At 38.2% G+C, this 144179-nt stretch overlaps 4 protein-coding genes and 2 long non-coding RNA genes across 11 annotated transcripts; 3 read left to right on the top strand and 3 right to left on the bottom strand.

Moving 5' to 3' along the window:
- Positions 1-24915: 24915 nt before the first annotated feature.
- On the top strand, positions 24916-26269 carry LOC148854174 (uncharacterized). Its single transcript, XR_016112312.1, has 4 exons — positions 24916-25218; positions 25324-25460; positions 25536-25599; positions 25879-26269. It is a non-coding gene; the product is annotated as an uncharacterized LOC148854174 (long non-coding RNA).
- Positions 26270-27689: 1420 nt separating this feature from the next.
- On the bottom strand, positions 27690-29536 carry LOC148854175 (uncharacterized). The gene is made up of 2 exons (XR_016095098.1): positions 29189-29536; positions 27690-28184 (listed from the first exon to the last, which is right to left on the bottom strand). It is a non-coding gene; the product is annotated as an uncharacterized LOC148854175 (long non-coding RNA).
- Positions 29537-31424: 1888 nt separating this feature from the next.
- Positions 31425-41139, top strand: LOC148854176 (protein IQ-DOMAIN 29-like). 4 transcript variants are annotated; one of them, XM_088983450.1, is made up of 8 exons: positions 31425-31486; positions 31649-31688; positions 32562-32697; positions 34036-34326; positions 34949-35152; positions 37168-37233; positions 38328-39360; positions 40756-41139. In XM_088983450.1, exons 3-8 carry the CDS (start codon positions 32608-32610, stop codon positions 40785-40787), a joined length of 1716 nt encoding a protein of 571 aa, XP_088839576.1. In that variant the 5' UTR covers positions 31425-31486; positions 31649-31688; positions 32562-32607; the 3' UTR covers positions 40788-41139. The 4 variants fall into 4 exon arrangements, with proteins under 4 accessions (XP_088839576.1, XP_088839577.1, XP_088839578.1 ...); XM_088983451.1 differs by having other exon boundaries at positions 38328-39354; XM_088983452.1 differs by lacking the exon at positions 37168-37233.
- A 1214-nt stretch (positions 41140-42353) lies between these two features.
- LOC148854177 (ABC transporter A family member 2-like) lies at positions 42354-49063 on the bottom strand. Of its 2 annotated transcripts, none has more exons than XM_088986257.1 (16): positions 48627-49063; positions 47315-47546; positions 47029-47198; positions 46746-46931; positions 46533-46628; positions 46253-46453; positions 45943-46102; positions 45632-45855; positions 44835-44952; positions 44660-44736; positions 44442-44531; positions 44046-44189; positions 43660-43971; positions 43494-43574; positions 42902-43078; positions 42354-42773 (listed from the first exon to the last, which is right to left on the bottom strand). In XM_088986257.1, the coding sequence occupies exons 1-16, from the start codon at positions 49011-49013 to the stop codon at positions 42507-42509; spliced, it is 2922 nt and encodes a 973-aa protein (XP_088842383.1). In that variant the 5' UTR covers positions 49014-49063; the 3' UTR covers positions 42354-42506. The 2 variants fall into 2 exon arrangements, with proteins under 2 accessions (XP_088842383.1, XP_088842382.1); XM_088986256.1 differs by having other exon boundaries at positions 45632-45858.
- Positions 49064-65771: 16708 nt separating this feature from the next.
- Positions 65772-76879, top strand: LOC148854178 (ABC transporter A family member 7-like). Its single transcript, XM_088982308.1, has 18 exons — positions 65772-66110; positions 66838-67219; positions 67326-67405; positions 67548-67692; positions 68221-68340; positions 68429-68553; positions 69353-69511; positions 71799-71961; positions 72054-72179; positions 72279-72362; positions 72458-72825; positions 73500-73700; positions 74005-74114; positions 74230-74314; positions 74966-75094; positions 75200-75305; positions 75550-75638; positions 76431-76879. The coding sequence occupies exons 1-18, from the start codon at positions 66033-66035 to the stop codon at positions 76728-76730; spliced, it is 2850 nt and encodes a 949-aa protein (XP_088838434.1). The 5' UTR covers positions 65772-66032; the 3' UTR covers positions 76731-76879.
- An 8665-nt stretch (positions 76880-85544) lies between these two features.
- LOC148854179 (transcription factor MTB1-like) lies at positions 85545-88725 on the bottom strand. Of its 2 annotated transcripts, XM_088982285.1 has the most exons (3): positions 88580-88725; positions 85960-88442; positions 85545-85860 (listed from the first exon to the last, which is right to left on the bottom strand). In XM_088982285.1, the coding sequence occupies exon 2, from the start codon at positions 88100-88102 to the stop codon at positions 86225-86227; it is 1878 nt and encodes a 625-aa protein (XP_088838411.1). In that variant the 5' UTR covers positions 88103-88442; positions 88580-88725; the 3' UTR covers positions 85545-85860; positions 85960-86224. The 2 variants fall into 2 exon arrangements, with proteins under 2 accessions (XP_088838411.1, XP_088838410.1); XM_088982284.1 differs by having other exon boundaries at positions 85960-88722.
- Positions 88726-144179: the final 55454 nt, after the last annotated feature.

The following is a 144179-nucleotide window of genomic DNA, read 5'->3' on the forward strand; positions in this document are numbered from 1 at the left end:
CTTAGCCCTTCATATAAAGCTTTTCCGAGTATGAGTAGTAACCCTAAACCCCAAGGACGAATACAGTTTAAAAATGGGACCTACACGGCTTTTCCATTAAAAAAATTAATAAAAATGGGACCTACACGATACGATAGACAGTGATTGGAATTCTCAAGGATATGGAGAGAATCCACACCCTAACCCCTGGTATGGATATTTTGCTATTAAATAAAATAAAAACCAAAGGGAAAAAAAAAAAAAAAAAAACTCTGTTGGCAGCAATCGCTTCATAATGGACTGGTTCACGATCTACCACCACTAGTTTCTTAATATTTAAAGAAACTCAATGAATCCGCAACAAGACAAGACATTTGGATGCCTTTCCAAACCTAATATCCCGTTGATGTGTAGGATTCAGCAAATGTTGTCACGAAAGAGTATTATATTGCCGTATTGGTATCATTAGGATATCATTTGACAAACTCAAAGCTCTATTATATTATATCACTCTAGTCGGTTTCAGCTCATGTCCTCGTGATCACAAGATTCCCCAGCCCTATTCTGGTTCAGCAAATGTCCAACTCTTCTTGTCCATATAAATGCAATATTCTTTCAATTCTAACATAAGTTAAATAATGCATGCCTATACCAATGGATCCTTGTACTGCGTTTCAACATTATTTACTAGTTACTATCAATACCAGATTTTTCATTACAGATTAAATCTAATTCAGTATTTGATTCAATATTTACATAATAGAGTACATCTATACATGCATTTTAAATCGCATCTGATCTAGTCCGAACCATGATATTAACGTTTTAAGTTGATCTGATGGTCACACTTTGATCGGGTGTTGTCAGGTCAAGAGAAACTATTAAGTATTAACAGCCATTAACTGTGAATAACTACAAAGTTTGAATTCGTGACTATACAAACTTACAAAGAGCCTTTTCATAAGGGTACACCTCTATTCATGATGACTCTCTAAATTTTATAAAAATGTATAAATCAAGCCAATCTTGCACACAAATTTCATTTATCTCCACTATACAAGCACTCATTTTTCTCAATAAAATTGTTAATGTCTCATAGAAAGTTTTTTTTTTTTTTTTTTTGGATATTCTTCAATTTTGCTAATTGCAGTTTTTCACCTAAGATTCAGTTGTATCTTAGAAATGAATTTTCCAACAACTTAACATCAAACTCAATCAATTGAGTTGGAACAAATAATATTCTAAGCACAATGTCTTTCGGTACGTGTCAAAACTTCTCTTCCAAATTTCTATAACTAATTTCATAATAAATTACATGTGTATGAATTAAAAAATACAACCTTCTTCCTTCCATCCTTCCATCCTTGAAGATGAGCATTGCAAAGTTCTTCCCCAGGCCAAATAGATCTGTTGACATTAGAAGATTAAGAAATAATCATAGAATAACAATGTAGAACAATGTCCAACCACAACCATAGCCAAAGTTGTACTCCCAACAGCAAACAATTACCATTTACCTACCAACAAGATAAAAGGAGAAAAAAAAATGGCCTTCACACTAAAAGCTGAAACAAATTTCACCCAACTCTTTATTTAGAGAGGAAAAGCTCCCATTATAAAACCTGAAGACAAACCCAATAACAGTATCCTAACTTTTGTATTACTTTCATCTCATTTTTCTACTTGCAGATTCTTTACAGTAATCCGGTCAAGCTGATCTTTCCAACTGGTGCCCATCCTGCAAATACCGTCAACTAGAGAAGACGAAAATAGATTTGAAAATCACTGCTAAAATACATTTAGAGCAATCCCACATGCTTATCCCTGGTGGGCATATGGTGAGGTATAGCTGTTGACCATGTGATCTGATTTTGAAGAAGGGCTTATACAAGAAAACTCAAATCACATTCTTGACCAGCTGGAGCTCATTGTGAGTCTTGTTGGCTGTTTATCGACTAGGAACAAACAGTTTACAACTCTGTGAGTGAAGGTTGCTTGAACTGGAATGTGATGATCATTTCCTTCACATTGCACTAATAAACTCCAAAGTTTACTATTCTCAAATAGCCATTCAACCTATCTTAAGCATAAGGTCTCTAAATAGGTTTTTATTATCTACTACATCGTCTCATCCACATTTAAAAATTCATTGGATTTGAGGCATGGATAAGCATAGGCCCACTCATATCATAAAAATTGAATATTAAAGGGTAAATTTATTAAACCATCCTTATGGTTTAGCTAATTAACTGAGTGTGCCCTTATTGCTTGAAAAATCGACTAACGCTACCCCTATTTTTCTGACAAGTGACTAGTCATTCTTACTCCTTAGCGTGTATCAATTGAAATATGAAAAAGACTATTTTACCCTTCACTATAGATTACCCGGATCTCTCCCTCTTCCTCTTATTCTCTTCATCAGAATGGCGGATGATGACCGGATATGGGTTCTTTACTCGGATCTCTCCCTGTCAATCTCAATCTCTTCGTCGAAACGGTGGGTGTATCTCTTAGATCTTAGATCTGGGTTCCTTACTTGGATCTCTCCCTCTCCCTCTCAATGTCTTCGTCGAAACGATGGATGTATCTCTTAGATCTTAGATCTGGGTTCCTTACTCGGATCTCTCCCTCTCCCTCTCAATCTCTTTGTCGAAACGGTGGATGTATCTCTTAGATCTTAGATCTGGGTTCCTTACTCGGATCTCTCCCTCTCCCTCTCATTCTCTTTGTTGGAACTATCGGAACAGTGGATGATGACTGGATCTCAGATCTGAATCCCTTAGATCTCATATCTAGGTTCCTTACTCAGATCTCTCCCTCTCCCTCTCATTCTCTTCACTTAAATTGTCGAAATAGCGGATGATGATCGGATCTCAGATATGAGTATCTCTCATATCTCAGATCTGGGTTCCTTACCGGAATCTCTCCATCTCCCTCTCATTCTCTTCGCTAGAACTGCCAGAACGACAGATGATGACCATATCTCATATATGAGTATCTCTCAGATCTCAGATCTAGGTTCCTTGCAGATATGAAATAATATAGAATCCCAAAAAAATGTTTAAATAAATAAAAAAATGAAAAATAACTAATGATAACTGAAGTAGAGCAAAAAAAAATCAAAGAAAAATGGGTTTGTAATACTCGATTTGAATATTGTTTGAACTCTTTACTCTGGTTTGCTTCAATCGATCATTTAAGATTTCTTGTTTTAGACTTAAGGTCTAAGGTTTAACTTTCCCAATGAACAATTTCAAATGGCTCAGATATCCAAATCAATGTCGATTTAAAAAACAAATCAACGAACAACTTCAAAAGCGTCTTTAGATCTAAGCTCTAATGGTGTTGTAGATATGGCCGAAGTTTCCCTGAGGAGAGGCTATGAATGCTCAAGAGTAGTTGCTCCTTATTTTGTAGGTGGTCCCTTGGATTGAATCGAAGAAAAAGATCGGAAGAAGATAAAGTTTCCGTAGTTCCTTAAGCAGTGGATTTGGTTAGAAGAAAAAACCTGAACAAGGGTCTCTCTCAATCAATGGATTTGGTGTAAATGAGAGTAAACCCTCGAATTGAATTATCGAAGGAGGAGTTTGGCGTAGATCGAGCTTTTTTGGATTATCGGAGGATTTCTTTATTCTTGCAGATTGAAGATTGGAATGGATGATGAGCGGATCGAAATGGTTGACTCATCATTGGTATCAGAGCCAGGTTTGGCACTGATTATACTTGAGAAAGAGAAGGAGAGAGACAGAGAACTCCATTGCCATCGATCTCTCCAGTGGTGTTGCTTATGCATCAATGGCTTCCGCTATTGGATCGAAGAGAGCTTGGAGCTGGGCCATTATTTGCAAGGTTTGAAACTGACGGAGATCTAGTGTTGACAGAGACGGTCGGAGGAAGATAGAAGGAGGATAAAGAGAGGTCGGAGGAGGAAGGGGATGAAGGTAACATTGGGTAAAGGAGAAAAAAAGAGGGGGAGGTCGGAGGTGGAGGGTAAAATGAAATGGGGGGGGGGGGTCAAAGGTGGAGGGTAAAATCGGGTTTTAAAAAAAGTATGTCATGTGCCTATGAGTTTTGATGTAGAGGTAGTGTTAGCCGATTTTCAAACAATAAGGAAACACTTAGTCAATTAGTTAAATCATAAGGGTAATTTAAGAAATTTATCCAATATTATATTTCTTTTTGGCATCATTTGAAGGACTATATAATACAGAGGCAAGGCAGGGCATAACCTACCCCTAAACCAACCGAGATGTAAACAGAATTCAATCCCAAATTTCTACTACGTCTAACAAAAGACGTTACCAACCAACTGATTGGCAATTGCCAATATTAATATAATACCATTTGAAAAAACCGCTCAAACTAAAAGCTTAAGCTTAATAAGCTTTTGTTAGTGGAGGTCGCTGAATGGGTATTTAGCAGGTTTTCCTCGTCTTCTTGCAACGTCGGGCGAATGAATGGTCAGCAGGATCAAGAAAATAAATTGGTTGCAGTGTAAGTAAAATTATTGCTCAAATTTGGCGATATCTTCATTACGTGCCATTCCAATAATTAGAAATTTAGAATGCCAAGACACAAATTTTTAACTTAATCAACGCGCATTTGTACATATATGTGCGCATACGGTTGGCAAGCACAGAATGAGGGCCCGATGTCATGTGCAGGTCTGACACAACAAAAAATCGAATGATTTCAACCATTCAATTTTACGTTCATGTGACGATGCTTAGGATGACACAGAAAGAAAAGAAAACATCTTACGTAGTGTTAAGAAACCATCTTGACTCCTGGGTCTTTCAGTCCAGTCAGGGTCATCCGTTCAGTACTGGGTCCTGCTCCTAACCCACCTTCTGACAATCATCTCCCCTCTAAACTATTAACTATGCGGATAATGATTCCTAGAGCTAAAGTGTAGATGCTCAGGAGAAATAATTGTATCCTACTTATTTACCTTTTTCGCTGGAAGCGTTCTTTTCTTGGTTCATCATCTTCTCTTTCTCTTTTATGTTAAATATAACTGCCCTCATTTGTTTCTGAGGTTTCTTTTGTATTTGCCACTTAGGGGTGTAAACAGATCGAATTTGAATGGGATTAGTCAATATTCAAATTCGAATTCTATTAAAAAATCTGATATTTGAATTTGATTTGATATCCAACGTATATTGAAAATTAATATCCGAATTTGAATTCGATTAAATATGTGAATATCTTATTCGATTCAAATTCAATTAATTAATTATTTTATATAATTAATAAATATATAGAATAAATATTTTATTGATATAAAATATATAAATATATAAATTATTTATATAACTTAATTATTATATATATATAAATTAAATAATCGGTTGAATTCGGATATTTATCGAATCGAATCAGGTCATATCCGAATTCGACCAATTAGATATTCGAATTATCCGAATTTGATTCGATTATGTTAAGCATTAAATTTAAAATCAATTTTTCGAATACTGTTGACACCCCTATTGCCATCGCCATTATCTGTATGTTCAACCTATTTCCAGAATTCGAGGGCTTGGGCTTTAATCCCCAAGTTCTTGAAAGGCCGAAATAGAGGCAGAACTTTGAGCATCATCGAGGATCGATCGAGCCCCCTCTTCTGGCACTTATTGAGAAACGGTCCGGGAGATCTGTAACTGGTCCAAGGTTGTGCCTGCATGCATTGCAGCATAGGCCTTCAGCTCGTCACGCATTCGCTGCAGGTTGGACACAAGTGAAATTTAATTAACACCCTATTAGTTACAAAATTACAGAAAAAAAAAAGAAAAGAAAATTGCACCAAACTAATTAAACATGATTAAACAGTCTATGTCCATATATTCATGTGGAACAGAAAAAATACTATACCTTCACTCCATGTCCATATTAAACAGCTTCATTTTAACGTTTTCTTCAACGGTTAAGCATTTATTCACCGTTACATTAATGTAGTGCGTTGTCAATAAATATTTTCATTATTATTTTTCTTGATTTTATAAAAAAAATCAAATATAAACGTTTAGTGAATAAAAGAAAGTTATACCAAATACATACAAGATGAATAAAAGTCGGGCAGAGCAGACTGCGTCTATATGAGCGGGGTGGGGGAGGAAGGAACCGATGTTTAAATGCCAACTTGCCATGCAAAAGGCAAAATCTTATTGAAAAATATAGTGGATATATCATCTCATAGTGGAGAAGGATATTTTCAATAAGCATGTAAACAACTTAGAGTTTACAAGAAAGGAAATGAAGTCTCCATTCCCAATATCCTCCAAAATTCCACTGCTCAAATATCAAGTGTGTGGTGGTTGTTCATATCCCGAACCACCTAGATAACATAAATTTCAAGAGTATTGAAAATACAAAACATATCAAAAAAAATTTTAATGTGTATTAGTATAATGTTTTGGATATGCATGTGTATTAGAAAAAAATAAATATACATATTAAAACATTATAAATATTTTAATAAATCATAAATATACATCAACAACATTAAATATAAAACTTCAATAAAATATACACACATAAAAATCACATATTCTACGGGGTTTTATGAATAAAAAATCATAATCAACATATAGATTTATCTAAATATCTAACTAATTATGTTCACACTTGACATCTCACATTTGAATTCATATTTCTAACTTCTAAGAGTCAACAATGAACGAATTTAATTTTCTAGCTCCCTAAAGGCCCCGTTTGTTTTTAGTAGGTTACTTACCCGTGTAAATGCATTTATCTGCGTAAGTGTTTCCCCCAAGTAACTGCATTTACCCATGTTCTTTTATTTTTCAGGTAAGTAAAATAATGACCATTTTAGCCATAAAAATTCCATTATCAAAAGGGGCATTTTTGTCCTATCCAAGTGTAGGCAACTTTACCCACCCAGGAGATGAGGTTCACAATTTATCCAAGTAAGTGATACCTAGGAAACTAGCCTTTTCCTGGTCCCCATATAAATTAGAAAAAAAGAACATGTGTTTTTTGGTCAATGGGATTTCCCCTCCTCTCAAAATCCTAAAAACAAACACCCCCAAAATAGAAATCATTCACAAGAATGAAAGTGAACACTTTTGGTATTCAAATTGTTGTTTATGATTTATTTAAAAATAAATTAAATTTTAGATATAAAATTGTATCAATTTCCGCTTCTTAATTAAAAAGAAATCATGAAATTGTATCATCACATCATATAGAATATATCATTTTTTTTTTGTAATTGTATCTAGTTTTCACACTTCATTTTAAAACCGTATGCTTAATTATCTTATCAAATCATAAAAAATACATTGGTTCAACTTCTAAGTAGATGTATAATTAATAGTGATTTCTTATTTAAATAATTACTATTTATTTTTAATTAAAAATTTATAAAAATAAAAAATAATTATTGAAGAAGAAATTTCATTTGTTATATGGATATGATAAATCATTCATAGATCTACAAAATACTCATTCTTTATGGACAAATCTCAAAAAACATAAATAATTACTATTTATATTTTAACTCCAATAATTACAAAAAAAAATATAAAAAACCTTGCAAAAAACAACAAACCCCATTCCCAAGTTGATTTTGGGAATTCTATGATGCCAAAAAGGGTAGGAATGAAAAAAAGAACATGCAATATCAACATTTTACTATTTTAGCACCACAAAATTCAGAAGGAACAAGTGTCAGTCATCAAGTTTTGGGTGCCTTTTTGGCATCACAAATTCAAGAAGAAATACGAGAAAAACTTGCAACATCAAATTTTACTATTTTCGATAATGTGATTTACAGTTGCGACTTGCGAATAGAGGTGTCAATTGGACAGGATTTGGTCCATTGTGAGTCCATTACAGATAGATAAGGTCTAATGACTCTAATCCAATCCGATGAATATTATAGACCATTAGGGACCAGTCCAATTCAATGTTTGGACCATCTAATTTGTTCAAATTAATTTTAATTTTGATTGTTTCCAATCCAAACCTGGTTTATTGACACCTATATTCTTACTCTTCTATTAGTGGACTTGATATTGGTTCAATCTAACCCAAATGAATGCGTTATGGATGAATCAGGTCTAATCCAACCCAGTAAATACTTTGGACAATGAAGTTTGGACTGGTGTAATTCAATGTATTTTATTAGTATGTCTTATCCATCCAAATTGATATTGACTTGGATGGATACAACCCAAAATCAGCTCATTGACACCCCTAGATGCGAGTGGGAATCTAGATTCCAAAACCTGTTCTGTTCTCGAATTCCAAACCAAGACTTACGTTGGTTGTATTCAGCAAAAACGGAGATATACTTATACAGTGCTGGGCCATGTCAATTGTTAGTTGGACTGAGGTGGACCTAAGCAATTCATGGGCTTAAAACCAACCGAATGAGTATTGTCTAACGCATATAAATGCTTAAAAAAAATGGCAAGAGAGAGGTTTGTTCTAGGATTGTAAAGTATTTGGGCCAAGATCGTGCGTGAACAGTAGAAAGGAGCGAGTAATCGGATATAAGCAGTGAACTGTGACAATTACGTGATCCTCTGTCAAGATGGGCCATTATTGGATCCGCTTCTCACAGATTTCAAACTAAATTTACAGCAAGTATCAGCCGCGCATGAACATCTTCCATAATTGTATGCTATTATTCACGGGAGGAGATATTTCTAATTAACCGTGGAATGTGGTTGTGAAGAGCGCTTTGCATATCCCAATTCATTGTTAGGGGATTATTGGAAATAGCCAAAGACGTGGATATATGGACATTTATGGCTTGATTAGAATTTAAATGGAGCTGATTGATGTCATTCCATTAGTTTTGTTTTCACACGATATTGTGTTTCTGTTTTTTATTTTATTTTTTGGGTTATTTATTGAAACACCCCTTGTAGTTTTACAGATTTATCAAAATCTATCATATAGTTTGCGCTTTATTAAAACACCCCTATAGCTTGAACAAATTATTTAATGGACCTGTTAAGAATCATTTGTATTGTCATGTGAAAATGGTCATGTGACCATCTAAAGGAACAAGTTTTAAGAGTATGGGCCCATCATTGTTTATTTCAAAAATACTCCTAACACTTTTTCCTGGTTGTCTACATTTTATCAGGGGTAAAAATGATATTTTAATTTTATTTTTTCAATAAATTTATTCATATAAATGTAGGGTCAAAACTTTCATTTTCCTTTAAAAGGGAGATGTTCACAAAAAAAGAGAGAGAAGTTCACAGGTCAGGGATTTGATTGGGAACAAACCGAAGGTCAAACCATGATGATATAATAAATAATATATATAATAATTCAAATGAAATAGAAAAATAATCCAAAATACAAACAGCACTTCAATATTAGCAAGCGTTCAAGAATCTTAATTCAAAAATAATAAATTATTAATGTATGCAACCGATTTTATTCTACAAACAATTACAAATTTTAAAAACAGTCTAGTGCATACAAATAAATTTAAATGACACTCTTGCATTCTATCTATTTTTATAAAAATAAATATAAATTTTAAAAGCTGCAACTTTATACAAATAATTTTTAAGGATATAAAAACTTAAAAAGGCTGCAATAGTTGATCTCACTGTGATGCCAAATGTATGAAGGTCTCCATGAATTGAAATTGATCCCAATCAATGACAATGGGCTTTCAAAAATTTTAGCCTGCAATGACAATTGTGAGACACATGAATTCCAACGGTTAAGGAGGGGGATACCATGGATCTAACGGTGGAAGAAGGTAAATTACACGGACCCCTGTACTAAGGGGTCATATACCCTTGAACTTTAATTTACGATAGAACCCTTGACTTTGGCCATTAGACAAAGACCCATATCCGTTAGTGTTCCTTTAATAATTATTTTTTCCTTTTTCTTTAATTTAACGAAATCATCTTCGCCACCGTTCCATCGGGTAACAGGTCATCCTCGCTGCCTACTTTGGTGCCCCATATTCTTCACCTAAGGGCGACTTTGATGAAGACTGCAATATGGAACACCTGGACTCTGATGAGTCAATCAGAGATGAAGCCTGCAATCGGAGTAGGTTGTCGGAAGAGTTTCTTGAACGTATATTAGCTTTCCTCCCACTCAGAACGTATATCTATAGTGCTTTCCTCCTATGGGTCCCTACTCTTAGAGAGAGCTAAACTATAGATATACACTACCTCCACTCCTTTCCCAAGCAATGTGGGACAAAGAGTCTTCCCATGCACTCAAGAGTCGGAAGAGGAAAAGACAAGCTAAAAAACAAGATAGGGAGGAGAGAGATTCTTAAAATTTTGAACCTCCCTCCAACAGCCGCCCATGTGACGCACCCTCAAACTACCCTCGTCCTATGCATTGATGTAGCGCGATCCGGACACTCCTAGCTGACTGTTGATTGACTCATTGCTGGCAATGAGCGGAACCTGAGAAGATGAAAGGGAGGATTCCCGGGGATTTACCCGGTGGGAATATTCTGGCCCTTAGGCTTTGGAAGGGACACATGGTCCTCTTGATTTTTACAAGTAATATTGCCTCAGGTTGACAATATTCCATGCTCGAGGTACTTGTTTCCCTTCGAGGGTCTTGAGCTCATATGTTCCTTCCCCGAGTACTCGTTTCACTGGGTAAGGACTTTCCCAGTTGGACCCAAGCTTGCTAGCACCAGGCTCAAGCACCATAACTTTACGAAGGGCCAGGTCGCCAACACGAAGGTTTTGCCTCTTGACCCTGGCGTTATAGTACCGAGCTACCCTCTACTGGTAGGTTGCGGTCCTAATGTACACGAGGTCCCTTACTTCGTCGAGTAGGTCGAGGTTGGTACGTAGCTCATCTTCATTTATTTGATCGTTGTATGCTTCTAGGCGCAATGTAGGTACTTCAATCTTTGTGGGAATCACTGCTTCAGTGTCGTAGGTGAGATTGAAGGGTGTTTCTCCCGTGGCGGTCTTCTCTGTGGTTCGGTAGGCCCATAAGACACTAGGTAGTTCATCTGCCCACAATCCTTTAACTCAGTCCAGCCGTGCCTTTAGTCCGTAGAGGATGGTTCTGTTTGTGACTTCTACCTGACCGTTTGCTTGAGGATGCACGACTGAAGTAAAGTTCTGTTGGATTCCCATGTCTCGACACCAATCTTGAAATTTGATGTCCTCGAACAGTTTGCCATTGTCGGAAATCAATACCCGAGGTAGTCCGAAGCGGCATACGATGCTCTTCTAAAAGAAGTTTTGGACATTTCGAGCTGTGATCGTCACGAGGGGCTCGGCTTCTACCCACTTGGTAAAATAGTCCGCCGCCACTACTAAGAACTTTCTTCTACCCATTGCCGGCGGGAATGGCCTGAGTAGATCGATGTCCCACTAAGCAAAGGGCCACGGGCTAGTGAGATACTTGAGGTCGGCAGTGGGTTGGTGGTGAATATTGGCATGTCTCTGACATTTGTCACATTTTCTGACGAGTTCAATGGCGTCTGCCTTCATTGTTGGCCAATAATACCCTTGCCGAAGCGCTTTCTGGGCAAGGGCCCTGCCCCCATGTGTTTGCCGCACAAACCCTCATGAGTGTCGCGAAGTACAAGCTCGGCTTTGGTAGGTCGCAAGCAACGCAGGTAGGGGAGCGTATAGGATCTCCTGTATAGCCGTTCATCTATCATAACGTATTAAGCTACTTGGCGTTGCACCCTTTTGGCTGCATTGCGATCTATAGGGAGGGTCCCGTGTAACAAGAAGCTCATGAGTGGGTCAATCCATCTTGGCTCTGCTCGAACGACAGGAGCGACCTCCTCTACCCCCTCGAGAATGCTAGGCCGAGACAGGTCCTCTATGTACACGGTTCTCATGGTGATGTCGCTAGTGCTGACTGAAAGTCGAGCAAGGCCTCTCTGACTTTGGCTAAGTAGGCGACCATGGTCGGCTCGCGAGCTTCATATTCGCCCATGACCTGGTTGACTACGAGCTAGGAGTCGCTACGGATAACGATGTGCTTGGCTTTTACTTTTCTGGCTAAGGTTAGTCCGGCTATCAGTGCCTCGTATTCTGCTTCATTGTTGGATGCCTCGAACTCGAAGCGTAGCGCGTACTCCAGTTTCATGCCACTTGGGCTGTGTAAAACTATTTCGGCACCGTTGCCCTGTTGGTTCGAGGAGCCATCTACGTGAAGGATCTAGGGCTCCACATCCCAACTCGCGGTTGGCCAAGCTAGGAGAGGTGCCACACTGGCTACTACTTCACGGGGTTCGGACTCGACCGATCCGGGAGCTTCGGGCTCACCCGAGGTGGGAGCCTCGCGTTCAACTGGACTGGGAACTTTGGAACTGAATGTGCATTCGGTTATGAAATCTGCTAAGGCTTCACGGGGTTCGGACTCGACCGATACGGGAGCTTCGGGCTCACCCGAGGTGGGAGCCTCGCGTTCAACTGGACTGGGAACTTCGGAACTGAATGTGCATTCGGTTATGAAATCTGCTAAGGCTTGGGCCTTAATGGCAGTTCGCGGCTTGTATTGGAGGTCGTACTCGCTAAGCTCAATTGGCCATTTCGTTAGACGGCCGAAGACCTCGGGCTTAAGCAATACTTGCCTCAGAGGCTTGTTGGTAAGGACGATAATAGTATGAGCTTGGAAGTACGAATGGAGTTTTCTGAGCTGCAATTATTAGTGCGTATGCTAGCTTTTCCATCTCTGGGTATCTTGTTTATGCTCCCTGCAATACTTTACTAACATAATAGATGGGTCATTGGACCCGATCTACTTCTTTTATTAGTATCGAACTGACCACCTCGTCGCTCGCTGTGAGGTAGAGTTCTAAAACATCGCCCTCATCGAGCCAGGTTAAGGTCGGCACACTAGTGAGGTATTCTTTGAGCTCGTCGAACGCGAGATGGCAATCTTGGGTCCACTCAAACCCTTTGCTCTTTATTGCCTTAAAGAACGGCAGACAGCTATCCGCTGACTTAGACATGAAACGACTCAGGGCAGCTATGTGGCCATTCAACCTCTGAACTTCTTTCGGCTTTCGAGGTGGTTTCATGTCTAAGATGGCCTTAACCTTATCCGGGTTGGCCTCAATGCCGCGCCGGTTAACGATGTATCCTAGGAATTTACCCGAGTTTACACCGAACACACACTTGTTTGGATTCAATCTCATATTAAACTTACACAAAATTTAAAAAACGGAACGCAAGTCTTGTATTAATTCATGTGAGAGTTGAGTTTTGACGACCATGTCGTCTACATAGCATTCTACTTTTCTATCGATTAACGGCACAAACAATTTATTTACAAGTCTCTGAAAGGTTGCCCCTGTGTTTTTCAACCCGAAGGGCATAACCTTGTAACAGTAGAGGCCGAACTCTGTGATGAAGGCAGTCTTTTCTTCGTCTGTCGGGTCCATCTTGATCTAGTTATAGCCCAAATAGGTGTCCAAGAAATTGAACAACTCATGCCCTGAGGTCGCGTCCACCAGACGGTCGATTCGGGGGAGCAGGAAGCAATCTTTCGAGCAAGCCCGGTTCAAGTCGGTGTAGTCGACGCACATGCGCCACTTGTCGTTGGCCTTCTTTACCAGGACGGGGTTGGCTACCCAGCTCGGGTATTGGACTTCTCTTATGAAGTCCGCTGCGAGGAGCTTCTCGACTTCCTCGTCGACCGTTTTCCACCGTTCCAGGGCTAGGTTGCATTTCTTCTGTCTAACGGGCCTAACTACAGGGTCAGTGTTCAGCTTGTGAGTTATGAGTCCGGGGTTTATACCGGACATTTCTGCCACGGTCCATGCAAAAATATCTAAATTTTGAAGTAAAAAACTTACCAGTTCGGATCGTAGGGGCTTCGGGATGGAAGCACCGATTTGGAGCGTTCGAGCTGGGTCTGCTGTCGATGACGGGACTACGACCGTTTCTTCCGTGGGCGCGGCTTGCTCTTCGCCTTGCTCCGTGGATCGCTCCAGTTCAAGGTCATCGGCTACTTTGGTTTTCCCCTTTAGGGCGGCAACGTAGCACTTGCAGGACTCAAGTTGGTCGCCCCGTGCTACTCCCACCCCGAAGTCGATTGGAAACTTCATGACTAAATGGTAAGTGGAGACCACCGCCCGCAGGACATGGGTGATCGGTTTGCCTACTATGGCATTGTAGGGCGAGGGAGTCGCTACCACCGGGAAGTTGTGCTCGAATCTGGCCACACAAGGCCACATGTTGATTTCTACCGGGGTTGTTATTTTTCCAAGGGGCCAGACTTCTTCATTGTTGAAGCCCACCAAAGGAGTGTCCACGGGCTTCAAGTCGCTTCTCTACAACTGGAGTTAGTCAAACGCTGCTTTGAAAAGTATGTCGACTGAGCTGCCTGAGTCGACGAGTACGCGCCTGACCTTGAAGTCGTTGATCCTCAGCTTTATCACGAGTGCATCGTCGTGGGGGTAATGGACCCTCGCACATCATCTTCTGTGAAGAAAATTGACTCTTCTGTTCTTGGCCGCTTTGGAGGGTTCTGCTCCTCCCGGGTGACCTCACGAACCGATGTCCGAGCTGCCGTTGAAGTGCAACCCGCAACGATTGAACCTCCCACTATCATGTGGATGGTCCCCCGAACTTGCCTCTCCTCCGGAGGCTGACTCTGCGATTGTTCGGCCGACCTGCTGCTGGATTTGGGAGCATCTCTACTATGCTCCCCTTGCCGACCTATTTATTACTATTATTATTATTATTATTATTATTATTATTATTATTATTATTATTATTAATTTGTACAAAGTTCCTCAAATATTCGCGACAGATGAGCTCCTCTATCTCGTCGCGGAGGTTTTTACAACTCTCGGTACTATGATCGTGGTCTTTATGCAAGCTGCAATGTAGATTCTTATTTCTATCATTGGGATTCCCCCTCATACGGGGTGGCCACTTCACGTACGGGGCGTCCTTGATCGCCATCAGAATTTTGGCCCGCTTCACGTTCAGTGGAGTGTAATCAGCCCAGTCTAGAGCAGGAGCTCGAAACAACTGACCCGGCTTTGCACCCCAAGTTGTTTCCTTTTTTCTTCGGGTGTCCTCTTGACTGGGAGGTTCTTCTCTTTTTCTTTTTTTGGGTGCACCCTCACCCTTTTGGTTGATCTCCTCTTCGGTGGCTATGAATTTATCCGCAAGTTTTAGAAACTCGGTTATGGCCGCGGGTTGGTTGACGACCATGTGCCACCTGAACTCTTTGTGCTTCACGCCCTTCTTGGCCGCTGCAAGGCGTACGACAGGATCCAGGCGCGGTATCTGCATACAAGCGTCGTTGAACCGCTTGATATAACTCCTGATGGACTCTCCCTCCCTTTGTGCTATGTTGAAGATGCTTTCTTCAGTTCGCGGGCACTGCTTGCTGGTGACAAAGTGCGATGTGAAGGCTTGTGCGAACTGCGCCCAACTTCTTATTGACCCGGGTGCCAAGTTTCGGTACCACGTGCGGGCTACTCCCCTAAATGTGGAGGAGAAGGCCATGCACATGCACAACTCACTGGCTCGCGCTAGGTGCATCTATGACTGAAAGGCATCTACATGATCACTCGGGTCGAACGACCCGTCATACTTGTTAAGAGGGGGGAGCTTGAAATCCTTGGGCATCGGGACTGCCAGGAGTTCGGAAGATAGGGGGGACGGAACTGAGAGAAGGGAGCTTTGGCTTTGGCCGAGCCTACCTCTTCTTTGCCCATGAGCTCGGGCAAATCATGGCTGATAGATCGGCGATCTCAGCGTCGGCGCCTCTGCTTCCTGACGGGCTCGGTGTTCATGCTGCTCACTTCCATGCTATCTAGAACAGTTTACGCTGGGGGTAGCCCGGTCTACTAGTGATGGCTACGGACAGAAGGGGCCTGCTTGGAGTCTGTTGCTAGGATTTTGAACCGATTCTCAAGGATCAGGGTTCCAAACTTCGACTGTCGTGGCGACGTTGACCGGCCGGACCGGGGTCCTCCTGACCTGTCCGCCCGCGGCGAGATCGGGGTAGCCGGTCTCTCCCGTCTGCCGTGGGGGGAGGCTTGGTTCTTTGGGAGACTTTGGGGGGCCTCTCCTCGGCCAGAGTGTTCGCTCTGGCGATGAGACTTGGCTTGCTGCGAGACCCGGTGCTGAGGTTGGAGCTGAGGCTGTTGAAGCTGAGGTTGGGGCAGCTGGGGGAACTGCTGCTGATATTGGTACTAGGAGACCTGGTGCAGCATGTGCTGTTGATAGAGCTAGAGCTGTTGGAACTGTTGCATTTGGGCCTGCATGGCCCTCATGCACTGCACTAGGTCCTCCAGTTGGTTTGGGTTGGCCACCGGGGGCACGACTGAAGGTTCGACGAATGTTGTTCTGACTGTAGCAGGAAGTGGGGCGATGACAGGTGTCATTGTGAGAGGCACGCTTAAGTTGGGGATTCTGTCTGCTGAGAGGGGGACGGTGAACTGTCCGATACAGACAGTAGGAAGATGGGGTTGTTCCTTGGAGTTATCCATTTCTATGCTTCGTCCGGCGTTGCTAGGGGAAGCCATGAATGTTGGATTGTTTCAAGGAAGAAGAAGGAACTGAAAGAGTTTAGAGGGAAAGGCCTTTTGAAGCGATTCCCACAGATGACGCCAAATGATGTAGCGCGATCCGGACACTCCTAGCTGATCGCTGACTGGCTCCTTGCTAGCAACAAGCGAAACCTGAGAAGATGAAAGGGAGGATTCCCGGGGATTTATTCGGTAGGAATACTCTGATGTTTAAGTTAGTACTGTGTATGGGAAGTAAAGGGAAAAATGAAGACTAAGAGTGGAGGTCGCGTAGTTTTCCTGTAGTCAAGAGATTTTTTGGTTTTTTTCCAGAAGTCGTTTTTCCTCTGCCCTAAGGGCTTTTATAGGGGCGCTCCTTGGGAGATCGGACATAACCGCCACTGGGTCCCCTGCTACAGTCGTTACCTGCCAGGGCTGCGTAGGTGGCCGTTGTGACGTACTCCTTACCCGGGCGAGTGACACGTCTCCAAAGTGACAGGCACGCCTCTACCTACTGAGAGACGTGGGCGCAGATTGCCGAAAGGATAAGGACTGTGCCGTCAGTAGGGGATATGGCACAGTCTGATTGGTACAGCTTGTTAGATAGAAGCTTCTTGTGGAATGCTCGTGCGACCCACTTGCGAGCTACTTTGTAGTGAGCTCGGAATACTTCAGGAGTACCCTTAGTAGAATTAGTCTTCAGGATGACTTGTCTGCTTGGGAGTTCGGGCGAGCTGGTTTTCTTAGCTTGCGAGCTGAAGTTGCCTCAAAATATCCCTTTGGGGGTAGCTCGGGGAACCCGGAGCTTGCGTCGTTGTGAGCTGCTTTAGGGGCCCGTTACTTAGTTGTACCGGGCCACAATGTTGAGCTGTCACTTACATCGGGTCAGTGTCCATGTGTTGCCATTCCATAGATCGGGTGGGACAAAGAGTCTTCCCATGCACTCAAGAGTGGGAAGAGGAAAAGACAAGCTCAAAAACAAGATAGGGAGGAGAGAGATTCTTGAAATTTTGAACCTCCCTCCAACAGCCACCCATGTGACGCACCCTCAAACTACCCTCATCCTATGCACCATCCCTCCTTCTCTACACCTCTAATAGCTTTCTCTACTCCTTCCCCCGCTTCATCTATCTTCCTTGTTCGAAATCCCCTATCTCTAGATACTCGAGACTCATCGAGTTTCCAACCCACCCTTTCTCATTCAAATCGATCTCTCTCGTCCCCTTGTCGTCAAACAGATACAAGATGGTCGTGCTCTCTTCTAGGTCCTTTTCGAATTCTGTTTCCATTTTCAACTCAAACTCCAATTCATGGAGCCGTTTCGAGGGCTTTTGCCAGATTCTTAGCGAGAATTCTCACCGGGAAGGGGTATTCCATAATGGGCACTTGGATTTTACAACTCCAACGTCATTCTCCATCATGGGTTTTGATTTGGAGATGGGGAAGTGGGCAAAACCATTCTCCATCGTGGGTGATTCCTTTTCAGAAAAAGGATAAGGAGTGAAACGAAAGATTGAGCTCTTGCTGAGATGGGAAGTTAGGTGTTACAGAAAGGGCAAGATTGGTGTTGTCGGAGCTGACATGGGAATGAGGATTTGGATGATGTCCTGTGATTGACACAAAGATGGAAAGTATAGGTGTTCCAGACACACCCACAGGGTGACCACCACCGCTAGACTAGTGCATCGGTCCACCAACATCTCCTCTATAGCAATCACCGTTGTTGCAATTTCTATAGCAAGGACCAACGAACCCCAATCTTGGCGGAGTCGAATCTAGGCTGGGAAGCGCTAGAACTCTTTTCATCGCTTGGTTGTTTCTAAATTAGATGCCACTACAGTACGTCCAAGATTAAAATCAGATGAGCTAAGTCCCTCTGTTGTTGCCCAATAGAAATCGGATGTTGCTGCAGTCCGTTGTTGGAAAGATGAGACGTTGATCTCTGTTAATGAGCATTGCCGAAGATTAGACGCTCTACATTTTTCATCAAAGAAAGTTAGATTTTTCCTGTTCTGGTAGAAGTTCTTTTTCAAAAAAGTATGGACAAGCCCAATGCATATTTATGAATTCAACTACAGATCTATAAACATTCAAAATGTCAAAAGCCCACACTCTATACATCAATGCCAGCCTGTGAATTGGCATCAATTCCAAGCTAGCACCTACCCCAACTGTACTTTGGGCCTAAAAATTATGACCCTAGGCTGAACTATCATTCTCCCATTTCCAAGTATTTTTAGTCAATTAAGAGAGAATGGCAACAAAAAGAAAATAGAAAAAGTTTAGGAAGGTATTTTGATAATTTAATGCCTTTTGTTGCTTGACTTAATGCTCGAGAGGGTATTTGTCGCAATGTAAAAATTCAGGGATCTTTGTCGCAAATTTAAGTTTAGGGGTCTAATGACCTTAGGGGTCCTTGTAATTTACCCTTGTTTTTAATGCATTTTTTATAGGAAAAATTTCTTGTACTTTAGGTTTAGTGCCACTTTGGTCTTCGAACTTTAAAATGTGATAATTCAGTACCCAAACTTTCAAAACATGACAATCTAGTACCTATTGTTAACTAGCTATTAACTAGCCGTTAAGTGGCATTTGAAAAGACACAAATGCCCTTCAAGTGTCATCTAATTTTCTTTAACCATTCAAATATTGACAAAAAATTAACAGTCTCAAATCCTTGCCTCTTTTATTCAAAAAAGTTGGTGTCACCAAAATGTCCACTCAAACGTGACCCCAACTTTCTTGAATGGAAAAGGCAAGGATTTGGGATAGCTAATTTTTTGTCAACATTTAGATAGTTGATAAAGAAAATTAAATAACACTTGAAGGGCATTTGTGTCCTTTCCCAATGCTACTTAACAGTTGGTTAACAGCTAGTTAACGATAGGTACTGGATTGTCACGTTTTAAAAGTTTGGATACTAAATTGTCGCATTTTAAAGTTCAGGGACCAAAGTGGCACTAAGCTCAAAGTACAGGGTACTAATCGAGAAATTTTCGTTTTTGCTATTAAAGATGGAAATAAATCCAATAGAAATAAAACCATCGGTTATGCCAAAGAGTGACTGGGTCTCTGATTTTGAGGTTGAACCCACTGAGTAGACAATTTTATATAATACATTTTTTTAAGATTGTGGTTTTAGGAGTATAACTGGATTGGTTAGGGGTTTGGGTCACGGTTCAATTGATTTGATCAGTTAATCCATTTTTTAAGCAATGGTAAATTGGTTGTAAATCATGGGGAGTGTTTTAGTAAAATGTAGATCATAGAATAGGTTTTAATTAATTTGTGAACCAAAGGTGTTGTAAATTATAATAAATGGCCTTTTTTTTTTCCAAACAAGTGATTTGCTATTAAAAAAAGAAGGCATTAAAGCTGATAAGGGAAACTTTTGGGCCCTAATATCAATAAAAAGAGTCCTTTTAATTTAATTTCTAAAATGGGTTAACTTTCTAAAAAATATATCAAATAAGGGTAGAAACAATGTTCATCTTCTTCCTCCTCCAAACCACTAAATAAATCTCTTTCAAGATTAATAAATATTTTTTCCCATCTTGCTTTTGCCTTAGCCCCGCAATGTAAGTTTCTAGGTGTGATTTCATCCGTTAAATGTGATTTCTTTCGACTCAAGTTCTGAGTTGTCTCTTTGTACTCGTTCCAGAATAAATCAAGATCTAAGTCATTATTTTTGGAAACCAGAGGTTGGGGGTATACCCCAAGAGGCGGAAGCAAGATGGGAAACTAGAGAATAAATCAACCAAAGGTGGAAGCAAGAGAATAAATTTTCTCTTCCTCTTGGGGTATACCCCAATCTCTGTACTCATTCCAAAATAATTTGTCTCTCATGTTGGTCCAATCTCTAGTTTCTAGAATAAACTCTCACATTTTACAAAGAGAATAAATCAACATAGTCGCCTACAACCTATGTTCTAGAATAAATTTTCTCACATTTAACTAGGCGATTGAACCAACATTTGATTCTATGTCTCTCAACTCTAGATCTTGAGAGACAACTCTAGATTTTTGGGGTTTCCCAGAAATAATGACTCAAGATCTGGGAAGAAATCACATTTAACGAGTACGTTCGAGTGGAAGAGAATAAACAAAGGCTTTCTGAAGACGATGAGGAGATCGTCGTCCTCATCACTATCATCGGCTTCATCTGAGTGCAGCTCATCGATGATGGAGTGGGTTGGGTTTTATCTGCTGGTTTATGTTTGGAGGAATTAAATTAAAGATTGATTGGTGCATCCTCATATTTCCTTTCTGGTTTCTCTCGGTATTTTTTAGACTCTTAAATTGATTACTAACCCATTTTTTCATGAACATTAGTAAAAGAGTACGTGCATTGCATGTGGCAATATCAAATGATGATAATGATAATAGCTAGTCAGCAACCAAATGATCTTACTGGTTGAACCATTAACCTATTTAATCAGGAAAATGAACTATGATTAAGACATTAATTAAAATTTTTCTTTGTATTTTAGCCATTTCTTTATTTACTAAAAATAATTCTTATTTTTCAAACATATTTTTGTTTAATATGAAGAATATATAATATTAATACAGGTTCAAATTTTTCTATAAAATTTATAAAAGATTCTATATTTTTATTTTTATTATTTAATTTACGAGATAATAAAAATTACTTATTTACCAAGAGAAATGTAATTTCAATATATTGTTTGAATATTGGTTTTTAATATTGCGGTCAAATCAACTATTTTTATATATAGTATATATATTATTTATATATAATATATATGTTATTTATTATTTATTTATGAATATGTTATTTATATTGCATTTTTGTAAACTTTTTATATGATGGAAATAGTTGAAAAAATACTTATGTTTTTGTTTTTTATTTTAATTGTTATATTTTTCTTTTTCTTTTAATAATTTATTACTTTTTTTTAAATAAATTGGATCGTATTAGATTCAAATATTTAGCATCTTGATCGGATTCGGATTTGAATCAATATTTATGAGATTCAATTGAATCTTTTGATCAAATCAGATTTGGATATACCTTAATTCACATTTGATTTGATTTATTTGCATCCCTACCAAACCACTTGCCTATGATAACCTAGGTAATTAAATTATTGAATCATTGACATGGTTTGTTAGGTCATGTGTTAGACATTAATGCTCTTTATTTTTTATCCCATTTCTATCATTAATGAAAATAATTCTCTTCAATCACACTTTTTATATGATGAATATATAATATTATAGAATGTACCCAAAATTATCAACAAATTTTTACATTTTCTAGAATTTTATGTATTTTATTATTTAATAATAACATTCATTTGACATGGATAGTTTAACCACTAACTCACCACTTGGATGGAAAATATTGTATTCCATTTTCATTATCAATAAAAGTAATTCTTATTTTCATGTTTATATTTGTTTAATATGGTGAATATATAACAATAGAATTGTACCAAAATGCTTTATATAAAGCTAATATTTTTTCTTTGAGTTTATATGTTCGGGTTATGGTTGAGTTGGTTCTAGACGCCACGCAGCTGCCCTATTTCCTTGGCCACATCAGCGCCGCGTCACCTCCATAACCCATATCGGCTCCGTGATTACGTCACATCGCATCACCTCCATGGCCCCACCTTATCCCTTCAGTTACGGTGGCACCAGGTCATGAGGATAAGCACGACCAAGATAGGAGAGAGGACGAGGACAACTCCGTTGGGGATTAGGTCTTATCCCGAAGACCTCGACAGTTAACCTCATCCCGACAACCCTGGAAGACTCATCTAACCAGGACACGGATCTCCGGCTATAAAAGGTATCTCTCGCTCAAGGTAAAAGATTCATCTCTTAACTCTCATACCGTCACTCTGCTTAGACCAGCACTGCTCTTATTGCTCGGCCCGACCCCCAACCTACTTTCTAATAACTTGAGCATCGAAGTGCCTACCTAGGGACAACTCCTCGGGCCTCAACTTATTTCTTGACTCGAGATCTCGTTGCGCGACTTCATTCTTTCACCTCGGCTCTGCCCAGCTAGCAAGGATTATTTGACTACAACCTCGGTTCTTGCACCACCTAGGATCAAGCAGCATCAATATGTGTGTGTGTGTGTTTAATATTTGTTACTTAGTTATGACATCATAGATTGATCCATTTGACCCAGAATGTTAGATCATTGACCTACCTACCATCTAGATATGGAAATGGTTTCATTTACAAATTGGTTTTAAATTTTGCATTTCATTTATATAATTGATAAAATAATTATTATTTATCATACTTTTTTTGTTTATATTATTAGTATATAATATTATAGATGTGCCCAAAATTGTTTCATATTTTTTTGTACTATTCTATTTAAAAAAAAATATTTTTAATTATACATCATGAGTTAACCAATTTGACCTGAAGGGTTGAACCATTAATCCACCCCCTAGATAAGAAGATGGTTTAATTTCCCATCGGTTTTAAGTTGTATATTTGATGTCCATCATTCATAAAATTATGTCTATTCTATCATAGTTATTTTTTAATATGACAAATATATAATAATAGAATCATGTCCAATTTTTTTTTCAATTTTTTTCTATATTTTTGTATTTTTTATATTTATAAATCTGTATTATTTATTTATGACATCATGAAATTATCCATTTGACCCAAATAGTTGAAGTACTTACCCACGACTTAGATGAAAAATATGATTTCATTTCTAGGTTTATTTTAAAAATATAAAATTTCATACTATTAATAATTATTGTGCATGGATTTATTAGTGGAATTTAATGATGGTAAACAAAAGTATTTAATTATATTTCTAAATTTGTATTATTTATTTATGACATCATGAAATTATCCATTGACCCAAATGGGTGAACTACTTAACCACCACCTAGATAAAAAATATGATTTCATTTCTATATTTATTTTAAAAATATAAAATTCCATTCTATTAATAATTATTGTGTATGGATTTATTAGTAGAATTTAATGATGATAAAAAAAAAATTATAAATGCCGGATTTAATGAGAGTGAATGTGATTTATTTAATGGCTTAAATGTGAGACTTAATGAGAGGCACTTGAATGTCTTTAATGATCTTCTTTTAATTACATTTTCTGTCCTTTCAGTAGAGATGAACTAAATTCAAGAGGATGGGTATTTCAGTAAAGAAAATTCATAGAAGCCAATGCCTCCTCATTCGCACTTTTATAAGTAGTATAGATATACCAGAATAAAATCAGTCAATATAGCCACATAGAAAATAGAAGTTCAGATTTCAGACTACAGTTTAATAGTCTGATCTAGAAGACCAGAACCATTCTTACTATGCAATCCTCACTCTTTCTGTACTCTTTCTTGTTTGATTCATGGCTGAGCTTGGTGTGGTGGGTTTGGATTACTTTTTCCTGTAAGAAAAATTAATCGGAAAATTTTGAAGAAACTCGAAAAAATCGAAGCATTTTTCTTCTTGTAATCTTGTTCTTGTGCGATTATATTTAGAGCTATAATTGTATAGTCTTGTAGTAGAGACATTTTGTCGTTACTTCATAACTGTTTCGAGTTTTCCGATCAGAGGGGGAATAGTATGGCAAAGATGCATGTGAAAGTGTGAATCGGAGCTTGGTGTGGTGGGTTTGGATTACTTTTTCCTGTAAGAAAAATTAATCGGAAAATTTTGAAGAAACTCGAAAAAAAAAGAAGCATTTTTCTTCTTGTAATCTTGTTCTTGTGCGATTATATTTAGAGCTGTAGCTGTATAGTCTTGTAGTAGAGACATTTTGTCGTTAGTTCACAACTGTTTCGAGTTTTCCGATTAGAGGGGAAATAGTATGGCAAACGATGCATGTGAAAGTGTGAATCGGAACTTATGGATATTCAGTATTTCTTTTTATAATGATGAACAAAAAAGTAATGATCTATGTTTAAGAGAGATTTATTCAGAGATTTGGAGGAGGAAGAAGATGAACAGTGTTTTTGTTATTTTTTATATATTTTTAAAAAAGCTAATCTATTTTAAAAATTATATTAAGATGATTATTTTTATTGATATTAGGGTTCGAAAGATGCCCTTATCGGCTAAAATAGCCAAAAGTGGGATGTGTTTAAAAAATGCCCCCATATGTACCTGGTACATCAATCATCGGGGTGGTTGAAAAAAACAACTTTTTACGCAGATGAAAAAGAAAGAGTGTCGGCTGGAAGTTGAGTCATCACATCAAAACCAACAACCCACCTCAGCCTATGCCTCCATTTCCTCGTCATTTTATATCTGCCTTCGATGAGCCTATTTCTTAAATTTTGTCCTTAAACAAATCCTATGATATAGGATATAGCGTAATATAATAATAATACTATATAGAAAAACTCATATTCTCGAAACCGAGATCATAAAGAACAGGCGGAATAAACTGAGCACGTATGCCAATAAAAGGATAATTTATAGCTGAACCCAAAAGCTGCAAAAGCTGTTCGTGAGGCGAGGCTGTGAAAGTAGGGTTCGCATCTGCCCCCCAAATACGTCCCACACAATTGGAACTCGACGCGTGTCATGAAACACGCGCATCAGGCGAGACGCGTGCAAGGGGAGGTTGACGTGGTTTTCAGCATCCCCGTTAATGAAACATGCGCGCCTAAAGGGGGGTTTCTTCTCCCTTTCTTCTCCATTCACTTCGAACCCTAACCCTGAAACCTTTGGCGCCCTCATTCTTCTCCATCCACCCACCGGTCGAGTTCCGCCAGCCAACGACCATACCGGCAGGAGGTAAGTAGTCTGTAATGTAAGTTTTTCTCAATTCTTTTTTTCTTTGTTTATTCTCATTCGCTTTACACTCACTTTTTTTTGGAGAAAATATTCAATTTATTACAGATGGAAGTGGTCCACGAAGCACCATTCCTTATCTTTGGAATTGGCAACAAATTCACAATATGCCATCACCTATGCAGGCACCACATTGGCCCATGTATAACCATTCTAGCTCTTTTGTAAACAATCTTCCCATACAAGTAAGTTGTGTATGTATTTCTTTTTTAATATTTTGTAAAATCATATTGCTTTATAGTTGGAAATTGTTTGTGTAGGTAGAGGTAGGTACCCAGAAATGTGTATAGCCAAACCATCTCTAGTGGATCTCATATGAGCCAGGTGAAATTTTAATTATTTCTGAAAATGTATTTTTTGCATAATTAAAAAATCGTAACTATCATGTGTAAATGTAGAGGAACCATTATGGATCGGACCATGTCAAGACCAACAATCGGAAAAGTGGAGTTATATTTGCTGGGTTTTTTTTTTTTTTTTTTTTTCACACAGTACATTTTTTCTGTTTTGATGTTCTATCAATCTCTTTCTCTAGTTTTCTATTAAGAGCTATTCTAGCAGTTTGGTTGATGCACTCTAATGAAAAATGTTTGATGAACATAGATAAGAATATTCTATCTCTCGATCCACCAGGCTGCATCAAGGACTAAAGGAGGTTCAAGTGGTTCACCTAGTGGGATAAGTGATGAAGATAAAAGGGCAAGAGCTATTAAAGTAAGGGAAGAGAAGACAGTGATGATTTACCTAGTGGGAGAAGCGACAACATGGTTCAAAGGATTTCTAGACGTGGCGACGGATCAGTGAAAATACAAAACTGGAGGGACTTACAGCATAGGGTTGATCGTAGTGTGTATCACCATAAGTTTTCACTCCATCAAATATTTGCATTTGTAGATTGTACTATGAAGCCCAAACCACATATATCTTCTTTATAAGTTCGAAATCTAGTTGAGGTTATTTATCAAAGAAAAAAAAAGCTACTTGAGGTTTTTAATTTCTTCTTCCCCTACTCTCAAGGAAATTGTCTTTCTTGTCTTTTGCCATTTCTTTTTCCTTTTTCGTTCAGTAGAATTCTATGTTGCATGTTTATGAGTACGTATGTATGTGACAAGAACTTGAACAAAGTTATTGAGTTTACCAAGTGTAGAAGGCCATTACCTAATGCTGATCCTGACGATGATTTGTGGGAGAGGTGGACTGGATTTGGACCTAACCTGTGGCATTTTTTGCTCAATCTCACGCTTGTGCTTTTCTTGAGATTCACTAAGCATCACTATCTCTTTCCTCACAGAAAATAAACATCCCGTACTTGGTATGGTTTATCTTATGGTATCTCTGCAAATTATATCCTGAAACTTTTTCTGCAGAGGCCATTCCTTCGTGCGATAGTAAAATACTGGGACCATCATTGTCCGCTTTCTGCAGGGACCAACATTGGGCAATGGACATTTTCTGTATTGGATGGAGTAGTCGAAACCAAGTTTTTGGTTTCATAATGTATAGTATGTTCAGTGAATGGACTGCAACAATTTCTTCTTGTAGGTGAACTTCCAACCATGAGTATTTTTGAGTTTTCCTAAAGGAAACCATTTACTATTAGACTGCACTATTTTCTTCCGGTGGTTCTGGAAAGCAGAAAGGGGTTCAAAATTGCAACATACAACTATTAGTATTCTACAGTTGTATCTTTTCTTTCTCCCTTAATATTGGAGGATATCTAGCTCAGCATGGCTGCTGGTGTCATCTCATCTAGCAAGACTGTGTTTCCAGTGAACCAGCACGAGTGCCATATAGTCTTTGTGCAACTCCTTGAATTGGCTTTTTTACTTCACAGGAAAATGACAGTCTTATGTGGAAAGGAAAGCTCTACATTAATATTGGAAAATAGTATTCATGATGGAAATTGCCATATGATTGCCTTCTCTGGATGGATTTTGGTTCATTTATCCACATGCTACATCCTTAGAAGTGATAAATTCATGATACTTCTGACAAGATCCATAAGATAGGATCTATCAAATATTAACTTTTGCTTTCTTCATCTATAGTTTGTCAATTTGTTACACAAGTAACATAACTTCAGAGGTTTTCCTCCCAGTTTCTTTTTTAGTTGAAAGAATTAGTTAATTCTTGATGAACATGATAATTACAACTTTAATTACTAATTTCACTGGGATGGATATGAATTGCAATGAGTCTCAATGTGAATTTTTGTTCAGTTAGACAAAGGAATTTCTATGGATACTGTTCTTTTGAGTTCAATGGCCGGTTATACCTTTACTGATAAAAAATAGCAAGTTACATTTTTTAATCATATTGCTGCAATTTATTCAATGCAGAATAGATTTACTGGGATGGATATGAACTGCAATAAGTCTCAATATGAATTTATGTTCAGGTAGACAAAGGAATTCTTTGGAATTCAATGGCCAGTTATATCTTCTTCTGGCCTAATTTTGATTATAGTTGAGGCAAAAAGCTGCTGTCTTTGAAATCATGTGGCTAGACCATGCAATCTACAACATATTCCATCCTACCCATGATTCAATCTGCAACATATTCAATCCTACCCCTACAGAGGAATATTACACATAGTTCAAAGTATTACAAGAACCTGTACCTAAATACTAAGTCTTATACATGTACAAGACAAATATAAACACAATTGCAAAACTTATTGTCAAAATCTACATAGCCTTTAATCCTTTGGTAAATAAGTTCTGAGAAGCCTCCAAAGCATCCAACCCTTCAACAACTAATTTCTCTAGCTTTTCGATACGATTTTCCAGATGCACTACATTGTTACTTGTTGAGGTGGCTTCATCTAAAGTATTTATAGGAACTGCCCATTCAAAAAAATTGCAAGACTTCATATTGGAGTTCCGAGTCTCCTCATCGGTATCATTTACCTACATACATTTAGACACAAGTCAATACATCTAAAATAACTAGACCCGTCATCTTTCACATAATGAAATCAAAATACTACTTACCAATTTGCTAGGGCAAGTGTATAACAATTTTTGATGGAATAGCAGGTGTATCTCACACTCGAATTATGCATTTTTTTCCACACTTATAAAACCTAATTTCGGATGTGGATTGAGAACTCATTCCTACATTTATATACACAAGAGTCAAATTTTAAAATAAAATTCACTTCTAAAAATATAAACCCCCCCCCCCAACCAGCCTTGTCTACACTCCAGCATAGCACCCCAAATAAACGAAGAGTGGTTGTGGTTCTTGGCTGCCCAGAAAGACTTGTTATTCTTTAAGTATTTTGGAGTAAGAATCCAGGCCCATAATTTTTGGTTATCAGTAAGGAATCTCCAAGCAAGTCTCATCAACATTGCAGAATTCTTCACCTCCAACCGTTTGAAGCCCAGCCCACCAATGGCCTTGGGCTTTAATAAAGAGTTCCAAGCTTTTAGATAAAAAAATTCGTTTTTCGCCTATGCTCCCCCACCAGAAGTCCCTGGGAAGCTTTGAGATGTAATTGCAAATGCCAATAGAGAGTTATATGGAGTGCCGGTATGGCATTGATTGTTAACTTAATGAGAACCTCCCTTCCAGCATGAGATAGGCAGTTCGCCTTCCATCCGTGCAACTTAGATTCGATTTTATCTATCAAGAATTTCCAAGATTCTCTCCTTCTTGCATTTAACAGCAGAAACCCCCCCAAATATTTGTCCTTTGGTTTCATAAACTGCACTCCAAGAACCCCTGCAAGCAGGGACCTCAGCCTACGTTGAGAGTTTTTACTAAATAAAATTGATGATTTTCCAAAATTAAATCTTTGGCCCGAGAAATGACAGAAGAAGGAATCAAATGCCTCTTTGATACAATTTATTTCCTGGGGGTTACTTCCACCAAATATCAAAAGGTCGTCGGCAAAGAGGAGATGATTTACCTTACAAGAACCCCTACCAAAGTTGAGACCCTAAAGCTGACCGAGCTCCAACTGATGCACCAACATTCTGGAGAGGACATCAATACAATGATTGAACAGATAAGGGGAGAGAGGGCACCCTTGTCTTAGCCCCCTTCCCGGTCGGATTATCGGACTTAAATCTCCATTTAGAGAAACACGCATATTTGCAGTGGAGATACAACCCCTGATAATGTTTCGAAAAGAAGATGAGAAACCTCCTTGGCTGAGAACCCAATTGATAAAATTCCATTCCATCCTATTGTATGCTTTGTAGAGATCTAATTTCAAAGCATAGCAGCCCATTTTGCCCTTCATATTCCTTAAACCGTGAATAGCTTCTGCAGCAATAATGAGGTTATCATGGATACAACGGCCAGGTGTAAAAGCATTCTGGAAAGGCGAAAGTAAGTGATCCATTAAAATATCTCACACCAACCTCACAGCGCATCTTAACCGTGTATTAAGAACATTTTTCAATACTTGTGTCATTATTCATGAAAAGATGTTTTCAATGCATAGCTGTTGATATGAGACACGCGCTCTGTGAGGAATAAATCGAAATTGTAGACGAGACGGGATCTGCTCCTCTTACATGGGCGCCTCATAGGTACATCCACTAAGCATTGGAAACATTTACAGTGAATAATAACTTATAATAACTAATATGTGTGTGAAGTAGTATGTGTGTGTGTGAGATGTATGTGAAACGCCGTGTGAAGAACATATCCGAGGCGCCACACATGCACATTCACTGTGCATTAGAAATATCTCCCCTAAATAATAATTCATAAATACGGGAGATATATGGAATGATGTGTGTGTGAGGTGTGAGTGAGACGCACTGTGTCAGGAGATCCTGTCTCCAGCCATCCACCGACTACTGCTGCTGGTGTTGCCGCGTACAAACTACAAAGTGCCAAGCACTAGCAGTCTAGAAGCGGCCTATATATCTTCAAATTTTAATATTCATTGTCAACCCTGAGCCAGCCCCACCCCACTACACCACCCATCTACATCCGCGGTGTACTTTCAGAATTTCGAACCATCCATCATTTTACATATACTAAAATTAGTACATTTACACAAATACTAGTGAGTGAGGGATGATACTGATACTACATCCAACCCAAATCAGATCACTAATATACAACATCACTTCGTCATTTTTGGGTTTGGGAAAGCAGTCCATCAATTGGACCAAGCCGCCGAGGCCCAATGGAGCAAAGTATATCCATCGCCCAATACCTGCTTCCATCCAGCACACCCATCGGAAGTCGGAACAGATGTTTCTTTCTCTTCTATGTTAGAATCAATCAGATCTCATTTTCTTATGCGCTAACGGTCTAGTGTACAAAAATTTCTCGTGGTCGTGGTCGTGGTCGTGGTCCCATAATCCCATTCTAATAATTCCTTGGAAAGGAAAATCCAACGGAACGGGTCCCGTTTGCTCCGTCGCGACAAAATTACACACAACCTATCGGCCGTTCGATCGAATGGAGAATTGAATTTCATTTTGTGAAGTTCGGATCTTCGATCCATTTATTTTGCCACGGTTCATCATTAAGCTTCGTTACACGTTGCGGGCCTAGGTATTTGTCGTCGGATTGGGGCACTCCGATTCCTCAAAGTCACCCTAGGCCAATTATTATGTGCCACGTCAGTGCCGTACCATGGACCTATGCGGATTCAGCTGACAATCCATCGGGTTCGGGTGGTGGTTCCGTAATTATGCATGTTATGTACTTATACCTTATGGGTGGGTGGGTGGGTGGGGTATATATGACCAGTTCGTGACTATTTTACCGAAACAGAGAAGCTTTTTCAGCGCGTTTCCCCGTGGTTAATTTCTGATTCTTCCATTCCGGTTGACGGCAGACCACTTTCTACCAAAATGCCTATATTACCCTTCTCCCGACAACCTACCATAGGATTCTTGGCTCTCTCGGAGTGGAGAAGACATAAAGAAGCAGTGGTTATGAGTTCTGCCAACGTGGAGGCTACTTACGTCAAATAATGATACCTGAGAAAGAGGTAAGACACATGTAACCGAAATAAATGCAGTTGGACTCCAAAGCAGTCATTTATTCCATCTTGATCCCTTTCTTCTTTATTTATTTATTTATTTTTATTTTTCCTTTCCTCCTTTTCAGAAATTGCTTGTTTTGTTTACTCATCAGTGGAAACCGGAAAGGAGTTCAGCCAGGAGAGAGAAGGGAGAAGAAAATGGATTGGCCCGTGGTTTCTTACTCTTCTTCGTCTGTTACACGGTTGTTTATGGTACATTAGCCTTCTTCGTTCTCAAACAATGTCTTCTCTTTTCTCTTTGATGTTGTTTTGTTTCCTTTTGTAATTTCTAAATCGATTCTTCAGATCTATGAACATTGCTGTTTGTTTTTCATTTCCTTTTTCCTAGATTTCTTATGTGTTTATGGTGTCCAGGAATGGTAGATATAGGGTTCTGAAGGAGCATATTTGTCTAGTAAGTTCCAGATCTATTGCTCTCTACTTTACTTCTTCTGTCTCTCTTATCCGTTTAATTTCATTTTTCTTTTAGTTGATTATCTGTGCTTGCTGTAAGATTTGTGTTGCGTCCCTCGAGCAGATCTCACCTTGTTTTAGGTTCATTCCGTGAATGTTTTATTTTGTTGTTTCTTTGATTAAGTAGTTGAGTTCTGTTCCCTTCTGTGATTTATTAAATTCCATGTTTTTGGTGTTGCATTTGTTTAATTTCTTCACTGAGCATAATGGATTTGACTGTGTTTTTGTTTTGTCTTTTCATTTGGTCTCTATTAGATTCTTTCTGGACATTTTTGGATTTGTGAGTGTGTTGAGTAAGATCATACCACAAGTAAGTTTTCAGTTCTGGTTGTTTGGAGTTTAGCTGGATCTCTCCGTATCACTTTTCGACGGTTGTTTCTGATTGCAAATGCGTCCGACGGTCCGAGGACCATGAAAACGTTGAAGGAGTTAATTTTTTTAATTCTTTCTCGTGATATTTTACTGTGTCATTGTAATGGATAGTGAATGCCGGAAGCAGGTTTTAGTGGCTCCGAGAATTTTTGCTTATCCTTCGGATTAATTGAGGGATTTTATTGATATTTTTTACATGATATTTTTTTTTTTTACGTTGGCTAATTTGTTTTTATATTTGATGCCTTGTTTTTGTATGTCCTTGTGTGTAAATATTATTATCTGTTATAACTTTGAAGTAATTGTCTTGGAGATTATTTAATTCATATAGTAAGGGAGATCTGACTGGATTAAGGTTTTTGATGTAAAATTGGATTTTTCTTGATTGAGTGCCTTTTACTTTTATATTTTATACAAGCCATAACCATATCTAACTGTACAGGGTGTGAAGGTCAGGATTGGTGATCCTGTATCATTGCCTTCTTGCAATGGGAAAGTCTCCAGGAAAATGGTTAAAAACATTACTCTTTGGGAAGAAAGCTTCCAAATCTAATTTATCAAAAGGAAGGGAGGTATCGGTAAGTTGGTCCTAACCTAGCATTTCCTGTTGAAATTTTAAAGATCTTGTTCCTGACAACATGATTTATTAATGCTACTATTATTACTAATGCAACTACTGTTAGTTCTATCACCAGTATTTTGAATCATGTTGTTGCAAGTATTGTTGTCTCCAATGTTTTAAATACCAGCACAGAACTGGAACCACTTTGGCCACTGGTTTCTGGGTCAGCGGTTTGATCGTCCTGCCCAAACGGATCAGCCTGTTGCAATTTTAAAAAATAAAGAATAAAAGGTAAAAAAATGAAAAATAATTAAAATAAAAACGACCAAAAGCTGTCGTTTGGTTCAAATGGGTTGATGGTTCGACTGCCTGGATCAGCAGGGTGCTGACCAAGTCAACAGTTTTTGGCAAAAGAACGGTTCATGGGTGAAATGGAACTGATTGCCTGGCTCGTTTCCCAGTTGAATGGTCTGACTGTCTGGGTCAACGATGGATCGAAAATCATGGTTAGCTCTGTAGTTTGAGAAGTGTTTTATGAATTAGAGAACCATTTCTAGGTATTAAGGATCACCTGTTGTCACTTTGTTAACTATATTTTCTATTATACTTGAGAGAGCACCATACAGGTTAATTTTGGTAATTTATATAACTATATTGTCTGCATAATTTGCACTTGTATCACAAAGTTGTCTATAGGACAGTTTATATCTTGAGATATAGAATTTTCTATCCAGCCACTACTTGTGCAATTCTTCTTTTCCTGTCCCAATAGTGGTTGTATGATGTTGTGCGTTAGTTTTTGGTCATTCATGTAAACTGTATCTTGTATCACAACGTTGTTCATGGGATGATGGGATTAATTATCTTTGAGATATAGAATTTTCTATCCAGCCACTACTTGTGCAGTTCCTGTTTTCCATCTTGATAGTGGTCAGTATGATGTCCTTGATGAAACATTCCATGAATTTTACACTTGTATTCAGTGAACTACTTTCTTCCAAGCCAACTAGAGATTTATCTAGTGCTAAGCTCCACATTCTGCTGGTGCTTTAATCCCATACCAATGATGTGCCAAAGTCAAGCTTTGTTAAGGGCCATCAGGTAGTGAGGCCACATTTTGAATGAAATTGGATGGCTGCATGTTGGTAATGATATCTTTTACTTTGCACTAGTCAAACCCGTTTTTGTTGAGAATCTCTCTTTTATTGTTTCAGAATTTTTTAAGTCCTTTCATTTCTATTGTTGGAGATTGTTCTGGTTTGCAAATATTAATGAACCAATGTTAGGCATTTGTTTGTTGTTATTCTTATCTCTATCTCGTTGTTTCTAACTGTATTTTTATGTTCTCATGAAGCGAACTGGAAATGAGAAAGAGGCTTGTATTGCTGCTAAGTCACCAATTGCTGATTCAGCTGTTGATCCACCATTGGTTTCACACCCAGCACCTGGCACTATAGATAGACGTGGGGGCAACTTAGAGTCAGAAAAGGGTGTTGTTTTACCACATGATGGGGATGTTTCATTGCCTGGATCTCAAGATAAAGATCAAGAAAGAAACACAGGATCTGGTGGACCAAATGATCCAGAAAGAATCCGGCAGGAGAAAGCTGCTACAAAGGCACAGGCTGCTTTTAGGGGCTATTTGGTAATCATCTCTTGTAAAAAGCATTGATGTTGTATTGCTGCTTTTATCTCATTTATACCTGTTATCATTGACCTTAGCTCTTTTCATGTAATTTTATACTTGTAATTCCTGCAATTATTATTCGATTTTTTGACCACTAATTATTTCTCCCAATGTGCATTTCTTCAATTTTGTTTCTGTTGTGATAGAGGATGATGTAATATAAGATATTATTATTTAAAGGATACAGGGTGGTTGGCCCCATTGTGTAAAGATCATCTGTACTTAATATTAACCCCACCAGGAGATGGTAACCACTTGACTTGTGGATATCTCTTTCCTGGACTGTTTCTCAAAATCTCTTCTGGACATTGAGAATAATGAGATAAATCAGATGACAAGAATAATCCTTCTGGTGTATTCCAACTACATTCATGCATGGCTTGTCAATGTGCATACCACGTGGTGCAGCATCAACCAACTGCTCACACGTGCTACATCTGTTAGAAGATATCTTCTTTTGTCTATTAAACATGTCAATACTACTAATGGAGTAAATCTTCTATACTGCTGGGTGTATTTCTGTTTTGGATTCTTTGCCCATGTTGGGTCTTACTAGTGCTATAACACATCTTTTGTGAAGGCTCGGCGGGCATTTCGGGCTCTTAGGGGTATCATAAGGCTGCAGGCGCTTGTTCGTGGCCACTTGGTGAGGAGACAAGCTCTTGCTACTTTACACTGTATGCGAGGAGTTGTAAAGTTACAGGCATTGGTTCGTGGTCGAAGAGCAAGACTTTCTGATACCATTCTCAAAGTGCATAAAAAATATAGACTTGTAAAGGCTCTGGTAATTTTTTATTAGAACTCTCTTATTTTCCTTGTCCTGTATGGTTAATTAAACGTTTTTGCAAAGTTTCTTTTGCTTCCTTCTTTTACAAGTAAAAACATTAGGTGTAATATTTGAATGGTCAGAAAAGAATATGGCAATAATTTTCAAGAGACATGCTATATTCTATACATGTACTTCTGTTGAAGACTGATATTTTTATTGTTTATGACTTTTTACCTTGGACTGTTTCTGAGGGGAAGGGGCGGAAGTGGAAAAGTGGGATGCAATCCATGATTAGGTGGGTTCCAGAATGACTAGTCCCCCTCCTAATCTTATTATCCATCCACTTGATGTAAAAAACAGCAAAGTAGAGGACTTTCTGAGGATTCAGGAGGAATTCTTTCCATCGTGCTTTTCTGTTTCTTCCCCAATCCAAAACAGCCTTGGTAATTTGCTTTTCTCCATTTCCCTTGTTGATAGCAATGGGAATCACACTGATGGATGATGCATGTGGTTTGTAACAGATCTGAACCAAACCAACCCAATTATTTCTGTATTATGTGTCCAGTTATAATTGGGTCAGTGATTTAAAAGGCGTGCCTAGGCACCCAGGTGAGGCGCATTTTTAAGGTATGCATCTCGCCTGGTCCCCAGGCACAGCATTTTCAAAAGGCGTGCACCTTGTGCACCTTCTGCTTCAGCCTTCAGCCCAGGCACATACCTTTTGAAAATTTGCACATTTTTCTGTTTTCTTATGACCAAGCCCCTTGAGGCAAGCTCAAACAAGTACATAAAAGGGTCTTAAATTCTTAATCCCCATAAAAAGATTTTATAATTTGTCTTTTAAAAATATCTTTTATTAGGATGAATGAATGAGCATCATTAGCAAATATGGGGTCTCATTTATTCATCCTAATAAAAGATATTTTTAAAAGACAATTGAAGTTATAATTTTTATTTTAATATAGGGATTAAGAATTTAAGACCTTGATATAGACTTGTTTTGGCTTGCCTTGAGGGGCTTGGTACAAAAGTGGTTTGTAGAATTAGGAATGCATAATGCTCAGCTTAACATGACATTAGCTATTTGAAGTAATGCAATTGGGAAAAGAATAAAGAAATTGAGAGTTGTACATGCTTGAATATGTTTTTATATGTTATGCTTGATTCTATTTTTTAAATTTCATTTTAATTATATTTTACATGTTAAGTTTATGTATTTTAATTTTAGATAATGGGTTTTTTTAAAACATTTGTTTTAAAATTTAAGTTTATATTTTTAATTAATATTATATTTAATATTTTTATTTTTGCTTATTTTTTGAATTTTTGGCAGTTTGAAAATTTTAGCTTTTTTTTTTCCCATTTTTGTGCCTTGCATCGGAAAGGTGTGTTGCCTTGCCTTGTGCCATTGCGCACAAGATGCCCCTTGCACTTTTTTTTTTAGCAACTGGTGCATTTAAAACATTGGGATTGGTTTTGGTTGTTCTGAATTGATTAAGACCCCAATTGATTATTGGCAAATTATGAAGATGCCTCCATTCTGTTACCTATTTTTCTCTTTCAGCATGACAAATACCTATTCTTCTCATTATGTGCTTGTAATATTGTCACATTATAATGCCCAAATGTGTTAATTTAATAAATAAATAGGTTTATTGTCAAATTATAGGTTAAAAGCATACCTGTCAATTATAATAATGTCTTCTTGGGTCAGATCTGATAGTCCTAATTAAAGGCACCATAAGTTCTGGTTCGTAATTGGTTCTGCACATTTACTTATTGGGTTGGGTCCTGGTTTACCCTTGCCTGGACCAGACCTGACCAATTGACAGCAATAGTTTGTAAACATGATAGTTTGATTTGAAACTCTTCACTCACCATTAATCTTGAAGTACCAGTTTTGTTTGGAATCACTCTTTTGCTCCTGTAGTTCTCTATGTGTAAACATCTCAAACTTACTAGAGAGATACACAAAATATTTAGTCAATTTCCACCACTTCTAACAATAACACGTCTCTGTCTTTCGTCAGGATAGTAAGCAATTGGAGTCTTTTGGATGGACAGAAAAGCCATCAGAAAATGCTTTTGTTTGTAAGGTAAGCAACAACCATGATTATACTAAAACAGTATGTGCTCTTAAATGAGACAACCCAGACCGTTTGTTGTTGAGTTATGGTCTGCATGGTCCATTATTTGTGTGGGATACTGGGCCCACCCTTGGAAATGTGGGTTCTTTCAAAATTTTGGTGAAGTATGGATGTTAAGATGATTATGTGATGCCCCTATTTCTGCTTTCAAGGGATGCTAAGAAGTCATCTTAATTCTGTTTCTTGTTCCTGATAACCAGTATTGATCAAAACTAAGTTGTTCTAACAATGGAGAATATGAGTAGAGGTGCAAGCTCAACTCTGTTCCCTATGCCCGGTAACCAGTATTATTCAAAACCAAGTTGTTCTAGCAATAGAGAATAAGAAAAGTGGTAGAAAGAAAACAATGGGAGAAATGGTTGCATCTTAACCAGTTGACAGCCACTAATCCATTTTATATATGTGGTTTAAGACCACATACAAATCACCAAAAATATCCCTGCTGATTACAAAATGTCCCTCTTGAGGCACTCCATAATAGAGCGATAAAGAAATAGTAAAAGAGTGAAACACAAGCATACATGGTATTATGGTGCACTGAACATCCCTAATCTGATTTGCAATTCCACAACACAAGGTGGGTTTGGGTTAATTGGTTTCATAACTTCCTGTTTATGAGATGTGATATGTCAAAGGGAAAAAATGTTTGGTAGATCATCTACAGTTAGATATGCTCTGGTTCATTGTAATTAACAGAGCCAGAAAAATATGTGGCATACTGTTGGATGAATTTCTTTTGATTGGTTTTCTCTTATGTGGTTCATTTTGACCTAGAAAATCTCCTTGATGGGATTTGTGTCTTGCATTTGTGTGGCATTGGTGGGAAGTGAAGGATAGTCTTTATCCCTCTCTTGTATCCTGACTTAGTTTTATATTTTCTTTAATTGGTATTTCAAAATTACTGTATTCCTGTTTAACTGAACTTGGACAACCGTAATAATGTTATGTTTTACTTTCCATTATACTATTTTTGTCCGTTTTCCTTTCTTGTGCCTATCATGTTTTTAGTTTGACGCTTGACATTTTTGTTTTATTGCTTCTAGATTCTAGCTTCATCATCTGTTGCAATGCCTCTTCATTTCCAGTATGGTTTAGATGAGCCCAATTCAGCCTGGAACTGGCTAGACCGATGGACATCATTTCGTTTTTGGAGACCGCTTCCACAGCCCAAGAAGGTTGCTGATTCAAAGTTGCAGATAAAGCAGGTTAATGTTCAAAATGCAGAAACTGAACCAGGCAGGCAAAAACGCAGTGTACGTAGGTTTGGTTCAGGAAGTGTTGACAATGGGCCAACCAATTCCAACTCTGAATCTGAAAAGCCTAAACGCAGCCTGAGGAAAGTTACAAGCCATCCAGTAGATGCAGTACAAGAACATCCACAGAATGAGGTTGAGAAAGTTAAACGTAATTTAAGAAAGATTTCGAACTCCACGGTAGAGGTTCCTGATCGCATAGAGGTTGAAAATGAAAAGCCAAAGCGCAGTGTGAGAAAGGCACCGAGCTCTATGGCTCCTGAGGTTTCAGATCAAGGCATGAGAGAATCTGCTGAGAAAATGAAGAAAGATACAATGGTTCCAGAGTCCAAACAGCTGGATGTAGAAACAAGCCCAAAACCATTGACACCAGATGGACCAACTTCTGTACTAAACAATGATCATCCTGTGGTTGAGTTAGAACTTTTACAGAGCAATGGGAAAGATGAGAATGCTCATCTGACAAATGAGGAGTTGATCTCTAAAGAGGACCCAGCTAGCAATGAGAACCAGAAAACTAGCAGGAGAGCCTCTTTCCCGGCAAAGCAGGATTACCCAGAGAATGGTTTACAGAATACTCCGTCATTGCCAAGTTATATGGCAACAACTGAATCTGCCAAGGCAAAGCTCAGGGCACAAGGTTCCCCAAGGTTTGGCCATGATGGGGCTGAGAAGAATGGGTTCACCAGGCGGCATTCTCTGCCATCCTCCACCAATGGCAAACTGAGTTCGGTGTCACCACGGACACAGAGGCTGGTTCAAGAAAGTGGCAAAGGGGGAGTTAGAAGTGACGGATCACTATTATCTTCTAGAGATGGTAATGGTAAGAATCATTTAATCTTACGGGAATTGTGTTTGTCATGAACTTGGTTTCTTTCTGGATTCTGCTTCTAATCAGTAATCAGTGCATTAGAAAGCACTAAAGGTGTATGCCTGGAGGTGCACCTCCAAGCGAGCACTAGAAATTAAAAAAGGCCATTACTAAGGAGTGGATTGGATAGAGATTTATATTTTTTTTGGGTACACAGTGGCTGCTCTCTCTCTCTCTCTTCATGGGCTACATAACTAGGCCCGGGGGGGGCATCCCCTGCCCCCCAACCCAGGTGAAGGCAGGAATTGATGCCAAGTCTTTGCTACAACCAACCTAGTGACCTTACCAACTAAGCCAGTTGCCACCTTCATGGCTGCAAACCCAGAAACCATACAAGTTCGAATGGCACAAAATGAAGCACACAGAGATACTGAGAAAAGAAGAGAAGAAGAAAACAACACAGATTTATGTGGTTCAGCCTTTGTTCTATGTCCATGGGCGGGGGAGGAGTAAAAATCCACTGAATCACAAAATGGAGTATAACATTGAGTAGCCTCACACAAACCTGACACCCAATACACCCAATGCGTGATCCTCACTAATATTTTGGCCTAAGCCGTCCGCATCTACCACAGACCTCAATCATTTGGGTTCTTCCTCATAAATGTTGGGTCGGATCATCGAGTGGGCCACAGACTGGAATGCTTAGAAATTACAACCCTTTTTTTTGTTTCTTCCTGATTCTTTTCTTTTTCTTTTACTTTTTTTTTTTGGGGGGGGGGGGAGCGGGGGAGAACAGAGAACTTCCTATTTTTTAGTTTATTTGCTATTCTTTTTAATTATTTATTAATTAAAAAGTCTTTGCTCAGGAGCCATGTACCTCGTGTTCTTGTTTCTGCCTCGTGCTATAGGATAGGATAGTGAAATGCCTTGTGTCATGCCTCCACGTTTTAAACCATTCCTTATAATAAATATTTTGGTGCTCTTTGCTTGCATTGTAAATCTGGATTTGATGTAAAGTAGAATGTACAACTCAGCCTACATGTACTCCCACCAAACTGAACCTTCGGGAACATTTCTAACGTATTTATCATGTATTTATCAGTGATTTGAGTGGTTTCCAGCTTTCCATTTTGCATACCCATGGTTTCCTTCCTATTATATTAGCTTCAACGGTTGCTTTGTGTTCTTACCTTTCTTCGTCCGTAGTTTTCTTCCAATTTTTAGTAGGAATACTTAACACGGGTTAATAGCAAAAAATGGTTCGAGGGCCCATAATTTAACAATGGATATGGTACCTGAATTGAACGGAATGGTGGAACATGATTCATGGGGCTGACCCCATATAGTTTGGACAAGGCTTAGATGGTGATGATACTTAACATTCTGTATATGGTTATGTTGCAGAGAAAATCATCCAAGCTGAATGGAGGAGGTGATGCATTTTGGGGAATATTCGGTTTTAAGGACAAGTTATTTAAGTTGGTAATAGTGCTTACTGGTGTATACTTTCATTTATCCTTATGGTGTAAAATTCTATTGTAAAACCTGGAATTGGAGTGGAGAAATAACAGGTGTGGTATTCGTAAAGCATATCTCCTTGTGTTACTGGGTTTTGGGTGTTTTGAGCGGGTATAGTTACGGGGCTTTATTTTATGGTTTGGTTTCATTTAGGCATGTTTGTGTTTCTTTTTGTCCCCACTGATGTAATAGAGGTGCTGACTGCTAATGCCCTTGAACATGTAATGCATACCTAATTGATAGTTGAAAGGCTTGGCTTCTCCCTCAAAATTGGAATCTTAACATTGTTGTTTGGGTTGTATATGGTGGTAGTTGTATGTACTAACGTCCATGACAGTACTGCTTTCTGCAGTCTTTTTTCTTATTTGGAAATGTGGTTTTTGTTGGTGATGGGGTGTTGCACCGGGAAGGACGGGGACATTGTTTAGTTTTCTTATTGGAATTTGTTTCACAAGAGTGCTTCTAGCATCCCATTAACTATCTTTATTCAGTTTGGCTTGGTTAGAGCACCAGCTATTCCAAAATCCATCCTTGATGTTAATAAAGAAAAAGGAGAATGACTGAATTCTTTAGCCCCCCACCGTACACGGGGATGAATCCTGGCAATCCTGGCCGTGATTTGAGAATTCTGTATACCTTTGTTTACTGCTCACGTTATCTAGTTTGGCTTGGTTCAGGCTTCCCCTGAACCGGTCAGACCCTTGATACACTTACTGTAAGGGTGTATCGGAAGAGCCTCGGAATGATACGTATATCGGCTGATACGTAACGATATTTAAAAGGGTCCGTCCATGGAGAAGCCTCTGTGACACAGCATGTGGGAAAAGATCTAAACTTTAAAGCATCGACATCAACTTTCATGGTTTGGACACGCGGCATGTATGGAATGACCGAATGACCAAAAATGCCTCATTCCGCCTGTATTGGTTGATGGTAAGACTAGGAGGGATAAATATATAATTAACAGAAGTTTACTTGATCAATTGGTGAAAAGTAAAATAAATAATTGATCTGGTTATCGAAACTGAAACCAATGAATGCTTTCAATTATAATGTCATTAAGTGCAAGGTTAGAAGCTTATAGCAGGCAATAAAAGGCAAGGTTCCAGCAAGGAAAATAGATGTGAAAATTACTCGCTCATACTTTAGTATTAAGATTGGGTCATGACGTTAGGTAGAGTGCATGGACGGAATAGGACTCATTCATGCTGCCGATGCCACGTAACTGAAGTGAAACGGATGTCCTCCCATGTTGGAACTTAGAGCTAGAGGTGAGAGCTTAGGTGGTGAATTCGATCAAGGGACTTGTATGATTAACCATCATTACTAAATTAAATAACAGATGGTTTTTTACATAAAGCTTTATTTATTTATATTATTTTTCTTGCCCGGGAGGGGGGGGGGGGGTGTAAAAAGATAATTGATGGTTGTTCCTAAAAAATCTCTCTTAGACTTGTAGTAAGCACTGCAACCTCAAATCATGATTTTCTAATTTGTAGCTTGTAATTTAATTGAAAGTTTCATAGAATTCTTAATATTTTATTGAAACATGAAACAAATGGGTATAATACTATTGCCTAGTTGTATGTAAATTACAAGATATTCACACATTTGTTTTTGGTGCAATTTTATGAAAATTACTGATAATTTGTACTTTCTATTTGATGGGGATCAATCACCAATCCATGTACTGGTCCTGTCCTGCCTAAGAATGTTCTATGAGAAGTTGCTCCAGAAGAAGCCATTGGTTGAACATGTGCGGGAATAGGAGTTTCAGGTGAATGACCTGAAATGCAGAGGGCTCCTGTATCATCTTGTGACCAGTATACTTCAATCATAAGTCCCCTTGGATTTTCTGGTGATTCTGTTCCTGGAATCCCGACAAATCTGGCTCCTATAGGTATCTGCATAATCATTATACAGGCCCATAGTTTTAGAAAATGAGTCACCATATTAATTACTGAAAATATTATCAATTGATTACAGACACAATTCCATGTTGTTTGCTGCATTAATTAGATAAATTACTTACTTGAACAGAGGTTCCTGAGGTCAAGGTCAAAGTTTCCAAGTTTCCCTCAGCTGCAGCATTTTCTAGCTCTGCCTGCTTTGCGATGTTCAGAAACACTTCTTCCAGAGTTGTAAGACCAAGTTGGATGTCTGATATGCCAAATTCCCTTTCCCTATCTTGTAGTTCCCTGAAGAATTTCTGCATAAAAAGCAAGAAGAATAACTGGGGTATTACTTCTGAAATTGCTATTTATCATGTCCTCTTTGTTGGTTTTCACAATGTCAAGCTTTGTCATTGGATGTACATGCTTCTTTGAAAGGAAAACCATTTAGCAACATGAAATGAATAGGGGATAGTCTAGGTTAAATGGCAAATGGTATCACCCTTTATCATATCATTTACCAGTACAATACAGAGGATGGATGAAATTAAAGGACTTGGCTATTCTCATCAGGGTCAGTTTTGAATGTGAAATTTGTGAGTGTGCTCATATATGATGGTTCATGTATGTTTCCTCATGATAAAGGATCCTCAAAGTTTTCATGCAACTGTTGGATGTATCATGTATGGAGGTTAAGAAAGTAGAAACTAAAAGCAGGGAAAAGGTATTTACCGTCAACAGCCCCTCCTTTTCATGAGGAATAACGTAAGTCAGGAAAGCCTTGTTCTCCTCCTTGGGTACCACATCCAAACACTGTCAAATACATGCCATAAATGAGATCAGATGCAGTATCTATGGAATTAAAAGATTTATAAGGGTCTTTATTTATCTTACATACATCTTTGAAAAACTGCTTTACAGCTTGACGATGAAGTTCAGTTGGATCACATGCATCACCATTAATAGGAGACTGTCCAGGAGTATTTCCAAGGAAGCTTACATTAGCAACAAAACCGGTTCCAAACCTTGACTTCAACCTGATTGAGGTTCCGATGCAACGGAGCTTCCCCTTTGCCATGATTGCTATGCGATCACTCAAAATGTCTGCTTCTTCCATTGAGTGAGTTGTTAGAACAATTGCTCTTCCTTTTTTTGCATTCTCTATGATGTCCCACACATGCCTTCGAGTAATTGGATCCATACCAGTAGTCTGATAAAAGGTGGTTAAATGTGGTGGACAAAACAATACACACAATAATTAGGAATATTCCCAATTTAGCTTACCGGTTCATCCAAGATGACCAACCTTGGATCACCAATGAGGGCAATTGCAACACTCAGGCGGCGCTTCATCCCTCCGCTGTAGCTCCCAGATCTCATTTTGGCTGCCTCAGTTAGTTTCACCTCTGCCAATGATTTTTGAGCTACCTGCCTTGCCGACAAAATAATTGTGTAAGGAACAGAATGGATGAAAAGTTGGCTTTTCTTATGATTATGAGAGAGAATTAATCTATGGCAAGTTCATCCTCATCCAACATGGGGATCAAAGACAGAACTGTGATTAAATATCGCAAATAGAAGCAAAATGATACTGATGATCTAGTATGCTAAGGCATGTTTCTCTGGTATTTATGAAAACAATTAAGTGAAGAACAATTTCCAGGCTTGTATGGACCATACCGATTTGATTGAAGGAGGAGGAAGCCCTTTAATACTAGCAAAGAGATGGAGATGCTCTTGACCACTTAAGGCATCCCAAAGAATATCAAACTATGAATGCACAGAAAAAGACAACTATTAGCCTCTTCATTTTCCAAATAAATAATGGTGCAAACATAGGAATGAGATTCAGTTATATGTCCCAGAGCAGAAAAAAAGGTTCTCAGAAAATGGAGCACCTGAGGACAAACACCTATTATTCTTCGAATGTTTGACATACCAATGGAGCTTCGAATGGAATATCCATATACCAGTGCTGTAAACAAGACGATTTTCAAGTGCGTGAGATGTTACAACCATGTCTAGATCAACTAGATATTGATGAAATCAAGGACCAGAATAGTAATCTATTACCATCTCCGCCTGTCACTGGTGTGATGCCAGTCAAACAATTAATCGCAGTTGTTTTTCCAGCTCCATTAGGTCCAAGAAGACAAAATAGCTGATCCTTTGGAAAATTCATCCATAAGCCCTGATAAATAATTTAAAAGTTTATCAGCTATATATTATCATATAAAAATATACCCCATGCAATGACTAAATGTTCCCGCCCTCTACTGAACATGGCTAAACAGAAAAGATGATGATCATTGCAATATCCAAGGAAAAACACATTGGGATAAATACAGGAAGAATGACTTCTTCCAGTATTTATCCCAATCTAGTGTTGGAATTCATGTATGAGTAAGTTGAAGTGAATCTTGGAAATGAACAAGAGGTGCGGGGGATTTATATACAAGAGTGGCCCAAAATCCAATAGGTTAAGCTTTTGGGTAGAATGTGATGTTCCTCTCTTGTGTACAAGTCCTACGCACGTGTGTACTGTACAAGCCCCAGGTTATGATGGCTCCCCTCAATATACAACATCTCGTATCAGAGCCAAAGGTTTGGCTGGGCACAAGTATAGATAAGATGCATAAGAGTGGTTGATCTCCCGTGATGTCTCTATCCATAGGAATGATGCGAGGGGGAGTTTGGAATTCCCAATGTGGAAGAAACTCATACGTTGGAATTCACGCATGAGTAAGTTGAAGCGAATCCCACATTAGAAACTCATACCTGTACTTGTACAAGCCCCCGGCTATGATGACTCCCCTCAATATACATCACCGAGTTACCAATTAATATCTGAAGGTAAAATGGTTATTTACCCTGACAGCATGGTAAGGAGAAGCCCTCCTGCATTTGCAGCAACCAATATTTGTGGTCCCAGGATATGTCTTTGCCAGACCACGTATATGGACTGCAACATTTGGATCAACTGCACCTTCAGTGATTTGCTGTTTTACAATGTTTTCCTCTTGAAGAACATCTTCGTCATCCGGTCTGGTGTTCTCCAATTCTGGAACTGAACCCGTGCAACTACAAATGCCACCTTCTGGAATAAAATAAATAAAAATTCCAGTCATAAGTTGTAGCCAACTAGGATAACTTGCGACTTCTAAAGATAGTAATTCATTACCTTCCGCTTTGTTTCCACCTTTCCCTGTCCAGTACCCAGGTTTCAAAAAGTAAAACAATGATTTTCTCAAACCGGATGAGTTGGGGAGTATATTGTCAAAGTAGATTGCCAAAAGGAACCACAGAAAGAATGTCGAGATGAGCCATTTATAGATGTCATCCTGTCATAAACATGTATTATCATAAAAATCAGACTCTAGATGCATACTTCATCTTATTTGATGAAGTATACTTAATATTAGTGCCTGCGAATCAATGAATCATAATCCTAAATTGTGTATCCTTGGATGTTTAAGCTTTAAAGCACATACAATTGTTATCACACAATCTAAATCCTTTGGTGGACATTCTGCCCGTCTATGCCAGCTGATGCCATCATCTTGAGGAGTAGCAGTTGCATCTGATAGAACATTAAGAGCGGCAGCAAGAAGGTTGGGAGGGAAAAAGGACCAGATGATTCGAAATGTTCTAGAGTAATCAGTGCTGTAGGGAAATCCAAAAATTGTCACAAGCTGCAAGAATGAAAGAAAATCTATTACCATGGCTACATCAATACTGGCTCTTCCCCAAACTGTACAGGAGAAATCTTGCCTGTGTCAGAAATCCAATGATAAATACAGAAAATCCCACTGTTGTGGATGATGATGACTTGCTTACGAAAGTTGATATCATGAAGGCAAAACCAATCTAGCATCAGAAGTAATGAGTTAATTCGGGAAAAAAAAAAAGAACATCTTATGTTTGGGCTTGCTTGATAAAAGGCAGCATTGATAATCACAACTTAGAAAGCATAAAGCAACTTACCATGTTGAATTGGAAAAGAAAGAACAAAAGGAACACAATTGCAAAACTGTTGTGCAGGAAAAAGTCAAACTGAAACATCATCCCGAAAAGAACTGTGAAAATTGATGAAAGAACTGCAATCAAGGACTCCCAAGTGAGCCATGACAACCAGTAGGCTGATTCATAGAGACCCATTATAGACATTGCCTGCAAGTTTGCACATGATAATAAACAACATAAAACACTGATTAGCAAAGAGCCAACAATGGTATTCCTTTTGGTACAAGTCTAGAGCAGTCAATACCTGGCGAAGTTTGAGTTCTTTCTCAGTGATCAAAGAACTAATCTGGAAGACAAAACCGAACATGGCAATTGCAAGAAAAAATGTTGGTCCAGCTGTCCCTACGGCAGAGAAAACTTCAACAGCAGGGTGTGCAAATTCCTTAAGCCCCACTACCCAGCTAAAATTTGGATCTGTACATAAATTGATGTCCAAAAGAGTTAAGAGTCGGAGGTGAAGGAAGAGAGGACATTGCTATGGAATCATTTCTGAGGGAAAAAAAAAACATAGAATGGTATGGAATAGGTACCTCCAATCAGTGACCTGGCAATTTCACGCTCTGCAGCAATTTGAAGTGGAATTTGAAATTTAAAAGTGGGGTCCTCAAATTGTCCTCTCTTGGCTATAGGAGTTGAGTTAGTTTGGATCCCATAGCTTATTACAGTTGAATTTATTTCAGCAAAATGCAGAGCTCCAGGACAACGCATGGGATCATTTAAAAGCCAATCATCCACTTCATTAGGTGTTGTAAAGGATTTAACCTGCTTGAACAGGGAAAGGTGTTTTTATACTCTGTCATTGAGCAGTTATACTTGTGCAATATTCCAAATGATAAAGATAAGATTCTCTTTTTATAAGGTGCGAGCTAGATTGCTGGTAAAGTCTAACTGGTTGTAGCAGAGACCTGGTATCAAATTCCGCCTTCACCAGATTGCCACTCTGTAGTTAGGGGGTGGTGAGTAGTGGTGACACTTAACCCCCCAAAATTTGGTTTTATGACAAAGCACTCCATTGAATTTCTTGATTTGAGTTACTACTTACCACGCTTCCAAGCCTTTGCCAAAGAAGAAACCAAGTTCATCGTTGAGGGTTTTGGAAATTCAGTAACCCAATCCAAGAGAGATTGTGTTTTAGCATGCCCATTTTTGTTATTTTCATCACTTTGGGAGCCTTTGTATCAAAACAAAGTTCAGGGGGTTAAGTGTCACCGCCACTGAGTACAGGACGGTTAATTTACTGAAAATTTTATTTTTTAATGAGAATATAACCACGATATTTGAATATGAACAAAACATTTCTATTTACTAAAAAAGAAGAAGACTAAAACATTTATGAATATCTATGTTCAATTGAAAATCAAAGCAAGCCACAATAACTACTCTAAATAGAAGAATACACAGAATACTCTACCAGTTTTTTTTCCAAATTAATTAATTAAAAGCTCCAAAATGAAATTGGATAACAAAAGCAAAGCCTGTAAAAAAAAAAAAAAAGAAAAAAAAGCTTCAAACCATCTGTATCCACCACCGACGGGTTTCAGCAAACACTACCAATATCCTAATCTGTTTCAGACATCATTTTCTATCATTCATTTATCCAATTCTATAAAATGCGGTACGACAAGCAGAACCTAATAAAGTTTCACAGCTATCTCTGAATCTTCTCCAGTATTTTCTATTCAAATTTCTATATAATAATAAGGTAAGAATTCACAATTAATTGAACCTACACTTAACATGAAGATTCTTGAAGCAAAATTTACTTGTAAGGTTGATTGTGATATGTTCAACCGTCAACAATCTAAAACTCGGAAGAGAGACTAGACTGTACTTTGAACGAACCTTACTGAAAGGAATGGGTCTTCCCGGATTGTTGGCCATGATACTGGCTACTATTGATTGAATCTTCGCACTACCATTCCCACTCCATACGAAATCATAGCATGGAAGCTTAACGTAGAATTTGTCCTCGCATGGAGGAATTGGAGGAGAGATGAGAGGCTCGGGATCGAAGACGTTCTTATACGAAGTGGTCGTAGAGAAACGAGCATCAATGGCTTTCTCGATGCAGAAGATAAGGAAGATGAAGAAGAGAGACGAGAAGAGTTGCAGAAAGGTAGCTCGTCTGTTCCTCCATGAAAGGAGGAGATTCTTCTTGAGAAGAGCATTGAATTGTTGGACAAGTAGAGGAAATCCTCTCTGCAAATTGATCACTTCTCCATTCTCCATTAATTCTGTTTTTCCGAACTCTCAAAGTGCGTTTTACAGCAGTTTTCTTTGAGGATCATCGATAGGATACTTGTATATAAAGCAGGCAAATTTAAACAATTAATAAATAATTAAAACAAAGAAACTCGCGCAGTTTCGCGGAATTTGTTCTTCCTGTTTTTAATAGAACTGGTCAACTACTTGTTGCAATTCTTCTTGATTGTCAACTGGCAATCTACTTGTGGAATAAACAATAAAAGATGCCTTCGAACTGGATGTATCTACATCCAAATTTGATTTGTTATTAATATATTGGATTAAAAGCAAATTTTATGCATTGGGTTGAGATAAGATTTGGATTTAGATATTATGTATTAGTAATCAATTAATGAATAAAAATTACTTACTTAAGTTATTGCAGACTTTTATTTAGCTGAGTCTTTTGTAAGTATTGTGGGATCAGTTGAAATTATAAATGGGTCAAATAATTTGGATCACCTTAATCCCATCAAACTCAAATTCCAATTTGGACAAAAGATATTAATAATTAATAATGAGAAATTGGGGAAGGTCCCTGTCCCAGAATTGAATTAAAAAAAGCAAGAAGGGTATGATGGGCAGTTCAAAAATTAAAAAGTTAGGAAGAGAGGACAGTTTGGGAAGTTCAAATACCGTGTTTTAATTAGCTGCATAATTTGTTATTTTATTGAGAAAACAAAAAGGTTTTTGAAAGGAGGATGGTGTGAGAAGTACTAATTCAAATACTTGGTTCTTTTGTAAAGAAAGAGCAGCAGCTCATGAGCTCAGCTCTTGTGTCTGTGGACTATGCATTGGTAGATGATGCTGCCAAATTTGGAGCCGAGGACAGCGGAGTTGTATCCGACGGTTACGGTTCTTGCCTGCTAAGAGTGAAAAGATGTAAAAGGCCTCAATAGTGTTTTTATGGGTGAGGAATCCGGCAATCAAGTTAGTTGAGGGATCAGAGAAAGTTAAAAGTCACCACAAGACACGAGTATAAGTGATAGTTCAAGTATGCGTGCATACCTTTAGCTGTTTATATTATAGTAGGAGTGGCCCAAGTGAAGAGTAATGCACGGTGTATAATCGTTCCATAAACTGCGGTCACATAGGGAGATTTAGTGAGGCATCGATTGATTAGATCTCTTCATGGGTCAGGCTCAGGCCTAGCTTTTGCCAAAATTTGAATGAATTTGACCTAAAACCCAAAACCCGAACTCGATAGTGTAAAGTTAGGCCCGAAACTCAGCCCATGAACAGGTCTATGGTTGACTACTGTCCCTTAATTAGTGACTCAGGAGTAAATGTGCCCAGAACGTGTGCTTATAATCGCCAAGGGTAGGAATTACCCAATTAACTTTAGGAGATTGTCCTCTATCGAAAATATCCCTAATTGATGCCATGTGTTAAGGTTCAACGGGCTGACCAAATATACCTACAGTATGAGTGAGTAGTAGTACTGTCCATGGTTTTCAAAACTGGACCGGATCGGACGGTTGGACTGAAAAAATCGGAAACCAATCAGGTGACCGGTTCCGTTTTCCCCAAAAATCAAAATTTCCCCCAAAACCGTTGATTTTGATCAATGAACCACTGAACCGGGCGATTAACCATTCAAACGGTTTTGACTGTTTTTTATTTTTTTGTCAGAATGGGCTAAGTGTTTGGTTTGAACGGTCGGACCATTCGACCAGGTAACTGGACCCCTGACTGGTTCGATTACCGGATCGGTTTTAAAAACCATGGTTCTACCTTCTGCTACTGGTAGTTATCCGTCTCACCTGTTCTGATGACCTGAAGCTGAAATACAATGTTTTAAAATTTTTTAAAGTTGAAACTTGAAAGGGAGGGTTTTTTTTTTTTTGTGTGTGTGTGTCCGTTACCGGGTCGGTTGGCCTTGTTAGTTACTATTATTGATGTCATGATGATCAAATGAAGAATTGAAAGAAATGTATTGTATTCATTCATTTGTCTACTTGCGGGACACGTGTGCTGAATATCACCTAATACATAATCCGACTTCAGTAATATTTGAAAAGCCGTTAACTGCCTACAGTCTCAAGTCTCAAGTCTGAAATTCTGAATGGAAGATAATTTTCTAACAACGCGGTGTTTTTAATTTGGGGTTAGGAGATGGAGGCTTTGGTTTGGTTCCATTCTGTGGGACTTAGATAATTGACAATCAACCCGTGGAATTCTCTCTGCAACATGACTTACTTCAATTGAATGAGGAAAAAAACCCGAAGTTACTTTGGAGGAATCATGATATATGATTGTATGCTGTGTCAGGCACACGCTAGCCTGACTCTCGGAGTTGGTGTGTGTTAATTGTAGTGTAATTGGCCCACTACTACCTATTAACTATTAACTATCAACGAAGTAGAGCTGTATACGATCCATATACCAATAACATGGTTCCACACGTCCAGTTGATTGTGGCATTTCGCCATGTATCATCCGGTTTACGGATAGATCATTCGGATACCTTACAAGTCTGGGGTGAGAAAAAAAACCGAATCGATCAAAAATCGAAACCGAACTGAAAATCGGTTAATTGAATTTTGAAGGTATTGGTTTGGTTTTGGTTAATTAATATAGAAAATGGATATATATATTATAAATTAATAAATATGTATTATATATCAATATATATTTATAATATATGATATATTATTTATTAATTAAAATATAACATTTATAATATATATTATAAAAATTGAAAAACTGATAAACTGAACCGATGATTAACCAAATCGGTTAATCGATTAACTGACTGGTTTCAATTCAGTTTGATTACCAGTTTTCAAAAACCGATAATACCAGTTCAGCCAAGAAAAAACCCCACGGCTTGGTTAACCAAACCGTGAACACCCTATTACAAGTTACAAGTAGGGGGTGCAAAGTGCAATTGAATCAAATCTCTCAGGATAAGTTGAGTTCGATTAGTTATCGGAACTCAAGTTCAACTAAATCTCTCTGGATAAGTTAAATTGGGCTCAAACCTCTGTTTTCAATGTTTGGAGCCCATTGAAATTAATTCATCAAATTTCAATTAAATCGGCTCGTGTTTGGTTGTAGCTAGCCCATTGAATATATTCATCAAACTTCCAACCCAACCCAACCCCACCCCACCCAGGTTTCAGGCTTTCAGCCATTCATGACATTTTAAAAAATAGAAAGAAAAAACAAAACAAACCCAGTTGCCAGTTCCTAAACAGTAAACACACCCTCTAAGCTAGTGAAGCTTCCTTTATTGTTTCGAGTTCCTAAACAGTAAACACGACCAAACTATCAAGACTGTTCTTCTGTGTATTTGTTTATGTTTCAACTTCCCAGTAAACCATTTTGGACATCCCTGAGAAGCAACCGTATTGTATTTGTTGACAAAAATACAATTTCCAAGTAAATCAGTCTGTGACGAAACTCCTGCTGACTATGAGAACAAGGCAATTAATGGTGCCGCCCTAGCTAGTTGATTTTCCAGCGATTGCTTATTCTGCTCTTTGATTTAAAAAGTCTGACCATTTAGAATTTGTTTCTTATGAATGTTTGAGACTTCAATCCACAATGCCCAATTCATTTGTTCGTGTTTAAATTAGACTTCAAATAAACCTTGCTTATCTCAGGAAACATTGACCTGACCGTGTAATGTAGTCTAGACCCATGGATGAATCCAGTATGTAAATTGTTGTTAAGTTTCAGGGAAGCTACTTGAAGAATTTCTCGTGTCGTGTGTAAATTCTATGTCCAGCACCTTGTCTTTGTCATGCCTGTCTAACATATCAGTGAAGTCACTCTTGGTTTGTGAATTTTCTTCTAATTTTCCAAAGAAGACGACCAGAGCAGATTGTTGACCTTGTGGTGAAAGTATACCCATTCTGATATGAATCCAATTTGTTCAACAAGATTTCAGAGCAGAGATTTATGTAACTGACACTTCTTTTTTATTCCTTCCTAAAACATACTAGCTAATAACATTAATTTGTCAAATACCATCGAGTTAGTCAGCTTTAATTTCCATTGAATTTCTCTCCATCTTTTCAAACTTTTTGTTTTACCCTGTTTTCCATTACCCAACTCCTGTTTTCTTTTTGGTTAGGTTTTCGCATGGTGACGTGACATAACATTTCATTATTCCGTCCCAAATGTATGAAGTACTAAGGATCAAATGCTTGAACAAGCCTCTTGGTTATCGGTTTAGACTTTAGAATTATAATCCAGCCTTATTTGTAGTTTATTCCTTCAGGTTCTTATCCCTTCTTAGTTTTTCTATTTCGTGAGAAATCTACAGTCGTTGACACTTGACAATGGTTTGCTTCATACATAATTACAGTTTGGATGAAGAGTTTTTAATATTATTTTTTTTTACCAAATTCTAATCAATTCTTGGTTACAACTTAGGACCAGACAATGGCGTGGTCATCCCTTAAAAGGATTTGATATGTTCATCTTTGATTTCAAAGCTTAGTTAGTCAGCCTTAAACTAAAAAAAAAAAAACTAAATCCTCTGCTCCAAATTCCAATTACTTTCACCTGTTAACAACTGTCATGACACTCCCAACTGCTCCAACTATTTTTAATCCTACAAACTGCACTTAATTATATATTATAAAACTATAGATTTGGACCGTGAAATGCAACCTTCCCTTCACCTACGTTCCTGCCTGGAAGTTTGGTAATTGATTATATTTATGTATATAATAAGCTTACCAACATATGTTGACCATATGCTAATACTATATATGCGAAATAACTACATGATAACATTCATATCATGATGATTTCATCTCATGTCTCATGGTTTACTTTGGTCACAGCTGAAGTGACTTAACGAGTTATTGCTTCTGTCCTTTAATTAACTACAGGTTTTTATTATTAAGATGGTTGTGAAATAAGCATAGACTAGCGGAGGCGCAGGGGTTGGAATGGAATTATAATTTTGTTATCTATTATATTAAAAAAAGATAATAATTTTTTAATAAGAAATTTGTAATTATAAGTAATTAATCTTAAAACTCATATAAAGACTTAAAAGAGATCATCATGTGTTCATTTTTTAAATATTGCTTTAGCAAAGTATCTCATATAAAAGGAAAATTTGGCTCGACCTCGTAACCACTCAACACGTGGCAAAGACAACAGCTCGGCACAACAGCCCGCCCAAGGCGCGAGCTCCGAAAGGAGGAACCAACGGTCCAAACTCCCTACAAGGAGCCCGAACTCCCCGTAAAGAGCCCGAGCTCTCCCTTGGACCCTGAGCCTTACGAACACAAAGGGCAACAACACGAACTGGCCTACCCTATGGCAGTTCGGGCCACACCTCTATCCGAACTCAAGACTTCACCTCGCACACCACTCCAGCACTTCGCCTCCAGGACGCCGAACTGAACAATCGCACCGTACCTGACACCGAAAGAGTCCGTATCCAGGGGCAGCGCACCTGACTGACTTGGGATCTGACGCTTGACAGCCGCACTTCAATGTCCACCTGCCACCGCCATCTCTAGTTACAAAGACGACTCCGACAAAGAGAGAAGTGGCGGTTCTGCCCCAACAGAGGTGATGACACCCGAACTGGCAGAAGCACAGGGGTAATCATACTCGACCTGACAGAAGCTTAGAAGTGAGTGCGTGAAGTGGTTATAAAAGGCCCCCTTCCCCCCCAAGGAGAGGTATGTGAACTTTGCGCCATCTGGTTTTATCTTGCCTTTGAAGAAATACTAACTTGAGCTTCGAAGCATTCTCACCGGGTTCTTCCCTGGAGATTACTCGCTTTCTCCCCCGAGGCAAGATCGTTGACAGTTAGGATCGGTCGGGTTGCGCACCATCAATTGGCATCGTCTGTGGGATAGCTTCTAAAAGCCTCCCTCTAAAACTCTCATAACCTCTTTTTTCCAAAAAACCCCAATACTCATGGCTTCTTCTAGCAATGCCGGACGTGGCACGGAGATAAACACCACCGGGGAGCAACTTCAAGTCCACGTGGTGTGCATCGGACAGTTCACCATCCCCCTTCTGGTGGATGGGATCCCCAGCCTGAGTACACCACGAACAGTGGCGCCCGTAAGCCTTCCCGCCATGAACGTCCCCTTTCCTCTCCCTGTCGAAACAACCTTTACTGAACCAACTGTTGTCCCCCTGGCGGCCAGCTAGAACCAGTTTGTCGACCTGATGCAATGCATGCGGGCAATGCAAGCCCAAATGCAACAATTCCAACAGCATCAGCTTCAGTAGCACCAAGTACTGCACCACATCTCTCAGTATCACTATCAGCAGCAGTTCCCCCAACTACCTCTGAACCAACCACTGCTTCCACCTCGGCACCCTGCTCCAAAGCCGGTTAAGCCCTCCCCTCAGGGTGGACGCCATCACCGAGGAGAAGCCTCCCAACTTCAGAACCCACACAAGAGCCAGGCCTCATCCCCGGGCTGAGGGAAAAGAAAAATCACCCCCGCCTCACAGCTCGTCGGCGGGTCGGGAACCTCGCCCGCCAAGTCACTATCTCGGCACTCCAAGTCTGAGCTCCCGCTAACAGAGAATCGATTTAGCGTCCTAGTGGCAGACTACAAATAGTCCGGGCCCATCGAGCTCGGCAACACAGAGGACAGCAGCGCCAGTACTAGGCTCACTCAGCAACGAAGACACCGGCGAAGTCGTCGAACTGCCATCGTGTCCTGCCCGAGCTCAGAGGTAAAGAAGAGGCAAGCTCGGATGAGGTAAAAACTACCCCTATTCTCTCAGTTCCTTCCCGCCTCTCGTCAGAACTCCTTGCAGTCCCCATGCCCAGAGACTTTAAGCTCCCCCCATTAGACAAGTATGATGGGTCCTTCGACCCCAACGACCACGTCAATGCCTTCCAGTCCCAAATGCACCTAGCCAGGGCCAGTGAATCGTGCATGTGCGTGGCCTTCCCCACCACCTTTAGGGGGTGGCCCGCACTTGGTACAGGAACCTGGCCCCCGGATCAATAAGAAGCTGGACCCAGTTCATGCAAGTCTTCACCGCACACTTCGTTACCAGCAAGCGGTGCCCCAGAACTGAGGAAAGCATCTTCGGAGTAGTCCAAAGGGAAGGAGAGTCCATTTGGGGCTACATCAAGCGGTTCAATGACGTGTGCTTGTAGATACCGCGACTGGACCTTGTGCTGCAGCTCGCGGCGGCGAAGAGAGGAGTAACACACAAGGAGTTCAAATGGCACATGGTAGCTAACCAGCCCGCGACCGTGGCCGAATTCCTCAAGCTCGTGGATAAGTTCATGAGAACAGAGGAAGAGATCAACCAAAGGACCGAAAGCGGGATCGAGAAAAGGAAGAGGGAAGGCGAGCCCTCCAACCCAGTTGACAGAAGAAAAAACCCGGCCCGGGAGACGAAACCGAGCCAGCCGTTCTGAGCTCCCTTAGCAGCTCGGACGGACTACACGCCCTTAAACGCGAGGCGGATCGAGATCTTGATGACGATCAAAGATGCCCCATATGTAAAATGGCCACCTCGCCTAAAAGGGAACACAAACAAGAGAAATAAAAAATTGTACTACAGTTTTCATAGAGATCACAGTCATAGTACCGAATAGTGTAATAATCTCCGGGACGAAATAGAGGGACTCATCCGTCGCAGGTACTTGAGAAATCTTGTACAGCATAATAGTAATAATAATAATAATAATAATAATAATAATAATAATAATAATAATAATAATAATAATAATAATAATAATAACATTAATTTGTCAAATACCATCGAGTTAGTCAACTTTAATTTCCATTGAATTTCTCTCCATCTTTTCAAACTTTTTGTTTTACCCGGTTTTCCATTACCCAACTCCTGTTTTCTTTTTGGTTAGGTTTTCGCATGGTGACGTGACATAACATTTCATTATTCCGTCCCAAATGTATGAAGTACTAAGGATCAAATGCTTGAACAAGCCTCTTGATTATCGGTTTAGACTTTAGAATTATAATCCAGCCTTATTTGTAGTTTATTCCTTCAGGTTCTTATCCCTTCTTAGTTTTTCTATTTCGTGAGAAATCTACAGTCGTTGACACTTGACAATGGTTTGCTTCATACATAATTACAGTTTGGATGAAGAGTTTTTAATATTATTTTTTTTTACCAAATTCTAATCAATTCTTGGTTACAACTTAGGACCAGACAATGGCGTGGTCATCCCTTAAAAGGATTTGATATGTTCATCTTTGATTTCAAAGCTTAGTTAGTCAGCCTTAAACTAAAAAAAAAAAAAAACTAAATCCTCTGCTCCAAATTCCAATTACTTTCACCTGTTAACAACTGTCATGACACTCCCAACTGCTCCAACTATTTTTAATCCTACAAACTGTACTTAATTATATATTATAAAACTATAGATTTGGACCGTGAAATGCAACCTTCCCTTCACCTACGTTCCTGCCTGGAAGTTTGGTAATTGATTATATTTATGTATATAATAAGCTTACCAACATATGTTGACCATATGCTAATACTATATATGCGAAATAACTACATGATAACATTCATATCATGATGATTTCATCTCATGTCTCATGGTTTACTTTACTCGATGGAAATTGTATCTGCTGACCGCTGATCACATCGATCGGGAACATCTCTTGTACTTTCTGGTAGTATTTCATTGAGAGATGTTTGGGATGTGGTCAGCGTTTCATGATCAGCAGATCCGAACTCCTATGGATGGAATCTGTGGTCACAGCTGTGGAGAAAAATTCTTTGGTCACAGCTGAAGTGGTTTAACGAGTTATTGCTTCTGTCCTTTAATTAACTACAGGTTTTTATTATTAAGATGGTTGTTTGTTACTTCAAAATTTAGATATTTTTGTATGGTCTACATCCAATATGCCCGGTATTGACCCCAGCCTTATAACTTACAAATTTAATACTGACCCTGTAGTCAGACTCATTAGACAGAAGAAACGCAACTTAGTCCCGGTGCGCTGGAGGGCGGTCGAGGAGGAGGTCGAAAAGCTCCTCGCAGCAGACTTCATAAGGGAAGTTGCGCATGTGCGTCGACTACACCGACCTAAACCGAGCTTGCCCAAAAGACTGCTTCCCCCTCCCTAGAATTGACCGCCTAGTGGACGCGACATCGGGACATGAGTTGCTAAGCTTCTTGGACGCCTACTCGGGCTACAACCAAATCAAGATGGACCAGTCCGATGAGGAAAAATCCAGCTTCATAATTGAGTTCAGCCTATACTGCTACAAGGTCATGCCCTTCGGACTAAAGAATGCTGGGGCGTCCTTCCAAAGACTTGTGAATAAGTTGTTTCGGCCCTTAATTGGCATGAAAATAGAATGTTATGTAGACGACATGGTCATCAAGACACAATTTTCATAGGAATTAATACAACACTTAGATTCCGTCTTCCAAATTTTGCATCAATTTAGCACTGAAACTGAACCCAAACAAGTGTGTCTTCGGTGTCACCTTGGGTAAGTTCTTAGGGTACATTATCAACCGGCACGATATTGAGGCCAACCCGGATAAGATAAAGGCCATCCTATATATGAGACCACCCCAAAAAGTAAAAGAGGTTCAGAGGCTAAACGGTCGCATAGCCGCTCTGAGCCACTTCATGTCCAAATCGGCAGACCGCTGTCTGCCTTTCTTTAAAGCAATCAAAGGCAAAGGGTTTGAATGGACCCGAGACTGCCAGCTCACGTTCGACGAGCTAAAAAACTACCTCGCTAGTGTGCCGATCTTAACCAGGCCCGAGGAGGGCGAGGTCTTAGAACTGTACCTCTCGACAAGCGACGAGGTGGTCAGTTCGGTATTAATAAAAGAAGTAGATTGGGTCCAACAACCCATCTATTATGTTAGTAAAATTCTGCAGAGAGCAGAGATGAGATACCAGCAGATACAAAAGCTAGCATACACATGGGTAATTGCAGCTCAAAAACTCCGCCCATATTTCCAGGCTCACACTGTCATCGTCTTGACTGAAAAATCTCTGAGGCAAGTCTTACTCAAGCCCGAGGTTTCCGGTCGGCTGACGAAGTGGGCCATCGAGCTCAACGAGTACGACCTCCAGTATAAGCCACGAACTGCTATTAAGGCCCAAGCCTTAGCGGATTTTATCATCGAGTGCACGTTCAGCCTCGAAGTCCCTAGGTTGGTTGAGCCCGAGATCCCCAGTTCGGGTGACTCCGGAGCTCCCAAGCCAATAGAGTCTGAACCCTGTGAAGTAGCAGCCAGTGTGGCATCTCTCCTGGTTAGGCAAAACATGAACTAGGATGAGGAGCCCTGGATCCTTCACATAGATGGCTCCTCGAACCAGCAGGGCAGCGGGGCTGGAATAGTGTTGCGCGGTCCGGGTGGCACGAAATTGGAGTACGCACTACACTTTGAGTTCGCGACATCCAACAACGAGGCAGAGTATGAGGCATTGATAGCCGGGCTGAACCTAGCGCAAAAGGTAAGAGCAAAACACATAGTTATCTGCAGCGATTCCCAACTTGTGGTCTACCAGGTTACAGGCGAATATGCACGCGAGCTGACTATGATCGCCTACTTGGCAAAAGTAAAGGAGGTACTGCTCAACTTCCAGTCACACTTCGTCAGGCAAATCCCGAGGTCAGAGAACACTGAGGCCGACGCCCTGTCCCAGTTAGCCAGCACGAGTCACAACACCATGAGAACCGTGTGCATAGAGGACTTACCTTGGCCTAGCATTCTAAGTGGGGCAGAGGAGGTCGCTCCTGTCCTTGAAGCAGAGACGAGCTGGATCAACCCACTCGCGAGCTTCTTGCTAGATGGAACCCTCCCTGTGGACCGTAATGCAGCTAGGAGGGTGTAGCTCTAGGCAGCCAAATACGTCATAATAGATGAACGACTGTATCGACAGTCCTACACGCTCCCCTACCTGCGTTGCTTGCGACCTGCCGAAGCCGAGCTCGTACTCCGTGACACTCACGAAGGTCTGTGCGGCGAACACTTGGGAGGCAGGGCCCTCGCCCAAAATGCACTTCGACAAGGGTATTATTGGCCAACGGTGAAGGCAGAGGTCATCGAGCTCGTCAGAAAATGCACAAGTGTTAGAAGCATGCTAATATCAACCATCAGCCTGTCGCCGACCTCAAGTACCTCACTAGTCCATGGCCCTTTGCGCAATGGGGCATCGACCTTCTGGGGCCATTCCTGCCAGCAACAGGTGGGAGGAAGTTCCTAGTGGTGGCGGTAGATTACTTCACAAAGTGGATAGAAGCTGAACCTCTGGCAACAGTTACAGCCCAAAATGTATAGAATTTCATTTGGAAGAACATAGTATGTCGCTTTGGGTTACCTCGGGTACTGATCTCCGACAACAGCAAGCAGTTCGAGGATATCAAGTTTCAGAAATGGTGCCAAAATATGGGAATTCGGCAGAACTTCACATCGGTCACACACCTGCAAGCAAACGGTCAGATAGAAGTAATGAACAGAGCTATCCTCCGTGAACTGAAAGCACGACTAGACCGAGCTAAAGGGTTGTGGGCAGACGAGCTACCAAGTGTTCTATGGGTTCACCGAACCACAGAAAAAACCGCCACAGGAGAAACCCCCTTTAACCTCACCTACGGCACTGAAGTGGTAATCCCGACGGAGATCGAAATACCTACACTATGAATTGAAGCATATGACAATCAGACAAACGGAGACGAGTTACGTACCAACCTTGACCTACTGGATGAGGTAAGGGACATCGCGCACATTCGGACCACAACCTACCAGCAAAGAGTAGCTCGGTACTACAATGCCAGAGTAAAGAAAAGGAACTTTTGCGTCGACGACCTGGTTCTCCGTAAGATCATGACACCCGAGCCCGGCGTGGGCAAATTTGGACCAAATTGGGAAGGGCCCTACTGAGTAAAGAGAGCGCTTAGGGGGGGCATACGAGCTTGAAACTTTAGAGGGCAAACAAGTACCCCGAGCGTGGAACATCGTTAACTTGAGATGTATCTATAGATCACTAAGCGAAGTGGACTAAGTTGCTACCAGAGCCTTAAGGCTAGAATGTCGAGTTAACAAGGACATCGACATAGGCAAGCGAAGGCAAAACAGGCTGCACGAGTGTAGTAACCCGGGCAAAGCAGATCGGGCATATGGTCAGTTCGGAAAATATGGTCAGTTCGGGAGAGAGAGCGACCAACACTTAACCAAAAGAAAGTCATTCCATTGAAAAATAAGGGAGTGTACATTTCCAAAAAAAAGAAAAAAAAAGAGATATATATACAATATCGAGCTCGCAGGCCCGGAGGTACTTCTTCACCATCAGGAGGCACTTCAATGATACCCGAAGGTCCTGCCTCATCCTCAGAGTCCGGTTCACCAGCGTTGGCCATCTCCTGAGTAATGCGTGAAGTGGTTATAATGCTAATATCGAGCTCAGGGTACGTATTCCGGATCATCCACCGACTTAGTTTAAAGCCCCTTCTATACGAGCCCACCATCAGGTCATCAAAGCGCGACAAGGCGATATATTCTTCGACGACCTTCTTCTTGGCATCCTCGATGCCTTAAGAAAAGATATGTTCTCTCCCTAATATCTTCTTGAAGGTATTCAACCTGATGTTGTAAATCCAGACTCAGGTCCGCCATATGCTTCACCACAACTCCCATGGCCTCGGTATCTCTCTGAGACCTCGCCAACCTAGCCTATGCAGCGCGAGAAGCCGCTTCAGTAGCTCGAGAAGCCTCTTTGGCAGCTCGCGCCTACCTCGAGCTCCTTTCCACTTGGGCCGCCAAGGCATTGATAGAAGAATTCACCTACCAAAAGGAAAATGGCATCCCTACTCTTCTGAAGAGCGTGGTTCGGCGACAACACTTTCCTGAACTCGCCTTGGGCTCCCGAGCCTGAAGGCCCAGTTCGCGTATAAGCAAACTCAAAGTAAGCTGGAGCCCCCGTGTAAGTAACCTCGGCATAAGGGGCCCCTGCCGCTTCATGTACTGGAGGGGCCATCTTGGACTCCCTGGGTGGATCCACTGACGAGTAGTTTGGTACCTCAGGCTCCGCATCTCGGGGCAGCTTGGCACGAGTTCGCTTGGCGATTCACTTCCTCTTCTTCATGACGTGAAACAGGTTCCCACCATGAGTCTTCTCTGAGTCCATCACACCTGCAAAAAGTGCTTGGCATCAGGAAAATGAAAGAATAGAGCAAAACAAAAGGCAAGCCTCTGAGTAAAGAACCTACCCGAACTCAGATCGACCTCAATGAGCTTGGCCTCCATCAGATAATTGTGGCATTTTAGCCTAAGTCATGCCCATTGCTGGAGGCCCTTCGTCGTCTCCCTATCAAGCGTAACACCGGCATCAGGGGCAGCCATCCCCCACCCGGTTTGGAACGGCCACCCCAATGCACTTTGCACCCCGAAGTAGTCCCGTTTCCACACTGGGACCTTGTTGGGAAGATCATGTAAAAGCTTAAAACCCGGGTGAGGAAATAGGTAATACGCCCGCCTACGCCCGGGAAGGGGACCCGCTTGCTTCTTAAGCATTAGAATGAAAGAGAAGGTCTCCAGGTCTAAAGGCAAGACCTGTTCGCAAAATAGAGAGATTGTCTCCACCAAGTTACGAATAGAGTTCGGGTGAAGCTGTCCGACAGTAACGCCGAAGTGGTTCATAACCTCGACAATGAGAGGGTGGAAAGGCAGGCGCAACCCAGCAATGAGCTGCTCCTGGAATATCACGATCTCATCAGGACCGTGTTCCCAAGGGAAACTGCCCGAGGGTACAAAGTATGTGTACTCCCTAGGCAAGTTGAACTGGGTAATAAGGGAGTGAAGCCCCTCAGGCGTCATGGTTGAGGGCCCAAACTTGTCTAACGTTCGACCTTGACGAGAGGAGGATGCCAAATTACCCGAGGCGACTCGGCCTATGGGTTCGAACTCTTCCTCGGGTTCACTAGGACTGTCGGGGGATGCAACTCGGTTCGTAGAACCTGCATTTGACCCCCTTGAAGAACTGTCTGAGCTATTTGAGCTAGACATCGGGAGGAGAAGAAGGATTCTAGGAAAGTACTCATCCGGAAAAAGCAAACGGACTACGGGAACTTGAACGCGAGCTGAAACTTGGACGTGAGCTCAAGAAGCAAAACATAGAATGACAAAGCGACTGGGGTCCCCCACTATTTATACCACAGTAACCGAAAATCAACGGTTTTGATCAAAGCAAATCCAATGGCCCGCAGTCACACTGACCGCACGCCTCCTGAGACCGAGACGTGACTGGCCGCACATCTTTTGAAACTAAAAGAGCGCCAGCACACGTCTCCTCGCATTAAAGGCGGCAGCGGTGCGTTTTTTCAAATTTAAAAATACGCCCGTTGTCACGTCTCCCAACGGCACGCTTTTTGAATTTTGAAATAAGTGCGCGCTGTCACGTCTGTCAGCATTTATAGATGGATTGGCGTGTTCCCCAACTTTTTGGCATTTGAGAAACCCGAAAAAATCCTGACGAAAGCGCACTTCGCGCTATCAGTCAAAACCAGTTCGAAGTACATGACAAATCCACCCGCCACCTTGCGAACTCCCCGCACCAGGGCAAGTCCCTTTGCGCGAGGAGTGGGGAGCAATTGATGAAGGAAGATTTGGCCCGACCTCGTAACCACTCAACACGTGGCAAAGACAACAGCTCGGCACAACAGCCCGCCCAAGGCACGAGCTCCGAAAGGAGGAACCAATGGTCCAAACTCCCTACAAGGAGCCCGAACTCCCCGTAAGGAGCCTGAGCTCTCCCTTGGACCCCTAGCCTTACGAACACAAAGGGCAACAACCCGAACTGGCTTGCCCCATGGCAATTCGGGCCACACCTCTATATTCGAACTCAAGACTTCACCTCGCACACCACTCCAACACTTCGCCTCTAGGACGCCAAACTGAACAACCACACCGTACCTGACACCGAAAGAGTCCGTATCCAGGGGCGGCGCACCTGACTGACTTGGGATCTGACGCTTGACAGCCGCACTTCAATGGCCACCTGCCACCGCCATCTCCAGTTACAGAGACGACTTCGACAAAGAGAGCAGTGGCGGTTCTGCCCCAGCAGAGGTGATGACACCCGAACTGGCAGAAGCGCAGGGGTAATCATACCCGACCTGACAGAAGCTTAGGAGTGAGTGCACGGAGTGGTTATAAAAGGCCCCCTTCCCCCCCAAGGAGAGGTATGTGAACTTTGCGCCATCTAGTTTTATCTTGCCTTTGAAGAAATACTAACTTGAGCTTCGGAGCATTCTCACCAGGTTCTTCCCCGAAGATTACTCGTTTTCTCCCCTGTTTCAGGCACCTTGTGCTCCAGCCCGAGGCAAGATCGCTGACAGTTAGGACCGGCCGGATTGCACACCATCAGCTAACATTCCTCAATATTTTTCCAATTTAATATTTAATAATTACCAAAAAACCAGTATAAATGAAAATATCAATAAATCATTTTTATTACCAAAATTAAATTTTAAAATCAAAGTTTTTTGAAATTATTGAAACTTTTTGAAAATTTTAGAATAAATAATTTTCAATTTCAAAAATAATAATATATAATTAATTTCATATAATAATAAATGAATATTTAAATATTGAAATTTCTAATGAATGTCATTAAGTATTGAATGTTCACTAATTAATGATATGAATAAATTAAATTTTCAGAAATTTATGTATTTATTGAATAATTAATTACTAAAAATATCAAAATAAATTAATACTTTATTCATTTTGATTATTCTATATGTTTAATGTTTGGAAACTTTCCGCCTTTGTTACGATGATAAAGTAGGAGGTAAGGTGACATGGCAAGAGACTAAGAGCCTGATGATGTGGCCAAATGAGGGGTTTGAATATTCACGATTCATGGGAAGTAACCTGTTGGTATCTTTTTCTTTAGTTTCGTGTGATTCTAATCAATTGCTTTTTGTCATTTGTTTCCATTTTGTTTTGTCTGTTAGTGAACATTCTTCTTGGATTTATTTATTGGCATATGCTTTTAATTTATATCCTATAGAATTTAAGAGAAAATGCACTTGGACCACTATATATAGATTACTTATGGATAATAACAAATAATGGAAAATTAGATATAAGACCCAACCTGCCAATTCGACCCGTCACCCTCAAAATGCAAGGAACGTTTGGATTCTGAAGAAACCCATTTGTCAGGTTTTATAAAGGATACAGGTTATGTTGGGAGATTTGGGGAGGATTTAACGGCCGATTGTCATTCTTATTAGAAACCCATTTGTTGTAAGTTTTTTCGGTATGATAGTGGAAAATAGAACATTTCCGGGCAATCAGCAGTTTTTGACCAAAATCGGTACGAATATGATGGACGCGTTAAAAAAAATAATAAATAAAAAGGATATATCGGTCATTGGGTCAAGGGCAGTTCTGGAAATGAGGAAATCACGTCATGCCAATTGGTTTCTTCTCGATCAAGTTATAACTACTTGCTCTGTTATGTATGTTTACACTGTTATAAATGTCTTCCGTCTTTTCACACCGCAGCTACCTGGAAATTGTACTCACTGAGCGACGTTATGACAAAAGTAGCCTTCTTTTAACGTTTCACTCATTCGTTTTGTAGTCAGGGAAAAGCTATTGAAGTTTGAAAAAGGGAGGCGAAGTTAGGGACAATTTTGTCATTTCCGATCTTAGACGGAATTCCAAGATTGCCGGAAGGATGGGTCCCTCGTCAACCACGTAGGTGGGTGTGAGAGCTGCTTGTATATTATATATATATATATATATATATATAACAATAATAACAATGAATTATAAAGCGTCGGGTTTATTTCTTACGCCGAAGCTTATTACACAAAAGGCCAGTCGATCACTCACACATACACACAGATTGAACAAATACCGATAACCAGATGGCCTACAATTTTGGCGGGAAATTGTGGATTTTCCCTTACCGTTCCTTGTCCTAGGATTTAACAGCTAAATTCCTCTGTTTCTTCTTCTTCTTCTTCTTCTTCTTGTGTATTCTGGTATCTGGAGTTGGGAGGGAAAGAGAGAGGGATTGAGGGAAGGCATCAATGGCGGATTCATCGCTTGGACCTGCGAGTTTCATGACTCAGGCCAACGCTTTGCTTAGGAAGAACCTTACTTTCCAGGTTTCTTTTCATTTTCAATCTCTTTGGCTCCCTCCTTTTATTTTGACGCTACTACTTGTTTCATACTTACGGAATGGTTGAAATTTGGTATTGTGAGTTTTCGCTTTCTTCTGAATTGTAGGACTCGATTTTTTTATTTTTTTATTTTTTTTCTTTTTATTTGGTTCTCTCGGGATTCTTGCTGGTTTCCTGTTCTTCTGTTTTCGGGATTCTATTTCACTTTACTTTTAAATTAGGCCAATGTGCTTAAATTTAATTGACTGTGTAGTCACTGATTTGATTCTTTTTCTGGTAGGAAATATTATTGCATAGTTTCTTTTCGTCTGTAAACCAGTCGTTTCCTCTTATATTAATTTTATGAGGATCTCAAAGGGTTAGTTCTCTGCTCAGATAAGTATTACGTAGATAAAAAGGGGTACTTGGATATCAAGAAGGAGAAAATTTAAAAATAATGTGTGTGTTAGTTTGCTGGAGATGTCCCTGACCAAGTCACTTACTTTCAGTTTATCCTTTCCCTGACAATAATTTTCACTTGCATGGTCACGGATAGTCAATTGCATCCTGGGTAATCCTGGTTTTCGATTTTGGGTACCTTTCTTTGTTTTTAAATTTCAAAATTTCTAATCAGAAACAGTCATGAGGAGTGCTCAGATACTGGATCAACATGGTGTATTTGACACTATTTTCATTGATGCGTTGATGATACTATAATTTTCTTGTTTTGCAGAAAAGAAATCTGAGGACAAATATCAGGCTCATAGCATTCCCATTTGTCCTCTGTTTGCTACTTGTTCTCATCCAAAGCTTGGTCGATAGTGAACTTGATAAGCCCAAGAACAAGTGTGGCTGCTCCTCTGTTGACATTAATAATGATGGCAAAAATGAGACAGTGTGTGGAATTGAGTACTCGACTTTGGATCAAGTGGGCACTTGTCCCATTCCCCACCCTGTGGATTGGCCGCCATTTCTGCAAATACCAGCTGCCGAATATCGTGCAGTTGGAACTGATTTTATTCCTTTTCCGGACTTGCCAGATGAGTCTTGCAAAGGGACAGGCTCCTGCCCTGTAACTATACTTCTCACTGGGGGTAATCAAACCCTTGGAGAAAGTAAGTTTCTTGCCCCATGTCTACCTTGTTTTTTTTTTCTTTTCTATTTACAAGATCATATTAGATTTTTTTTCTGTGTTTTATCCAATCTGTTCAATCCTCACAGGCTTGGCAGGGAACTTATTTACTGGAGCTTTCTCTCCAAATTCCTCTGAAATATTTTCTAGTTTGGCCAATGTTCTTCTGGTAAGTTTCTTTTCTTTTGGCTCCCACCTTGTTGCTCTTCCATCGTGAATGTACATAATTGGTCTTTGTTATGCTTACTGCATAAGTTAATCTTCAGACATCTACTAACTCTAATGTTTAATATGACATGGAAATCTTCCAGGGCTCATACTCAAAGCCACAAGAATCTAATTATCTTGAACCAGCTTTTTCCTCAAATGTTCCAGTCTATATTATTCAACCTCAGTGTGCACCAAACTTTTTGTTTTCTGTTCCCATTGAGATAGCATCTGTGACAATGCAACAAGGTAATATATATTTTTGGACCTCGCACCCGTGAAAATTCCATTAGTTTGTTGCTTTATCCAATTTACTGCACCTCCATGATGAGGAATTTACAGAAACCCATTTTAGGACACAACCTTGGTGTCTCTCAAAGGAAATTCAAGCTAATTTGTTACAGTAGACATGCATGTCAAGGGACAGGATAGTAAGAACAATACACTTATATCAAAGGGCCATACCATTAGTTGCTTTCAACTTTTCTGATCCCAAATTCTACATGAACCATGATGATATATTTTAGTGATCAAATGTTAACAAATGGTCAAATAAGAAGGCCAATTGATGGATGGTGTAGGTAATACAACTTGGCTAATTATTTGCACAGGAGATATCCCTGGTGGGACCCGAAATGCCAATGTGCTCAAACCCTGTATATGTCTTGGATGCCTTGATGTAATTAACAGGCCATTTTCTTTCCAGTGCTCTCTCTCTCTCTCCCCCTCTTTTTGGTAGTATCTTCATTATTGTCTGTGCTGAACTGTTTCTTTCAGAGGTAAGATGTGTTCAAGGATTACATTTATGGCGCAATAGTTCTTCAGAGGTAAATGATGAGCTATTTAAAGGTTACCGACAGGGGAATTCTGAGAGGAAGATTAATGAGATTGTTGCAGGTTGGTCTGCTTGATCTTCTTGTCCTTTCTATTTCTTCATTGTTTTCTAGTGTAGGAGGTCAAGATATAACTCAAAGTTTCCTTGCAGCTTATGATTTTTTAAACTCAAATGAAAATAATTTCAATGTGAGCATATGGTACAACTCCACCTACAAGAATAACACAGGAAATAGTCCTCTTGGGCTGGTGCGGGTTCCACGTTCAGTGAGTGTGGTATATATTCTGAACTTTGTAATCTCACTGTTTATGTAGTTAACACTTCCCCCTTTTACACCAACTTTTTGTATCACATGGTTTTCTTAGGACATGAAATATTGGTGGTTTGTGAGGAAGTAATTTTAGTTTGAATTATGACTTCTAATTTAAATTAGGTTGACTTCCTTGATGGGGATGAATCATCTATCCTCTCCATTGAATAAATGAGGACACCTTGCTGCAATAATATTCAGCAAAAGATAAAATGGACTAGTCATGCTTTTTCATTTTGTATCTACTTTAATTTATTCTTCTCTGCTCCATCAGCTAAACTACTGTATGTTGGTCCCAGAAGTGGTAATGTATAACCTTTGACTCCTCATTTGGGGTTGATGTGCAAAGAAAATTGTTTTCTATAGACTTAATGCATAACATCTTTCATTTTTATTCTTTCTTTATTTCCCTTTTCTCTTGGAGGACTGCAAATTAAATTTTCAGGATAAGAAAGGAATTATGACAATGCATGTTGCTTGAAAGAGTAATTTATTTTAGATTAATTCGTAGTTATTCATGAAGATAGGTTAGCTTGTTCTTGGTTTTATGTGCCACCTGATACAACATGATTCTTTTTTTAAATATGGTTGTGGTTAAAGTATAGGATTTGTTTTCATGTAATAGTTAACTTAACCCCTTCCACTCAAGCATTTAGGCTTGCCTGAATGCATATCAATATTTTTCTTTTGTTCTCAATGATCTGGTTTTTTGTTTGTATTTACGATGAAGAAAATAACAATATCTAACATATGTACATTTACAGGCCTCCAATGCCTACCTTCAGTTTTTGCAAGGTGCTAGCACAAAAATGTTACTTGAATTTGTTAAGGAAATGCCCAAACCTGGAACAAAGCTAAGTCTGGATTTCTCTTCTATTCTTGGTGGGCTTTTCTTTACATGGGTCATTTTGCAACTTTTCCCTGTGAGTATTGGACACGATGATCATCTACATTATAAATTGAGAGTAGTTGATGCTTATATATGTTATTAAAATTGGGTATGTATATTTGAACATATTTTACATTCTTGCTTTCCTATGCACTATTAAAATGCTTCTATTGGTTATCTAAGTGGACCTTATCTATTTGTGAGGATATGTTCTTCCACAAGTATGATTGTAGGCAATAGAAAACAAAATGAGCATGATGAATGATAACTAGCATCTTCCTGATTGCTTTCAGATTAGAGAATTTTAAACTGATTTTGAAATGTGTTTTTTGACATGTATATGTAATATGAGCTTGGTATGAAGATACTGGAATAACATATAACTCACCATTGACCTTACCGTTGCATGGTACATTCTTGGTGGACAAATGTGTTCCTTGGAACACATGAATTGATCTTTGAGAACCAGTTTTCATTTATTTCTTTTCTTCTTCTTACTTGTTTGACAATTGACATCTAAGATGCACCATAGTTCCACCTTTCTTCTGCAGTAATTAGGGCTCTCACCAACCAGGGGTGGAGCCAGGAATTCTCCACTTTTAACACCACCAATGATCTTTATATCCTTTCACTTTTAACAACACCTTAGCAAGCTCCAAAGCTGAGATAAGTTTCTCAGAGAATTTCTTCAAAGCATTGCTATTGTGGGGGTGCCCTCAGCATAAGATCACTCTTAATCATCTGATTTGCACATTATTTTTGGTGTTCCAGTGGTAGCTTATCCACCATTTTGATAGAATCTGATTTTTTAATTAAAAAGTGTATAATTGATATCATTTGATTATGCTGACTTTTGGTTTGGTGCAAGTATGCTTTAATTTCGGTCCCATCTAATGGTGGTTCCTGATCATCTCATTTAGGCACATGGCAGCTTATGAGGACCACCCTTTTGCTATTTATGATGAAGGTGCCCTTATTGTATATCACCTATGTTTTTTGGCAGGAAGAGGTTTATTAACATAGTAGTAGTTAAAATTCTAAAAAAAAAATAAATGATAGAGCAGAGAAAATTAAAACAGAGGTATAAGAATATACCTAAGAATTGAGAAAACAGAAAATTTAGGATTGAATGTCCTTAAGGTTCAGAGAATGAAGTTATTTTGTTTTATTAAAGTTGAAGGTAAATATGTTGTAGATTCACCATTTTATGGATAAGTATATCTTGGAGGATGTAACTACATTTATAACATATTGATCTTGGGGCATGTGCTTTTCTTTTCTAGCAGATCTTGGGTGTGTCGCCATTGTAAAGAACAGATACAGAGCTTTCAATAATTAGTTTGATGGTATTAACCATATATGTGAAACCCATGACAAAAGGTATGTTAATGGTTCCAGTCATGGACGAATAGCTACAGTTGGAGTTTGATTTGGGTAAAGAAGTTCAAATTGTGGAGATCCATGATGGAGGGTTGTCATTGTAATGTTTTAAAACTTAGATATTTTCTCCTGGAGAACATGATTTTTGTGTTATTGACCACCTTTATGTAGGTTAAGGCACATGATGGTAATGACGAACATGAAATTTTATGTCTAGGAAATTGTTCATTATGAAGAACTAGAGACAAGCTCCTATTTGGAGCTAATTTTAAGGTTCTTTAGTTGATATGAAATGTTTTGGTTCCTTTAAGTATAGGCACAGAGAAGAATGGTCAAACATGATTCAACATAACCCCACAGGTGGGATAATTATGATGATTATGATGTTTGGTGGTACTTCCTCCAACATCTTTATTTTTGTTTTCTTTTGTAGACCACGCCAGGTAGTCTAATTTTAGGTTTACCTTTGATTTGCAACATTTTTTTACAAATGGACCACCAAAGTCTACTGTCTGTTGAGCAGCCATGTTCCAAAAGAACAAAAGCAGACACCTTCTACCTATCAGTCCAGAATCCATATATTGAATAAAATCAAGTTAAAACTTGACAAACTGTCTAACTGGACTGTCCAATTGCAAACACTGTCTGGACAACTTGATGTAGTCTAGAACCCATATACTTTTAAACATTGTTTTTAGTAAAGTTCATTTTATAATTTTCACATTATCCTCTATATTCTGAGGATTCAAACATGGTGTAAAATTTCCATTTGGTGTCTCATTTTGAGCTGTACTCATTTATGTTGTGGCAGTCAGGTTTAAGAATCATAATATCATATATGATGTCTGATGATAAACAATTGTTCATTTTATTTCCAAATCTCCTATTTCCTTATTTTTATCTTAATTTGTGCTCTTCTCATAGCATGCCTTCTGATGTAGGTTATATTGACATCTCTTGTTTACGAGAAGGAACGGAACCTTAGAATCATGATGAAAATGCATGGTCTTGGAGATGGTCCTTATTGGACAATTTCCTATGCTTATTTTCTTTCCATATCGTTGGCTTATATGTTATGTTTTGTGATATTTGGCTCACTTATAGGTAATGCACCATCAGGGTAATTGCTTTTTCGTCATTTATTTCGGTCAAGTGATTTTCTATGTCCTTTGTTCAATAGATTTCCTATTTTGCAGGGTTAAAGTTCTTCACACTGAATGACTACAGCATTCAATTTGTCTTCTACTTCATCTATGTAAATTTACAAATATCACTTGCCTTTCTAGTGGCAACATTTTTTTCAAAAGTTAAGACTGCTGCAGGTTTGGCAATGCTTGAATCATTGTATCCGTAATAAAAATTTAAGCCCTACATTTTGATCTCCAGGGGCATTTGACACGATTTAAATTTGATGATGACAGTAATAGGGTACATATGCGTATTCGGAACAGGGCTTTTAGGTGGATTCCTTTTCCAGTTCTTTGTTGAAGATGAATCCTTCCCGAGTGAGCAGAACTGCAACTTTCTCTGGTCAATTATTTGCATATCTGAACTTTTTGTTCACTACTAATTATGATGGTTCATCATTGTTATTTTGTAGGAGGCTGGGTTATAGCTATGGAACTCTATCCAGGGTTTTCTCTATTTCACGGGCTATATGAGTTTGCACAGTATTCCTTTTTGGGAAGTTATATGGGGACGGATGGGATGCAGTGGAAAGATTTGAGTGACAGCAACAATGGAATGAGAGAAGTTTTAATTATCATGTTTGTAGAATGGTTGGTAGTGCTTCCTGTTGCATACTATTTGGATCAAGTTTTGGCATTAGGAAGTGGTATTAGAAAGAACCCTCTATTTTTCATGCAAAACTTCTGGAAGAAGCGATTGCCATCTCTTCGAAGGCTTAGTTTGCACAGACAGGGATCTAAGGTTTTTGTTCAAATGGAGAAAGCTGATGTCTCCCAGGAGGTAACCTTGTCTAATGCTGTCATCGATTTATTGAAAGCTTTTTAGGGAGGAAATGGATATAAGGATATATGATACACCATAAGTACAGTCTACTAAAATCACAGCTAGTGCATGTGGACCTGGAGATTATACAACAACCTAAGTTCAATTTTCTTCTAGAGATCTCCTTGGTGAAATTATGACTTGGCTGGATTTTCCTAATCTTCTACCCAAAAAAAAAAAAATCCTAACCTTCTATCACCATGATAATGTGACTGCTACTTCTCTTTCTAAACATTTTCCTTGAACAATTGGCAACATTGTATTGTCTATATAAAGGGTGTAACTGAGTTGGTGGATACAAATATTCATTCAGTTTATTTGTTGGAGGGGATTTGTCAGTGTACAGATTTCCTACTGAAGTCTGACACTTGCATGTGCTCCTCAGTACCATACTACTTGTAATAAATCTTATGATTTATTTTATTTATTTACCTTGATCATTTTTTTCCAAACCCATATGGTTGGGATAAGGCTTGGATGATGATAATGATGATGATTTACCTTGGTCATTTTTGTATTTGCTTTTTGCAATTGTATAAATTCAGGTTCACATGTTTCAAAGTGATTCTTGTAATGCATCTCTTTCTTTCTGTCTGTGGATATCACTTTCATCTTATTTACTCCTGTTTCAGAGAGAAAGGGTTGAACAGTTACTACTTGAACCACATACAAGTCATGCCATCGTCTGCAACAACATCAAGAAGGTATATCAAGGGAGGGATGGGAACCCTGAGAAATTCGCAGTTAGAGGATTGTCTCTTGCTTTGCCTCGAGGGGAATGCTTTGGAATGCTTGGTCCTAATGGTGCTGGCAAAACTTCTTTCATCAATATGGTAAATAGATAGTACTCCTTCGGCTCTTCAAATCATTTCTGAACTATTGAAACTGTTTTTTCTAGTTCAATAGGTGTGGTGGATCAATGGATATTACTGAAGATATTTGTTGTTTACCTATGAGTTCTTTTCTTTTATTAAGGATTCTGTTGTTTTATAGTTTGGATTTCTATAATTACTAACCAACATTTACTCATTATAGCTAGTTCTTCCTTTATGGAGACTATTCTTTACTTCCTAATCTTTATTTTGCCAATAATGGTTCTTTCCAGAACATTTGAGAATTTTGTGCATGTTTTGGCAGATGATTGGGCTTATTACACCAACTTCTGGCACAGCATTTGTTCAAGGCTTGGACATACGCACTGAAATGGACAAAATATACACCAGTATGGGTGTATGCCCACAGCATGAGTAATGAAACAACATTCTTTATTTTGTGTTGAGGAAAATTAAATTTTTATAGGACAAACTGATTATGGAAGTCATCTTCTTTTCCTAATTTTTCCTTTTCGGAACTATGCTGCAGCTTACTCTGGGAAACACTAACAGGAAAGGAGCACTTACTATTTTATGGAAGATTGAAAAACCTAAAAGGTGCTGCCTTAACTCAAGTAAGTCTATGATTATCTCACCTATATATTGTTTCATTAATCATGACTTGCACTTTGAACTACTGACAGGTACATCTGGTAAATTTCTTGCTATTTAAAATATATAAAATTGCCAATTCTGCACATTTCCATCTTGACAACAAGTTTACAAATTTGAAACCGAAACTATCTTGACCTGATCAAATCAAGGAAGAGTTGTTAGGTGCAGTAATCATGAAAAGATATAACTATCCTTCATGTTTTGTTTCAATAAAGTTTTGATTAAAATCAAAGGCAGAAAAGGAGAAGGTGGTGGAAGGTATATCAACTATAGATGATATCATTTTGGATTTCTATTTCTCAAATCATTTTGCAAGAACCCAATGAATGTCCCAACCCACCTTCGAGTGTGCTGATTGTCCTCTAACGTTTTGTATACAGTTACTTCTGATAGAATAATGACTAAATCATACCGAGGCAAGTATCCCCCCACACCCCCCCCCCCCCCCCCACACACACAAGTAACAGTCTTCATTGGAACAAAATCTGATGCTTATTTATCAAAAGAACAAGTCTTTGATTCTGGTCTTCTTGTACTTCTCATCCTCTCTCTCTCTCTCTCTCTCTCTCTCTCTCTCTCTCTTACACACACTCTCTGATATGTTTCTTCAGGCAGTGGAAGAATCTATTAAGAGTGTAAACTTATTTCATGGGGGCGTTGGTGACAAACAAGCAGGGAAATACAGTGGGGGTATGAAGAGGAGGCTTAGTGTTGCCATTTCTCTCATTGGAGATCCTAAAGTGCGTAATATCTATAGCATCTGGCTTGTAAAACAGTTCCCGTATTTGCATATACAGATTTCTTCATTATGCTACTTATGGTTTATCTCTTGGTAATTTTGCAAGGTTGTTTATATGGACGAACCTAGTACAGGATTAGATCCAGCTTCAAGAAACAATTTATGGAATGTTGTCAATCGTGCAAAGCAAGACAGAGCCATCATACTCACCAGTAATATACGCACATTTACTTTTCTAAATTATGTATTTGCATCATCTAACAAAATTGGAAGCTCTTAGATGCCAATCTTCTGTTTGTCTCTTAGCTGCAGTTGTTGCACAAGTTAAGCTTTGCTCTTGATATTATTAGATAATGATAGCATTAGAACCCACCACCCCCCTCTTACAGACACAAAAAAAGGGAAGGAACAAATAAAAAATCCTAACTAATGTCACTAACAAACTGGTTGTTTCAGCCCATTCCATGGAAGAGGCAGAGCATCTGTGTGACCGACTGGGTATTTTTGTAGATGGCAGCCTACAGTGCATAGGAAATCCAAAAGAGGTAATTTTACTTTTAATATATTTATTCACATTAAATAGTGATTATTTTCTGTGATATGGTAGTGTTCTTGAATTTCAAGATTCTCAGGTAACCATGAAACAAATTCATACTTTAGTTTCCTGCATGTAGACTTCATATACACACCCTGAGCCCCCTCTATATATGGGTTCTCCATGCTTGACATCCTTGATGTAGCACTAAAATGAAAAAAAAAAAAAAAAAGATACAATATCATTATTATTTTCAAGTATTCACAATGTATTATTACCTCTTCTGTAGGGGGAGATGGAAAGGGCAAGGGATCAAATGCCTTCCTAGGTGTTTGTCCTAGTTAGTTTAACATGCATTTACATATTGCATGCCTACATTGTGCTTTCTTGAGTCTAAAATTCACTTTCTTCTTGACAATGGTCCCTATGGCAGACCAAAACTAAATAAATGCAAATCATGGTTAGTACCGCATAACCAGCTAACTGAGAACATGTATCTCAATAAGAGGTACTCTCTAAAGCAACATTGAAATTGTTCATTTTATTTCCATTTGCCTTAAAGAAAGTTGGTTGTGTTTTGTCTTACTGTGGATAGCAGACTAAACTCTAGTGGGTGATTATGCAAATCAGAGGTATATCTAGGTCATCACTGCATGGGCCCTCTTTGGAGGATCCATGGTATTGTGAGCTGCAATAAATGATTTTGTTTGATATAGAATTTCATAAGCTATCAAATAGTTCTTTTAATCCCTAATATATGTCAATTAGTTGACTGTTCTTATTATTCCTGGTCAATTGACAGCTTAAGGCTAGATATGGGGGGTCATATGTATTTACAATGACAACATCCTCAAATCAAGAGGAGGAAGTGGAAAACTTGGTACGCCATCTCTCTCCAAGTGCAAACAAGATATACCACATATCTGGAACCCAAAAGTTTGAAATTCCTAAGCAAGAAGTGAAGATTGCAGATGTTTTCCAAGCAGTTGAGAATGCAAAGAACAAGTTCACAATACATGCATGGGGTCTAGCTGATACCACCTTGGAGGATGTCTTCATCAATGTTGCTCGAGAGGCCCAGGCATTCAATGTGCTATCTTGATTGCTGAAGATGTTCCCTACCACTAGTTATTTCTCTATATTGACTACTACAATTATTTGTTGATTGTTATTGATTCAAATGAAATGATCTTTGTATATATATATATATATATATATATATATATATTATTAATTTCGGGTTATCATCAATTCAATTCTCTATTTCTCTGGATTTAAAATTAATATTTGATATCTTTCCTATGGTGTGCCAAATTGGGTAATCTCTCTGAAGAATTAACACAAGGTGCCTGGCCGGGTGGTCCCTTTTTAACAAATGCTGAACCCGATTGCAGCCTATCAACTTTATCTTGCCGTGTTGTGTTTTGTCATGGCTGTCCCATCATTGTCTGTTTTGGCCAAGAATGCAAGAGTTGCATAAATCCATAAACTCGTTATTCTGAACCCGATTGCAGCCTATCAACTTCATCTTGCCGTGTTGTGTTTTGTCATGGCTGTCCCATCATTGTCTGTTTTGGCCAAGAATGCAAGAGTTGCATAAATCCATAAACTCGTTATTATTTGCTAACATTAATTCCTCGTTTTAATTACGCGTTTACAGCGTTGTGCATTGTGTGAATACTGATCCAGTACGTTGATGGTAAAATGACCAAGATTGTTCAGTCCAATTGTAGAGATTTGTGAAGGAGCATAGATTCAATTATTTTTGTAAGGTGAAGTCAAGCACAGCAATATGGTTGATGGTTGATGGTTGCAGCACCAAATAGTAATACAGAGTGCATAGATAAGCACACTAAATGATTGTTAAGTGTGAGCACATTGAATAAGCACTCCAATGCGCACGTCAGTCAAACAAACAAGTCAGAAGCCCGCCCAGGCCAGCGCCCAGCCCGTGCATGGTTCATGGCTTCATGCCACTCCAATAGCCAATAGCCAATAGTCCAATCCAAATGCGCACGTTAATTATGGATATGGTCCAACTTCCCTTCTCCGATTCAAACTCTAGTCCAGCATTTGGACAAGATTGGCTAGCTGGATGGAACATGGATCTGGTGGTGGAAGGATATTCACGTACGTTATGTACTATGTACCCTCCCTCCCTGCATTCACACTTTATTTTATTTTAGGGAAAAATTTCGATTATTATCTTGCACTTTGGTCCCGAACTTTATAAAATGTGATAATTTAGTATCTAAATTTTTAAAACATGACAATTCTGTACTTACTGTTAATTAGTAGTTAAGTAGTATTTGAAAATGACACAAGTGCCCCTTGAGTATCATCTAATTTTCTTTATCAATTATCCAAATATTGACGAAAAATTAAGTCTCAAATCCTTGTCTCTTCTATTCAAAAAATTTGGCATCATGGGAATATCCACTCAAACGTGACCTCAATTTTCTTTAATAGAAAAGACAAGGATTTGAAATTATTAATTTTTTTTTTGTCAATGTTTAGATGATTGATAAATAAAATTAAATAACACTTGAAGGACATTTGTGTCTTTTACAGATACCACTTAACAACTGATTAATAGCTAGTTAACAACAAATACCAAATATTATCATATTTTAAAATTTTGAATACTAAATTATCATATTTTAAAATTGAGGGACCAAAATAGCATTAGGCCCAAAATACAAGATACTAATCAAGAATTTGCCCTTTATTTTATTTAAATTTTATTGCTGATATGACATGGCTTTGACCCATTAGAAGCCAGGGTGCACGTGAATAGGGCCCACTGAAGGGACCAAGGGTGCAAATGTGCAGTGCAAAGTGATGTGAAAAAGCGGGATGAGGGGTACAAGTCGGGGCACATGCACATGTACATTTATATATGATGATAAGGTTGGTAGGCAGTAAATGTTGAGAAGGTAATGACGTCATATTGATATTGTGTTGCCCGGACTCTCCATTCATCAATGATCAATTATCAATTGATCATGGTCCCTCCGGCTCCTTATGACAATTAACTTCGAGATGTACTTTAATTAGGGCTTGATGGCCATTTCGATTTCAACTATTTCATTCCATTTTCCTTTTGGGAATGAAATCCCTCCCCCTCCCTTGGCAACGAAATCCCTTTTTCATTTTAATCTCTCTGAACCAACAGATTATTATGGGAGTATATCCTTTCCATTCCAAAGTTTTTCCTTTTCTTTTTTTAATTTCAAATCCAATTGTAAATCAAACGGACCCTTAATTTAAATTAGACATAAAAGTAAGAATAATTAAGAAAAAAATGGTTCGGTTGACGTCTGAATCAGTATTTGTGTACACAGCAATTAGCCATGGGAGATGAAGACTTTGCTCACTCGCTCTGTCACGTCACTAGTCACTCCTGACTCCTGAGTGATCCTCCCGTTTCACGTTTAAATCATGAGTTGTGATATGGATGGATTGATCGTGTGGACTAGTGATGCATTATGTGTGAATCTAAATCCAAATTGTGTCAGTTGTTGATGGTTCAACATCACCTGATAATAAAATAAGGCAGCTATGGCCTCTACCTAAGATTCCTTTTAAATTACATGATGTGATTGAGACTCCTTGATTGAATCATGAATTAGTCTAATCTTCCCACTTTTAATTATCAAACTTAGGGGGCGTTGGCCGATGTGAATGGTTTTGTACGTTTTCTAAAACAAACGCTGCTGCTATGTCAGTTGTCACCTTAAATAATCCATATCGTTTAAATAAATAGTACGTAGTCAATGTTTACACTAAAAAAAATTATTAATTCATTAATTTTACATGAAATCAAAGGGTGGGAATAATCTTATTAAGGTTAAATGGGGTTTTGCATGAACTTGAGTTCAGTTGGTAAGGTATTGCATGCATTTTAGGCCTTCGCTTTTTTGTTAAGTTGGTGGGTAGGTGTATTTATTCATGTTCTTTTGTTTTATAAGTAAATAAGGTTATGTTCATTTTAAGCATAAAAATTTATTATTAAAAAGGATATTTTTGTTCTATTCAAGTGTTGGCAATTTTTCCAACAGGTGGGAAAGTTATTTATCCACATAAGAGATAGGTACCACTTATTCAAGAAATAAACATTTTCTAATCCCCACATAAATTTAAAAATAGAACTTGAGATTCTTAGTCAATGAGAACGAAAATCCCATTAATCAAATTTCTCCCCTCCCAAAATCCGAAAAAAAAAACCCTTAATAATTAGAACAAATGTTAATATTTTATGATAAAACATATCACAAATGTTTATGTTTGGTATTTGGTGATATGCCCGAATCCCCATACAGGCCATTGATTAGCACAACACTACAATTGTAACCCCCTCCTCTCCAAATTTGGTGGTAGCAGGGTTTGAATCCCTATCTCTACCACCAAAATGAATCAGCTAACATACCAATTGAATTACCCCTATTGGGTAAGTGAAGGATTTCTCTCTCTCTCTCTCTTTCAATACACACTACACACAAGAAGGAAAGGAAAGGTTTTGTTTTGCGAACCCATGAATGGTTGTCCTGTTACAAAGCATAAAATAGACACAAGAAAACCATTCTAAGCCCCCAACTCACTTGCCACGTATCATGCAACAACTTTGCCAACCAAGCTAAAAAACAGTTAAACAAACACCACGTACGCATCATCGTCACATCACACCTTTTAATATTTGCCAACCGTATCTGCGACCATGTCTCCTAATCCTTTCTCCTTTTTTTTTATTAATTAATTAAACTTACTTTATTCATGTCTCCAAACAAATTCTTATACGCCGCTGTAAATGTGAAGAGAGATGAGTAGAGGAGGAAGGGGAAGGAGGCCGGGAGAGCAAAATAAATATAACTTTGGCTTGGGGCGATGGAATTAACGTCAGCTCAACTTAAATATATATCAACATTACATTATGTATTATAGATCTTGTCGGTGCATTGTGCGTATACTCGCAAAAATAATAATCCTTTTATTATGATTTCTAGCCCGGTTCTTAGTACATTTATTTTAAATATAATACCAACTACCAAGTCTTATTTTATATTAATATTATAATTTGTACAAATAACGAAATAAATATTTCAGGCCTGGACCCGGACTAGAGCCCATAGCATAGGTGCTAAGCTAAGCCCCTTTCTTTTGTAGTGGGTTCAAAAGCCACCACGTGACTTACCAGATTAATTCTACGGGCACGTGCCAAAAAGAGTCTCTCCCCTTCACAAGGACAAATTATTCTTTCTTTTTTTCTGTTTCATGCTTTTAAAGAGAAGCAATGTGGTAAGCTCATTTTTGAAACAAAACAAAATCTTGTCAGCATGGCAGCGGTAGAATTAAAAACCATAAGGCTATGTTTGGTTTGAAGGAAAAAGTAAGGAAATTTATACAAAGTTTGTAAAGACTTTTTTTAACTTTTCCTTCCTTTCCCTACTCTTTCCTTCAAACCAAACACTAGAAATAACTTACCAGTTACCAAAAACTAGAGACTTTAATTTTTGATTGATGTACATGTTACTACTTTCAATCATTAATCATCTACAGTAATCGCCCGGATGCAATAAAGCGTTATCATTTAATTTACTTTACTATCAAAAAGAAACAGCTAAAATAGTGCTGTTAAAAGACAATAAAAAGTCGTGTCGTTTTCTTCTTGTGGAATGTTTGTCCAGACAGCTTTTAAGTTTGTTAATTGTAGTTTTTCATTTTTGTTATATCTTGAGAGCAAATTTACTTGCAACTAAGACTCAACTTGGATGCCGTGTAAATTTCATTTCCATTGCCGTAAATATAAGTGTAAATAAGTTGAGTGTATATTCATTCTGGTTTACTTTTGATTTAGATCTAACTGTTTTTATTTGTTTGCGAGAAGTAAAATTATGTGGTCCTCACCTTATATGGAAGAGAATGGTGGTAAGGTTATTTGTTTGGGAGTGAGGAAGGAGCTCGTATGAGAGAGAATTGAGTAGGACAAAGGTGATGTAAACTTTGCACCAGTTTTTCCATTGCCAATGAGTACAAATGAGACAAAAAATGGATGCAAAATTAACACAACTGAATCAAGTGCAAAATTTTATTTAATTTATATTTACATTGCCAACAAACAAAGCCAAAACAACAAGCTTAATCTACCGAGTGGGAGCAAATCATGTTTTAAAACAATTTTTGGAAAGAATACAAATATAAATATAAATATATACAGTACAAATACATACAAAATACAAGGTTTTGCATTGTATATATTTACATTTGTACTCCTTCCAAAGTCCAAACTGAGCTTTAGGCTCTATTTTCTGCAGTTTAAATCTAAACCAAATACAAATTTTGCATCCATTTGTTTTGTAACCATGGTTTGCACTCTTGCCCGATCAAACATTTGACGTTGTCTCATTTGCACTCGTTGACAGTGCACAATTTCACACCAGTTTTTGAGATGAAATTTTACACCACTTTCCTCCGTCAATTCTCTCCTATAAAGTGGAGACCACATCAATTGGATTCCTACCATACTCCTAAACAAATAACCCTCCTAGCTCCATTCTCTTTCATATAAAGTGGGGATCATTTAATTTTACTTCTCACAACAAACATCTAAAATAGTAAAACCTAAAGCAAAAGTAAATCAGAATTTACACTCAACCTATTTGCACTCCCTTGCATTTACACTGGTGCAAATGATTATTCTTCCAACACTTTATAATCCATAATCAACAAGTCTAAGCAAAAAGCAATTAAAAAAAAAAATGCATACCTGAAGCCATAACTTAATATATGTTTTGATTCATTTTCAATCTGCTTTATTTAGAGGTTATACGTAAGCCCTCTCTTGCTGCCTACGGGATACCTTCTTTAGTTGAAACATGTATATGAGCTTCAAAAGATGATTTTCGGGCAACCTAGAAAAATAAACGGCCTAAATCGTATACCGATAAGAAACCTATTCCTAATTCTAATTCTACACAGACTAAACAATCAAACTCTTAATCTAATCCATGGTCAATTGACACATGAGAACATTTTTAATCCAGCTTTTAAATCCAATAATACGACGATTGAGGATTAAAATCTGCGACCATATCCAACATCGAAGTCCACTTGATCCGCCGGAAATTAGCTCAACCCAACCGACCCATCTCATATATTAGGGTTATGGCTGGCGAGCCCCACCAAACATGTCAAACAAAGAAAAGAAAGGCAGTGGATTTATTTATCAATCAAATTAGGCTAAACGTGGCTCATACAAAACACGTAAATGCATCTTATAGATCTACGATACCCAATAGTCATATGTCAATCTCAGTCCAACAAAAAGGGTTGAGTTACAGGAACATTTGAATGTCAATGTCTTGACGAAAATGTCTACAATCAAGTCAATCGACAGTTCACTGATTGGATTCAACAAGTCTGAACCATATTGGAAACATTGCATTTGGAGAGGAGCATGTATAACCCAGCAAGCTTCAGTTGACTTTCCACGGTTCAGCTGTCATTACATAAATAGAAGCCCCAGCAAGCTTCAAAGACACTGAGAAAAGATAATAGCATTTGGGTTTTTTCCATGTAAACGATCAATTACATTTTCTTTACCGCTTTTGAATGTATTGTTACTGTTTTTGGAAGCATGCCCACTAATTAAAGTAGAAGCAAGAAATAAAGAAAAAGAAATTCCTACCTTTAATAACAGGCACGGCAACAATTAGCCAAGAAATCCATAGAAAATATGTTATTTTACTCACGCACAAGCCAATTCACTTCAGTAAATCTCGATTCCTTCTAAGGCCACAATTTCGTGCAACAAACAGGCCAAGATGTTTCTTTGGCTCAGATAAATTTACCTGAGGATCCACCTGCCATCCCATAGAAACTAGGACCATGGTTAAATTAGGATTGCAGCAGATGCAGCTAAAACAACAGGGATTCACCAAATGCAGCCAGATGTTGGACTATTATATTGGAGTTCCAGCGTCCAAGATGGAACCACAGCATGTTTTTTAACATAAACTTGATCATTTTCAAATGAAGAACAGAACTGAGACATGGACCGTAATGCACCTCTATGCTACAAGCTAAAATGTCTACCTTCTAAATGATAGTAAAAAAACGTTAAAAAAATGAAACCAACAAGAAAACACCCAAAAAAATGTGACTGCGGGCATTTTTCTTCTCTTTTGGGTGGGGGTGATTAACTGGCTTTAACAAGCCATAAAGGCTGTACCTAAAATAGGCAAATTGCTGAATGTACAACCATTAATTCCTATGCCAGTGAGTGGGGTTTACTGATCTTTTTGTCACAGTTTCAAAAGCAGAGAAGGGAAAAATTACTATCCTGTAACTTCTGCATCAGTTTCGTTAAATCAGTTGAAATTTATAGCCATTGTGCTTAAAATGAAGATGTCTGGCATGTATATTGTTTGAATAATCGAATAATTGGTTGACATAAGCTAGTAAAAAGAAAGGAAACAAACAAAGAAAGCTCAATATGTGTGTACTTATTTGGGCACAAAACCAACATTTGCTACAGCCATAGCACTACAAGTGATGCAGGTTATTCCTCTCTCAATACTAATAAAATAATATGCTAGTGATAAAAAATACATAGCAATACTAATTGATAAAAAATGAAATGTTAACAATCACCTACAATGCAAGCAAAATAAATTCTTTGAGAAAAGGGCTCCAGCGGCCATCAAGTATGGCTTACAACCCAATAAATGAAAATGATAATGACATGAATTAAATTATCATCCAAGGACAAAATGATGAGTACCAATCAGAGAACCATGTTGAAAAATCTTATACAAGAAAAAAATGATTTATTCAATCCGGGAGTCAATGCTGAATAATCCCATTACACATACAAAATGTAGAGAAATGTCTATAAATATAAATAAGGGAAAACTCAAAAGGCACAATTTCAATTTCCCAAGCCAAGGTTTGTGCAGAAAACTCTCTGAACTAACTTTCCTTATTTTTAGAGTTATGCCTATTAAATCCTAAATCTAGCATTAACCTCATTTTTAGTACTTTAACATTTTATCAATAAAAAAACGTTTCTTTATATTCTTTCTCCCTATTATTATGATAAGATAAGAAACATACCTCTCTAAAATCATGATGCTGGAAACACAAATGGATAAATGATTAATTAAATAATTACAAAAAGAAAAATAAAAGAGAAATGTACCTTGTACAAAAGTAAAATTCAAAGGAAAATAACCAGAAAAAAAAACCTTTACTTTTATGGAGGTTTCCTTGACAATAACAAAAATCGGTAGGAAAGTCCATTGGAAGTCTAAAGTCAATTTATAAATAGCTAGCCATAGGTTAAATACAATGAGGACCTAGTGGGCACCACTGCCTAAGTTCACTTCAAAGGAAAATTTTTACAAAGATTTTGATCCACATTCCCCAATTGCAAGCTCAATTTTAGATATGCCCATATTTTCCCTACAAATAACAAAAAATTAGAGGAATCCATTATGACTAAGAAAGCATATATATAGGCAGAGATCATCTTAAGGAATCCACACAGAAATTGTGTGGATTAACCATTTGCTTAAAATGTAGTAAAGAGCCTTTATTTTCTTTCCTTTACCAATCAATTATGTGTCCCCTCCCCCTTTCTGAATTTTTGCTCTCTTTCATTGCAATTGATCCTTGAAATGGAAATTCTAGGGTCAGGTTTCAATAGATTAAATAACACATATATGAAAAAAATACAGTAAGGTTTAACAATGATACAATTTTCAGATTTCTGGGTTAAATTATAGTGAGAAGAAAATGCAGGGGACTGGACTATCAACATAAAGCAAGCAAAAGAAAATGACAAAGTTATTTTAAGAATAGGAAAATCTTAGAGAATTAGAGTCTGAAAGGAGTGGCAAGGGGCCTTAACAAAGAATCATTTGGAGTTATAAAAAATCCATTGGAGCATTAGTAGATTCATCACATATTTATGTACAATCCATCTATACTTTCTCAACAGATTTACAAACTTATGTTATAACTTTCTGACGCTCACCACAGGAGAACAAATGTCTTAGAAAATCCAAGAGTACCACTACAGCTCCAGATGCTTCTGTGGTTATGACATTTCCAAGAATCCAAAGAGCTTCAATGAAAGATTGAATTAATAAAATCCATAAATTTTCCAAACCTTCCTTGACTTTGGAATTCCATACTAGTGAAGTTTGAAACTGCTATCAGTTGAAATGAAGCACCTGGGAAACACAGAAGTTAGAAATATTAATAGAGTGCAATGAACTAGATATATTCAAACCAAGAACCAAGTAAAGATGTTCAAAAGTTTGTAAACTTACTGATTTATTGACTTGCAAGGATTGCTCTGAGTTGGCAAAAGACCCATACTTATAAACCCAAAGACACTGTTGCACTAGTCAGTCAATCTAGGTAGTAATGTTCTACTGATTAGCACCTCAGTTGACATAGACCCCCCCCCCCCGCCCCCGCTTGTATGACAAAACCTCCATAAAGCTTTCAAAATTCAAATGGGCTCTCCATTCCAAAACTTGATCTAAGAACTATGTGAGGTTGCATCCAATACTACCCAACTCGTGGAAATGGCTATAAGGTGCTGGGTTCACGAGAAAATGCAGTTACCAACTTGTCCTTCGTAAGCTGCTCAGATCCTTGAGACTTAGCCACGAATGTGTGGAAAACGGTATCATTGCCTGCAGAGATCTTTGATTCGACCACAGTGATCTCTGCCTCTTTGAATGCATTGATAACTCTTGATACAGGATGAATATCCAAAGGGCAGCTTGCCCTTACGATAACCTCATCATGGAATGATTGAATATCAATGTCCAGACCTCTCTTACTATTTTGTCCAGAAGAATTTGCTTCTGAAGCCACAGTGTCTCTAGACTGGTTTCCAAACTTCTCTTTCTCTGATTCCAAGTCCTTGAGCTTCTTCTGGAGTTCAGTGATGTAGGTTATGGCATCTCCTAGCAAGGAAGCCTTGTCCATCTTGGAGATGTTGGGCACAACGGCTCTTAATGCATAGAATCGTTGGTTAAGCTTCTCTCGACGCTGCCGCTCAGCCTCAACATGGTTAAGGGGCTCTTCTCTTCCATTTGCAGGTTTCCTGCCCCTTTTCCTGGGTCTTTTCTCATCTACTGGGCCCAAACGGTCTTCCTTGCATGATGCCTCAACATCTGAGTGCTCTGATTCTATGGTACTTTGCCGAGCAATCACTGAGGTCCTTGAAGTTGCCCCTGAGAAATCAATCTGTCTTGGTGCCTGCTTCTGAGCCTGAAATTGGCACAACCGAGAGTCCTCCCTTACCCCATTACAGTGGCCCAATGATCGATGGGCAGGATCAACATCATTACTAATCATCAAAGCTGTGTTGCCAAGCTTTTGTTGATTGTTTCCGGTATTTTGAGAGCTGATAACTTCGGCAGTTGCCCCTTGTTTTACACCATGAAACCATGAAGACCCAACAGCATGAAGACCCTTCCGGCTGTTTTGAAATGGAAGCCCATTCCCATTTGCGTAGGCTTCCCAGGGCCTCTCCTCCACCTTCGCAACAATAGGCTTTTCACTGAGCTGAGAGCGACTTGGGTTCAGATCCTGACCAAAAATCTTTGGGAAATCATCTGTTCGTGCCCCCGAACCAAAGCCCGATGCAATGACACCATTATCTTTCTTCTCGTTCAATACTGGTGCGGCTGCTAGCGGTTTGACCTGGAAAGGTAAGGATGCAGACGTTGAGAACATGAACTTTATCGTTTGCAATACCTCCAAATTCTCGGGAATGGATCTCACTGAACCCAATTCGGCCACCCCAGTATCCGTGGGGACAAGAACGATAGTCTGGATCCCAGCAGCCCTCGCAAGGAACGACCGGACGCAGTAATCAAAAGGTGATTTCAGAGCATCCGAAATCCACAGGTGCTTCCCTGATCCAAACGCCTTACCAGGGGCCCCTTCACCCTGAGGAAAGAAGAAATACATAGAAGCAAGGAAGAACATCTCCGTGTCTGTAACCCTGTCCAAGCCGAATGCATAGCTTTCCTCATCGGGACCACCGAAGACAGTTTGAAGTTTCTGCAGAACCCTCTTCCTCATCTTCTGCTGAGTTTCGTCATCAAACCGGAGGCTGAGATCATGGGTAACTTCGGACTCTTCACCTTCCTTGGGCTCTCGGCAATATCCATCTCCCCAACCCAAAATCAACTCCCCAGTCTTCGAACTGGAAATCTGCCAAAAGATTGCGTAATTCCAGGTAAAATTTGAAGCATTTGGGCCGTCGACGAGTTCCGAAAGCTTGTTTTGCAAATCCGCGTCATTACCAACAGCCGTCATCAGACCGTCGGAAGACACAGTGCTCCTCGTCAAATAGTCGAACGCCCGAGAACCCAGAACTGCCACAATCGTGGCCTTATCCTCATCGTTCCAAAACCCACCACCCAGTCCTAGTCCAGTCTCTACTCCCATCCCCAACAGCCACCTCGCCAGTGCCCCAGCCCGAAAAGAGAAGAAAAACCAACAAGAATAACACAAACCTTAAAATTTAAAAGCTGCACCAACCAAAACCCGATGCTCAAAATGAAAAATTTCTAGAAAACCACCCCCGAGAAATCTACCAATCACCTACAACACCAGACCCAGATCCCACGCTCAACATATTCAACAACAACATAGAAATTAAAAGAAACCAGCATGACCCCCCATGTTTCTCCATTTATCCCTTATCATGGCCAATTCGGGTTTATTAAGTTTCAGATCTCACGAGCTGTCAAGTCGATTTACCGGGCCAGACCCACAATACAGAAAACTACAAATAAAATGAAAACCTCTGTCAGTTAGGAATTCGAAGAATATACAAACCAGTTTCTCCACCGAGATTCAAAATGCTTGAAACGTTTTGTATTGCCATAAATTTCCCGGCAATGAAGTAACAGAGAATAATACCCGCAACACATAGACAAGATTACTTTCGGTTCCAGCCCGCCAACAACCTTATAGAGTGTGGGCGTTCGACAGGAAAAAGTGGTCTACCAGTAAACGGCAGGAGAGAGGGAGAGAGAAAGGGGAGGAGGAGGAGGAGAGAGAGCACCCTATGTCTATCGTACGGTCCCAAAATAAAAACCCTTACTCAAACCATGGTAGAGTTAAAAAGTAACTATGATTAGTTTCGAGAATTGAAATCGGAGGAGTCGGAGGTAATCGATCAGGCCAATAGGACAAGATCGACGATTGGATTTTTTAGCTTCTTTTATAGAAATTTTTTTATTATATTATTTTGTTATTTTGATTATTTATTATAAAAGATGACATTTTTTGTTTTGTCACTGCTCACCGGAGTTCGTGTTTTGTTGCAAATTTGCAACTTGCAATATGAGCTGAGCCTAAACGAGGAGACTTTACTTTAGCCGGTTACTCATGATCACATAGAATTCAACCTATGAAAAGATAAATTAGGAATTCAATATTATGCATAAATAAAATTATTAAATTAAATTAGGGTCATTTACTAGAACATCCTTCTTACTTTTACAAATTTATTTAAACTTATCCTATAGTTTTCATTTTACTAAAACACTTTTTATAGTCTACAATCTATTTATTTAATGGACATTTCATATTTATAAAAAAAATTGACCTTTTATTAAGAATTATTTGTTTTTCCATCTAAAAATAGTAATATGATCACCTCAACTAAAGGTGTGTTTGTTTATGATACAAATGCAAATATGTATAGTGCAAAAAGGCCCCCATATTGGTTCACAAATGTAGAGGTGTCAATTGTATTAGATTTGGTCCAACCCTATCCAGTCCAATGTTAGCCCACTTACAAATGGACTCGACCCAAGATTCAAAGTATCGAAAACATTATGTGTATTGGAAAGGCAAATATAAGAGATGTATCGGGATACGCTTTGGATATGCATGGATATGGATGAAAATATAGGCATGAAAACACAAGGAAATGCTATAAATACTCTAATAAATCATAAATAAACATCAATATCACTAAATATAAGACTTAAATGAGCTATTTATACATGAAAAAACACGTGTTTTAATGGGTTTTATGAAAAAATATATTATAATCAACAAACAGGTATAAAAACATACTATCTAATAAAGTACTTAATTCAGCTCCAATCTTCCAAGTTCCAACTTCAAATTTAAAATCTATTATAATTTATAAATTTCACATTTGAATGCCAATATGATGTTAACAACTTTACATGAATCACATAAAAATTCAATTATTATATAAATTATCCAATTTTAAGTGTTAAGGTGTTAGTAAACTAATTTTCAATTGTTATTATGAAATTAAAAAAATTAAAATTTTTTCAATTATTACCTAATATAAATATCCAATTAAACAAATAATAATTGTTTTCATATTTTTAAGGCGACAATTATATTCACATTCAAATTATAGATTATCATGTGAAATATTTCAATGCCTTTTTATTTTGTATTTTTTAAACATTTTTAAATATTACTAAAAAATCTTTTTAATTGTTTTAAATATTACTAAAAACAAATTAATTTTTTACATGAAATTTCAATATATTGATGTTAGTCTTAGCTCTACAACATACTCAATTTTTAGAGGTAGATCACAAGACAAAACCTAAAAGTTTCATTTCTTTCAGATTTCTTTTCAAATATTCACAAAGATCTACATATAGGAGCAAAATAGGTGGGACTTTTTGCACAAGAATAGCATATCAACATACACGAAAATGTTTCTAAGCATCCAAATTAAAAAAAAAAAAAAAGCACACACACACACACACACACAAAAGCATTGGCTGGGATTGTAAAAAAAAAATTGAAAAAACATACATATTTTCACTCATTTTTTAACAATCTTGAAAAACTTGTTGGATCTTACAAATTTGTAGATGTTTTGGTGGATTTTGGCTAGATTTCAATCTCTAGGAATGGTATGAAGGTTTCTAGAGGGTTTAGGGAAGAAAGAGGGCTTCTGAAATGGGTTTAGAAGCTCTCTTTTGAATGAAGTTTTTTTTTTTTTTTTTTTAGCAATAGTAAAATCGCATTGTATCGTCTGATATGCTACCATATCAATAGCATATCAGCCGATAAAGCAATGAAATAGATTGATAGCACGATATGCTTCTGGTATGATGAAAAGGAATGGTACAAACCCCGTATCGGAACCTCAAGTATACAATATGTATCGACTAATACGGACCATTATGTAATGAAATTTTGAATTTTGACTGAACCAAATCCAGTCCAAATCTAATACAAACCAAATCCAATCGAATCCATTAAAATGTAAATGGACTAGATTGGGTCCAATTCAAATCGAATGAAGTATCAAATTTTATATATAAAAACATATAAAAATTTACAAAAATATATATTAAAATGAAGAAAATCTAAAAATTACAAAATATACCCTTTTGGCATTGAAAAATCACTTTTGTAAAAGTGCTTTAATAAAAGTACTTTTATAAAAGTACTTTTATAAAAGTACTTCGTATAAGTGCTTTTGTAAAAGAACTAGTGGCAGAAAACTCCATTAGCTCTCTCTCTCTCTCTCTCTCTCTCTCTCTCTCTCTCTCCACTCCTCCAGTTCACCAACCCCTTTGAAATCATTTTGGCTCAGTTTGGAAGGAGTACAAATACAAATATATAGAATACAAAACCTTATATTTTGTATTATTTTCTATGTATTTGCACTATACATATTTGTATCTATACTCTTTCTAAACTGAGCCTTTAGTTCGAATTTTTTTGTTCATTCTATAAAATCATTTCATTTTATATTAGAAATCATTTTATTCATTTCATTTGGTTGATTTTTTTATTCATTTTATATCTAAAATCATTTCATTTGTTTGATTTTTTTTATTCATTTTATATATGAATTCCTTTCAGTTCAAAATTTATATATGAAATATTTTCATTTGATTCATTTTATATCTGATATCATTTTAGTTTGAATTTAAATAAAAAATCATTTTATTCGATTGATTTTATATCTGAAATAATTTTAGTTTCGAATTCATATCTGAAATCATTTCATTTGGTTGATTTTTTTGATTCATTTTATAAGTTGGGATTACACAGGTGGCTCGGGCCTGAATATTTTATGTTGACAAAAGGTGAAAATTTGGCCTGGCCTGGCCCATGAACATGTCTACTTGTTCATTCTCTAGGGATTTAAGGTTTTTTTTATTGGGCTTATAAGCCAAATTACAATTAGATCTGTAATAAAAATATAAGAATTACAAAGATATATAACAAACTTAAAATATAAATTTAAAGGTATACTTTTCATATAAAATTATTTCAAAACAAATATAAAAAGATATAGAAAGATAAATTATATATATGGCACTGGATCGGGTTATGGCAGGTCGAATCAGTGCACTCGCCCCGAGGCCCTTGTCATTGGATCGTTTGTCGGGGGGCAGGGGGCTCTTATAATCATTTCGTGCACTCGCCCCGAGGCCCTTGTCAGGTCGGGTATGATTACCCTTGTGCTTGTCAATTCGGCCGCCGTCCTTTCTGCTGAGACAGAACCGTCACTGCCTAACCGTCTTTCTAACTGGAGATGGTGGTGTCAGTGGCGGTGGCAGGTGGCCGTTTAGAGTGCTGTCGCCAAACGTCAGATCCCAAGTCAGTCAGGTGCGGCACCCTCGGGCATGGACTTCCTTAGTGTCAGGCATGGTACGAATTGTTTGGTTTTGGTGCCCAGAAGGTGATGCGAAGTGTTGAGCAAGGCGAGGTCTTGAGCTCGGAGGTATCTATAGGGCAGGTCAGTTCGGCGAGGTGTATCCCGAACTGTTACAAAGTGGGTCAGTTCGGCGAAGTGTATCCCGGGCTGTTACAAAGTGGGTCAGTTCGGCGAAGTGTATCCTGAGCTGTTACAAAGTGGGTCAGTTCGACGAAGTGTATCCCGAGCTGTTACAAAGTGGGTCAGTTCGGCAAAATGTATCCCGAGCTGTTACAAAGTTGGCCAGTTCGGTGAGGTGTATCCCGAGCTATTACAAAGGGTGAGTTCGGGCCCCCCGTAGGGAGTTCAGTCCGCTGGTGTCCCCTTGTTCCCGCCTAGGCTTGGCCCCTTTTGCCGAGCTGTTGTTTCTGCCACATGTCACGTAATAGAGAGGTCGGGCCAAATCTTCCTTCATCAATTGTCCCCCACTCCTTGTGCCGGGGGTCTTGCCATGGTGCGGGGAGTTTCACGAGGTAGCAGGTGGATTTGTCCCGCCCTTCGAATCTTCACTGCGCGAGTTGCTTTTGCTAGGGTTCTTTCGGTTTCCGAGAAGGCAGGAAATGTGCTCACTCAAGAATGCTGATGGTTGTGACAGCGCGCGTTTTAAATTTCAAACCAATTCGCACCGCTGGGACGTGACAGCGGGTCATTTCAAAAAGGCACACCACTGTTCATTGTTGTACGTGTGCGGACGACTGTCAGGGAGACGTACGGCGCGCTAGTTTCGAAAAGACGCGTGTCGGAGCGACGTCGATTTCAAAAAGACGTGCGCTGACGTTTCACTTTTTTCGGAAAGATGTGCGCCAATCACGTTTTGACCTTAAGGGTCATGCGGTCAGTAAGAACGTGGGCCGTCGGATCGTCTTCGATCTGCACGGTCAATTCTTGGTTATTGTAGCTATAAATAGTGGGGGACCCCAGTCAGTTTGTCACTTCTGCGGTTTGTCTACTGAGCTCGCGTCCAACCCTTCAGCTCGCGTCCAAGTCTTTTCCAGCTCGCGTCAAGGCTGGTTATATAGCCTTCACGGTTCTTTGGCTTGTTCTTCAAACTTTCCGGTGAGTACTTTCCTGAATCCATCTTTTTCCCCAATGTCTAGCTTTGATAGCTCAGACGATTCTTCGAGTAGGGCCGACGTAGGTTCCACCAACCGAGCCGTGTCCCCCGACTGTCTCAATGATCCTGAGGTGGAGCTTGAGGACTATGAACCAGTAGGCCGAGTCACTTCGGGCAGTTTGGCGTCTACCTCCCGCCGAGGTTGGATGCTAGACAGGTTTGGTCATTCGACCATGACGCCTGAAGGGCTTCAATCCATACTTATGTCTTACAACCTTCTTGGGGGGTATACATATTTTATTCCTTCGGGTAGCTTTCCTTGGGAACACGGTCCTGACAAGATCGTGATTTTTTGAGAGCAGCTCGCTGCGGGGTTGCGACTTCCTTTCCATCCCCTTCTCGTCAAAGTCATAAACCACTTTGGTGTCACCATTGGCCAACTTCATCCGAACTCTATTCGGAACCTGGTGGAGACAGTTTCCCTTTTTTGCGAGCAGAACTTCCCCTAGGACTTAGAGATATTCTCCTCTATCTTGATGCTCAAGAGACAGGCGGGTTCTCTTCTTGGGGGGAGACGGGCATATTACCTTTCTCCTCACCAGGGTTTTAAGCTTCTACATGATCTTCCTAATAAGGTCCCGGCGTGGAAGCGGGACTACTTTGGCGTGCGAAGTGCACAAGGATGGCCCTTTCAGACCGGGTGGGGTGAGGCTGCTCCTGATTTAGGCGTGACTCTCGATAAAGAGACGGTGAAGGGCCTCCGGCAATGGGTACGACAAGGTTTAAAGTGCCACCACTACTTAACGGAGGCCAAGCTTATTGCGGCCAGCCTGAATTCGGGTAGGTTTTTAGCTATGCGGTTTTCTTGCTTGCTCTGTTCTTTTCATTTTTTTCTGATGTCGAACTCATTTCTGCAGGTGTGATGGACGCGGAGAGAACTCGTGGGGGGCGTTTGTTCCAAGGTATGAAGAGGAGGAAGCGGGTCGCCAAGCGAACTCGTACCAAGCTGCCCCTGGATGAGGAGCCCCAAGTTCCAGACCATGTGCCGGAGGATCTGCCCAGGGAGCCCAAAGTGACTCCACCGATGCACGAAACTGTCGGGGCGCTTTACGCCGAGACCACTCATACGGGCGCTCCTGCATACTCAAGTGCTCCTGCTCACTCCGGGTCCGCTCATACGCGGGCTGGGCCCTCGGGCTCGGGAGCTCAAGGGGAGTTTAGGAGCGTGTTGACGTTGAACTACACTCTTTAGAAGAGTAGGGACGTTACTTTCCCTGAGGAGGTCGCGGCATGGACCGATCTTCCCTTGAATCAAGTCGCTTGCCGCGCCGTAACACATGCCATGGTGGTAAGTTAGATTCCGTCTTCCTTTTTTATTCTGTTGCTTCTGCTATTATTGCTCACTTGTTTCTTTTGGTAGGTGAATTCTTCAATTCATGCCTTGGCGGCCCAAGTGGAGAGGAGCTCGCGACAGGCGCGAGCTGCTGAGGCTGCCGCTCATGCTGTTGAAGAAGCTTTCTGTGCTGCTGAGGCAAATACCCGGGCTGCTGAGGCGGCTTCTTACGCTGTTGAAGAGGCTGCTCGCGTCGCGATGGCCAGGCAGGCGAGGTCTCAGCATGACGCCGAGGCCATGGGGGTAGTTGTTAAGCATATGGCGGACTTGAAGTTGGATTTGCAGCAACAGGTCGAATATCTTCAGGAGGACATCAGGGAGAGAACACAGATTTTTTCCCAAGGCATTGAAGACACCAAGAAGAAGGCAGTTGAGGACTACATTGCCTCTCCGCGTTTTGACAATCTGATGGTGGATTCTTACAGGAGGGGGTTCAAGTTGAGCCGGTGGATGATCCGGAATACGTACCCCGACCTCGATGTAAGTGCCATATCCACTTCGCGTATAACTCAGGAGATGGACAATGCTGCCGATGGCGAACCGGACTCTGAAGGAGAGGTAGGGCCTTCAGGTGTTGTTGAAGTGCCTTCTGATGGCGAAGAGGTGGCTCCGGGCATGTAATTTTTTTTTTTGTAAGTCCTTTTTGATGGCCAATGTACTCCTGTTTCTTACAATGGAATAGATGGTCTTTTTGCCCGTGTTCTTTTTCCCCGAACTGATTCTTTGTCGGTCACTTTGTCCGGGTTATTATACTTCCGCGATCTGCTCTGCCGCGAACTGGTTTTTTGCCGAGCTGATAATATGCTCGACTTCTTTGTGTGTTTACGCCGAGGTTTCTCTTGGCTTGCATCGTGGCACATAGGACCTGATTTCGTCCACTTCGCTTGGTGGTTTATAAGTAGTATCGCCTTAAGTTCACGATGTTCCACGCTCGAGGTACTTGTTTGCCTTCCAAGGTTTCGAGTTCGTATGCCCCCCCCCGAGCGCTCTTTTTACTTTATAGGGCCCTTCTCAGTTAGGTCCGAGCTTGCCCACGCCGGGTTCGGGCGCCATAATCTTACGAAGGACCAGGTTGCCGACTCGGAAGCTTCGTTGCTTTACTCTGCTATTGTAGTAGCAAGCTACCTGCTGCTGGTATGCCGCTGTTCGGATGTGTGCGAGGTCCCTTACCTCGTCCAATAGGTCGAGGTTGGTACGTAACTCATCTCCGTTCGTCCGATCGTCGTATGTTTCTAATCTAAATGTTGGTACTTCGATTTCCGTCGGGATCACTGCTTCAGTGCCGTAGGTGAGGTTGAAGGGGGTTTCTCCCATGGCGGTTTTTTCGGTAGTTCGGTGAGCCCATAAGACACTTGGTATCTCTTCGGCCCACAATCCCTTAGCTCGATCTAGACGTGCTTTCAGTCCGCACAGGATGGCTCTGTTCATTACTTCCGTCTGACCGTTTGCCTGCGGGTGCGCGACTGACGTGAAGTTTTGCCGAATCCCCATGTTTTGGCACCACTCTTGGAACTTGATATCATCGAACTGCTTGCCGTTGTCGGAGATTAGTACCCGAGGTAACCCGAATCGACATACTATGTTCTTCCAAAAGAAGTTTTGTATGTTTCGAGCCGTAACAATTGCCAGAGGTTCGGCTTCTATCCACTTCGTAAAGTAATATACTGCAACAACTAGGAATTTTCTTCCACTTGTTGCTGGTGGGAATGGCCCCAGGAGGTCGATGCCCCATTGTGCAAAGGGCCATGGGCTGGCGAGGTATTTGAGGTCGGAGGCAGGTTGATGGTGGATATTGGCATGCTTCTGACACTTGTCACATTTTCTGACGAGCTCGACAGCTTCTGCCTTCATCGTTGGCCAGTAGTATCCTTGTCAAAGTGCTTTTTGGGCGAGTGCTCTGCCCCCCAAGTGTCCGCCGCATAGGCCTTCATGAGTGTCACGAAGTACGAACTCGGCTTCGGCAGGTCGCAGGCAACGCAAGTAAGGGAGCGTGTAGGACCGTCGGTATAACCGTTCGTCTATTATGACGTATTTGGCCGCCTAGCGCTGCACCCTCTTGGCCGCATTGCGTTCTGCAGGGAGGGTTCCATCTATCAAGAAGCTCGCGAGTGGGTCGATCCAGCTCGGCTTTGCCTCCAAGACGGGAGCGACCTCCTCTGTCCCCCCGAGAATACTAGGCCGAGGTAAGTCCTCTATGTAAACAGTTCTCATGTTGTTGTGACTTGTATTGGCTAACCGGGACAGAGCGTCGGCCTCAGTGTTCTCTGACCTCGGGATTTGCCTGATGAAGTGTGACTGGAAGTTGAGCAGGGCTTCTTTTACTTTGGCCAAATATGCGATCATGGAGAGCTCGCGTGCTTCGTACTCGCTTGTAACTTGGTTGACCACGAGCGGAGAATCGTTGCAGATGATCAAGTGTTTTGCCTTTACCTTTCGTGCTAGGTCCAGCCCGGCGATCAGTGCTTCATACTCTGCCTCATTGTTGGATGCTGCGAACTCAAAGTGTAGTGTGTATTCTAATTTTGTGCCGCCCGAGCCGCACAAGACTATTCCAGCTCCGCTGCCTTGCCGGTTCGAGGAACCATCCACGTGAAGGATCCAGGGCTCCTCATCCTAGTTCGCGCTTCGCCTGACCAGGAGAGATGCCACACTGGCTGCTACTTCACGGGGTTCGGACTCTATGGGCTCGGGATCTCCAGGTTCGCCCGAACTGGGGACCTCAGGCTCGAACAGTGGGGCTTCGTGGATGAAAGTGCACTCGGTGATAAAATCTGCCAAAGCTTGGGCCTTAATAGCGGTTCTTGGTTTGTACTGGAGGTCGTACTCGCTGAGTTTGATGGCCCATTTCGTCAGTCGATCGGAAACCTCAGGTTTGAGTAAAACTTGTCTCAGAGGTTTGTCAGTTAGGACGATGACGGTGTGAGCCTGGAAGTATGGGCGGAGTTTCCGAGCTGCTGTCACTAGGGCGTATGCTAGTTTTTCTATCTGTGGGTACCTTGCCTCTGCTCCCTGCAAAATTTTACTAACATAATAGATGGGTCACTGGACCCGGTCTATTTCTTTTGTTAGTACCGAACTGACCACCTCGTCGCTTGCCGAGAGGTACAGTTTTAAGACCTCGCCCACCTCGGGCTGGGCTAAGGTTGGCACACTAGCGAGGTAACCTTTTAGCTCGTCGAACGTGAGCTGGCAGTCCTGGGTCCACTCGAACCCTTTGCCTTTGATTGCTTTGAAGAAAGGTAGGCAGTGGTCTGCTGATTTGGACATGAAGCGGCTTAGAGCGGCTATGCGGCCGTTTAGCCTCTGAACTTCTTTTACTTTTCGTGGTGGTCTCATATCTAGAATCGCTTTTATTTTGTCCGGGTTGGCCTCAATACTGCGCCGATTGACAATGTATCATAAGAACTTGCCCGAGGTGATGCCGAAGACACATTTGTTGGGGTTCAATTTCATGCTAAACTGACGCAGGATTTGGAAGACAGAGTCTAAGTCTTGTATTAATTCTTGTGAAAACTGAGTCTTGACGACCATGTCGTCTACATAGCACTCTATCTTCGTGCCAATCAGGGGCCGAAATAGCCTATTTACAAGTCTTTGGAAAGTCGCCCCGACATTTTTTAGTCCGAAGGGCATGACCTTGTAGCAATACAAGCTGAACTCGGTTATGAAGCTGGTTTTTTCCTCATCGGATGGGTCCATCCTGACTTGGTTGTAGCCTGAGTAGGCGTCCAGGAAGCTTAGCAACTTGTTTCCCGAGGTCGCGTCCACTAGGCGGTCAATTCTGGGGAGGGGGAAGCAATCTTTCGGGCAAGCTCGATTCAGGTCAGTGTAGTCGACGCATATGCGCCACTTGCCGTTTACCTTTTTTTACCAACACCGGGTTGGCCACCCAGCTCGAGTAATGGACTTCCCTTTTGAAGTTTGCTGCGATGAGCTTCTCGACCTCCTTGTCGACCGCCCTCCAGCGTTCTGGGGCTAAGTTGCGTTTCTTCTGTCTAACGGGTATGACTACAGGGTCAGTATTAAGTTTGTGAGTTATTAGTCCGGGGCTAATGCCGGGCATGTCGGCCGTGGACTAGACAAAAATATCTAAATTTTGAAGTAAAAAACTCACCAATTCGGTTCGTAGGGGATCCTCGATGGAAGCTCCAATCTGAAGTGTGCAAGCTGGGTCCGTAGCCGAAGTCGGGATTGTGATCGTTTCCTCCGTGGGCGAAGCTCGTTCCTCACCTTGCTCCGCAGGCCGCTCCAGTTCGAGGTCGTCGACTGCCTTGGTTTTTCCCTTCAGGGCGACAACATAACACTTGCGGGACTCGAGCTGGTCGCCCCGCGCTACCCCTACACCGAAGTCCGTAGGGAACTTCATGGCCAAATAGTAGGTGGAGACCGCCGCCCGTAGGATATGCGTGATCGGCCGCCCTATTATGGCATTGTATGGGGAGGGGGTCGCGACTACCAGGAAATCATGGTTGAGTCTGACTGCACAAGGTCATGTGCCGTCTTCCACAGGGACGATTATTTTTCCAAGGGGCCTGACTTCCTCTCCGCTGAAACCCACCAGGGGAGTGTTCGCGGGCTTCAGCTCGCTCCTCTGTAACTGTAGCTGGTCAAATGCTGATTTGAAGAGGATGTTCGCTGAGCTACCCAAATCTACGAGTACGCGCCTGACCTCGAAGTCGCTGATCCTTAGTTTAATGACAAGAGCGTCATCATGGGGGTAGTGGACCCCTCGTGCGTCGTCCTCCGTGAAGAAGATTGATTCTTCGGTCTTTGGCCTATTTCGAGGCCTGCTTCGCGAATTGAAGTCCAGGCTGCTGCCGAGGTACACCCCACTACCACCAAACCTCCCACGAATACATGGATGGTTCCCCGAATTGGCCTCTCTTCCGAAGGCTGCCGCTGCAACGGTTCGGCAGGTCTGTTGCTAGACTCGGGGGCATCCTTTTCGTGCTCCCCTTGCCGACCTGCCTTATTGTTATTATTGTTGTGTTGTACAAAGTTTCTCAAGTATCCGCGACGGATGAGCCCCTCTATCTCGTCCCGGAGGTTATTACACTGCTCGGTACTATGACCATGGTCTCTATGGAAACTACAATACAAATTCTTATTTCTCTCGTTCGGATTTCCCTTTAGGCGAGGTGGCCACTTCACGTACGGGGCGTCTTTGATCGTCATTAAGATCTCCATCCACCTCGTGTTTAACTGCGTGTAGTCCGTTCGAACTGCTAGGGGATCTCGGAACGACTGGTTCGGCTTCAGCTCCTGGGTCGGGTTTTTTCTGTCCACCGGTTTGGAGAGCTCGCCTTCTCTCTTTCTTTTCTCGTTCCCGCCTTCCGTCCGTTGGTTGATTTCTTCCTCTGTCCTCATGAACTTATCTACGAGCTTAAGGAACTCGGTCACGGTTGTGGGCTGGTTTGCCACCATGTTCCATTTGAAATCTTTGTACGTCAACCCTCTTTTGGCCGCTGCAAGCTGCACTGCGGGGTCCAACCACGGTATCTGCAAGCATGCTTCGTTGAATCGCTTGATGTAGCCCCAGATGGATTCTCCTTCTCTTTGGACTACTCCGAAGATGCTTTTCTTTGTTTTGGGGCACCGTTGGCTGGTGACGAAGTGTGCGGTGAAGACCTGCATGAACTGGGCCCAGCACTTTATCGACCTGGGGGCCAGGTTCCTATACCAAGTGTGGGCTACCCCCCTGAGGGTGGTGGTAAAGGCCACGCACATGCACGATTCGCTGGCCCTAGCGAGGTGCATTTGGGACTGAAAGGCGTCAACGTGGTCGTTGGGGTCGAAGGACCGTCATACTTGTCCAGAGGTGGGAGTTTGAAGTCTCGGGGTAAGGGGACCGCCAGGAGTTCTGATGCGAGGGGGGAAGGAACCGAGAGAATCGGGGCAGCCCCTACCTCGTCCGAGCTCGTGTCTTTGCCTCTGAATTCCGACAAGGCACGGGTGGCGGTTCGGCGACTTCGCCGGTGCCTTCGCTGCTGAGCGGGCCTTGTATTGGCACTGCTGGCCTCCGTGTTACCAAGCTCGATGGGCCCGGAATGCTGGTAGTCTGCCGCCAGGGCACCGAATCGGTTTTCGGTGAGCGGGAGCTTGGGCTTGGAGCACCGGGGTGCCGACCTCGCGGGCGAGGTTCTCGACCCGCCTGCAGGTTGCGAGACGGGGATGACATTTTTCTCTCTTCGGCCTGGGGACGAGGCCTGGTTGTTAGGGGGGTTATGGGGCCGGGAGGCCTTCGCTTGGTGGGGGCGTCCATCCTGCGGGGAGGCCTTGACCGGCCTCGGAGCGGGGTGGCGAGGTGGAAGTAGTGGTTGGTTCAATGGCAGTTGGGGGAATTGTTGTTGATAGTGATACTAGGAGATGTTGTGCAGTACTTGGTGCTGGTGAAGCTGGTGCTGCTGGAACTGTTGCATTTGGGCTTGCATTGCCCGCATGCACTGCATCAGGTCGTCCAACCGGTTTTGGCTGGCTGCCAGGGGGACGGTAGTCGGTTCAGTGAAGGTTGTCTCAATGCGGAGAGGAAAGGGGATGCTTGTGGTAGGAGGGTTTACGGGTGCCACTGCTTGTGGCGCGTTCAAGCTAGGGATCCCATCCACCGAAAGGGGGATGGTGAACTGTCCAACGCACACCACGGGGATTTGAAGTTGTTCCCCGGTGGCGTTTGTCTCCGTGCCACGTCTGGTGTTGCTGGAGGAGGCCATGAGTGTTGGGTTTTTTGAAGAAAAGGGGTTATCGAAGTTTGGAGGGAGGCTTTTTAAAGCGTATTCCCACAGACGGCGCCAATTGATGGAGCGTGATCCGGCCGGTCTTAGTTGTCCGCGGCCTTGCTTCTGAACGGGGTAGCAGGGAACCTGAAACGGAGGAGATGGGGAAGCTCCGGGGGGAACCCGGTGTAGAGGCTCCGAAGCTCAAGTTAGAATCCTTCAAAAGCTAGGTAATACCAGATAGCGCAAAGTTTGCATACCCCGTTTGTCGGGGGGCGGGGGGCTCTTATAATCACTTCGTGCACTCGCCCCGAGGCCCTTGTCAGGTCGGGTATGATTACCCTTGTGGAGATGGCGGTGTCACTGCCTAACCGTCTTTCTAACTGGAGATGGCGGTGTCAGTGGCAGTGGCAAGTGGTCGTTTAGAGTGCTGCCGCCAAACGTCAGATCCCAAGTCAGTCAGATGCGACACCCTCAGGCACGGACTTCCTTAGTGTCAGGCATGGTACGAATTGTTTGGTTTTGGTGCCCAGAAGGTGATGCGAAGTGCTGAGCAAGGCGAGGTCTTGAGCTCGGAGGTATCTATAGGGCAGGTCAGTTCAGCGAGGTGTATCCCGAACTGTTACAAAGTGGGTCAGTTCGGCGAAGTGTATCCTGGGCTATTACAAAGTGGGTCAGTTCGGCGAAGTGTATCCCGAGCTGTTACAAAGTGGGTCAGTTCGGCGAAGTGTATCCCGAGCTGCTACAAAGTGGGTCAGTTCGGCGAAGTGTATCCCGAGCTGTTACAAAGTTGGCCAGTTCGGCGAGGTGTATCCCAAGCTGTTACAAAGGGTGAGTTCGGGCCCCCTGTAGGGAGTTCAATCCGCTGGTGTCCCCTTGTTCCCACCTAGGCTTGGCCCCTTTTGCCGAGCTGTTGTTTCTGCCACATGTCAAGTAATAGAGAGGTCGGGCCAAATCTTCCTTCATCACCAATGCTTTGTAATTCTATATTTTTGTAAGAGCATATCAAACTGTATAGTATATAATATGTGAAAATGCTTTGTTAAATTATGCAAAATTGCAAATTAATTCATAATTAACTTACTAGTATAATATATTATTTCAAAAGGCAAGCACACATATGATTTAAATTTATTCTTTCAAATAAAAAAGATGAAGTAAATATATGATTTCATATTTCAAATTTTTTATTTATTAAATAATTGACTATATTTATGAATTTCAATTTAATTATTCAAATGATCAAATCTATAAATAAATTTTATATTTTGTTTTTGTTTGAAGGTGTTTGATTGCTATTTGTGCTTCTTTTGTTGAATTGAGATGGTAGAAACCCCAACTCCAAGTCAATTTCATCCAAATCTATCACAAGAGTCTATTTCATCAATTGTTAGAGCAAAAATTGATCTTGCATGGAATCATGTTTTCCTTAGTGTAGATTCTTTTAATGAAGCAACGTCAATGATATGTCTTTATTATCAAAAGATTTTTCAAAGGGGAGGCATAGGATGAAACAACAACTTGCCCAAGAAAAGGTGATGTTGCAATTTCCATAAATTATCATGTGATATCAAATACAAAATGGAGCAGTTATTGGATGGGATTATTGAAAGAAAAAAAAAGTAAAAAGGAAAACATGAATTTTTTTAATGATACTACAACCACAATGTCAGGATGATGTTTATAGGGAATTGCATTCATTTGTTACATAGACAAGTAATCAAGGGAAAAAAAGAAGTGCACCATCAAGCATCTTCGGGGTTAACAGTGCATTGGCATTTAAGGGAACAATTAATCTTGTGGATCATACAATTATGAAATGGATGTATGATGATTTTATTCCCTTGAATGCTATGAATTCAAAATATTTTCAACTTATATTGAATGCAACTACTAGTATTGGTCTATGGTATAAAGCTCCTTCATACTATAATTGTAGGACTAATTTGTTGAAGGATTTGATTTAGAAAGTTCAAGTATTTGTTAACAAATTTCTTAATCAACAAGCTGAACTTAGTTGTACTATAATGACCGATGGTTGGACAGATATATGTCATTGAACATTGATTTTTTTTTTTTTTTGTTGTTTATTGTCCTAAAGGAACTACATTTGTGAAGTCTATGAATACTTCTTAGATAATTAAGAGTGCATAGAATTTGTTTCTTTTATTTAAAGAAATTATAAAATGGTTAAAGTTGATAATGGTGTTCAATATTCATTGATAATACAACAAATTATGTAGCTGCAAGGAGATTGTTGGAAGCAAAATTTTCATGGATTCATCATTCACCTTGTGCAGTACATTGTTTGAACTCGATGTTGAAGGAAATTGGAAAAATAGATTTTATTGCAAATGTGATTCGACGTGCATCTAAAATTACAAAGTTTGTATATCAATGTTAAAAATACCTACTTGGAATGAAATAGTACATTCTAGAGCCACTTGCTTTGCAACCAATTTTATTGCATTGAATCTTACTTTGATGCAAAAGATGCAAAAGGGAAATGAGGTAATAAAAATAGTGTTAGACCATGAATTTTGGAAACAATACAAAAGTGATTTTGGGTTCCACATCATCACTTGTTAGTGGCTTAAGACTTGCAAATTCTGATATTAGGCCTATAATGGGGTTTATATGCCATGTTAAGTTGAAGGTAAAGGAAGCACATGCAGTGGGTTTGTTACAAATATGAGAGGATTGTTAGAATTTAAAGAAGAGCTCAAGGCATTGGGAGAGGAACAAACTAAGATATTGGAGTTGTGAAGAAAACAATAAAGTATAACTATGAAGGATCTTCCAAGGGGGCTCATTCACTTTAGTTATTTATAATTAAAGATTTTCTAAGCAAGGTTGAAGGGATCATAGAAGATGGCCACTATCCATGTCTACAAGGAAATGTGGGTTTCATGGGGTTTGGGCTTTTAAAGCACAAAAGATCATAACATGTTAGTGGTGGGCTTGGTCATTTTTTGATGAAGAGGTAGGCATCACAAAGTTTTGACCATCTTTCATTGTTATTCGTGGAATTTGGAAATAAAAATTTAAGAACAAAAATGGTATTTTAAAAAATTTAATGCATCATGTCACCATTTTCCAAGGGTGGTTTTTATTAGGTTCAAAACCTAAGGGATAAGTTTATCAAAAAACTCAAGGGAAGTTTTTTTGTAATTTACCTTTGCTAATAAATTATACATATATACATATAGAAAGATAAGATAGAAATATAAAAATTGGGGTTACAATTACGAATTGTCAAGTGGGGGACGGGATTCAAATAGTGAGGGGTACCGATGTAAAACAAATTTAATAAAAATTGCTGAAAAATAGTGGATATATATTGAATGTCTAAATAATAAATAAAAAATTACAATAAATTATCAACTTTAGACGTAATCACTCAACAAGTTGGCCTAACAACTTATGCTAAGATAACATAACCATTTAATGACTATTGGACATGTCAGTTAGAGAAAAATAGAAGCAAAGCGCTAAGGCATATCTAAGACAATTCTTTAGAATGTTATTTATTTCACTTAGGTGTTTAAATTTGCTATTAGATTAGAGGTAAATTTGTTCCCAAGATAAAACAAAGCATTGAATGAAAATTTGCAACAAATAAAGTTAAAGAATATCTAAGAAAATGTTCTACAAGTAGTAATAATTCGATTCAAAGAGGCAAGTGGACTTTGTGTATGTGAATGAATTATGCCAAAACATCCTGACTTGTACCCTTTTTATAGATTATGGAAAGTCATCTTTAGGGAGGGCAATGGGGCGGGTTCAGGGAGGGTTTAGTAAATTCAAGACTCTACCTACCTCCCAACCCGTACCCGCCCCAAAACCCATAGCGGGTTTGATTTTGAGAATTTAAACCTTACTAGGAATGGCAATGGGGCGGGGCACCCCCTCCCCGTCCCTGCCCCGAAGTCATGATACCTTGCCTCTTACCCGCCCCGTCCCCAGTGGCGGGGTGGGGCATTCATTCCCCATCGGGGACGGGGGAATTCCTGAATTTTTCCCGCTCCAAGGCAATTACTTAAAAATTATCTATTTTATGGAAAATTTATACATAGGATATAGGAATTTGGGGGTATTTTAGAATTGAATTATAATACTTTAGGAGTAACTCAAAAATAAAATTATGGGATCCTATGATTTTAAAAATTTAGGGAAAACTTAGAGATATTTTAAATATCAGTATTAAACCTAGAGATATTTTACTAATTTACCTTTGGGTTTGGGGCAAGTTCGGAGAATTATATACAAAACACATCCCTGCCTTGTACCCGATTCGGGGGGAAATTATTTTCCCTGTCCCCGCCCCGTCCTTGTTTAGGGTCGGGGAAAACCCGCCCTGTTTGGGGCGGGGTGGGGCCCCAGTTTTATGGGGGAAATTGCCATCCCTAAACCCTATCCACACATAAAAATGCAAAACCCTCCCCGGCCCTACCCCCCATTCATGGGTAGGGTAGGTTGGATTTAGAACTTGTATCTAATTTCCTATTATTTTTTGTCATATATAAGCAATAAATAAGTAAAATAACAAAAATAAACAATAAAATTTCTAATTATTTGATTAAGACATGTAGAAAACACATAAATATCAATTATCGTTCATATAAAATTCAAAATATTATTAAATTCAACACTTGGTACATAAAGTTTATATACTTTCCAACAATATGCGGGTCGGGGAGGGTCAGGTTTAACCTAATACCATACCCTACCTGTACCATATGGGTTATAGAATCCTAAAATCCATACCTGCCCCAAAACCCATTATTCAAGCAAAAAAAAAAAAGCCACTTCGTCAGGGAGGGTAGGGGTGGGTACCCACCGGGTAGGGTAGAAATTGCCATCCCTAGTCATCTTGAAATGTTTCCAAGTGTTTGAGAAGAGGCTTTCTATATATTCATGAATTTAATTAAGTGATTGTTCACTACTAGTTAACTATTTCAACGGTTAATGGCCATAAAATTTAAATTATGTTTCTTGATCATACTTGATTAAGTTGTAATTGTTGGATTAAAAATTAAACATCAATGATCATGATTCGACCTCCTAGATTTAGAGTTGTTCAACAAATGGTAAAACCAACCAAACCAGCCCGACTCAATCCGAGTTTGTCGGTTTATAAATGGGTTGGGTTGGATTCGGTTTTATTCATTTTAAAACTTGATTTATCGGTTTGGTTGCGGGTTTTGACTTCGTAAACTGATTTTAAACCGAACCGATTACACCCATCATATATGCATATGAAATAAGTGGTTTTGTTTATTTCTTGGGAGAATGACTATTCAGCCCACCTCAAAATTCTTAGCCCCACTGTATAGGTGGGATGAATCCTAACCATGGATTGATGTCAAATCCACATATAAGATGCATAGGGGGACTACTAGTAGACTATGGGGGATTGTAATTTCAGAATTCTGTAGTGGACTGCAATGTATTTCTCCGTTATTTTTTGATAGTTTTTTATACATTTTTAGTCACTAGTAATTAAGCACATGTGTTGCATGTGAGAAAATTTTCTTCATATTAGTTACTTGAATTTTAGATATACCTAGTTAAGATAGAATTTGAAAATTCAAAAAAGTAACAATATGATTAAAATAAACTTAAATATTTATTATTCAATTATGACATCATGCATTTTTTTTGAAAAGTTGGATCATTGACCCACCATTTAGATAAGAAATAGCATTGCTTTTGGATTAGTTTTAAATTAGGGAAAATTATATAAAGAGTCGGTTGTACATTTAAAATTTGGTTACAAATTGGTCCACAAACCAACAAAACTCTAACAAACGGATCTACATTTCAAGTTATAAAAACCCTCGCCATGTCATTGGAGGGTTATGTGGCTATTGCCAACATGAGACTCTTAATCCACATTGGACATAATAAAAAGCTTATACTAAAATTGCCCTTTAATGTTGGGTGATTGGAAAAATAAAAAAAAAAGGGTTTTTAGTTTCTCTCTCTCTCTCTCTCTCTCTCTCTCTCTCTCTCTCTCTCTCTCTTTCTCCCTCACACTCTTTCACTCACAATCATCTTTATCTGATCAATGACTATGTGATTTGAAAATAAATAAAAATGGTTTCTCTCTCTACCTATCGTTCTCCCTCAATCTCTCTCATGCTCTTTCTCGATCGATATGTCATTCTTCCTTAATTTCTATCATTTTCCCTCCTCCTCTCTTGTTTTTTTTTTCTTATTTTCTTACACACTTATATGGTATAAGTCAGATCATATAAAAGAACATGAGACCAACTTGGTATGGTTCAAAAATTATTACACCAAATTGATAAAATTCACAAGAAACTCTTGGTTATGAAATTTACACCAATTGGAGAACGATAAAGATTGAGGGAGAAGGAGATTTTGACCGAGAGGGAGAGTGAGGGAGAAAAATGAGAAAGATTGATGAAGAACAATAGAGAGAGAGAGAGAGATTTTGATTTGGCTACAGACTGAAGCAGAGAGAGTGGGAGATACAGAGGGAGCAGGAGATCAAGAGATGACTGTGAGAGTGAGAGAGAAGAGAGGGAGATCGAGAGACAGAGGGAGTGGAAGAGAAACTGAAAACCTATTATTAATATAGGTTTTTTGCTGTGTGCAACATGGAATAAGAGTCCCATGTTGGCAACAGCCACATAAGCCTCTGATGACATGGCAGGGGTTTTTATAATTTGAAATGTAGAGCCGGTTTTTAGAGTTTGATTGATTTTTGGACCAATTTGCAACCTAATTTTAAATGTACAACCGACTTTGATTATAATTTCCCTTTAAATTATATATTTCATTTATATTATATAAAATATTTTTTACATATCACACTTAATTTTTGTTTGTCTATGGTATCATTTTACTCAAACCACTAACTCACCATCTAAAAATAAAAATTGTTTGATTTCTATGTTGACATTAAATTTTGTATTACATTTCAATCATTGATAAAATTATTTCTTATGTATAAAACTTATTTTTGTTCAATATAATGAATGTACAATATTAGAGATGTATCCAATATTTTATTTTTTATAAATATATAACAACAGATATATACCCAAAATTTTTCTCTTATCTTTTTTCTTTTAATTTTTGTGATTCTTTGTATTTTCTATTATTAAAAATTTTATTATTTGACTATGGCATCATTTAATTTCTAAGTAGATTTTGAAATTGTCTTTCATCATTAATAAAAATACTTCTTATATTTCATAGTTGTTTATTTTAATTTTTTATTATTTAATTATGACATTATTTATTAATCCATTTGGCTCCAAATGGTCAAATTGCTTACCCTCCACCGGTGGGGAAGAAAATGGTTTTGTTTTCAAATTACTTTTCAAAATATTTATTTTTATACAATTAAAATTAATATTATGGATTTAATAACAAGAATTTAATGATGAGAAAATTATATTTTAAATATAGGATTTAACGAGAGAGAATAGGAAAATATTTTTATTTCTAATTGGTTTTAAATTTTACATTTCATTTTCATCATTAATAGAAACATTTCTTATTTAACATACTTATTATTGTTTAATATGTATGTTAAAAATGTTCCAAATTTTTTAAATTTCTATTTTTTTTATTTTATCTATTTTTTATTTTATTATTTAATCGTGGCAACCTGGATTAACCCATTTGACCCAAAATGATTTAATTTCTTACCACCACTTAGATGAAAACACTATTTTTGCTAGATAGATTTTAAAGGTATAAGCTTTTATGTTATTGGAATTATTAATTTATTAAGTATGAATTTAATTGATAGAACTTAATGATGAGAAGAAATAAAAATAACTTAAATATATAATTCAATGAACTTGAATGCAAGTTAATAACATAAATGTTAGATTTAGTGAGAGAGGATGGAATGCATTGAATATCTTTAAATTGCCTATTTTTAACTCATTTATTATTAAAATCTAATTACCCTATTTGCCCTTATTTTTTATCATTAAATTTAAATATAGAGGAGTAAATATTATCCTTAGAGAATTCTAAAAATATTATTGAGGTCAATTGTACTTTTTAAAATAGTATAAATTAGGCTTTCCTAACTATCTATCATCCTAGTGCTAGATGCCTAGACCAGCACTTTCTCCCCATCCCATAAATATAATAAAAAAAGACAGGCCACCATCTCTTACACATCTAGAATATTGTCGAATTCGTCAAACCTTAACGTTTGAATAAAATGAGGTCTCTCGCCACACATGACACATCTAATCTAATGATGGGACCCAAACTCGTTAATAAATGTAAAATATGGCTTTTAATATCTCAATTCAAAGAAATACCACCACAATTAATTCACTTTTAATCGGTTAACCGAGTAAACCAACTGATATACAAAACAATGTTATAATCGATTTTAAGAGTATGTCGGTCGGTTTAGGTTCATACAAATCTCAACCCGATAGTATTGGTTTGATTTGTATAATTAAACGAAACCGAATTGAACCGACCTATGTACGCCCTAGCTGGAGTCTCATATGGATTCATTCAAAATGTGCCTCATGCATTACGTGGTAATGTGTCTCTATACTTTTCATTTTATACTTCAAAGGTTTTAAATAAGATTTTATTATTAAGCTCTAAAAAAACTCTGTAATTTTTTAATGTGGGACAAGGTATAAAAGAAAGAAAACAATGAGTTTTGATAAAAAATTCAAAATTTGAAAAGTTATTATTTAAAAAACTCAAAAAGTACATGTGTACAACCATGTAATCAATCAATTAAACACCCAAGAGATTTTTAATCCAATAACAATTTACCTAAAAGGGAAATCTTTTATATAAAAAAATTAACAAATAGTAAAAATCATTTCTTGACAAGATCAAAGGGCAATGATAGGAGTCCATATTTGGTCCCAACAAGTCATTGCAGATGTACATGGGGAACATCTCGTCATGAAGGATAAAGGAGATGTTCTTGATGTGCAGCTGTAGTGGCATGTTGGGGCGCTTGTTGTGAACAAATCTGAGCTTGAACTTTATTCATGAGAAACCTTCATCATTTCATCTCTCCTTTTCATCACACTTCCATTCACAACTTCATCAGCTCTCCAAATTCGAAGTGTCCATACTTTAAAAACATATAGACCTTTGTTTTTTGTTTTGGTAGTATGCACACACTATCACACCACAACTATCCACCACTAAGGGTGTCAATGGAAAAATTTTGGGTTGGACCCCGTCTAAATCAAAATCAATTTGGATGGATTGGATGGACCAATAGACATTGAATTGGATCAATCCAAACTTAATAGCCCAAAGTACTTATTGGATTGGATTGGATTGGACTAGACCTGGTCCATCCATATTTGATTTGGTCAGATTAAACCAGTATCCGATCCATTGATAGAAGATAAGAATACAAGTGTCAATTGACCATGTTTGGGTTGGATCCAATCTAAATAAAAACCAATTTTAATAGATTGAATTGGACTGGTCTATTCATTGGATTGGACTGGACCTGGTTCATTTGTAATGGACTCATGTTGGAGTAGATCAGATTGGACCAAATCCAGTCCAATTAACACCCCTATCTACCACAGTCAAGACCCTTGTGGTGCATGCCTCACCATAGTTGTCTAGGAAACTTTGGTACATGGATAGATAATTTCCCATTGATCTTGTTAGCATTTTAGTCAGACTAGTAAGTGAGCATGTGCTCTGCACGTGGCAATTTTAATTGATGATAATGATAAGAATAATGTATCAAAAATTTTCTATAAAATCCATGTATTTTTTAATTTTTGTTTTTCATTATTAATTGGATGTAGACTGTGAAATTTAGATCTGATTACGTAAACACCTTATATTGGGCTACAGAGTTTTGGGTATCATTAGTAGGCCTATCTATTGGGCTGGACTATTCTTTTTGTAATGTTTTATCTTCTTAGTGTATACTTTTTTGTTTATTTATCAAGAAAAAATGTAAGATTTAGAGGTGAGGAATTGAATGAGGTGAAAATTGTAGTTCAAACTATATTTTAAACCTCATAACTAAATAGGGATTAAATTAAAAAAAGTGGGTATTTTAGTCAAAAGAAAATTCTACAATTTTATTCATATTTTTAATAGTAGTGTAAATATGGAGTTATAGATGTATTCAATTTTTTTCTATAATTTTTCTTAATTTCTATGTGTGTAAAAATAATATTGTTATTTACACTTATTTTTCATTTAATATGTTAAATATATGATATTATACATGTGCCCAAATGCTTTTTTTGTAAAATTTATGTATTTATTATTTTTGTGTTTTTATATTTTATTAATTTTTATTATTTAATTATGGCATTCATGATTGACATATTTGACCTAAAAGTTGAACTATTGATCTCTGCCAAATAGAAAAATAATTTCATTTTTTGTTAGTTTTAGATTATGTATTTCATTTTCATCATCAATAAAAATAATTATTGTTTATTACACTTGCTTTTTTAATTTCATTAATAAAAAATATAATAAATGTGCCTATCTTTTTCTATATTTTGTAATTTTCTATATTTATTTCTATTTAAAAATTTTATTATCTAACTATGACTTCATGGGTTGGCCAATTTGATTTTGATAGTTGAATTGCTTAGTCATCACTTGGATAAATAATGATTTTGTTTTTGAGTAAGTTTTAAAATATATGGGTTTATATTGTTAAAATTATTGGACATATATCTAATTAATAGCATTTAATTGTGAAAATTTAACTTAAATATGGAATTTTAGAAGAGAAGTTGGGAATTAATACCTTAAATACAAGAGTTAATGAGAGGGGATTAAATGGGTGAAAAGCATTAATTAAAATTACATTTTCAACTTTTATAATTAGAGATGGACTAAATAACAAATGTAAGCATTTTAGTCAAGAAAAGTTCTATGCAATCGTACTTTATATAATAGTATAGATTATGGAAATGCAATTGCTTTTATTTCATTCAAATAAGCCTAAACATAGATTAAAAGAAACTATGTGGGCGATTTATTACTATGTGTATAGATAGTCATGCATTAATAGTCATTACTGATTGAATGCAAATGGGCTTCAAATTGATGCTTATACTATAAATCTTTGATCGGATTTTGTAAAACAACTCAGATGAACCACTGTATAAATCCTTAGTCCTTACCCAAGATGAGTATAGATTAATTGCACTTGATGGTTGTATTAGGAGCTGTTTAACCAATAATAATGCCTCATGTTAGCCTTGAAGTGTACATGCCAGCCTTGTAATCACTCTAATTTCTCATTTCATGTGCATGAATGATGTAAAGTGCTATTATCTATATCTATATCTATACTATCATTAAAAGTGTGAATGAGAGTGTTGAACTTTTGTTTGACTAAAATGACCAATTTTTGAATTTGGTCTCTCTTTAAATATAAGGATAGAATTGTAATTTGAATAATCACTTTTCTCCTCATTCAAATCCCTCTCATTAAATCATATTTAGGGTGTTAACTCTCATTCTTTCATTGAATCCTATATTACTTAATCATATTAAAGGAAATAAGTGTAATAAAATATTTTTTTTATTTGTGATAGAAATAAGATACAAATTTAAAACCAACCAAAAAACAAAGTTGTTTTCTTGTTTGGTAGAGAGTAAATAATTTACCTTTTGGTAAAATGTGTCTACCTTTGATGTCATAATTAAATAATAATAAAAATACATAAAACTAAAAAAATACAAAAAATTGCAGAAAACATTTAGACACATTTATAATATTGTATATTCATCATATTGAACAAAATAAGTGTAACAAATAAGAATAATTTTCATAGACATAGAAATATAAAAATGTAAACAATTTGGAAACATTTTATTTATCATCATCAAAAATTTCTATGCGTGCAAAGTACTTGTACACTTATTAGTTATTTAAATAGTCATTGATATAAATGATATTTGGTAGCTGTAGGGGTGTCAACGGTATTCGAAAATCCGATTTTGAATTTGAGATTTGACATAATTGTATAAAATTCGGATAATTCGAATATCTAATTGGTTGAATTCGGATATCCTATTCATACCGAATAGCTAATCGGATTCAAATTCAGATATGACCTGATTCAATTCAATAAATATATGAATTTGACCAATTATTTAATTCTTATATATAATATATAAAATTTTTAAATGTTTTATATAATTTATATATAATAGTTAAATTATATAAATAATTTATTTGTTTATATACTTTATATAAATAAAATATTTATTTTATATATTTATTAATTACCTAAAATAATTAATTAGTTGAATTCAAATCAAATTGAATATTCAAATATTTAAACGGATTCAAATTCGAATATTAATTTTCAATATCCGTTCGATATCGAATTGAATTCAGATATCAAGTTTTATAATTGGATTTGAATTCAGATATTGCCTAGTTCGATTCGAATTCGATCCGTTTACACCCCTACATGGTTGTTTCTACTTGAAGTGTTACCATATTAGCATCACTTAGGTGTTTTGAATTTAAATGCCAAATTTCTGTTTAGTTAAGTTAGTATTGAGTTAAAATAGTCATATAACATTTCCACTAGAAACATAAACTAGTGCTGTGATATAGGAGTAATAATTTCTTTGTAGCTTTGATTCAGCTTAGAAATTTCATGCTTGAGCCTCGGTTTTGTATTCAAGCTTGGCCCAGGCAACACCAGGCCCGCAAGTTTCAAGGCTAGGCTTGGGCCTAATATACTTCAAGCCTAACCTAGGCCCAACCTGATCGAGCCTACGTATATGCGCGCACGCACACACACACACACACACTATATATATATATATATATATTATTTTATGTATAAATATTAAAATGTGATACATAATATACATTATATATTATATTTTGTATTATAATGTGTAAAATAAATTTATATGCATATTAGGTGCCATTTAATATAAATTGTTTTATATATGTAATATTTAATATATACAAGATGTAGGCATGAAACATGGACTAGGTTGGGAGAAATACTAAATTCATGTTTCCTCCATAGGTGCAAAGCCCAACCTGACTTGGTCCATGATCACCCCTAATATGAGAGAAATACTAAATTGATGTTTCCTCCATCAGCTATTCTTTTGAAGATATGGTCTAAATATCTAATAACTTAGCTCGCTCTTAATCTAATATATATATATATATTAAAACAAAGCGGTCAAGAAATTTTCTTCTTTTTTTGTATTTTTTGTTTTTTATTCTATGTCCTTTCTTAAACAACCAATGAGATGCACTTTCCCAATAACCTAAATAACTTCTTCTCCTAAAATTTATCCTAAACTACCTCCCCCACTTTCTCGGTATAATCTCTAATTCCTATTTATTTTCTAAATTATCTCTAATTCCTATATATCTTCTAAATTATCTCTAATTTCTAGTTATCTCCACAGTTATCTCTAATTTGATAGAGAGCTTCTCTCCTAAATTATCTCTAATTTCCTATTTATCTTCACAATTATCTCTAATTTGGTAGAGAGCTTCTCTCCTAAATTATCTCTAATTCCTATTTATCCTCTCCCCTACTTTTTATCCAAACTATCTAAAGAAAGTTTGGATTAAAAAAATTTAAGAATTACTTAAATATTCCAACAAAATTATATAATAACTTTAAAATGTTTATTAAAAACACAAAAAATAATTATATATTTTTACAAAATATATCACAAAATTATGTACTAATGATTTAAATTATATTTTTTCGGATTATCAATTTAAATACTTTTCAAATATTTAATAATATGTAATTGCATTAAATAAATAAAATTCAAATAACAGAAAATTTTAAATATTTTATAGATTATTTAAATATTTAAATAACTAAATATTTATCATAAATATATTTAAATAGTTAAAATAACGAAATAATCTAGTAAATAATTTTATATTTTTACAAAATATATCACAAAATTATGTACCGACAATTTAAATTATATTTTTCTGGATCATCAATTTAAATGATTTTCAAACATTTAATAATATGTAATAGCTTTAAATAAATAAAATTCAAATAAAAAATTTTAAAAATTTTATAGATTATTTAAATATTTAAATAACTAAATATTTATCATAACTACATTTTAAATAGTTAAAACAACGGAATTATGTAATAAATTTAAAAAATTTCTTTAAAGCAGAAAAATAATTATAACATAATATTGAAATTAATAATAATTTAATACATTACAAAATTATGATGAAATTCTGTAACAATAGTATAAATTATGATTTTATGGATAATTAAATTCTATATATAACTATTATTTTAAAATTTAAATATTTACATATTTTTTAAATATTTAAATAACTAGGTATTTTAAATAACAAAATATTTAACATAACTAGATTTTAAATAGTTAAAATAAAAAAATAATGTAATAAATTAAAAAAAAATTCTAAAAAGTAGAAAAATAATTATAACGTAATTTTGAGATTAATAATAATTTAATATTTTTACATAATAATATAAATAACTAATTTCACTTATATCAAGTAATAATTCAAGAAAATAACTTTCAAAAAATTAATAATTTTTAATAACAATTTTAAACTATTAATCTGTATTTATTATATAATTATATATACTAAAATTAATATTTATTATATTTTAGTAATTATTTATTTATTTATTGATAAATTTATTTTCAATAATTATGTCAAATTATTTTGTTTTTTATTTAATAGAAAACTTTCAATAATTATTGGAGATTAAACTACTATTTGTGAAGTTTTTAAATTTAATTTATTGTATTTTTGTTATAACTTATTGATTAATATTTATTAGAGATTAAACTATTATTTGAGATTAAACTATTTATTGAATAAGCTAATATATTTTTAGTACTTATTGTATTTTTATAGTTATTGTATTTTTTTTCATTATTAATATATTTTTCAATAATTATGTATTTTTGCTATAAATTTTCAATAATTATTGGAGATTAAATTATTGTTATTTATTAGAGATGAGACTATTAATTTAGTTGAAATTATGAGTGTTCATGAGTTGGTTCGGTTATATCGTAGGCTATTTGGCCAACCAAATTGACGTGGTCAAGTTGAGCTGAAATCGACTGTCCTTTTGTGAAAACCGACCCACTCAAGTTGTATCGGTTTGGGTCAATTTTTTGGTTTCGTCAGTCGGTTCAAAAGACTTAAAATTAAATTAAATTTTAAAAGTTATTGTGCAATTATTAAAAAATTAGATTTATGATGGAAAACATTTTAGACTAAGAAATATGGGAAAATTTCCACTTTTCCATATTAAAAAATCAGATTCAAATCACCCCCTTAACCGATCTGAGAAGATTCGATCCGATATATATTATATACTTATATATATATATGTTATTTCTTTATTTATAAATATATTTCTTATATGATGAAAATAATTAAGAAATACTTGCATTTTTGTTTTTATTTTATTTAACTTAGTATATTTTATTTTTTTTGTTAAATAATTCATTATTTTTTAAAGAAAACAAGTAGGATTGGGTCAAATCCAAAGATCTGACTTACCGATAGGATTTGAATTCAATTTGAATCCTATCAGATCCGATCGGATCTTTGGATTGGATCCGATGTGAACATTGTCGGATCAGATTTGAATATAGCCTGATTCGAATCCGATCTGATCCGTCTGCATCCCTAGGTTCAATTTGGGCAATACTTATTAGCTTCTACCATGGTCACACTAAAGCCTTCGGTTTGATCAACTCTTGATTTTTGCATCTAAAATTTTAAACCCTAAATCTGAAAATCTAAAATTGAAACCCTTAAATCATAAATTCAAACTTTTAAACCCTAAAATTAGTGTATAAAATATGGCTATAATAAAAGATAAATCTTTAATCTGTGAAGATAATTCTAGTTTACCAATTCTATATGTAATATATATATATATATATATATATATATATATATATTCTTATTTGGGATGGTTTGTTTTGAGAGTTGAGGAAGTGTTCCCAGGGCGAACTATATTCTATCCTGTATTTTTTTAGGGAAAATCTATGATGTGGAAAAGATATGGTATGGGAAGAGTTTTGATCAATCAAAACCCACCCATAAATTTTGATAAATAACACCTGATTGGCTACTAGGTTTATGATTCCAGTTGACTAGTTAGAAATTTTTTAGATATGATATATTTTTCATATCATAGTTGAACCCATTTTTTTATAGTGTTTTTCTTTTAATAAAATTTTTAGGTATACCTCTACTTCTCCACCTGCAATAAAATTTGGTGCTATTAAAAAATTATGTTCAATCTTACTACATAAGGATGGTACTTGTGCTTTTGAAACTTTTTTGTTTTCGTTTAAATTTTTATTATGATCGCATGCTCAATTCCCCCTTTTTATTTTTATTTATTTTTTAACTTTGAAACAATGGAACCAACAAACGAAACGAAAGAAACGCCATGATTGAGATTTGAAACCCAAAGAGCCGGCGCGCCAAACCAGTATTACTATCTCTTACCAGTATTACTGCAGCTAACCAAGGCCAGAAAATAATATTCGTTCGCAGCACCTGCTTGTTTAATAGACGTACCGTTGGCGTCATTTCCTTCTGAGTTCAGATCCACCACGGTAATAGTTAGTAAACGGTGTACTGACTTGTTAACTGTGTTGTGGATTAGGCTGTATTTGTTTGCCATATAATCACAAATATGCACTCCATATAAAAATACCTTCCTTAGAAGAAGGTTGTACGGTGGTCTCTCTCGTTTGATCTATGGAATCAAGTAAGTTTATAATATATAGAAGTTTGTATTGATACATGCAATAATGCACTATTCTCATGACCAAAAATGTCAAAAAAAAATATACAACTGTTTATAAATCCAAAATAGGATATATAAATACTGGGACCCCCAGTTTGATATTTGTATTGCAAATAAGCGCAGCTTTAATAAAAAAAAGCGAAACATGAGTGGAGATTATAGGCCCCAATTTGGTTTGTGGCAATAGGGGTCTGGAATTGGAATCTGAATCCCATAACTAAGTTATTCCGACCCAATTGTTTGATTGGGCAGAATCGAAATTCTATTTTCATTTCTGTGGGAATGGCTATTCCCCATTTGGGAGAATGACCATTCCCAATTCCTCCTTTTGGGAATGGAATCCCATTTTCATGGACATCAATTCTCGTTTTCACTTTTATATGAACCAAACAGATTATGAAAATAAAACATTCCGATTTCAATTTTAAAAGATTTTAATTACAATTTCCATTTCTCAGAACCAAACGGATCCATAGATTTATCAGGATTCCTGAAGGGCCCTCACCCACCCCCTCTTAACCCAAGTCCTAAGGAATCATACATAGGATAAGTGATGGGAGAAAAGCTAAAAAGGTGGTGTTGGTGGTGGAATGGTTATCCTTTTTGTCCTTTAATCAGTTTGGGTTGAACAGAAGTCGAAGGTGGTGGTGGGTATGAAATTGGGAATGGTTATCGTTTTTGTCCTTTAATGAGTTTGGGTTGAACAGAAGTGGATCGTCTACTGGTCTTAATTATCGGTAGTAGGTGGCAAGTAACTAAAAAGTACCTGGACGGCCTGGCAGTGGCAGTGGTACGCCGGCACGCACGTCACGAGACGGGATCTGTTACTCACAAATTGGCGCCTTACATCTACATCTCCGTGCATTGAGAATATCTTCCGTAAATAATTATTGATAAATATTCTCAATGCATGATAGAATATACGTGTGAGGCGCCATGTATCAGGAGCACTCGGCACGCAAACGCAACGCAAGCTTATCTTCGGGTTGGGGAGGAATCTGATAAAGGCCAGGGCTATCAGGCCATGCATATTATTTTGCACACCAAACAGTAAAGAGACGCGCTATCCACCAAACACGTAGTATTTACTTATGCATGATATACACGTGTCGGGACGAGACGAATTCAATTCTCCATTATGAATTTTGACTCAGGTGACGATAATAAGTCCATAAAACCATACATAACGTGAGCAGCGTTTAATGTCCCATTTAAAAGGTGATGATTCTGTTCACGTGTTGTGCCTTCTCCGTATGCTGCTTAATTAGTGCTTATACAAAAAACGGATAAATACGGATACACACGATGCAGAATTCTGAATTCCAGCCCCCTTATTACTAATCCTCTCCCCCTATATAAATATCTTGCTTCTGAATTTGGCATCAATTCAGGTCAGGATGCATTTCCCCAATACTTTGGGGCTATAAAATATTGATTTAGGCTGATTGGTCATTCTCCCCACAAAAAATCAATAGAATCACCCATTCCGGTTTGTCGGTTCAACCACGAGCCGGTGTAGGAGGATATTCTCTTTCTACCATGGTTTTTAAAATCAAAACTAGATTGGACAGACTGGGAAACCTGAGAACCGATCAAATGATTGGTTCAGTTTTTCCCAAAATCATTGATTTTGGTCAGCAAACCGTTGACTCGAGCAATTAACCATTTGAATGATTTTGACCGTTTTTTAATTTTTTAATTTTTTTTTGTGAAAACAATCAGACCATTTGACCCAAGAATCAAAACCCTAAGTAGTTTGTTCTCCGAGTCAATTTTAAAAACCTTGTTTTCTACCATTATACCTTATACGACTTTGTAATCACCCGGTTTGATTGTTCTTAATCATCTTTTTTTTAAAGTTATTTTTGCATAAAAAATTATCTCAAAACATGTAACACTCCTTAATATAGATGGTCGAAAGTAATTTTGGTAAAAAATCAAACATTCCAAAAATTGTTTTATCCACCACTTCTCAGTTCAAATAGGTAGATCATGTGGTTCATTATGATTTTTGACTCTAATAAAAAAATGTGTTTTCCTCTCTCTCTCTCTCTCCCTCTCTCACTCTCTAAACAATTTATAATTTATATTTTGACTTAGATTGTGCAACTCTAGCTTACATGTAAATTATCAACATTGATTCATTTAAATTATATATATTCATAAGTGTGGATTTGGCCCTTCAATGATATTATGACAGATGGCATTTTAGAATAGTTAGATGACACCTAGACACCACCTAAGTGATGATTTGGAGTCCCAGATTGTGGCTCGTCTTTACCTCGACCTAGCGATCTACCTTTATGCCGACCTAACAACCTCAACCACAACTTAGGTCGGCTTATAGCACATCGTCCATGGTCAACCTGTAACACCTCATCACTGGCCGAAGTGACCTCGACACGAGGAGTGACATCCCTCGAGGGCTTGCCAACCTGACTGGGGACCAGGCGGTGACCTACGAGATGTGCTCATCGACAACGCTCCCAAGTTTCTCAGAAGTTGACCTACGTATCGAATGTTCCGGAGGATGGTCAACGTGCATGGTGGTTACCTCTGAGGATCTCAGACCGATTAGACACGACCTCTCGGAAATCTTGGATGTGGTGTGTTTGGCCCAAACCAAACAATGCCTATATAAAAGAACAAACCCCAATGACACAAGAGAGAGGCAAGTAAGCACATTCTATCTCTTATACTTTATGATTTTTTTGCTTGCGATCTACTGCAAGAGTACTAACTTAATCATCGGAGTGACCTCGCTGAGTTGGCCACCCCGAGTCCTCTAATATTGATTCCTTGCAGTTTTTTCTGAAGAGGTTTACCTCGACAATCAACCCAGCTCGACACCCAATCTACCCTAGCTTGGCCTAGTTAGCTCAACATTTAAGTCCTCATCCAACAAAAATCCTCCATTTCGATTTCTGAATTGTCAGCCACCTGGAAATAGTTTGAACAACATAATGCTTCCAAAATACCCTTCATCATATATATATAGGGCCAAGGGAAGAACAAGTTGCATAAGGTTGTTTACCAGCATTCCTCTTTTAATTTTTCAAAGAAAGAGAGTAAAACCAACAAGTGTCACTAACCTTTTTCTAATTTTCTGCAACACAACTAAAGGTTTGGTTGGGGAGAGTTAGTTTATCAATGTCAAGATTGAAAAGTGTGAACTTTGACACAACTTCGGATTGGAATTAGGGTTGACATGTTGAGAAACTCGATCATATATCTTTATAGTTAGTGCATATAATTGTTTCCTAGGTATATTATATATACTCTTATAATTAATCTTATACACGCATGCATGCACGTGTGTAAATCGAAGTATGAATTATTGTAACGTGTATATGTGGATTTAAAGGCAGATATTTTTTTCATTAATAAAGTATGGTATGTATGTATTATTTTAAAGTTTTGGTGAGAATATATGTATAGTATTTCTTAAGTATTTTATATGAATTAATACTAAAACCAATTAATTTTAAGAAAAAAAATGGCTGCCACGTATGATGACAATGGGATGGGTTTGGGGCTTTTTTAAATTTTAGATACTACCCATCTTCCTAAACTTTCCATACTGTACCCACTCACAAAACTCGTAGCGAATTAGATTTTTAGAATCTAAATTTTTAAAAATGCAAAATTCTCCTTAATCTCCATTTCCTCACATTCAAGAGTATCTGGAGTGGAATGGGATTTACTCTTCACATTTGTGCGCTTCATATGCACATCCATCATGCATTGGAAACATCTCTCCTGAAAGATAATTTATAAGTACGAGAGGTGTTTCCAATGCATGGTAGGATATACATATGAGATGCCCTGTGTGAAAAGCAGATCCGGTCTCATGTAGAACAGGTTGGGTTTAAAATTTCTATCTAATTTATTATTATTTATTATTATATATAAATAATAAATAAATAAAAAGTAATAGAAAATTGATGTTTTAGGATGAATTATGTAGAGTGGTAAAAGTAACACTGGACATAACCATGCACGTGACGTTACTTAAATAGGTCCAAAATCAACATCGCCGTCAGTCGTCATGGACACATGGCCCAAGGGATGATTATTTCCGTTCCCAATCAACCCAAGCTGGTGCAATAGTAATAGTGCGTGCTAGAAAAAAGAAACAAGGATAATCCGATAAGGATATGGCTAGAAGTAGAGGATGACGTGAGAATGCATACATAGCCATAAACCATAATACAATATTATCGTTCTGTTGGTTGGGTAGTACATCCACCATGCATTGAGAATATCTTTTATAAATATTCATTAATGAGTAAGGAGATGTTCCCAAATGCATTATAAAATGTGGTGTGAGGCGCAAGGTGTGAAGAGCATATCCGGTATCGGTTTGGTGTACAAATTCAATCTCCTAAGTGCGACCCTCCTCACTCTCTGACTGTCAAAGTGTCGAGTGTCAAACTCAATCAAACCTCTCGTGTTAATCGTGAGCTCCTTCCTGACTTTAATTTCTATTAAGGTGACACTACTCGGTAATAACTTTTCTCTCCCTAAGAGGAATTAATAACAAATACATGATCATTAGAAAGAAGAAAAATGATTCTCCATGAAAAATGAAAAATATTAATCCGCTCCTAACAATAATGAACGTCGTCTATAACATAATAACCATAAGGTTCCCACCACTAGTAGGTAGTATTAATGATTCCATGCATCAGATGGTTTTTACTTCTAATTTCTATAAAATGGTATCCCTTATTCAATTACTTGATTGAGCTTCTCCAATCTCCATATATTGTCTAGTTTCTGCCGTGTTGAATTATTGTTCAACCCCCAATCCAAATATCGTATCTGTAATCGTAACTCGTAAGTTGTCTTCACCCCGTACCTATAATAATTAATTAAGGATGAAGTATTCGATGTGAGCCACCTTCAATTAATTCACCTTTTAATTTTCCCTTTCAATGTCTCAAGACCAACACTAATGAACTTCAATTATATTTGATGAAGAATGATTTGGTATGATACGTAATCTGTTCGAAGGATGATAATTCAGTAAAAGGAATTTAGTCAGCAATTTTTAGAGTTCGGGTATTTGGCCATTTTGACATGAAGATACCTTGGCATAGAGGTACTTTAGTATCTAATCCAATTTGGGGCCCAAGAACTGATGTGACACGTAATTGATTTTAAAAGCTTCCCAGCAGATTTCGAACCTCACGGGATCATACTGCGTAATGACTGGTTTTATTCTCTTCCCGCCTGAATCGGATGGAGACGATAAACTTCATTAATTCATACGTTACTCATCGACTAAAGTGGAAATGGATTTCATCCACCCAGACTGAAGATTCCAGAACCGTTTCGTGAGACCCACGACATTTGAGGTATATAAGGGCAACAACCCCTCTGGGGCCTGGGCACGCGCGATTATTTACTCATTAGTACACTTATCATTCAACTTTCTGCTTCCAATACTAATTTAAGCATCAGAGCAACCTCGTCGAATTAGCTACCCTAGATTCTCTGAACTTCACTATTTTGCAGATTGAACCAATTCACCACACAGCCAAACTCTAGATCATCCTCTAGCTAGGAACATCCAGACCGTGCTCTATCAATATTCATTCAGCCTATATATACATATATAGATAGAGCAACAGTCTATGTATACTTGAAGAGGAGGCCAGCCAATCCACTTCTGGTTTTCAGCGCAAATCAGTGTCGATTTCACACTAGGAGTTGGAACTTGGAAGTAATTGCGTTCTCATTGAGTCTATATATAAGTAACATCAAGTTGCACTCCTATTCTCTATTCCCTGATTCAAAAAGCAGGAAAAGAATTAAAAAAAAAAAAGAAAAGACACTAGTAATTAATTAGTTGAACGAGCATGCTTGTTTTTGCTGTCGCCATCACTTTCTCTTTTTTTTTTTTTCTGTCGAATTCAGATAGGAATGCAGACACAATTTGATTCAGAGACTAGTAGGCTGTCTTTAATTGGGTTCTCATATTCTGGCCAAGTTGACAAGTTGGGGGTTGACACCAGCTAACCTGGCCTCACCCATTTTCCCATCTCACCTTTGACGCAACAATAAAAGAAAATGAAAAATTCATCAAATTAGTTCACATACAGCATTTTATTTGAAAAGGATTTGGAATAATAATTAAATTATTAAAATTTGAGCTTCTCTTCAATGTCCATACATGTACTTATTGGCTCCCAAAGATAATATGTCCATGAGACGCGCATACTCAAGATAACAACAAGAGTGAAACAAATACAAGAGCAATGCTGAAGGCTAAGAGAACGAGATAATTATCCATTGAATGCGTGATATACAGAGATGCTGGATCTGTGCTACACATGTATGGCCCATTCACTGATAAGTCATTAAGTCCTGAGCCATTATTATAAATTTGACAGGTGGCCTTTTTGTCTCATTTGTTTATTCCTTCGCTTCAACAGTTGAACTATTGTTAGAATAGCCACGTGTCAATATCTACTGGATTTTCAATTAATCAACGCTCCACTTGGTCTTCTGCCAATCTTTGTCGGTTTGGTTGGGCCTAGCTCATCTCCACTTGGCTACTTGGTACTTTGTTTATTTAATCATTGGGCTCTCTCCAGTGGGTGGGGGGATTCTGTACAAGTTTTTCCCAGACAGACTGCAATTGCATAATTAAGCCTTGTAAGTTGTAATAATTCTCCTTTCCTCACAAGTCACAACGTTCGTTAAAATGTTTTTTTCCTTGTTCTTTATTTTTCTTACAGTCACCAATTCATAGGACTGGCTACATTAAGATTTAAGACTTTGTAATATTTCATAGGACTGGCCCATCAATCACGACTTTTTCTAGATTAATTTGGGCTCGGATCTAGGCCTGCAGATTGGAATTGGGCCGGGCCGGGCCTGAAACAAACCTCGACCCTAGGCACGTACGTTGGGAATGGGTAAACTGATGACTGATCCAAGGGGAAAAGAAGTTGCAGGCAAGGTGGTGAAGGAGGGTCTTGGCCTCTTAGGTGAGACAACAAGGGTGCTGTGAACTGTGATGATCAATTGAATGGACAAGCACAATCCAACAGGGAATTAACCAGCACCAATAAAAATTACGATGTCAATGTGTTGGGTTTGAACTTTGAATGAATGAATACATGTTTTCCCGGGAAACTAGCAAGCAAACTGCAACCTTCATACCCAGATCCAGAGTTCTCTTTGGCTCAATACATGTATTTCCTCCTACTGACGAATGAGATAAATAGATAATCAGCTATCATTAAAGAAGAAATAGAGTCTCCTCAAAGTTGGAATACAATATAGTTTGAAGTGCAACATTCTTCCACCCCAAGTGCTTCTTCTGGAATCGGAATTGGATTTGGAATGGACTATTCCGATTCTAACTGTTTGGTTGGATGGAATCAGAATTTCATTCCCATTGTTGCTGGAATGGTATTCCCCCATTTGAGGGAATGGCCATTCCTGACCATCCTATGGGAATGAAATCTCATTCCTACTGATTTCAATTCTCATTCCTATTTTTGTCTGAACCAAGCAGACCATGAGAATGGGTCATTCCGATTCCAATTTCAAAGGATTTTAATTCCGATTTCGATTCCAACTGCAAACCAAACGGACCCTAATTATGTTAGATTAACATGTTGATGTTGTAGCGGCAGACCACAGAGGAGAAGAGTCTAATTTCTACCGACTTGTTGTTGATAACGATAAGAATCCAGACGTGCATGGAGTTCTTCACCAACAATGATTCTCTTGTATTCTTATCTCTAGCTATTTTCTCCTCTCATCACTTGTAAATTACCAAGTTGTATTCCGATTTATCTTCTAACAACCCGGTAGGGTTTGATCACTCTTGTATATAAACCCAAGTAATGAAACTCATGATATAGTGAAATCAAGTTAAACATTCGTTCATGGTATCAAAGCCAAATTCTCACACTCAATTTCGGTGAGATGACCTCTCCTTCTCAGGTATCTTTCGGCACTTCCAATCTTGTCTTCACTGGAGGCAATCTCGTCAATCTCACATTGGTGAAAATGGATGGCCGAAATTACCTACTATAGCAATTTCATTTCCTATCCATTCTCAATGGTTCGGAGCTCACCAGATTTGTGGACGATACTCACAAATGCTCTCCTTGATCATCGGAAAACAACTTGGCAGTCAACCCTGCTTACTCGGACTGGGTCAAGCAAGACTAGCTATTGATGGGTTGGCTTCTCTTGTCTCTTATAGAATCTTTGATTGTGCAGTTAATCGGATGCATTTCATTTCATGAAGTTGAGCACAACTCGAGAATCTGTATGCCTCCAAGTCCCGATCTCGTATCATTCAACTCAGGAACGAGCTGCTCGTACTAAGGAAAGATAATTCGACCAACATGCGGACTTTGTAGAAACCCAACAAACAAGCGGGATCACACAAGAAAAGCAAAGAGAAGCAAATAAACTATAACTGGAAATAGCTATGCATATTACTAATGCAAAGCATACAAGGATACATACATACACAATGTATCACACACGTGCACTATTTTAACTTAGAAATTATACTCACTAACCTTACTCGGAGGCTATTCACCAAAAGACTCTTCTACACCACTCTTACCATTTAAGTTGGGTTTTTTTTTTTTTTTAATGGGGTGAGCCCCTATTCATACATGAGTTAACCGCGAGGCTGTTCTTAATTTTTACAGGTTTTTACATGGACCACGTGGATCCTTTATTTAACCAACTTAAGGAAGTCGGTTGCTGACTTCTCAGACTTATCTAGAGAGTATTAAGAACATCTCAGACAACCTTGGAGAAGCAAGATGTCCTCAATCTGCACTGGAACTCACTCACTACACCCTCAACGGTCTTGGAATCGAATATGATCCTATTGTTACCTCCACTAAAACTCGGTTAGAGGGCATCTCATTTGATGATTTGCAAGCCCTTCTTCTCAGTCAAGAGATGCGCATGGAATCTTGTCTCCAATCCAGCGCTCCCTTTCCTTCTGCAAATTTTGTCAACAAGAACACCATCTCTTCCAAAAATCGACAACTAGACAAGGAGAGTAAGCCCACAATTGGAAACGCTAAGTCCAACTATGCCAATAATCCTTGTTAGATATGTAGAGGGAGGAACCACTCAGCCTTTTTTGGTGTAGAAACCGCTATAACGAGGATTTCAAGCCAAAATCCTACAATGGATTCACTAATGGATCCAGTTCAGCTCCAGGTGATAGTTGGTACCCTGATTCAGGGGCAACAAACCATCTCACAGCCGATCTCAACAAGCTGCAGAATCACTCCGATTATACTGGGCCTGATGAAGTAACAGTAGGTAATGGAGCAGGTTTGTCTATTTCTGAGATTGGTTCTTCTGTGATTCATACAACTTTATCGTCCCTTGCACCTATGAGATATTCTTCATGTTCCTCACATTCAAAAGAATCTGCTATCGATAGCTCGAGTTGCCAGTGATAATGAGAATGTCTTGTGAAGGATTGGCGCACGGGGAAAATAGAGCAAAGATGGTTTATATAGGCTCTCACCACCACCCAACCACTCCTCCATCTCAAATAAAGGATTTCCAACTGCATTTCTTAGGGTTCGAACCTCTCTCGATGGCTGGCATTCCAGACTTGGTCATGAATCTATTTCAGTAGTTAAACAAGTTGTTGCACAACATCGGCTTCCTACTTCATCAGATCGGTCTTCCTTGTGCATGTCCTGTCCACTTGGCAAAAGTCATTGTCTTCACTTTGCTGAAGTCTAGTTCTTCTTTCTCTACTGCCGTTGCCTTGGCTAATGGATTTAAATATTATATTTACTTTATGGATTGCTTTAGCTGATTTGTATGGATTTTCCCATTATTTTAGAAATCTGATGCTCTATAATTTTAAATTACATGTTGAACAGATGCTCGGATCATCTATTAAAATTTTCCAATCAGATGGTGGGCGAGAGTTTCACAAATTCGTTGGTTTTGTTGCTCAACATCAACATGGGATCACTCGTCGGTTTTCTTGTCTTGGTATTCTTACTCAGAATGGAAAAGCTGAGAGAAAACACAACCATAGAGTCGAGACGGGTCTCACTTTATTGGCTCATGGTTCGGTTCCTAAGAAATTCTAGTACGAGGCATTTGAAACAGCAGTATTCTATTGCATGGGAAATCCCCGTATGGAGCACTGTTTCACCAGCGACCTAATTACTCTTTTCTTAGAACTTTTGGATGTCGATGTTTCCCTTGTCTGTTACCGTATCCATCCATCTCCATCTCACAACATGGCAGATCCATCAGTGGCCTTGCGTTTTTCTTGGCTATAGTCCTAATTATAAAGGCTATAGATAGATAGATGCCTTGACCTACGGACTGGCCACTATTATACATCTCTGTTCACGTGACCTTCACTGAGACCCATTTTCCCCACTGCTATAGCTCCCTTGCACCATAACACCACCATTCCCATTGGGCCTCCACCACTTCTTCGGCCACATTACCAATTTATCGGGCCCCTGATTGCCCACTCCTCAACCCTCCCTCTCTTCTGATCTGCCGTCTCTCTCTCCACCTTCACCTAATCTCCCACCTCCCTCTGTTGATCCTCTAGCACCTATTGACAACCATCACCCTATGGTTACAAGGTCTAAGTTGGGGATCTTCAAACCTGTCTCTTGACTCTCTCTCTCTCTCTCTCCCTCATGGCATCGAAACATCCTCTCCCCAAATCGGACATGGAACCTACCGGTTTTTCAGCAGCCAATCATGATCCCAATGAGCGTTCTGCCATGAAAGAAGAAATAAATGCATTACTATATATCTCTTGGCACATGGGAATTGGTGCTACTCATGCCCCGTGCCAATGTAGTAGGCTATAAATGGGTGTTCCGAATCAAAAGGCATCCCAAATGGCTCCATTTCTAGATACAAAGCCCGTTTTATTGCAAAGAGTGTCGTTAATCCCACCACCTTATGGATTGTTTTTACTATGGCTATCTCATATGGTTGGCCTCTTCATCAATTAGACGTTCAGAATGCATTTCTACATGGTAATCTCCATGAAGACGTTCTGCATTAAGAATGCAAACGGATCATGTCGGATTCGAATAAGGGTATATTTGAATCTGATCGGGCGGCACTGATTATATCATATTCAATCTGATATGAAGATCCAATAGGATTTGATGGAACTCAATTTGAATTCTAATCCTATCGTTAAGTCAGACCTCCAGATCTGATCCAATCCGACTTGTTTTCTTTAAACATTAATAAATTATTAAAAGAAAAATACAAGTAATTTTTAATTATTTTCATCATATATATATATTATATATTTTTATAAAAAAATAAATAATATAACAAATTTATATAAATATATTTATTTATAAATAAATAAATAACATATATATATATATGTATTACATATATTTATATTTATAAATATATAATATATATTGGATCGAATGGAGGGTGGGGGTGGGGGGGAGAATCCGAATCCGATCCAATTTCTAACCAGATCCTATTATCCGATCTGAAGATTCGAACAAGAGTGATCCCTCCTGAAATCGACCAAATATGATCGGATCTTGGACCCCTAGTCTACATGTGCCAACCACCAAGTTTTGTTGATTCTGATTGGCCCACCTATTTGTGCAAACTTCGGAAGTCTCTATACGGGCTCAAGAAAGCTCCCCGTGCTTGGTGTGCTAAATTCAGTTCATTTCTCATCTCCTCGGGTTTTGCATAATCTGTTTCAAACTCCCCCCACTTCATCTATCTGTCCGGTGATTAGCTTGTTTTGGCTCCCACTTTGCTCTCAAGAATCTTGGATAGGTGAATTATTTCTTGGGCTTGAGGTCACTCGCTCATCAACTGTGCTTTTCTTAAGTTAGAGACGGTACATGGTGGATCTTCTTTAGTCTCTCTCTCTCTTGATGGAGTGAATCCCATCAACACTCCCATGGCAACATCACTCTCTCTGTTTCTCTCTCCAACCAAGATGGTGACCCACTGCCCGATCCCACTCCCTCTGGTAAAGCAGTTGGTGCCCTCTAATGCTTATTCATCACTCGTCCTGATCTGGCTTATGTGGCCAACAAGGCATGCCAATTTGTGCACTCACCGACCATGGCCCATTGGGCCTTTTTGAAGCGTATTCTGAGGTATGTCAATGCTACACTTCATCTAGGCCTCCTAATTACACTGTCCTCCTTGCTTCAATTGCATGTGTTTTCAGATTCAGAATGGGCTGACAGCCTCACCAAACATATTGAGATTGACTACCACTTTGTTTGTGAATAAGTCACCCGTGGTGCTCCCTGTGTACAGTACATATCCACAGTGGACCAGCCTGTTGACATCTTCACCAATGCCTTGTCTGGCCCCAGGTTCACTATTCTTAGATCCAAACAATAATTCTCTCGCATTCTTATCTCTAGCTGTTTTCTCCTCTTATCTCTTGTAAATTACCGAGTTGTATTCCGATTTATCTTGTAACAATCCGATAGGATCTGATCACTCTTGTAATAAACCCAAGTAATGATCGAAACTCATGATATAGTGAAATCAAGTTAAGTTAAACATTCGTTCAGTTGTAAATGGTTCTAGACATGGTAATCTGATATGCATGATGGCTGTCCATTCTCCAGTTGCTCGTTTAATTGCAATAATCACGGCAAGCCCATTAAGCTGCCATTGGAATTGATCTTGACACAATAACATTGATATCTTGACTTAATCCTATTCCAGTTGCATTAAAGCCAATCAACTTCCCCAGGTTCTTCTTCAACACAAGAGAGCCATCTGCAGCCTTTACTGCATAGATATTTTCATTCCAGCTCCGTAAATGAACGATTCCATGAAAAATTGCCGGTGTTGCAGTATGTGTTTTCCCACAAGGAATTTCCATTTCAATGGCAATCTTGATACAGTCTTGGCACAAATCTTGTTTTCTCCCTTGGCGTATCTCCTGCTGTACAGGTCTCCTCCATGGTTTAACCACTGTGACAGAAGGAAATTAATTAAGCAAATTAGATATTATTAAACCCAATTTAGAATTAGGAGAACAAATACTATATATAAGGGTTGCAACTTGCAAGTATACTATTAAGAAAACAACTTAACATGGAAAGAAAGATGATTAACATGGACGACTAGTTAAAATACATTAGAATTCGCATTAACCGTCAGCGTAAGTAAACGTAATGCACAAAGAACAAGCATAACAACATAGGCCATGTTTGGTTGGTTGCTTTGGGCCTCGTTATTTTAATTTTTATTCATCTTGAGCAACAGCAATGAATAACATTATAGCCTTTGGTTTTAAAATTCTTGTCATGAGACTCATTCCTTTTTAGAATGAAAATCAGTCTATAACACAAAAACTGAGGTGTGAGCGTAACTTGCAGCCTGAAAAATAATCATGCCCCATATTACTCATTTTCATTCTTTAAAGAAACTCTATGTTCATGGACATTAACCATCAGCCAACTGCTGATAAACATTTAATACTCCAGTTTTGGAGACCTGGGCAGGCAGTTTATGATGGTGGACATAGAGTTTTTCTGAAAAAATGAAAGTAGACAATATAAAGCACTTGTCAGTTTGAAAAGAAAATCATTTTTTAAGAAAAAAATTATTTGATCTATAGCAATGTTTTTTTATTCTGCCCATTTTTATTCATTCTTATTCATTTTAGAATTTTACTTAGATAAAAATGAATAAAGAATGAAAATTGAACAAAAAATAGCCATAATTGCTCAAATTTTCTTTGGGCACCATTAATCTTTAGAGAGAATTTAAGCTTTCTCACGAATATTGATTCATAAGTGAGGGAGGAGTTATTTTCTTTCTGTTCTTGTAACTCGGGGAGGTTACTATTATTTATAGGAAAATGCTGGCGTTGAACCCATACTCACTAGCTATATATCTTCTACCACCTGTTTCATATGGAAGTTTGAAGATGTAGACGCAAAATCATCAAAAACAATATGCTTTTCCTTTATTTTCCATAATAAATAAATAAATAAATAAAATTTACACATTAATACATATATACGCGAATCGTGCCTACTAGTAGTCAAAGGGATGAACTGGAATTTCTGATTAAACTTTGAGTGTTTGAATTGGATACTTTTAAAAAAGATAGATGAGAAAATAATTTATTAAAAATATTGACTTAGTGGAAAGAATTTCCATGACGCCTTTGCATGCCAGTCATCCGTGATTATACTATTGCATCTACAAAACAGTACGAAAACAAACTTGGCCTCATCGTTGGGGTTGAGACTTGGGAGGGAGAAACAACTACTAAAATCTGATTAATTGCCAAGGAGGGCAGGAGCTTCATTAGTTTAATTTTGAAGTTTCAAAATTAATTTCCGTCTGAAGCATTAGGAAACATTTGAACCTGATGAAGGCGGATTTGGCCCTGGCGGTCTGGCACGCGCAACTTGGCGGCTTGGCACAGACGCAAACTGGCGACTTGGCACAGGCGTTGATTTGACGACCTGCGAGACGTGCTCACCAACAAATTCGGCATGCATATCCCAACACTCTCACGATCATTGGAAGTTGGCCCACGTGCCGAACGATCCGGAGGGTGGTCAACGTGCATGGCGGTTGCCTCCAGGAATCTCAGACTACTTAGGCGACCTCTCGGAAATCTCGGATATGGTGCGTGAAGCTCACGCCAAACAAGTGCTTATTTAAAAAAAAGGTACTTATCTTATATTGGGCATTTGGTAGTCTTTTTCTCTAATAAGCACTTAAATAGCATTTGTGACTATTTTGTCCTTCATTTTCTTTCAAATTTTAAGAAAGCATTTTACGAAATTACTTTTATGAAAGCATTTTAATAAAAACATTTTTACTATGAAAGTACTTTTACAAAAAAACTCTTTAATAAAAACACTTTTATGAAAGTATTTTTATGAAAACACTTTTATAAAATTCAAGTAGTAATAATTTTATAAGTGATATTTTAAAATTAAACTAAGAATAGTTTTGAAAAAATAATTGAATAACTACTTGTTGTATAAACACTTAGAAAAAAAGTAGAAATTTGGGCTTAAAAAAATAAGACATATCAATTATGCCAGCTGAGTTGGGCTCAAGTCCCAAATGCTGGCCCACGTGTCCAGATGTAGTATTAGAATTTTTTATTTAAGAAGTTAGATTGCTTGTGTTTTTGATAGTTTCAAATCTTCTCTTTTTCTTTTTTAATTTTCATTTGATTGACTTTGTATATATGAACAGGAATTCACAACCAATTATTTATTCGAACGCCGTGAAAATTGGAAGCTCGCTTAAATAATAATAATAATAATAATAATAATAATAATAATAATAATAATAATAATAATATTCGAGAGTCAGAGTGAAACTCCCAATCTCATTGGACCCCGTTTCTAACAAGAAATAAATAGTTTCCAGATCCCATATATACAACAGGGCCCTATAACTATTAACCAGTATGTTCCCTGCCTGGCTATCCCACGGCCCCCTGCCTATTTGACTCATTCACTTTACCTAATGGCAACGGGGCGGGTTTGGCACGGGAATCATATTCTTCATCCCTGATTCTAATTTTCGCTCGGAATTCATTTTTATTAATTCCTGAATAATGGTGATCCTATTTTTTTTTATTTTTTATTTTTAAGTAGAAGCATTTTTGTAAAATAGAATTATTGAAATAAAAAAAATTAAATAATTTTATATATTTAATATATATAATCACAATCAAGGTCAGGATGGAGTATCCGTCCCTACCCCGTTGTATAATACAATTTCCATCCCCAATTCCATCAGATCGAACAAGCCCAATAGGGACGATGAAAATTCCCATTCCCATCAATTCTTATTGTGTGATGCATGTACCTTGCATTACCTCTATAAAAAAAGATGGATATTTGTCTTGCCATCATAAACAAATTTATAACCAAATGATGAAGGCATAATTGGTAAGGTCTCTGATTTATTATGGTAGAGAGAGACCTGGGATCAAGATTGGGGGATCAGGGGAATGGGCTACCCTCTGTTGTACACCCCTGTATGCGGTCCATATGGATTTATCTGATCTGAATTTCTTTAATATTATTAATTAATGCATGGGATTGAACAAAATTTGGTGAAAGACTTTGTAAAAGATAATTTATGTACATGTCAATTAATAATGAAGGTTAAAAAACATAAGGCTTGTTAAAAGGGCAAAATATGGCAAAATAATATGTAACTAATATTTTAAATAAAAACAAAAGCTACATAAAAAAGAAAAAAAGATCACTTTTCATAAAAGAGTAACTTTAGTTTTATAATCGTAGTGGTATCCAAATTACTATAAAGCCAAAAAACATGAGCTAGTGAGAAAACTTCTAGACTTGAACTACACGCTCAAGCTTAACCAACTCATCCATTCAAACTCACCACAAGTTGTGTTAGTATTAGCCTTAAGTGGGATTTGATTGGCAAATTTGGTCTTTAACGTTGGAAGGTACAGGCGTAAGGTCCATGTTTTAAGGTTGGACCTTAACTTGACCTAACCCATCAATTTAACACCTTTATTTTATTACAGAGAATTAATAGGACTTCAAATGGGTTTAAGAGGGAAATAATAAGGGATGGGAGATGTTGCAAATAATGACAATTGGGGCTTTGGGGATTTAAGAATTCTATTAGGCTGTCTTTGGTTTAAAGAAAAAGGTAGAGAGAGGAAGGGAAAGTGTATAGGTTTCCCTACCTCCCCCTTTCTTTTTCTTAACTTTTTCTTTCAAATCAAACAGAGCCTTAGAGATAGCTATGATGGATTGCGCTTGAAGTAATTAAACTACTAGTTTTGATATATAAGATATTTAATAGACTATTATGCTACGCCATAGGCACTTGAAATGAACTAGTTTTGATATGTAAGATATTTAATATTGATTTTGAAAAATAACATTAAAAGCCTAGTTCAATAATATAACTATTACGTGAATGCCTCGGTCAAAGTAGATAAAAGAGGAAGGAAGGTAATTAGAGGTAGAGGAAGAAGAGTGGCATCTTAATTCTGCATGCTGGTTTTCGGGTCTTTGGAAGTTGTGAAGTGCGGTTCAAGATGTTTGTTTCTTTGAGTCTCTTGTGGATCTATAAGGTGGTTTCCTTTTTTTTGGTTGGCATAGACGTGGTCCTTGGGACTGGTTTGTAACATTTCCCTTTTATCCTCTTTATTTGTTGAAGAGAGAAAATGAAATTTATCGGTAATCGTTTTCCTTTCATTTTTTTCCCAAGCAATGTGGAACAAGGAGTCATTAAAGGGAGGAAATGACAAAAACAAAAGAGAGAGGAGAGAGATTCTTGCAAATTTGAATCTCCCTCCAACAATCTCTCACAAGATTCAAAATTACAAGAAGATTGAACAATCTGAGCATCGCAATGAGAAAAATATTCATGATAATGTCTTTTGGGCTTCAATCAACATTTAGGTATGGCATGTTATGTTACAGAGTACAGGTGGAATCAGACTCCTTTAACCTTTCCTCCTTATCGTAACTACCTAACCAACCAACCAACTCAACTCACCAGTTCTTTAGTGGTTCTTTTGTTTTGGAACATTTCGGCCTTGTTCCCCTCTTGGAATCACGAGTATTTTCGAGAGTTAGCCCTAGATCTCTCTTAAAAGCGGCCACACTTCACACTCACTTAGGTCAATTATTAGTGTGCATTGTTCACATTATTCCTAACTGATTAAGAGCCTCATACTCAACCTCCTCAATGTGTAGTGAGCATATCTTATATCGGCATCTGAAACGGGACACAAAAGATAGTGCTTTCCCAAGTCATCTAGCGACTCTTTTTTACCCATTCAACCTAATTCCAAGGATTTCCTTTCGCATAAGTTGGGTGTCCATCACTAATGACTTTGTAACAGGCTTCAACCCCATTCCTATCGATGCCTCATAAACCACCTTAGAAGTTTGTGATTTGGTTAATGGATATGCAAGGTTCTTTTTAGACCTTACAAAATCCAGACCGATAGTACCTTCACTGAGGTATTTTCTTACCAGGTTATGTCTTAAGCGGATGTGCCTTCTTTTACCGTTCTACGTCTAGTTCTTAGCTCTGACTATTGCTGCTTGGCTATCACAATAGAGAGATATGGATGAAACCGGCCACGGCCAAAGTGCTATATCTGCCAACAAGTTTCTTAGCCACTCTGCCTCGGACCCTACCAATTCTAGTGCAATGAACTCGGCCTCCATTGTTGATCTTGTATTGCACGACTGATTTACCGATTTCCACGATACTGCTCCTCCACCTAAAGTAAACACATATCCACTGGTGGAAGTACTATCCTTTGAATTTGAAATCCAATTCGAATCAGTAAAGCCTTCTAAAATAGGAGAAAAACCTGAGTAATGTAAACCAAAGTTTATGGTTCCTTTTAAATATTTTAATAATCTTAAAGCTTCCCAATGTTCATTTCATTTATGGGATTATGAGTATGTTGACTTAATTTTCCCACAGCTACAACTATGTCTGATCTTGTATAGTTCATTAAATAGGATGTAGATCTAATTATACTTGTGTATTCCTTTTGTGAAATAGGTTCTTCTACATGTTTCTTTAAGTGAATACTACATTCAAGAGGTGTTTTAACCGGTTTACAATCATAGTGTCCAAATTTTATAAGAATACTTTCTATGTAATGTGATTGAGAGAGAATAAAATTTCCTTATTATTTATGAATTTTAATCCCCAAGATTACATTAGCCTCACCCAAGTCTTTGGTATCAAATTTGGACATTAGAAAGTGTTTTGCTTCTTTTACTACCTCTATACTAGTTCCAATTATTAGCATATCATCAATATATAGATAAATCATGACTCCTGTATTATTTTCAAATTTGTTATAGACACATCTATCAGAATCATTTCTGCTATATCCACTAGTTATTAACACGTTATCAATTTTTTCATGCCATTGTTTGAGAGTTTGTTTTAAGCCATACAGAAACTTAATTAGTTTATATACTTTATTTTCTTGTCCTAGCATTATGAAAACTTCAGGTTGCATAATATAAATTTCTTCCTCTAATTTCCCATTTAAGAAAGTTGTTTTCACATTCATTTGATGAACTATTAGTTTGTAAATGGATGCTATAGCAAACAAAACCTTAATTGTTGTTAATCTTGCAATCGGGGAGTAGGTGTCAAAGAAGTCTATACCTTTCTTTTGTCTGAACCCCTTGGCAACTAACCTGGCCTTGAATTTATCTATTGTGCCATTTGGTTTTAGTTTTTTCTTAAAAATACACTTGCAATCTAGTGCCTTAGTTTCAGGTGGGAGATCTACAAGTTCCTAAGTGTGATTAGTGACTAAGGAGTCTTTCACTTTTTATGGTTTCTTTCCAAGATACTACATTAGGTGAAGTTATAGCTTCTTGATAGGTTACTGGGTCATTGTCCACCAAAAATGTGAACATTCCATCACCCAAGTTTGTTTCTCTTCTTTTCCTTTTACTTTTCCTTAAGTTTGGGTTTTGCCTAAGTTAAGTACTAGTTTCTTGAGCATTCACTAGTTCTTGGTTTCTAACTTGGTTTCAGGAAGGTTCCCTATTTAATGTTTTTTTTTTCAAAGGGAAGATATGCTCAAAGAACTTTGCATCTCGGGACTCTATTATTGTGTTATTTTTTATAACATTTTCAATTGTTTGAATTACAAGGAACCGATAAACCGCATTGTTTTGTGCATAACCTATGAACACACAGTCAAGGGTTTTTGGTCATAATTTCTTTCTTTTGGATTCAGGTATTCCAACCTTTGCTAGGCAGCCTCAAGCCCTTAGATAGTTCAAACTAGGTTTTCTGTTATGCCAAAGTTCAAAGGGAATCTATCATTTCTTAGGTGGTATTCTATTATATAAGTAACAAGCCGTTAGGATTGCTTCCCCCACAAATTCAGAAGTGCACCTTAACTAATTAGTATTGCATTCATCATTTCTTTTAGTGTTCTGTTAAGTCTTTCTGCAACTCCATTAGATTCAGGTTGATAGGGAGATATGGTTTCATGAATGAGTCAATTTTCTTCAAAGAATTTTCTAATGGTTTGTCTATCATACTCAGTTCCTCTATTTGTTCTAATTCTTTTTATTTTCTTTCCTAATTGACTTTCTATTTCAGTTTTGTAGTTTATAAAAGCTTGGTTAGCCTCATCTTTTGATCTAAGTATAACTACTTTTGCATATCTAGAGAAGTCATATGAAATGTTATACAGTGTTTTTTATCTCCTCTAGCTTCATGACATTTAAGGTATCCTAGATCACTATGTATAAGTTGTAACAATTTAGTTTCTCTTTGTACACTTTTATGAGGTTTCTTAGTAAATTTTGCTTCTACACATATTTGGCATTTTTCATTTATAAAATTAATAGGAACATTCAGAACTCCTAATTTACATAAACGTTTTAAATAAGGAGTACTATGATGTCCTAGTCTAGCATGCCAAATATCAAAAGATTCAACAATATAAGCAGAAGGAGAAGAAGCAGTTTTATTCATAATAATATCAGAGATGTTCAGTACAAATAATTCACCAACATTGTACACTTTTCCAATAAATACATTATTTTTAGCCAACACGGCTTTGTCTGCTTCAAATGTGAATTTCAGTCCTACTTTGTTGAGGAGTGCTCCCGATACCAAGTTCCATAAGATCTCTGGCACATGCAGTACATCATTTAACATTAGGATTTTTCTTGAAGTCAGTTTCAGGAGCACATTTTCTTTGCCAATGACCTTCGAAGTTTGTGAGTTTCCCATAAAGATTTGCTCTCCTTCAGATAAAGTTGTATACTCATAGAAGGAATTGCGGTTTCCATACCCACTTCTTTGGCTTATCAACTGAGTTTATCTCAATTACCACTGGTGCGATAACATTCTCAATCAAATTGACTTTCGGTTTCCCAAAGTCCTTCTTTCAGTACCGGTAGTCCTTCTTGTAATGTCTAGGTTTGCCACATACATAGCAATTTCCTTTCTTTTATTGTTTCTTGAATTTTTGATCATTTTTCACATTTAAGTTCTTTTTGAATTTTGTAGTCTTTTCCTCCACTAGATTGGTTTTGCAACATTGGTCATCATCTTTCTTTCTGTTCTTTTCTTCAATCTTAATTCAGACCACTACTTGGTTCAAAGTAGTGTCCTTCCTCTTGTGTTTCATATTGGTCTTGAAATCATTCTATGTATGTGGCAATTTCTCTATGAAAGAACCGACAATGAATTCATTTGGCAGTACCATGCCTTCTTTTGTCAGCTCCCCCACAAGAACCTAGAACTCATCTATTTGATCAAACACATCCATGTCTTCTTTCATAGTGAATTGTAGGAAGTTGGCAATTATATATTTCTTATTTCTAGTATTTTCTAGAGCATACTTAGTGTCCAAAGCATTACAGATTTCATAGGCATAATTGTAGGAAGAATAAACACTGTATAGTTCATTGGACAATCAGTTTAGGATATGGTTGGTGCAGAAGTGGTCGGATGTAGTCCAATGTTCTACAACAACAGAACGGGCTGGTTTCTCCATATTTAATGAGTTTGGTTCAGTCAAAGCGAAAGCTACCCCTAACTGTTCTAAGGCAAACAATAGGCGTTGTCTCCAACGCTTGTAGTTGGTTCCATTGAATGGTTCAATTTTAGAGAAATCAGGAACTGTTGAAGTGATTTGAAGTTGTTGCAGGAACTCGAAATTGGAAATTGCAGGAAGATAGAGGGTTGAGTCGTGCCACTTGGTCACTCTCCTTAAAACCGTATTTGCCCCCTTATGGTGTAGCTGGGTGACCGCAAATTGGTCGCCAAGATAAAATAGTCCATAAGCCATTGGTAGGTGTGCACTCGCTTACCCGACCTCTACGAACCACTGAAGATTGATGCTCAGATTTCTTAGAGAAAAGAAAGTCAAAAATGGTGTGTGTTCTTGAATGGGTCGATCCTTTTAGACAAAAGCCTCTTCAGAACAGTGCACATGTTCAAAGAGGCACAAGGAGGAAGAAGAGACACGAAAAAAGGAAAACAATTTATTTAAAAATTAAATTTGAATTTGAAGAGACATGTTTTAAAATTAAAAATGTGTAATTCGGATAAAACAAATGATTAAGTGCATCGCAGTACACGCGCACGCACACCTACGTCTTGGCTCGGCTCGGTGTGGACGTGTATAAAGCCCCCCCGCCCCCATGCATGGAATATCTATAGTCCTCTCCTCTTATGCATCCCTACCCATAGAGGGAGCAAAACTACAAATATGCTCCACTCCCACTTTTTTCCCAAGCAATGTGAGATAATGAGTCATTCAAGGGAGGAAATGACAAAAACAAAAGAGGGAGGAGAGAGATTCTTGTAAATTTGAATCTCCCTTCAACATTCTTTTTAATAAAATTTCATTACTATATATAAGCGTCTGCATAGGACACCATAAAAAGGATGGTTCAATTAATAAAAAATAGACTAATTTATGTTACAAATTCTGGTGGGACTAAATAAATTCAACGTGACAATGCATGTGCTTGATAATTAGTTCTTTACCAAAAAGAATTCACATCTCGATAAATGAATTATGTAGGTAAATGCACTTATCTAGGAAAGTGTTTCTTGGGGAATTCTTATCCGGATAAGAATACTTGCCGATGCTTTTTTTATTTCTCAAGTAAAGGTGTACAATGACTGATTTATCCAAAAAAGTAACATTATTGAAGGGACAATATTGTCCCATCACTATTAGCGATTTTTGATGTACATGGGTAAACAATTTACCCAATCTAAAAAGATTATTACTTCCCCATGTAAATGAGCTACTCGAGAATAGTTTTTTTTTCCATGAAACCCACTAATATTGTAGAATGAATGCAGGTTTATTTCTTTTCCATGGGGTTTACCAATTTACTTGCCTCACTTCCTTGAAAATGAATCATCATTCCTAGCTAATTCACTCTCTATCAATGAAAAAAACCAATGCATTTGGAAGTGCATTTATGAATTTTGCACGACTTAGATGCCTTGGGTCTTGGTTCATGAGTTTTGGTTAGAGGGTTTTAGAACAGAGTAAGGTTTGGGAGTGTTTATTTGGTATTAGTAAATAAGTATTTAAAAATAAGTGCTTATTCTAATAAACACTTAGAGGATTTGGTGAAAAAAGAAACTTTAAACATGGGTAGTATAGGTATTTTCAAAATGACATGACAGGCTAAGATAGGCCAAAAAGGGAAATAAGCTCAAAATCTGGTATTCTCATAAATGCTTATTATCAAAATAAACGCTAATTTTGGGTTTATTGAGCAAATGCTAAATTCGACAGCCCGGGCTGTGAATAGGGATCTCCCTGCATGTTACTTCGCAGTCACACAGACTCCTTGTAATAGTAAATGAAGGGAAAATTACATGGAAGAAACAGCCGAGCTGTTTAAGGAGATTCACAGTCAACACTACGCATGTGACACATTAACATGGATGTGAGGATAAAACATTATACTAATCAATATTACTTTTAGCCAAAAAAAGACAAAGACAATGAGCTGAGTGGGGTAACATGCAAGCACCGAAAAAAAAAAAAAAGCCCGGTTTCCTTGATGCATTGATAGGTGAAGTGTCCCGCTGGGGAGAGAAGAATGACAGCCCACGCTGTAGAACGTTTGAGAGAGCTGAAGTTCTATCCTTTCTAATGACATAAAGATCGAGGCTACCCTTTAACATCAAGACAAGTTTAGCAATTAAACAAAGTATATATAATAATGCTATAATAAAGAGAGAGAGAGAGGGGGGGGGGGTCCAACAATCTGAATGAGAAGAGATAAAACTGGGTTACATTCTCACCTTGGAGATCAGGTAATATATATATATATATATATCCAGTGGCACCTGGAGTTCCCCCAAACACTTCAGTAGAGAGAAAGATGCATTGATACTTTCAACCCAAACAAGCTAGAGAGAGAAATCCCACTGAAGTGGTTGGAGGAACTCTAGGGGACACTTGATGTGCCCCAAAGAGTAAGAAATAAAACTGGGTTACATTCGCACCTTGGTGACCAGTTGATCGATAAATATATATATATCACGTGGCACCTGGAGTTCCCCCAAACACTTCAGTAGAGAGAACGAGGATGCTCTCACAACCATGCAAGTAAGCTAGTGAGACAAGTCCCACGCACTGAAGTTGTTGGGGGAACCCTAGGGAACACTTGATTTGCCCTAATGCGCTTTGTTGTTTAACTTTTGGTTTGATGAATTGAAGGAAATACCCAGCTTTGGTATTTATATAGGAGATGATGATCGCCAACTTGGATTGGATTTGTGGTGGACTTTTGGTAAGAGAGCGTTAAATACCTGAGCACAATGAACATAGACGCAATCGTGGGCTGGATAAAAGGGACGGAGAATAATTCTGGGTGGAACGACGGTTGTGCTGAAAAGCTCAGCTATCATCCCTTTTTTTGCGACGTGTGTTTTTGCTTTCTCCTAAACCACTTGTCAATAGCTCTGAACCTTCCTCTTATATCGATCTATGTTCACCATACTCCTAATATTTTTCCATTGTCTTTGGTTCGTATTTCATTTAAAAGTTAATGTAATGATGCTACGGATCGGATTCTTACAGCACGTATATGCTCTCTAGCTTCAGCTATATGGCTGTCTTCGACCTAATAAGTTTTCTATTACTTCTATCTATTTCCTGAAATTTCGATTCTCTTGTTATCATCATATCCACTATTCTCTCTCTCACATACAAACACGATATACAGTGGCATAATTACAACACCCCAATATTTAATTTGACACCCAGACCAACCCTTTGTATTTCTATGATACCCTCCTACTACATGACATTAAGTAAATGATCAAGGTTCAAAATATTGATATGTTCCATATATCTATCGATAGGGGCGTATTGATACTATATGTTATGTCGTTTTTTTATTTATTTCGCAATCGGTTCAGGGGGTTAGTTTAGGGTTCTTCTACACCCTGAATTGGTCAGACCCTGATACATCCACTGTAAGGGAATATCAGAAAGGTTTCGGAATGATATATATAAAGCGATAAGTATCGATATTTTGAATCTTACAAATCATCAGTCAGCTGAAAACTCTTTGCCAAAGGACTTTATTTGCGCAAGTGCTTTTAGCAGCAAATTTTATTTTTTAATATATTATTAGACTATATTATATGTGAAAATGGAAAAGGATTGAAGGATACTAAAGAATAAAGTCAAAATATTTGATACGTTTTTGGATATTATAAGAGAAGGATAATTTAGTAAAAAGTCAAATTGCAGTTAATTAACTAATTTACTTGTAAATTATGTTAATTATAAAATTCATATGTATATATATATATATATATATATACCTTTTTTTGGGACATATGAGTTTTTTCTTTTTTTTGTTACTGTTTTTGACGAAAATATATACACTAGTACACTAGTGAGTGAAACCAATAATGGAAATAACCCTATTTTTAGTTGTTTATACACTGTAATTCCACTGCTTCCATTGTGGTTAGGAATCACACCGTGCAAACTTACTCCTGAAAAGATTTAACAGCATCAGCTTTCTTAAACAAGCTAGGAAAATATTGCTGGAAGCCAAATGATCCTGAAGAAACAAATTAATCAAGGTGCCCATATTGTAAAGCTTAATTAATAGTGAGCTTATTAGGATCATGGGTAACCTCACCAGGCCATCTGTTCTAGCACGAACCCACATTGCTAAAGAGCCTTAATTTTCCCTGGTTTAACGGAAAAATAAAGTTCCACTTGTTCCCAAAGAACTGGGACTACCCAACAAATTAAGCCATCTTATTATTTCATTA

The sequence above is a fragment of the Nelumbo lutea genome, chromosome 4 (assembly GCF_056320005.1).
Source record: "Nelumbo lutea isolate HS-2025 chromosome 4, American lotus-T2T, whole genome shotgun sequence".
Taxonomy (NCBI): Eukaryota; Viridiplantae; Streptophyta; class Magnoliopsida; order Proteales; family Nelumbonaceae; genus Nelumbo; species Nelumbo lutea.

Excerpts from the sequence above, each read along its gene's own strand:
- LOC148854176 (XM_088983450.1), top strand. The coding sequence starts at position 32,608 with ATGGGAAAGTCTCCAGGAAAATGGTTAAAAACATTACTCTTTGGGAAG. Across the intron at positions 32,698-34,035 it reads CAAAAGGAAGGGAGGTATCG|CGAACTGGAAATGAGAAAGA; the intron begins GTAAGTTGGTCC and ends GTTCTCATGAAG. Across the intron at positions 39,361-40,755 it reads ATCTTCTAGAGATGGTAATG|AGAAAATCATCCAAGCTGAA; the intron begins GTAAGAATCATT and ends GTTATGTTGCAG.
- LOC148854177 (XM_088986256.1), bottom strand. The coding sequence starts at position 49,013 with ATGGAGAATGGAGAAGTGATCAATTTGCAGAGAGGATTTCCTCTACTT. Across the intron at positions 46,103-46,252 it reads TAGATTGTGTGATAACAATT|GATGACATCTATAAATGGCT; the intron begins GTATGTGCTTTA and ends TGTTTATGACAG. Across the intron at positions 45,859-45,942 it reads AGGTGGAAACAAAGCGGAAG|AAGGTGGCATTTGTAGTTGC; the intron begins GTAATGAATTAC and ends ATTTTATTCCAG.
- LOC148854178 (XM_088982308.1), top strand. The coding sequence starts at position 66,033 with ATGGCGGATTCATCGCTTGGACCTGCGAGTTTCATGACTCAGGCCAAC. Across the intron at positions 71,962-72,053 it reads GATATTTGGCTCACTTATAG|GGTTAAAGTTCTTCACACTG; the intron begins GTAATGCACCAT and ends CCTATTTTGCAG. Across the intron at positions 73,701-74,004 it reads AAACTTCTTTCATCAATATG|ATGATTGGGCTTATTACACC; the intron begins GTAAATAGATAG and ends ATGTTTTGGCAG.
- LOC148854179 (XM_088982285.1), bottom strand. The coding sequence starts at position 88,102 with ATGGGAGTAGAGACTGGACTAGGACTGGGTGGTGGGTTTTGGAACGAT.